The sequence below is a fragment of the Lissotriton helveticus genome, chromosome 4_1, assembly GCF_964261635.1.
Source record: "Lissotriton helveticus chromosome 4_1, aLisHel1.1, whole genome shotgun sequence".
Classification (NCBI taxonomy): Eukaryota; Metazoa; Chordata; class Amphibia; order Caudata; family Salamandridae; genus Lissotriton; species Lissotriton helveticus.
This window is the reverse complement of record NC_136063.1, coordinates 543940896-544085074: the sequence shown is the minus strand read 5'-3', so window position 1 is coordinate 544085074 and position 144179 is coordinate 543940896.

The following is a 144179-nucleotide window of genomic DNA, read 5'->3' as shown; positions in this document are numbered from 1 at the left end:
GGCGACAGAGAGTTTGTTGTTGACGGTAGCAGTCTGTAGCTCATCATGTAATTTGCTCACCTGGTTCGTTGCGCCCCTTGCCAAGTAATTCCCATATATATAATTATATTGTTCCTTGGCCCATGTTGTTGAGCCTGGGATGACACAATAAATAAAAATGTATATAAATAAAAATGATGTCGCTATGCCTGCCACCCGCCCAAAGTGGCCGCAAGAGAGTGCGTAGGAAGTGAACTGTGATGATAAACAGAATTACCAGAAGAGTCTCTTATAAACTGTGTTGTTATACATTCCTCAGAGGCCAGTAAGCCTGAGCTGATGACCAGTTTGTTAGAGTACTTCCAAGCTTATTAGGTATTGTCTAGAAAACAACATTTTTCTATTCAATGACAGTCTCTACAGGCAACACCTCAGAACTGCAAAGGCCACCTACTTCACCCCCTGCTTTGCAAATATCTTCCTTGGTTGGTGGGAGGAGCAGTTGTCCAAAGATCTCACTACTTTGGAGAACATGCAAAATGCTATCCTCTACCTTAGATACATTGACAACCTGTTTATTATTTGGAAAGTCAGAAAAAGATCAGCCCTTAGATCTGTTGACAGTCTCAGAGCAAATAACCTGAATCTGAAAATTCCCATACAACATCAGCAGAGAGATAATTGAATTTTTGGATGTCACAAAGAAATCAAGGAGAATAAGATCCAAACCAGCTCATACAGGAACCCAACAGAAGGACAAAGTCTCCTGCATGCTCTCAGTGACTACCCGGATGCCCTCAAATGGAGCATCCCATACAGAGAACTACTAAGAGCCAAAAAAACTGTAACACACCAGAATACTATCTTAAAGAAGAAAAGGCCATGATGCCCAGGTTCAGGGAGAGGAAATATCCGCAATGGGTTTTGAACAAAATCATATAGAGAGTTACCCAGTGTGACATACTGTAAGGGACGTTCCCTCAGCAACTGTCTTGTACATAGTGACATCACAGTAACTAAGGGAAATCAAGATCAAATACTTGAAGATTTGTATCCCTGCAGCTGTTGCAAGGCTAGTAAGAACAGCAAGAACAGAGGGAATATGAGGTCCCTTATGGTAGAGGAATTAAGAAAATAACCCAATTTCTCACATGCAGTTTATAATTTGTCATCCATATACTTGAGTGTTCATGCAACAGAAGATACATATGCAGCACTGTACACACTGTCAAAAAATGCCTTCTGGAACACATGTGGGCCATTGACAACTGTGATCCGCAATATCCAGTAGTGAGACACTTCAATGAAATGCACTTTGGGGACAGAAATAAATTGACATACTTTGCAATAGAATGTGTACCATTTATTAGAAGAGGTGGGAATAGAACACTTAGATTGCGGAGAAAGGCATCTAGACACATAATAGATCTAGACAACAATTTCGAGTTTGGCGGTGCGGGAGTGGACCACCACACCGACGACCCGCTCCTGCACAGCCAAACCGGTGTGCACACTGCTCGCCAGATTACAAGTTTCCTCGTGTCTGGAGGGCATTTTATGGCGGTCCCACAGCTGTGCCTCTGAAAAGGGCACCGCAATGGGAATGCCAAAAACAGTTCCTGCACAGCATGGACTGTAAAGTCCATGCTATGCAGGAAATGGGGTGCACGCACACAGGGGGATATATGTTGTGCCCCCTGCACACATTCCCATGCACATGGACAACAGAGGGGTCTCTCTGTTTCAGGACAGCCATTTCGTTGAGTAACAACCTGGCAGTCCTGCAACTGATAACATGAATGGTGGTGCCATAGTGGCACCACCAGCATATTGCGGAGTCCCTGACTTCTGCCCCACCATAGGGAATGGTGGTCTGACTGCCAAAGTTTTAATTGGGTGGACGGACCGCCGGTGCAGTGATGCGGTGGCTGGACCGCCAATGCCTCGCCTGATGAATTCAGGCAGTCCTCGGACAGCCAGACTCATAATTAGGCCTTAAGAGTCCTACAGGACTGAACACAGAAGAAAAACTCAAGGTACACTTATGAGATTTTTAATTCCTATTTTTATCTATTTGACTCTGCAGCTTTCCCATAGGAGTGTTCTTTGGTTTTAACTTTTACATATGTTTCTCTCGTTTAATTACAGCAGGAGGGCAAGTGGAGCCTCGCATGCTGAAATGGACTTGTCTTCTGGGATTCCTTAACACTTTTCTTCTTGGACACACTAGGGTGTGCTGCACTTCGATTTACAGATAAGACTTTTTGTGTGCCTCCTTGAATGTAGTTTGTTTCTTATGAACAGGGGGAGTCCAGCTTTGTGAGAATCATACATTTGATTGTCTTTATTGTATCATTATATGCCCCTTTGCAGCCACATATCTTTGTTTTCAGACAATTTCTTGATATCATGTGTATTGAATTTATTCAGACATATATATACTCATATGTATATTTGTGGTGCTCTATCCTGTCAGATCATATTTCACCTTCTAGTTTGAAGCCAATTTCAGACTCGAGAGCTTGGGTCTCAGAACATGACATCCACCATAGTATTAATATGGTTTCAAGATAGCGCCTATGATAATTTGTTTTCCTTGTTTGCAATAGTTTTATATTCTGGGTCTGAAAATGAGAAATTCTGTCTAAGTCCAATCAGGCTGACTTTCATTATATTATGTTTCCCACAGCATAATGCTGGTACCCCTAATACATTTACCCTCTGGGGCTGAATCTGATCTATAATTAAGGCTTTTTCATAGCCGAAACGTGTTGTACCATTTGCACTGGCTATCCATTAAAACTTTTTTCACTGCACATTGGAGCCTTACCCGAGCGTTCATTTTGTTGGGAATAAAAATGTGGTTGTCGGCCCTCTCCGCCGACTGCACGCTCCACCCTCCATGGTTTGGGCATTCACATGAGCACTGTAGATCTATCTATCTATCTATCTATCTATCTATCTATCTATCTATCTATCTATCTATCTATCTATCTATCTATCTATCTATCTATCTATCTATCTATCTATCTATCTATCTATCTATCTATCTATCTATCTATCTATCTATCTATCTATCTATCTATCAATCTATCTATCTATCTATCTCTATACATATATATATATATATATATCTATATATATATATATATATCACTGAAAAAACCATAGGTTATAGACCATATATAGTTAGGAATTAGCATTTACAAAACCTTATTTTACTCACACAAAACCATTGAAACTCGCATATATAGTTAGTTGCACTAACTATATATCGCGCACCCGCAATCCACTGCTGATCATGTCACATATTACATCATTCATGACATGGTCAGTGACATCACTGATGACATCACTGATGACATCTCAATGTATAAACTACATAGACCATGAGACATTGGGAAACGCCACGCCCTCAAGGGCTGGTATTTATAACTGCAAGCGAAGTTGTTTCTTCCGTCTGTGCCACTGATGAAGGGATTTATTATCCGGAAACGCGTCTGGCAGAGCAGCTATATTGGAGCCTGTGGTTTCGTGTTTGGGAGCTGTTGGCAAGTGCTCGAGTGCTAAATAAATGAACTTTTACTTCAAGCTTCCTGAGGCATTCCTCATTGTGCTTCCTGATCGTGTGGATATATATATATATATATATATATAACATTTCTATGGCAAAATGAAACCCCTCATTTTGTTCCTTTTCAAATTAAATGTATTAAGTGTTACCACTTTATTCCAATCAAGATGACTTCAGGTGTGCCATACTTTTGTCATAAGTAAGACTGTTAGCGTTCTAGTTGTTCTTTAGAACACTCTGGGACATTCTGTCATTCGGCTATAGTTGGGCTACATCTGGCTGATATTTGGGTTACATTTGGGCTCTTTTGTCTCTGGTGGCCATCTTGGGAGACTGCATATCAGAATTTCTTTAATGAAATATAAGAGGATTTGAGAAGTCACTCAAAATGTGCCCTAATTTTTCTTTCTTCAGCACTAATCATAATTTCTATGGCAAACTGAAACCCCCCTCATTTTGTTCCTTTGCAAATTAAATGTTTTAAGTGTTAACACTTTATTTCAATCAAGATGACTTCAGGTGTGCCATACTTTTGTCATAAGAAAGACTGTTAGCGCTCTAGTTGTTCTTTAGAACACTCTGGGACATTCTGTCACTGGGCTATAGTTGGGCTACATCTGGCTGATATTTGGGCTACATTTGTTTTTTTTTGTCTCTGGTGGCCATCTTTGGGCTACATTGGGCTACATTGGGCTACATTGGGCTACATTTGGGCTCTAACATATATATAGCCCAATGAAGCCCAATATATATTTTTCAAAGTTAATTTTCGTAAAAACCACTGGAGCATATATCTTGAGACATAGCAAAGGCACATCGGGCTACCAGTCCCTACAATTTTGCCAAGTTTTGTGGAAATCCATTCAGCCGTTCGAGCTAAAAGTGAGTCCAACCGCCCTATGGAAAACTCAATGTTAAAAACACGTTTTGGGACCCCCCTTTTTTCTCGGTCCCCGCTTGACGAAACCCCCTCAAACTTTCAGGGGACGCTCAGAAACAAAACGTGCCATTTTCCTGAAAATTTTAGCCAATTCCGTCCATCAACTCCCAAGTTATTCAACATAGAATTTTGAAAAATCCCATAGGAAAAAAATCCTAACTATATATACCTACTGGCGACCGCCAGTAGGTAATATATATATATATATATATATATATATATATATATATATATATATATATATATATATATATATATATATATAAAATCAGGTGTTTCTCTCACTCAGTGTACATGATGTGATCACTGAATTTCATATCATTGGTCAAACGCAGTCTGTTGCAAGGCGAACAGGGATTTGTTAAAATTGGTGTTCACACCTTCTTTAAGGACAGAGATTTGGTTTCTATGCCTCCATGACATCATCTCACACTACAGTAGCTTTAGTTCCACTTGTGAATTTAAGTGAATCTCAGTACCTCGGCTGATGCTGCCCCATTGACCTCTGACAGTCTTGATTGTCTATTCCATTCTTAGTCCAAAGAAGACGCTGCCTCACTATTGGGGCTAGGGACTGACTGGGAGAAAGTACAATTCCCAGCACCACCCCTTTACTGAAGAAGGGTGCAAATCCTACCTAGCATGAGAGTAGCTCTTTAATAAGGAGTGTGGCCCAGACTGTAGCTCAGTCAATGCACTCAATGTAGCAGTTCAGAAGGAGGAAAAGTATTTTCTTTTTTAGGGTGGATATTTTTGTTTTAGTTAAAAGCTTCTATCTTGCTCCAAACACCCCGGATACTTCCACTCATGATAGTAGGAATAAAGATTTTCTCTCTCTACCAAAGATGGGCTAAGGCTCAATGCATTGCAAATAAATAGATTGAAGTTTGTTAATGTCACTCGGTTGCTTATCCTTCATTTGATTCTAGATCAGTAGTCATAAGAAATTTTCGCATGTTGAGACCTGAGAAAATTCAGCTCAGTACTTTGTCCCTGCTACATGAATCAAATCACAGTTACACTGGCATTTCTGTGGTGGCAATTAGACCATAATTTTGTCAGTCTCCAAATGGGATGGATACATTGTGGTGATCCAGGTTATTGCAGAAATGTCAGCATAACTGATCCCAATAAAATAACTTGCCTTGAGAAATCTCATCAGCTGAACTTCTGGAGTAAAATCTTGTCAACTGTGACTATACATTTATATATCATCAATGAATAAATATGAATGTCTAATTTATTATAATTTAATCCATAAGTAGTCTTTTTGCAATACAGAAGTAGTAGTGTTGTGATGTTGCATATGCTCCGGGTACAAACACTTCCATTTTACATGCTCACTTTTAAAATTGTCCTCTTTTTAGACAATGTCTTTTAACACACATTTGTTTGTGTTACCTCATGAGATAATGTACTCAGAAATTGTTTGCTCACAGTTACATCTCTTCATAGGCATGTTATCTGACGTTAGAATATTCTGTACAAGGACTTAGTACACTGTCCAAAATGTTGTTTGTTGTCTGTTTGGAGACAGCTCTGGGTGGATAGAATCAACAATGACAACATTACCAGGACTCAGATCCAGGTTATTACGTAAGCTGCACTAAGCCTCTCTTTAACCAGAGGAGATGGATTGTTGAAGGTCACCCCATGACTGAATTCTAGCCCAGCTAAATTCCAACACAATCCTGAAGAGGACGGCGTCCTATTGTACACTAAGGCTGGCTGCCAGATGACACACGCCTGCAGGTAAATGGAGAGTTAGACCACTTTAGGGTATTCTGACAGACCTGCATACCCTATGCTTTGTAGGATAGGCAGCGCTAGGTGGCAGTGCAATTATATGCATTCATACAATCTAATGCAAAAACACAGTGGTTGAATTATTCATTGTGTTTACCATTTTTGTAATACACGTAACATTGTTTTGTTCCATTCTATTAATCATTACAGCGCACATATTTTACACAAGAGTAGAATTGCTTCAATAAATGTTTGAAATGCTAATATGTGTACTTCTTGTCTCTCCCTTTGGGCATATCTGAGCTACTAGCGAACTAGTGGAATCTGTTTCCATGATTTCCTTGGACGAATTAGGATTGTCATGTTCTGAGGTTGCAGACACCATCCAGTCACCTTTCAGTTTAGTGTCCCAGGTGGCGCACTGTGAACTAGCCAGGAATTAAGTCAACATATTCTGATGGTATTAGTCCCATATAGTTTTGAAGTTTTTGTTGCCTAGATGCACAGTCTTACTGAGAAAGTAGGAACCATACAACAGTAGGAGAGAGCGAAGATAGATTGATTCCCAGCTGTTTGATTGAACTGGGTAATGGGTCTTATGTCTGTGGTAGAAGCATTGCAACAAACATATGGCCGTTTTTCTAGACCCCTTACCAGTTTAGGCCCTGTCAATGTTGAACAAATTAACAGAAGGAACATTTTGCAGTGTTAAAACTCGATAAATTAGGAGTCACATAAAGCCATGACAATAGTAGTCACCTTACAGATGAAATCTGTGACTTGCTTCTTGAATATATGCGGAAAGTAGTTGTAATAAATTACTTGGGCAAAACACTAACATTATTGTGTGGTTAGTTTTCTGCAGTAGGGAAAACCAAGGTCTTCTGGGACAAAACGATACTCAGAGTAGGACTTGTAGTCCCTCTTTTTGAATGGCATTGAATTGAATTCACCATTTTGTAAAACGTGAATTTATCACCTCTAATGGTACCCAGGCGCTGGGGGCCATCGGGGAGATTAAGTGAGCTATTGCCGATAGTCACATGATGCTGAACTGAGCTGCCACCAGCACTGGGGATTGAGTGTTAAGTCCCACGCCCGGAGTCAGCTGCTCTGCTTTGAGTACAACCTGCAGTTGGGACTGGAGAACTGATATTGTTCTTTTTCCAGGAGCTCATTCTCCAGTACTGTTTGCAAATGCACCTTGCACAGAGTGAGGGACCCCTGCGACCTACACCTCTTAGTGAGGTCCCTAATGTTGTATAATGTGTTGTTGCAATTTCCTATTTTTTTAACCTAAATTTGACGATTAGACCAAGATCACAGTTGCAGCAGAGAATGTACAGAAATCACTCATTGAAGCAGTCAAACATTGCACAAACCCAATCCCACCATGCTCCACTACCCACTCCATACAGAACTCAACAGCTACCTCGTTATTAGTATTGACACAGTCAAAACAAATTGGAACTTAACACATTTCATAGTGCCTGTGCACCCAGTCCCTCTAAGCCCCAATGCAACATTCCTGTCAAACTTCAGCAACATGGAGCTTATGCTGCAACAGCAATAACCTAATACCATCCTCATTCATGTATTACTAAGCACTCTTTCCAAATGACTTGCCCTTAACAAAAACATCATTAACTCTTTCTCAAGCTTCAAAGCCGGCAGCCTCAAAACTATCTATGACACATAAACAACATGACAAATGACAGTTCCCTTCATCGACCCGCAAGCCACATGGATCGCCTCAACTTACTACAGACTAACCAGTCAGGCTTTGACCTTACACTGATCTTGACAATCGAAATTAATGCTTACCAATATCCTGAAAAACGTGTTTTCAGTGGACGCAAATTGCTGATTCTAATACATTAAATGACACCGACAAATTTGATACACAGCCATGGAAAGTGTTCCAAGTAGTGTGTCTACACTCATTTATTAAGGGGTATAAGTGGGAACAGGGATGTTCGTGAGGAAGGGTGGCAGGCGGCTGGCCATCCAGAATTTAGTTTACTTCCTAAAATTCATGGTTTATGTGATAGTCATCAACATTCCAAGCTATTTGTGTAGCTATACTCAGTGGCACACATTTTGGAATACATTTACATATGGGTGGGACCAAGTCCGTAACACCCATAATCAAATAAAAATATGCAAATGCATATTTCAGCAAACCCTTCTCCAGACAGGTGAAGGAGTACACCTTTGTTAAGATTTGTGTATTTTTCCTGGCATATGCTTCTTTTCTAAAGACTCCCAGAATATGCAGAAAACGACTATTCTGCAGGACTAAGTCTATGATTCACAGATGTGATCATATATTGGTGGATGAATATCAGAATTAACCTATTATATAGACAAATACCTTAAGGGCATAATCCTTAGTGTTTGAAAAAGCTGAACAACGGTTATGATGAAAAAAAAACTGCGCTAGAAGGCATGATAATCTGAGCTTCATAAGATATAAGTGGGAACAAATCTTAGTTTTTTTCCAATTGCTTTTAGGATTTCACAAACCAAATGTGTACTTGATTTGCCAATTTAAAACAAACATTTCTGAAAGCTGAAAAGGTGACCTCAACAGGGGTTATGCAACGAATGCAGGACTAACCTTTCAGTTTTCAATTACATAATAGTCAGTCCCTGGAAAATTAATATGCTGCCAATTTAATTATTTGGCACTTTGTTTTCCGTTTATTAGTTTATTACGCTTGGACTCAAATAATATGAATTACCTCAGTTTGTTGTATTATTCTTGGCCAGGTTGTAGGCAGGGGCTAGCTAAAACAAGCATTGACAAAGTCAGCAGCCGACTTTCCTAGAGTGCACACTTTAACCGAAACACTACAGGTAAGATATTCATGCAAAGAGAACATACATACTGATATCAAATACAGTCAGAAATGTACACTCAATATATATATATGGAGCGCATACATGTGTTTATGTGAGCATGCTTGCATACTGCTCGTTGCCTGTATATATGATCTCTGTGCGAATAATGCTGCTTGTGGATCTTTGCATGCTCTGTGAGAAAACCAGACTGTTGCGTTTATGTTTTCTGTGCACGCATATCTATGGGACCGAGAGGTAAAACAGATTAGATATCCCACTTATTCAGATGTATAAAGCAAATATGGCGCTTACTGTCCATGCTGCTCTATAGTGGTTTAATGTTACTATGGATAAAGGTACGTTTTTAAAGGGGGATTTAGGAATGGCCTCAAGGGCAGTGTGTCCTTGGACCTAGTGCAAGAAAGAAAATGGCCTCCCTGGACGATGTTTAAAGCATGAAATACAGCAATAATGATGGTTCACTGGACCCCTCAGGCCTCTGGGCACTGGTGCCACTACTCCTGCTGTGCCAATTGAAGCATCAACCTTAAATGGCCTTCGTTCAAGGGAGCCCTGAAGTCATTCTGGTAGGTGCCAATATTCTTACACTGACACCAGAAATAAATGGAATTAATTACTCCAGTGTGAATTTCTCAGGAAGGGGGATCCTTAAGAATGGCTTCAATTACCCCAGTGTATCATTCTTCAGTGATATCACTTGCCAGTGAGGGCTCAGTTCCCAATTCCCAAAAATTAATGGTTGAGGGCAGAAGTAGGTACGCGAACACGTTTCCAGTCGAGGTGAAAGGGAGGGACCTGAAATGTTTATTGTAATCATTTCTGTTTTTTATGTCTTACCCCAGAATAGTGAAATATTTGTGTAGATTTGCAGTGCCTTTTTAGAGTGTATACATGGCTAGCGACTCTAAAAACGACGGAAAGGACATTCACCAATTTTTGGGGCGGGTGTCCACATCTTTTAAACTCAAAATAACCAACAGAAGCTCCAATCTCAGTATTGTAACGTTATGAAAAAACACAATAGAATCAAGAGTCCTAATAATATTCAACTGACCAAACAAGGACAAAAGCTTTTGAGGGCATTTGGAATGTGTTGTCAGTGTGGGTAAGCAAGATCAGGTTAAGCGACCAGCAAATCTTAAGATACCTCATAGAGATAAAGGCTTACGGGGCATATTATAAAGAACTACAATAAAATTATCGCCGCTTTAGCGTCAGGAAACTGCCGCTAAAACGGCGATAATGGGCTTGATATTATGCCCTTTTGAATTCCCATAGCAGCCCAGGTTAACACCAGAACCTGGGCTGCTATGGAAATTCACAAGGACGTATTATCAAGCCCATTATCGACGTTTTAGCGGCAGTTTCCTGCCACTAAAGTGGCGAAAATATTATCGCAGTTCTTGATAATATGCCCCTACGCTTTTTTAATGCATCAGGTAAGGAAGCAGAGGTAGGTTGCAGAAGATGTAACTGTGAATGACATAGAAATGGCAATTCGTTGTATGATTTCCCTGATGTATTTGTTTTATAGCCTTGAGGTATTTCAGAGTCTGTGGGCCTGTTCGCAATGGCATTTTAGAGTACATCAATTAGTACTCTTATGTGTACTCTTACATCCCATTGTGATTTTACCCCAACCCATGTAAAATGAGAATAAACTGGAATATTCAGAGAACAAGTAATACTAGAAATTACTGTGACCTTGTTACACTTTTACTATTAGACAGTCGAAGTTTTTGGGGCCGATTACAAAAAACGCATATAAGTGTCCATAAAAGCATAAAAGACTACTCCTGTAGTACCATTTTTTATAAACTCTTACATGCCTTTCTGAATCCCCTTACATTACAGAACAAGATTAGAGAACAAAATTGAGCTTTTAATATGACTCTGCTACAGTAACAGTATTGACTGCAGAATATCTAAATCTCAACTGGTGAATTTCAGTGATTTTGGATGTTTAAAACGCTATGTTGTCACTGAAATTTTCACACACACACACACACATGCATATATATACATATATACAGATTTATAAGGAAATTGAAACTGAAAAAGTACCATGCGCTCGCAAAAGATAAAAAGAACATAAAAGAAACTGAGATGGTGGAAACTAATAGGAGTGAAAAAGATCTAAGAGAAATGTCCCAAACAGGGGATTCAACCCTACTAGAAACATTGTGGAAATACAAATGACAAGTTCTATTGAGTCAGCAGATCATATGAACCAACAACAGGACCATCAAAATATTAGGAAACCAATTTCAATAGTCCTGTCACCAACAACAGAGGACTTACCAGACAGAAAAAAGACCCATTTTAAAAGGAAATCTACCTTCAATCCCATAATGACCAGAGACATTATTGAGATTTTCAATGAACAAGTTATTAATGAACTCAACTACAAAATATTGCAAAGCAAACGGAAATGACATCCTAAAGATAGGAAATACAAAGAGCTAATGACTAAAATACAAAGAAACAAAAATGTAATTGTAAGGAATGCCGACAAAGGAGGCAACATTGTGCTGTGGGACAGAATAAATATATGAAAGAGGCACTATCACAACTCAATGATAGAGAATGCTACAAAATCAGTAATTGGGGAGCCTTAAAGGCAATAGAGGACGACTTCTATGGAAGTGCTGGCATGGAAGAGTGCGGAAATTTTAACAATGGAAGAATATACGTTTATTCGTAAAGAGAATCCACCGGTACCAAACATTTATTTTATTCAAAAGATTCATAAAGACATATTGAACCCTCCTGGACGACCGATCATCTCGGCACAGAATAACCTATTGGAAAATGCCAGCAGATACATAGACTATTTTTAACAGCAACTTGTGCATTCTTCACCTTCGTATATTAGAGATACTAGTGACTTTTTGGGTAAAAGTGACAACTTTACATGGAAAGACAGTTATCTTCTAATGTCTCTAGACGTGGTGTCTCTTTACACCAGTATAAGAGATAGAGATGGTATAAGGGCTTTGGAATTTTTTCTCAGTAAAACGCAAGCCAAGACTCTCTGCCCATGACACAATGTTAAGTGATTTAACCAAGTTTTGTCTAAATAACAATGTCTTCCTTTTTGATAAAATGGTCTTTACACATGGGCTGGTGGGAGGAGCTGGTCCTCAACGTAACACACAAGACAACAATGGACAAAAATGTAAGAGCATTCCTCTGATATATTGATGATATTTTTGTGGTTTGGGATGGTCCAATCAATGAAGCCCAGGAGTTTGTCCACAGTATCAACAACAATGACATTAATTTGAGTTTTACGGCAACAATTGATAGTCAAAGTAATAATTTTCTAGATGTGGAAGTTTTTGTCAAAAATAACAGGCTAGAAACGAAACTTTTCAGAAAGATAACAGCAGGAAACTCAGTGCTTCACTCAAGGAGTTTCCACCCAAGACACTTGGTTAACAGTATCCCCTACGGAGAAATGTTGAGAATAAAACGCATTTGCAGTAATCCAATCGATTTACAGAAGACACAATTGGAGAGCAAAAATAGATTCTTAGCTAGGGGTTACAGTAAAAAAACAGTAGATGGAGCCATAGCAAAAACCATGAGGTTAGAGAGGGAGACTCTTCTAAAACCTGAGTCTAGTAATTCGAAAAAAGAAGAGAAAGCACAACAATTGTGTTTAATCACAACATATAACTTGCAACACAAGACCATCAGAAATATAGTTCAATGCAATTGGCCGATTCTGCTTGATGATCCAATGATAGGAGGGTTCTTACCGAAAACACTGGGTGTAACCTATAGGAAGGCTGCTTCTATGAGCAGCACCTTAGTGACAAGCAGTCCTGAAGTAGTGGAAACCCAGACTTGGCTCACACAAAGAAAGACAAGGGTTTGTCAAATGTAAGAATTGTAGGGCATGCCAATATGGTATTAATATGAAAACCTACAAGACACCCTTCAGCGACAGGGAGATAAAAATACGTCGAGCTTTGCATTGCAAAACAGACTATGCTATCTACATTCTGGAATGTACATTCAAACTCAAATATGTGGGTAGCACCAAACTCCCTGCTAGTAAACGCATATTGCAACACCTTAGAGCCATAACCAATAAAGGCCCTACCTATCCAGTCGCTAGATATTTCCAGGAAATACATAATAGCGATCTGCAATTTTTACCATATTACCTTATAGACTCAGTTCCCAAAAATAGAAGAAGAGGGGATCGGGAAGGCATCTTGCGTAAACTAGAAACGAGATATATAATAGATCTCGACAGCAAGATTCCGGGAGGTCTTAACAACACAGTAGACCTATACACTTGCATTTAAGGAGTTCCGTCCTACGCCCTCTCTAGGTTCACTAATCTGCAGACAATTAATATCTCTACTGAAATATGTAACCATATATCTATACTTGGTTCTAAAAACTGAAATAGCCTTGAAAAGATGTTAAATAAAATATTTTTTAAAGGGAACTATACAATCTAGTCATCCCAGACCGCCGCTTGACCTGAAACCATTTTTAGTCTTCACTTGCACTTGCACTTTTTTTCACATAGGGTGGCAATATAAAAACGTTATTGCGATTTTTGCACAAATTTAGGTCACTCAATAGGTCCAACCCCTATTAAGGGTCAAGTAATTGCTTTTGAGCACCATTTACACACTTGGTTCAAGGGATAAAACAGCACCCACACAAATCCTATGATGACCTTCCAAGCCAAGAGTGATATTTTATCATGAAAAACATACAGCCTTACTAAATATGTCACTGCATTTAGGCAACTATATTGTGACACAATAAAAAGCAATGAACATTTTAGCTTACATTGTTTGCTGTACCGGATGTTATAGTAGGTTTCTTTTAATAAAACGGGTCCTTTTACATGTTTAAATACGTATTTATTGACTTAAATTATATTTTTATCTATACTACTATAATAAAGGAGAAAGTTTCAGGCTTTGAGGCGGGTAAACTCCAGAACCACTGCGCCAATCTACACACCCGATACACCGTAGAAATCGTCAGGGTGTGTAGATGGTTATAGGCTAGATAAAGTTTAAAAATAAACCTTAATTAAAAAATTTATATTTAAAAAAAAGTAGTCCCCCCCAAAGTAGCGCCGGCCGCGACGTGCGTGCTCACGTCGAGGAGCGGCGTCAGAGGAGCTCCGGCCATGGCGCGGGGGAGGAGCGGTCACGTGAAGAGCAGCACGGAGAGGCGGACATGGTGCGGGGGAGGAGCGGCGGCGTACAAGCGGTGAGGAGCAGAACGGCGATGAGCGTCGGAAAAGGTAAGCAGGCGGGTGTCGGGCTGCAGGCGGGGAACGGCCAAAAGGCAATGTCGGGGCAGGCGGGGGTCGGGGAAGCCGGGGTACGGGGACGGGGATTCACTCAGGCCACACGAGGGTCGGGCCAGGTGGCAGGCGGGGGACGGGGCGGGCGGGGGCACGGGCTGCAGGCGGGGAACGGCCAAAAGGCAATGTCGGGGCAGGCGAGGGTCGGGGAAGGCGGGGGATGGGGATTGACTCAGGCTACGCGAGGGTCGCGACAGGCGGGGGACGGGGCGGGCGGGGGCACAGGCTGCTGGGCAATGTCGGGGCAGGCGGGGGTTGGGGGAAGCCTAAAAGCACCCGGACAAGGTCGGGACGGGCTGCTAGTGTATTTATATAATTATTAAGGCCTGCTCATGTATATTTAAATATTTATATATTTATATATTGTTCTATTCATTTGTATAGGAACAAATATTCAGAAGGAACATTATAACAAGTATGTCTTTGCTGTCTATAAATTCGCTGTGGTGAATGCTGTTTGTTGCACTAAGCACTGTCACTTTAAAAAATATATAAAATGGTGGTTGAAGCCACGGAGCGTTGTCATTTGATCAAGGTCCAGGACGGACTGAAACACGCCATGGCCGACTAATTTTGGAATAAACAAACAACTTTGCACAGAAACGTGGTCCGTGCCTGCTTTTAAGTTCGGGAAACGAGATTGGAAGGAGCAGGTTTCGAAACAATATATATATATATATATATATATACATATATATATATATATATAAATATATATATATATATATATATATATATATATATGTGTATATATATATATATATATATATATATATATTTACTTCAGTGGCAGCACTCTACTCAAAACCTTTCAAAAAAAGAACATCCACTTTAGGTACTTTATGGCACGTTTTATAGAGATCTGGTAAGCAGAAGTTTAAAAGAAGGGGCTCCCGGATGTGACATTTCCAATTTTATCTCCCATAGGATTCTTTGATCTTTAATACAGAAAAAGGGGTTGAATGGATTTTCACCAAACTTGCACAAGTAAATCGAACATTATTCAAAGAAGTGCCTTGCAGTATGTGGTTTAGAAATCCATTCAAGGTCTGTCCATAGTCTCAGTAGCTAGCCCCTGCTGACAACAGTCATGTATATTGTACATTGGCTGTCCACAGTGAGATGAGACCCAAAGGCCAACCCTTACTACACACTGCCGAAGGCATTAGGCAGTGGGGTCTGGCCACGCATTACAAGTTGGTCGTAGGGCCTGGCCACCTGTGGCCAACCCTTGTTATGCTTAGCTAAAGTCTGTGTGCAGAGGGGTTGGATTTCTGGAGAGGGTTGTATATTGTGTCTCACCAAAGGCCCAGCATTAAGGCCCACTCTCTTTGTGGATGGCCAAAGGCCAGACTTATTGTGGACAACTGCCCAGGAATAGTTGGGTAGAGGGCCTGACTACAGGCTAGTCCTTGTGGCCAGCCCCACAGTGTCTGCACAGTAGCCATGCACAGTAGGGGCTGGCTGCTCATGGTTGGGTAGGCGCAATGAACTGTTGTATGTGGTAAAATAAACATTCACAAAAAAAGGTTAAAATGAAGGTATTGTTAGCTTTGGTTATAACAGATTAACTATGTTTTAAAAAAAAAACAATGACATTGACATCTCCTCCGATGAGCTCTCAGTAATCTGTGTGGTTACTGGTGATAAACAAAGGGGTTCTTAGCCCCCAAGGACCCTCAGCATCCAAACTGGATTCATCCCCCAGTGAGTAGTGCACCAGAAGGGACACTTGCAGAGTGGTGGACAAAGTGGGTGGGGCCTCAGACGAACTCCTAACAATCCCGCTGTGTGGGACTTACTGGTGGTAACAGGAGGAGTTCTTCTCCCCCAAGGACCCTCAGCATCCAAGGACACTCCATCCCTCAATGAGTAGTTTGCCGAGAGACGAGTTTAAAGAGTGGTGGAAAAAGGGGACAGGCCTCCGACGGGCTCTCATTAATTCCATTGTGTGGGACTTACTGGTGGTATCAGAAGGGGTTATTTGCACCCAAGGACCCTTAGCATCCAAGAGGACTTTATCCCCCAACGAGTAGTGCACCAGGAGACGAGTTTACAGAGGGGTGGAGAAAGAGGTAGGGCCTCTGACGAGCTCTCAGCAATCCGCTCTGTGGGTCTTACTAGTGGTAAGAGGAGGGGGTTCTTGGCCCCCAGGGTACCTCAGCATCAAAGGAGACTTCATTTCATACACTTTGCACCGAGATTGTCAGCCCCAGGGACCATTTCCAGGTATATAAAATGTGTCCTAAATAAATATAAAAATTGCATATAGGGGGTCAGAGTACGGAAACACTGTGGGGATCTACCACACCGAGGCAAAATACAGATTTTTTTCAATTCCAATTCCCATCGGTGGACCAGGTCCCAGGGTTCGGCATGCATATTTGTGAGTGTAAGTGGCATTCAGGCCCCTTCCCTGAGCAAGTATAAAGCCCCATAGGCCCCATATCCCAGGGCCTGTGCTGATTTGCAAACTTAATTATGGGAAGGGAGTCTTGCAGCCACCCTCCCGGAGCCATTAAATGGCCTGAGGGGCACATCTCCCAGGGCCAGACTGATTTTTAAACTTAATTATGGTGAGGTGTGCATGAGGTCTCCCATTTCTGAGACTCCATTCCCAGGGCCTGATGCGTTATTTGGTGAGGGGGCATGGGTCTCCCCCACACTAAGCCATGGGATGACCTCGGGTACCCCATTCCCAGTGCCCCAATTGATCCAGTGTACCCGGCAGACCCGGCATCCTCCAGAACACTGTCTTAGTCACTGCCCCGGAGAGAGCAAACTGGAAGAAAAACCTATTTCCTGAAATCCACTCTCACAGGAAGGAATAAAGTTTTGCTCTCACCCCACGGTGGGATCGGTGCACCCTAGGAAAAAAAAGAAAAGTTGAGGCCACTCATTAATATTCTCTGCTCCCTCCTGAGAGTGCCCCATAATGCCCTGCATGGTCATTTTTTAATATAGTTTAGTTGTTGAGGTGCCACAAGGAGTGGCGGCGCACCACCAACAATTTACAAAAGTGTGGCAGGGGGCTGCAAAGATAACAGCAGCCCACCAGGAAACTTAAAAACAATACTATAAGTCCCCTGGGTCATAGAACGCATGACCTCTAGAGAGCTTAAGATTTGTTTTTAGAACACTCTGAGCTGGGACTGTATGCTGTACCCACCCGTGTGGTCGGTTTTATGACTGTATTTTGTGGCCTGAACAGTGTTAAATAAAGACTTAAACACAAGTTATTGGTTTTGAATAGAAGTGCTTGATTTTATCTATTTTTATGACAATAATTATTGTACATTGTTATGTGTGTATTTATAAAGATTACTTAGGAATATGATTAATGAAAATGACAGTGGTGATTGGTTTACATTGGCTGATGTGTTGACCCCTTGCTAAAGCCAATAGACCAGCCTTTTATATTTTGGTGTTCTGTCCCTTCGACAAAGCTATTAGGTCTGCCTTATTTAAAATTGCATCCCTTTATATTGTTAATTTATGTAAAAATAAAAGACAGACTTCCAGTCAAAAAACAAAAGGTTAAAGTGACGTTATAGTTAGGACTGGAAATAATATCTTACTTTACTGTTAGACTTGTCAGCCTTAGGGTGGTCTTTCCCCAAATGTTTTGCCTTTCTCCTTCATTTTTGCTGTCCTGATGACTCTGTGTACTTTACCACTGCTAACCAGTGACAAGGTGGATGGGCTCCCTCATTAAAACATGGTAACATTGGCTTATTCCCAATTAGCATACTTAGTTTACTTAAAAGTCCTTAGTAAGTGTGCCAAACATGCATCCCGGGCCTGTAAATGAAATGCTACTAGTGCGCCTGCAGCACTATGTGTGCTACCCACTTAAGTAGCCTTGCAAGCATATCTGAGGCTTGCCATTGCAGCCTGTTGGTGCAGTTTTAAACTGCCATTTCGACCTGACAAAATAAAGCATTTGCTAGGCCCAAACCTTCCATTTTAATTCATATAAGTCACTCCTAGGGTAGGCCCTGGACAGTCAAGGGGGCAGGGTGCATTATATTTAAAAAGTTGGGCATGTACTTTAATGCTTTACATGTCCTGGTAGTGAAAAACTCTTAAATTTGTTTTTCATTACACAACCACTCAGATGATATATGTAAGTAATAGTTTGACTAATTGCTAATACAAAAAGAATATTAATTTAAGTTATGCTGTAGCTTACCAAATGTCTTTAATTCTCTGAAATGCTTACAAAACACACTCACTGGATGATTTTTATCAGTGATGTTATTTGAGCTATATCATCAGTGATCTGAGAGTGGATCTGTGAGTGTCTGAGATGGTCTGTGAGGGGGTGCGTGAGTATCTGAGTGGGTCTATGAGTGGGTACCTGAGTCTCTGAGTGAGTCTGTGAATGAGTTCCTGAGTGGGTTTGTGAGTAGGTGTATAAAGATCCGAGTGGATCTGGGAATGGCTGCATGAGTCTCTGAGTGGGTCTGTGATTGGGTGTGTGAGTGTCTGAGTGCATCTGTGAGTGGGTGTGAATGTTTTGTGATTATATGCTCAAAGTAGTCGCAACTATACACAGGGGGCTGTGCTGAGCATGGCAACAAATTCACGAATATCTCAAATGGGGAAAACAAACCATTTTGCAATGTATTTTACACATAACTGGTCTCTGAATCACCCCTATAATGCAGCCATGGTGTCAGGATACCTCTACCATTACCCCTAATACCTTCTATCATCTTTAGTTTCAGCCCAGGGGAGCACGTTCTATTACTTAAAATGGTGGCCTCAACTTTCTACACAGGTTGAGACCAGTCAATCATGGCATTCTGTTGACATACAAATTATTTGCAAATACTTCACAACCAGATATATACAAATTTGGATTTTCTTTAATATCTCCAAGATTACTGGACAGATTTACACCAAATAACAAAAAGGTCTCTTACTAGACCAAGAGTTTCCTTTCTGCCAAATTTGATGTATTTCCGTTCAGCGGTTCAGGCTGTTGTGTCTAAAATATCAATAGGAATTAACATGGGAAATCCTCATTATTCTCCACACCCGCTTCACGGTTCACCTCGAAGCTTTCGATGCACAACTAGAATCAGAGGCACACTTTTATTTCAAACATTTTGTGAAGATTTGTCAAACCGTGCCAAAGTTATAGGCAGGTTAACAAAAAGCACTTTTCCTTTGGGAAATAGGTCCTAACTATAACTACCTACTGGCGACTGCCAGTAGGTAATATCTATAATATATATTATGAAACACATTATGGCACTATTCGTTTTAACTATTTTAAAAATCACTTGTTCTACTGCGCGTTCACGCTGACGATCTTTGGCGCTAGGCGCAACCTTTCCTTGCTCGTTATTGGGGGGCAATACTTAGATTAGCTTCTCCACCTGCACCATAATTGGACCTCACCCCGCACTTTGCGGAACTTAGAGCGCTTCAGAGCACCTTGGGCTCGTGGGGCTACGCGTCGCGGTTATTGTAGCCGCCATCTTAGGTGAGGGAACCAGGGAGTGCCGAATAGCAGGCGCCATCTTGGTTGGGGAGCCAGTGATTTCATTGCAGGACTCCCGTGTCTGAGAAGGGGTTTAAAAGCGGAGCCTTTCTATCGACAGGTCAGACTAATTTGACCACCGCGCGCTGAAGTACTTGTTGCTGCATTGCTCGTTTTAACTATTTTAAAAATCACTTGTTCTACTGCGCGTTCGCGCTGACGATCTTTGGCGCTAGGCGCAACCTTTCCTTGCTCGTAATTGGGGGGCAATACTTAGATTAGCTTCTCACCTGCACCATAATTGGACCTCACCCCGCACTTTGCGGGACTCAGAGCGCATCAGGGCACCTTGGGCTTGTGGGGACATCGCGTCGCGGTGATTGTAGCCGCCATATTAGGTGAGGGAACCAGGGAGTGCCGAATAGCAGGCGCCATCTTGGTTGGGGGGCCAGTGATTTCATTGCAGGACTCCCGTGTGTACGGCTATATAAGATGGCTGATCCTAAAGCGCGCAGCGTAGGCGCACAGCGGGCGCGCCGGCGGAGCGCCGGAGGTCGCGCACAGGATGCGCCGGGTGCCGGAAACTTTGCCTCTCTGCATCGAGCCGCATTATCATATTCCCATGACGAACTTGTAAGCCTGAATCTCGGCACTATCCCTAGTTGTAAGCTAATACTATCTGTAACCACCCAGACTCTTTGTCCTGTGGCCTGCTGAACGTGAGATCTCTCAGCAAGCACTGTGAAGAAATTGCGCTACTCATTGAGTCTCACAATCTAGACGTACTCTTCATGACAGAGACCTGGACCAGAGCGAACAGTTCGGTGGAACTGGGGACAGCCTGCCCCCCCGACTTTAAAATAATACACAATCCTCGGGTGGGGGCTAGAGGAGGTGGAGTCGGGCTAATCTTTAGGGAGACGTTAGATTTCTCCCAGCTTAACATCAAGGCTTTTTCTGGATGTGAACTGCTGGGCTTTTCCCTTAAGGGTCAGGGAGGTGTATTACACACTGGTCTGCTATGTTACAGACCCCCGGCTAACACGCTATCTGCTGTGCCCGAGCTTATAGACCTAATTTATGATCTATCCCATTCTCACACCAGGCTGATGGTGTTAGGGGATTTCAATCTATGGCCGGAAGGACCGACGAACTCAGCTTTCGTAGAGCTGGTCCAGGCCTGCCGCAACATCGAGTTACAGCAGCTCGTACTATCTCAAACCCACTCAAAGGGTCATACCCTGGATCTGCTCTTCGCCGACGTATGTCATACGACTCTGCGGGAGGTCCTACCTCAGTGCTGGACGGACCATGCGCTCGTCCTTTTCTCTCTCTCACTTACAGCCGCTATAGTAAAGAAAGGTAGTGTGGGAGTCACTAAGATGGGTAGACAATGGTCTAAACTCCTTAAACAATCTACCCTACCTACTTTGCTTTTGGACGGCTTCATCTTGGGAAACAGTGTGGACGTGAGCTATGAGATCCTTTGTCAGCGAATTCTGGCTTCTCTGGACTCTTTGGCCCCGTTGCGTAAAATTAGAGTTAGGACTAATCTGGCTATGCCATGGTACACAGGAGAACTTCGGCAGCTCAAGCTCCAGTGCAAACAGGTGGAGCGCGCCTGGAGGAAGCAGTACCTGGAATCAGACAGAGTCCTCTTTAAACAGGCATTGGTGACCTATAAAGTCCAGATTAAGCTGGCCAAAGCCAGTTTCCTAGAAGAATCGCTGAAGGCAGCTGCAAACAAGTCTCAGGCCTTATTTAAGATCGTTAAAGACCTGGCCCACCCAGCCTGCACTATAAATGACATCCCGGCCTCTCAAGCTCTTTGCGACTCACTGGCACAGGCCTTTGAGGACAAGATCGCCACCATCTTAAACAATCTTGCCTCGTCATCTAGCCCTGTCCCTCAATCCGCGCATTATTCCATTTTGACTGAGACCATGAAGGATGGTGCCAAACTAGCCGGGTTGAACAACTTCCCCCTGCCGTACTTTGAGGACTTCTGCGGGCTGGCTGACGGGGTGTCCTCGGGCTCGCCGCTTAATCCTCTTCCACCTAAATTCTGGAAACTGTTCCGGGAAGAGCTTTTCCCCCCGCTTTTTTCCATTTGCTGTCAGTCCCTTAGGTCGGCACGGGTCCCGGACTGCTGGAAACTGGCTGTGGTCTCCCCACTGCCAAAGAAGGAAAACCTGGATCCCGTTTGCCCAGCTAACTATAGGCCTATTTCCCTGTTGCCATTTCCAATAAAAATTCTTGAGAAACTGACCACAAAACATCTTTCCAACTTCTTTGAGACCACTGATTGCTTGGATGTGGTTCAGTTTGGCTTTAGATCAGCCCATGGGACAGAATCGGCACTGGTGACTGTTCTTGATGACCTTCGGACGCGTGCCGACCAGGGTCGAGCAGCCTTTTTAGTGCTGCTCGATATGTCGGCCGCGTTCGATACAGTCAGCCATGCGATCCTGATCAGGAGACTGGCGGAGGTTGGGGTATCGGGCCTGGCCCTTGATTGGCTGGTGTCTTATCTTGACAACAGGCACCAGGTAGTAGCCCTGCCACCCTTTAAATCGAACATCAGGAGGGTTGGACAGGGCGTACCTCAAGGGTCGGCCATTAGCCCCATCCTATTCAATCTCTACCACCGCCCCCTGATCAAGCTGATAAAATCTTTTGGCATAGCAGTCACCAATTATGCCGACGACACCCAACTTATCTTCTCGTTTGAGGGTAAGGAGGCTGTGTCACAGGAGGTCTTCCATCGCTGTATGAGCACCACGGCAGAATGGCTGGGTAACAACTCCCTGCAATTTAACAGCTCCAAAACCGAGGTGCTACATTGTTCCTTGGACCGTACCCCTAGGCCTCTTCCACAGGATTTTTGGCTGCCTGACTTTCAAGGTACCAGTTTGCCTGCTGAATCCGTTCGAAACCTGGGGGTGATGTTCAGTTCCAGCCTGCAGCTGGATGTATCAGTAAATAAAACGGTGGCCTCTTGTATGGCACTACTCTGCTCGCTGCGGAAGATCTTACCCATGCTCCCTGTACAGGCTAGACCTGAGGTAGTGCGGAGCATAATTTTAAGTAGGCTTGACTACTGTAACGCGCTACTTCTGGGGGCGCCTGCTACTTTGGTGGGAAAATTGCAGCACGTACAGAATTTCGCCGCCAAACTAGCACTTTCGCGCCGATGCTTGGACTCCTCTGCCACGGCACTTAGGGACCTTCACTGGCTGCCAGTCCCTCAGAGGATTGACTTTAAAGCTTTGTGTTTGGTATTTAGGGCTTTTCACGGACAAGGTCCGTCCCCTCTGCAGGATCTATTCTCTTGGTACACCCCGTCCAGATCACTCCGTTCGGCCTCGGCCTACTTGGTAGTAGTGCCCAAGATTTTGAGGTCCCGGATGGGTGGTTGATCTTTTAGGTTCACCGCAGCAAGACTGTGGAATTCCCTTCCGCTAGGTCTGAGGGGTTTGGAAGACTTCTCTTCCTTTAAAAAAGCCTTAAAAACACACTTGTTCCCTAGAATAATGTAAATGGTTCAGTTGCCAGAAACATCATGTATGTGTCATAACAGTCTAAGTTCCAGGATGTCCGTCGGGTGACAGTTTTTTTGCGCTATACAAGTATGCCAATACATACATACATACTATTTGCTTGGCTTAAACAATAAAATTAACTTCTTCTTTATATATATGTATTCTCTGGAACAAAAACACAGGTTTCAGGGACGTTATAGTTAGTAATTAGCATCTAAAAAAACCTTAGAAATTCACTGAAAAACCCTAGGTTTCAGGGCCGTTATAGTTAGTTGGATATTTCACTCATACAAAACCAGAGAAATTCAGCCGTTATAGTTAGTTGAGGTCACTATAACTCGAGCCCCCCCAATGCCCCTCTGATGACATCACATAGTACATCACTCATGAGATGGTCAGTGACATCACTGATGACATCTCAAATTTGAGAACATGCCAAAGTTGAGCTGTAGTTAGAAGCTGCATCTGCGAGCTTTGCAATGAACAGTCACTAGTGTCAAGTTTCTCTGGTGACAGCAAATCTGCTCTGAATTTGTTATTTCACATGAGTTCACTTTTATGATATGTTGGTCACAAAGGACAGGGTATTTCGTAGTCCGAAAGAGTACATTTATAAAATGCACACATCCATTGTACACTAAAAGATGTGTGGGTGGCTCTAGGTTTTGCAATTGTAATAGCTGTCTACCAGCATCATTTCAGCCAAAATTAAAAACAACAATTGGAATTAGCACCCATCAATTGAGAAATCTCATTGCAATTTATTGAAACATAAAACATCCATGACGGATAGTAGAAGAAGCAGGTCCAAAGTTTTCTTGTAGTCGAAATAATTGTTCTTTATTTAGTTAATGTATTCAGATGTTTAAAATCCAATGATCACAAATGATTGTTTTAGCCAATGCGTTTCATCTCTTTCGAGACTTCTTCAGGGCTCAGATTTCTATATATGTGGTTTGATTGTATTCCACTAGCAAAAAAAGGAGTTCAGGGACACAAATAAATATAGTGTCTCAATAGTCATGTGAATATGATGCACGTAGAAGAAATAACAAGAGTAGGCAGGGTGGCCAGCAGCAATCGAAAGTTGCTCGAAAGTTGCTAGTGGAATACAATAAATCAATAAAGAACAATTATTTCGACTACAAGAAAACTTTGGACCTGCTTCTTCTACTATCCGTCATGGATGTATTATGTTTCAATGAATTGCAATAAGATTTCTCAATTGATGGGTGCTAATTCCAATTGTTGTTTCTGATTGTATTTGGGTTTACCCAATAGGAAGTGGAGAGGGGTGCACTTCCTGGTTTTTTAGCACCATTGCAATACTATTAAGCCACCATAAGTAATAGGTGCAGGACTCTTGCCTCAACCCTCTTTGTGCTTTGTTGTCTGCCAAAATTAACATTATTATGACTTTTGTATTTTACGTATCGCTGACGGCATAACATTCATATAGGGATTTCTGGGGTGCTAATTAGAATACGAAAGTGACGCCCAAATCTCCCACTGCAGTATTCTCAGGTTGCCTTCAATATTCCTATTGCATTTTTAGACTTCTGCGATCTGGTACTTACACAGAAATGCCTGTACTAGAGACACATATTAAATTAACACAGTCCAGCTAAAAGAGGGACCTGCTTTTCTCGCACAGTGTAAGGTGAAATGGAGGTGTGCCGAGGTGTGTGTAAGAGACACTTTTATAGAGGAGACTGTGTGCAGAAACAGCTTTCTCAGTCTATGCTGCTACTCTATTAGCATGCGTTCTAGGGTGTAGCTATTATTAGTGCAGCAGGTTCAGTAGCATGTGGGTGTTAGGGAGCCAAGTACCCCCAGGTGGCTATTGTATTTTGCTTCTCAGACAGTGGGTGTCTACTTGCTTGCACCAGGGCCTCTGGCACCACTGCTATGGCCCGGTTTGGTCCCACATTGTGGACCAGACATCTTCCAGAGGGCAGTGAAGTGGTGCCTGCGCTGGGTTGGCAGGCAGGCAGGGGTCACTGATGCGTGGAGTCTGGAGCAATGTGGTTTCAAACCACAAGCTTGTAAGGTATCATGGAGGACTGTGCTCTTGTCTTGTAAGGCAGAAAACGAACATGGGTCCGATTGTATTTACGGTTCCAGAGTACCCCAAAAGGGCCAAAACCCCATATCAACATCAATTCGCTGTCAGGTTTTGCAGAGTCAAGGTTTTTTGGATAAACAGCTGTCACATGATACATTTGGGTGACACACTAAAACAAACGATCGCTGCAGCTACCAGTATCAGTGGATTTCAGCTGCAAGTTGTGACCACTCAAAATGGCACTTAAAGGGCATAAAATATATAATGCCTTGCCCCCACGGTGCTTTTTAAAACAACCAGGCATGTGCTTGGTGCTGCGCCTTCTTTTGACATTGCAGGCACCTGTATCTATGATACCCTTGGTACAGTGGTGTGTGCTTGCACGTGTCTGCGTGAGAGAGACATTTCGTATGCCACCATGTGTGTGCTTGTTTTCTGGTGTGCCTGCTTGTCTGTGTGCATTTGGGTTAGAATGTGTTTTATGTGTGTGAGAGGGTAACTATGTGAATGCATGTATGTGTGTGTTACACCTGTGTGCCTGTTAGCATGTGGCTGTAATCAGTGACATAAATGGGCTGGTCCTGCCTAGTACTGAGTAGCAGCACTTTTTTATTTTGAAAGGGAGAGTACCAGCACTTTTCGAGAGTGACCTAATACGTTTAATTGCAGAGTACCGGCACATTTCAGAAACAAGCAGGTACTCTGGTTCAGAGTACCTGCCCTTCTATTTTTCCATTTCAAGAACTGGCTTTAATATACATGGGTATATTTGCTGATGTGTGGGCTTGTCTGTCATTTGCGTCTGTGTCTCTGTGCCTATGTCGTTGTTGTAGGTGGGGCTGCATGTGTTACTTCACAAATGCTTTTTCTATGTTTTGGGATCATAATTTCACTTGGGACACATTACACAACTGTAAATAGTTTCTGATATTTCATGTAAAATCGCTTTCACTGTGTATCCAAATCTCAATACAGTTATTGAAAATTGAAAAACGTAATCAGTGTTTCTGGCTTGATTTCTATCTGACATCTCACCAAATCCCTGCGTATATATGCGAATTTTCGCTTCCTTCTTCATTTTACTATTAAGTATCTTCCCCATAGGAGCCATTGTTTTTTCCTTAAAATACTTAATCACACTGGTTCCATCGTGAATAGGGTTCCCTTGTTTTTTCATTTACGGCCAAGTCCTATTTCAGGTCTACAGGCAGGATATGTGATCTCCCACACACCTTGTATACTCTGTTCCAGATTATAAGGGAATATGACGACTGTTCCCCTCCTAAGAACCCATATCGCAGAATTTAGCAAGGATAATTTCACTGCTGCCCTCTACTGGCTATTATCCAGCATTTAAAGGGGTACGCAGGCACTGCTCGGCTCCTAGGCCCCGTATTCAACGCAGATGGGTCCCTGCTCCCCGCACAGAGTCCCAGTCCATGATTACAGTACATTTTTGTGTCTTATTTCCCACCTCAAACCCTTATACGGGACTCTAGGTAGGATCTCTGCCCTGCTACCTGCCCCATGTACTAATTGGTGATTCCATGATTGGGTTATTTGATTTACCTGTCAGACCCTAGTACAGTGCACCATGTGTGCCCAGGGCGTGTAAATCAAATGCTGCTGGTGGGCTTGCAGCACTTGTTGTGCCACCCACAGAAGGAGCTTGTAAAGTGTGTCTCGGGCCTGCCATTGCAAGGCCTGTGTGCAGTCTCGTACTGCCATGTCGACTTGGCAAGTGCACCTACTTGCCAGTCCCTAAATCTTCCCTTTGCTTCATATTAGATACCCAAGGGCAGGGTTTATTGTAAGTATAAGGTAGGACATGCTCTGGTGTGTAGCGTGTCCTAATAGTGAACTACAGCCATTTTCTTTTTTCACTATTGCAAGACTAGCTGTTCTCCATAGGCTAGAATGGGCAGTTAGATTATTACATTCTTATAATCCTAACAGACTCAGGGAACATGGTAGAAATTAGAATTTGATATGCCTGAACTCAGAATGATAAAATATATCTTTTAGTAAAGTTGGTTTTAATATTCTGTGTTTGAAAACACCACTTTTAGGAAGTAGGTATTTTCTTGCCTAACTGTCCAGGCCTGCCTCTGCTAGGTTGTGTATTCCTTGTCTGGGTTTGTGAGTGACAGGGCTGAGAGATTCCAGGAGACAGGCCGGGGCAGCTCAGTGGTGACTAGAGAGATCTGCATCTAGATGGGAGGGAGGAGTTGCACCTGGAACCTGAATAGGGCTGGGCCTTCCCTCTACAATGCTGGCTCCACCGCTTGAAGTCTCTGCCCTGCACTGTGAAAGGAGAGAAGGAATCTTGTCAACAAAGTGCTCCAGAGCTGTGCCTTACCTACCCTGTGCTGGCTCCACCTCTTGTGGGGCGTCTTATGTCTCTGCCCTGCACAGTGAAAGGAAGGAGAGAGTCATGTAAACAAAGTGCTCAGGAACTGGTTTGGACTAGGCAGAGGCCTCTCTGCCTTCAGAGAACAAAGGATTTTGGGGTATAAATGTTGGGACCCAGTCCCAAGAACTTTAGATCACTTCTGGAACAAGAAACCTTTTGCCAAGGAGAAGAACCAAGGAAGCTGCAGGAGTTTGACTGCCCCTCTGCCAGTGTGCTGTTTGCTGGGTTTGCCTGCAGTGGTTGCTTCATTGCCAAGGAAAGGAGAAGGAACTTTTTAAGGACTTTCATCATTTACAGAATATTCTCCAAGGGCTTGAACTGTGCTTGCCTCCTGCTGAAGTCTCAGGGACAAAATACTTCATCTCCAGCTCCCTTCTGAATTTCCTTGCTGGGAATTCTCCACTCCCGACATTTGCGTGTTGCTGGGAGCTGGAAGGGCAACACATCGAGAGGGAGCGTGTCGCCGCCGCAGCTGAAATCGTCGTATCGTCGGAGAAGCGAGCCTTCGCCGCATCTCCCTGGAAGCGTGTGTTCACCAAAGCGGCCTGCTGTCGCAATACCGGAGAAACGTGACGCCATCGAGAGAGTCGCCATCGCATCACTGGGGAAGTGTGTCGCAGGGCCTGTCGCAGCTCCAAAGTACAGGGCCGTCGCAAGGCTGCCAGTGTGTCTACGCATCATCAACGCATCGTCGCATCAAGGGTGTCATCTTCTCGCATTGCAACCGGATCATCGCATCGCATCAAGGCGCCATCTTCCGCACCTCAACGGGCTCGCAGGCCGAGAATCTACGCATCACCTCCACACCGGTAAGGAGCACGACGAATCCCCTACTCTGCACAAGCATTGAGGCACGAAGCATCATCTCCCCCGGATCACGGAACCGACGCATCTCCCCTTTTGCAAGCCTTTTGTTTACTTTGCGTTTCTCATCCAGGTACGTTGTTGAGAACTTTGTCTCATTTATCATCAACTTGAACTAAGTAACTTTTATCATCTTTAAGGCAACTTTAAGTATAGTATTGTGGATTTTTGTCGTTTGTGGTCTTGTGTTTAAGTCTATATTAAGAATACTTATTTTTATAAAACCTGTGTTGTGCCCATCTTTAGTGTTATCACTGTATTACTGTGAATATTCACAAATGCTTAACACACTGCCTCTGAGATAAGCCTGTCTGCTCATGCCAAGCTACCAAAGGGGTGAGCAGGGGTTATTAAGGAGTATAATCCCCTTACCCTGACATTGAAGTAAGGTTCCATATTTGTACAAAGGTAAATACCATTGCCAACTAGATACTCCCAGATCAAATAATATGTGACCACCTTGTACGCCCTATTCCAGATTACAGGGGTATATGGTCACTAATCCTCTCCCAGGAGCCTTATCCCGGATTACAGCAAGGATATTATCAGTTCTGCCCTCCAGCGGCCGCCATCCTGGTTTACAAAAGGTATATACTCACAAGTCTCCTCCGTGGGCCCCCTACACCGGTTGCAGCACTGGTGTTTGCCCTTCTCCCCACACAGAGTCTCTATCCATAATTACAGGGCATCTGTGTGCCTATTACTCTCCTCGAATGCCTATCCGGGATTACGGGAAAAAAGCCCAGACCTGTTCTGCGCTCTGACACCGGATTACAGCGGGATATGTTAACTGAGCACCTCACCAGAGCACCTGCCCCCCTCCCTGGCTCCTCATCCTGGATTACAGGGAGGAAAGGTGTCCTGCTTCCTAACCCAGATTCCACATTACAGCGGGAACAAGTTCACTGTTCGCTTCATTGAAGCGCCCTCCTTTACATATGTTCACTGTTCCACACCTCTGGGCCCCTGTTCTGGCTCACATCCAGCATCCTTGGTGGGCAGGGAAAGGTGGTCTGTGCTCAGCAGATGGTCCAGCTGGAAGTGACATGTAACCTCTTAGGCTGCACTGCAGACCAGGCAAGCCGGCCCCTCAGCAGAGACAGCTCACTGGACAGTGTAGAGTGTGACATCACTTACCCACTAAAGCCACTGTACACCTATCTGATGTACGATTGGATCTTCTGCGATGCCCTCTAATGTATGCACTGTGAAAAAATAGCTACTCCCCTCTTCGCAGAGAAAACCCATAAAACGAATCTTGCTGATGAACCTAGCCCTCGCCTCATCGTATGACGCTATATGCTCGGCTCCTTTGCTTACCCCCTCGCATTCAATACTCAACCATCCACAATTTCCCCCACCCCTATGCTCCAGGAGTTGATATTCCCTTTCCAGGTTTTCCAGCACAGTCCTATATACGGGTGAAGGTAGGTTTGTGCAGAGCACACTGGTACCTGGAGAGGGCTGTTACTGTGTCTGTCACAGCTGCCTTTAGATACGCTGTCACACAGCTGTATTTTTAGCAAAACCGGTTTCAGACAGAGAATAGATTAATCAGCCTTTGGTAGTAACCAAATTAAAGTTCATGTCATCCATCAGAAATATCACTGCAACTTCAGAAGCATTAAGTGTTGCTACTGTCAGGGAGAGACTTCCGGTGAATTTAGAACAGTGACACCAACTTAGTAGGTTCAAATCAATGAAAGAGATTTGTCGATTTCTGGGCATTCAAATACGCCCATTGAGTTTCGGCTAAATAATGAGCCCATTCAGTGAGTTTTATCAAGTGAGGCAGATTCAGTGTGATAATGGGAGACATATCGAGTTTCATGCAGTGGAATAGGCATCTGCGTTTAATGCAGTGAAATTGAGTTAGTCACTTCCTGAGACTAAGAAAGATTGAGTGACCACTGAGTCAATGGGGCTGATAAGTGACATTCTGACAGTGAACACGGTTGATTAAGATTCAAGCCGTAACTTACACCAAGTGAAATTCAAAGAGATGAATCGCGCAGTTTTACACCCTGAACTCAACTCAGCGGCTAGATTCAGGGAGTCTGTGAAGGGAACAGTCTCAGTTTTAGGCAGTGAGCAGTCTCACTGAGTCACAAGCAGCGAAGGGGACCCAGTTTGTGTCAGTTAAATAAAGATTTATTAGGTGCAAGGCAGTGTCATGCACGGTGGCAGTGAGTAGCTGTAGGGAGTTATTTAAGGGAAGTAGAGCCTGATGGTTTCCAGCATACAGGGTTATCCTCTGGGTTGGAGACTGTGACATGCTTGGCGAGTCTTCCATAGTGAAAAGGCTTGGTGAGCCTGTGAGCTGTACTAGACCATGAAAGGTGCTGCGTAGTTTCCAGGCACACAGGAATCTGCCTGGGTGTGAGGCAACGGGCAGGTTGGGTGAGAAAGCTGTACACAACAGAGTTTTTTTTTTCTTCAATGAATTCAGAACTATTCCCTGGGAGGATGCAGTGACTGGCTCAGTGAGCTAGTGAACATGCCCATCGAGATTTAGGTAGGCAAGTATAGGCGTTTCATGGCTATATAAAACATGTTTTACTATTATATATGTTGGCTGTTCTATATAGCATGAACTTGGCCCAAGGGACACCAAATTACTTTAGGCAAGCATAGAATAACCTTTTTTTTAAGACATGAGAAGATTAAATCCATTAATCAATCAGAATACTTGTAAAGCGCGCTACTTACCCATGAGGGTCTCAAGGCGCTAGGGGGGGAGCTGCTACTGTTCGAAGAGCCAGGCCTTGAGGAGTCTTCTGAATGCGAGTAGGTCTTGGGTCTGTCGTATGTGGGTAGGGAGGGTGTTCCAAGTCTTTGCGGCGAGATAGGAGAAGGATCTGCCGCCAGAGGTTGGATGTTGGATGCGGGGGACAGCGGCGAGGGCGAGGCTGGCGGAGCGGAGCTGGCGGGTGGGGGTGTGGAAGCTGAGTCTGCTGTTCAGGTAGGCTGGTCCGGCGTTGTGGAGTGCTTTGTGTGCGTGTGTGAGGAGCTTGAAGGTGATCCTCTTGTCGACAGGGAGCCAGTGTAGGTTTCTCAGGTGGGGGGTGAAGTGGTTGCGGCGGAGGACGTAGACGATCAGTCGGGCGGAGGTGTTTTGGATGCGTTGTAGTCGGCGTAGATGTTTGGCTGGGATTCCTGCATAGAGTGCGTTGCCGTAGTCCAGTCTGCTGCTGAGAGGGCATGTGTCATCGTATTTCTTGTTTCGGTCGGGATCCACTTACAGATCCTGCGGAGCATGCAGAGGGTGTTGTAGCAGGAGGAGGAGACAGCGTTAACTTGTTTAGACATGGAGAGGGAGAAGTCGAGGATGAAGCCTAGGTTGCGTGCATGGTCGGTGGGTATTGGTGCTGTTCCCATTGTGGTCGGCCACCAGGAGTCATCCCAGGCTGAGGGGGTGGGTCCAAGGATGAGGACCTCTGTCTTGTCCGAGTTCAGCTTCAGCCGGCTGCTCCTCATCCAGTCAGTGATGGCCTTCATTCCGCCGTGGAGGTTGGTTTTGGCGGTGAGTGGGTCTTTGGTGAGGGAGAGGATGAGTTGGGTGTCGTCGGCGTAGGAGATGATGTTGAGGTTGTGATGGCAGGCCACTTGTGCGAGGGGGGCCATGTAGATGTTGAACAGCGTCAGGCTAAGGTATGAGCCCGGGGGACGCCGCAGATGATGTTGGTAGCTTCGGATCGGAAGGGTGGGAGGCGGACTCTCTGGGTTCTGCCTGAGAGGAACGATGTGGTCCAGTCCAGGGCCTTCTCTTGGATTCTGGCTTCTAGGAGGCATGTTTTTAGAGTGTGATGGCAAACCGTGTCGAAGGCGACTGATAGGTCCAGGAGGATGAGGGCTGATGTTTCGCCGTTGTCTAGTTGGCGCCTGATGTCATCTGTGGCGGCGATGAGGGCTGTCTTGGTGCTGTGGTTGCATCTGAATCCGGATTGGGATGGGTCTAAGATGTTGTTGTCTTCCAAGTGGCGGGTGAATTGCATGTTGACAATTTTCTCGACGACCTTTGCCGGTAACGGGAGCAGGGAGATGGGCCGGAAATTCTTGAGGTCCTTGGGGTCCGCTTTGGGCTTCTTGAGGAGGGCGTTGATTTCGGCGTGCTTCCAGCTTTCCGGGAATGTCGCTGTTGTGAAGGAGACGTTGATGACCTTCCGTAATTGGGATGCGATGGCAGTGTCTGCTTTGTTGGATACGTGGTGTGGGCAAGGGTCAGACGGAGATCCTGAGTGGATGGCGTTCATGACCTTGCGTGTTTCGTCGTCGTTGACGTTGGCCCAGGAGGTCAGGCGGTTGGCGCTGGTGGTGTTCGCAGGGGAGGTGGTGACTGACGTGGTGGGGGCGGTAGTGGTGTTGAAGCTGTCGTGGATGTCAGCGATATTGCGGTGGAAGAAGATGGCTAGTGAGTTGCACAGTTCTTGTGAGGGCGGGATGTCGTTGGTGTTGGCGCTGGGGTTGGAGAGTTCCTTTACGATGCTGAAGTGCTCTTTGCTGTCGTGTGCGTTGTTGTCCGGCGGTTTTTGAAGGAGGATCTCTTGGCTAGTCTGATGAGGTGGTGTGTGCGTGTGGTATCCTTGTGGGCTGCGTAGTTGTCCGGTGTGCGTTCGTGGAGCCATGTCTTCTCCAGTTTCTGGGATGCGCGTTTTGAGGTCTGGAGGTCATTGGTGAACCAGGTGGCTCTTTTGCTGGTGTGGTTGTTGGATGGTTTCTTGAGCGGGGCGAGGGTGTTGGCGCAGTCTTCGATCCACTGTCTGAGACTGGCACAGACGTGCTTGCCAGCGCCACACCCGCTGCGCAGCTGTGCAGCGACCGCCATTTAAGGCGGGGAGGGAGGGGGAGCAGCTGGGAGGTGGGAGCGGGGTGGCGAGGGGGTGGGGCTGCAGGGGCAGCGGCGGGAAAAATGGGGGTGCAGTAACAAGAAGGGGATGGGTGGGGGGGAACAGATGGGCTGGGGCTGTGAATACGGTACAAAAAAGCAACAAAATACAGGGAGGAAGACACCAAATATTAATACAGTCAAAAGGTGCAGCGGCGGGCAGAGGCAGTCAGGGCACACAAGGGTCAAACTCGTGCTCCGAGCAGCGGTGAGCTGACAGACAGGTGGAGCTGTTCGGCAGTAGGGGGGGCGATCTGGCACAGAATCACAGGAAGGAGAACCGGGACTCAAACGTGCTTTTTCCCCTTTTAAAGTCAGGAGCTATGGCCATTATGTTGAAAATTAGTACGTTTTGGTGAACATTATCTGCGCCATCTTGCCTCTTCCCCTGATGCCACACTTTTGTCGTGCGCGCCCGCCATTTTGTTAGATGCCCCGATCAGAACGAACCCTTTTGCATGCCGCTGGCCCCTGACATAGCCCTTCGCCTTCACTAAGCCTGCACGCTGACCACCCCCTGCTTGCACCTGCCTTGAGTCATAAACCCCTCTTCGGCGCTGCTCTGCCCCAGGCCCCCATCCTGTTCCCAGCGCGACACCTCCCTGCTTCCCTTTCATGATCTCCGGCCCTTAGATGCAAACCCCCTTTTCCCCGTGTGCCCGTTTTGTCTTCCCCGTTCCCAGGCCGACACCCAGCTCTGCCGATACCATTCCTTGCCCCTCCCCGTACAATAGAAAGCGTCCCCCATCAAAGGATCCCCGGGTTGATCAAAGCCCCCACTCCATGAGACCCGATCAAACCCCCCACATTCCGTGAATCAGCGGAATATCCAGCTGCGTGATACTCATCACCTGTTATGACTAGGGTGGGGATTTCAACTGTAAATGTGTGTGGGAACGGGCCCCAAAGGGGGATTCCGGGAATGTCTTTCCGTATATCAAAGCTTTGTCACATGTATGTAAACTATAATAAAAACCACAAACACTGTATATAAGGGGCCAGGCCTCAAACGTAAGTTAGAGCACCTCAGAACGATACCTTCTGTCCGTTTCGTTGTGTTCTCCTCCGGAGAGAATAAAAACCTTGTTTCCTGCTTTCCAGTCTCCAGCGCCTGCCTCTTCATTGATTAATTAACTAGAGGGTCACAGAGGCCATACCGCCGGGCAAATATCGATTGTCCCCGACCCGCATCAGGTTTTTACAATTGGCGTCCCAAGCGTGGGGCCCATCAGCGACTCGTGGATCCAGTGGGAGAGGTCCCGACGACAGAGTGAACGACTGCAACGATCGGGAGAGCTCTTGCCCAATAGACCCTCGTCTGGCAGCCGATCATCCGAACTTCACTAGTTCCGAACAGACCTCTCTCGAGTGATCTACGGTCCTGACTGGGAACCATCAGGAGTGCTGTGAGAAATACGAGAAAAAGAGGACGATCGGGCGCTGGATTCGGAAGACAAGAAACTGTCCATACGGTCCGGGTAAGGTCGTGTTACCACGACAAGTTGCGAAAAATTGCTTGATTGCTTGTTTGTTTAAAAAATACTAGTATTGCTCTTTTTTATTTGTTTGGAGATTCACTGTCTGCAAACGGAGAAACAACGGGCTCTCTCTCTTTGCAAGCAGTGGAGGATAGGTAGGGCAGCAACCGTGCTTATTTTTTCTCCCCCACGCAATAATTACTTGAAACTGAACTGTTGTTCGCAAAACTATTGTTTCCTGGAGATTCCCTGTCTGCAAACAGGGAAGAGACCACCCTTTTTGCAGATAGTGAAAAGGGTAGGTAACGCAGATCTTTGCGGACCTACTCATTCTCCCCATTGTTATTTATTGGTCGTTTGGTTATTATCATTTTTTTTTGATCCATGAGGTATTCACTGCCTGCAAACAACGTCGAATAGAAATATTCTGTACGGTCTTTGCACCTAGTGATAAGATAGGCAGTGCTGACTTTTTAGTCCCTCGTTACGAGCCGTCATGTCTGTCTTCTCCCCACTGATAAATAGCCTGTTTAGCCCGGACCGCGTATTAGAGGTGGACCATATAGCTCCACTAGAAGGCACCCCTAATAAGGACATGTTCATAAACTATGGATTAGTCACCATAGCCTATAATAAATTGTGGCACAGGTATACCGAAGAGAGTCAAGACAAACAGTGGCCACTGACAGGATCCTTTGACCTTGATAAAATAGAAACGTTAGAAATAGCCCTTCGAAATAATAAGACAACGCCAATTATGCTCGACAGTCTCGGTATGTGGCGCAGAGAGGCTACGAAACGACAGAGAAAAGACGAGGACAAACCAAGTAGAGAAATATACCGACAGGACAACCCCAGGACACCGCTACCCACAACTTATCCCCCGACACTGTGCAAAAGACGACTAGACTTAGGGCCAGACCAATGCGCTTTCTGTAGGTATGTCGGACACTGGAAAGCCCAATGCCCGACTCTACTGAGCGTGAGTAAAGGCAAAGGGCCGACAGGAACGACAGACCGGCAGTACGGGAAAAAGCGCGAGACAAAGAAGAACCCGACTTACATAGACAGACCAGACAGAACCACCACGTTTGATTATGCCCGATGGCACAGATTTCGCCAGGAAAATCTCAGCGGCATGCTCAAGTTCTCCTAGGTCGGGCAATGTCAAGACAGGAACCCAGCCTCGTTTCAAATTCACAGACGGAAAGAGATAATTATGACCAATAACTGTTTTATATTCGTCTTGGGTCTTTGTATGTCGTACTTGTACTGTCCCCCGTCTGAGTTTGTGTGTATGTAATGTACAAATCTGCGTCATCCCTCTACACGTGTTTCCGTGTTACTCAACCTCTGTTAGCAGAAACTTAGCATAAAAGCAACCTTGAAAGAAAGAAATGGTAAAACAAAATCCGTAGACCATTAATGAACTTGAACTTTTAATTTAGCGCAACAAACAAGGAATAATAACGGTAAAACTGTAGAAAAATGAAAGTCAAACAGAACATTCGCCCCCCCCCCCCCATTCTGGAACCTTCCAAAGTTGGGCAGGGTTACGGCTACGCCCAACCAACGGCAACCCATATAAGGCGGGCCCGGCCGCCAACTCTTGGTCAGGAAATCTTAACGTATGGGGGAGCCGGAGGAGAGGCAGGAGCCAGCAGCCCGGGCTGTTGTAGGTAGTCCCGCCACATGTCCAGAGGAGAACGAGGCACCTTTTTTTTCCTTTTCTCTTCCGTAACAGCCGCAGCAGCTCTGGACGGCGGGATGTCCTGCACGTACCTCCACAACAATTTGTCCAAGTTGGGCTGGGAGGGAGAGGCGACGCGGACGAGCCTCTCCCACCTCCACCGGTAGGAGGTTTCCCAGCCCCCGGCCCGACGCCGAACACCCCCAGTCAGGCGATGGTGCCCATACTTCCACAGCCCCGAACACACCATGGTGGCACCCCAGTACTTGCGCAGCACCGAACGTGCAATGGTGGCCATACTCCCACAGCACCGAGCACAGGACTTGGGGAACACCGGATGTGGAGAATCCTTCATGCGGGGCGATGAAAAGGAGCGGCATGGAGTGCACCGGGAGAAGGAGACGATGCGAACCAGTCTCCCTCGCCCCCCAGGTGGGGGCATCACAGCTGCACCCCAGCCGAACGTCCCGCTTTCACAAAACAGGGACCTCTTCCTTTCACTCCGAAGGGTCTCTTCCACTCTTGCAAACTCGACGAGAGTGGCCCCGGTAGGGCCTCAAAATGGCGTCTGGGTCCGCTGGAAGACGGGCCCCGGCCACTAGAGTAACTTTGACCAGCCATATAACTCGAACATTTGCCCCCTGGAGCACGAACCCCCATCTCCGACAGCATCTCCGCAGCCTTGAAGATCCTACAAAGGTCCCCGACGGAACCTTCGGCCTTTGCAGGTTTCCGGTAAGGGACGGCTGCCTTGATCGCCAACGAAACAAACATGACATTGCCACTCCTTCTGTTAGCATGAATTCTAGAACTGCCGAAAAGGACTCTGGTCCAAACTGCCAGTAATGGGAAACATTTCCCCTGAAGCTGCTTCCGGACTGAGCCGGCCCCGCCCAAAATGGCGCTGGTATCAATCGGAACTTACGAACACCTCGTGGTGTTCCTTCGCACTAATATAAACTTGATGTTCTGAGATTTTATATGATCCTTTGTACACTTGGCTAGAAAAGACAAGGAGAACTCACTCGACGAACAGTATGAAGGGATCCCCGTTACAAATGTTGATTACAAATGTACAATGTATTATATTTTTATAATCGATGTAAACCTCATTTACGACGCACACGTACGGTATGCATATAGGAAATCTGATTACAACTATTGTGATTATGCTTCTAAATTATGAAAATAAATGCCCCCGAACCCCCAGCCAATTAATAGACGTTTTAGTTTCTTACAAATGAAATGAGTAAAACTTTCCGATGTTTTTTGCTGCAAGCGACACCCCCCACTGTAAGCACTTTAGCCGTTACCACGACCGGCCAAATACGACCGCACCCTCATAATCCACATGCTGAAATAATTTTACAAAATAAAGTTTTTGAAACTATGGACGGGTATTGCATGCTTTATTTTAAAAAAATGTGGGATCGGTGGGAAAGTTCTTTTCTGTGCACCCTACTCTGCTCTCTCTTTAAGGTTAAAAGAAAATGGTTGCCCAGCCCCGGAGGACGGATCGGATCGACAACACGACACTCCGCCTTCAAAGTACGCGACTGACCCATGAACTCTCGCGTAGAGGAAGACCTTGACTTCCAAGGATGGGTAAAATGAACGGTGTAAATGAGGGAATGTAAAAGGAGGGTGAAATGAAATAATATAAATGTTATAAAGTACCACGTTCCAAAGTATCAGGGACCCAAGAACCGAAGAACCTTAGAACGCCACAGCGTTGAAAGAGGTTTAAGGACCCCGATAGTGAGATACATCCTTTGACTAGATACCTCGCACTAGGCACCTCTGGTTTCCTTTTTACGTTTCCCCGCACACGACCTATATGGACACACTACCCCCCCTCGACTCCAGAAACCATATCCCCGGGGACCCTGCCCCAAGGAGGAAAGACGAGTAAGAGGTAAGTAAAGGACTTATGAATCCATGTATTTGAATGCGCGCGAATGCTGTCTCCCCCACCCCCCCCTTTTTCCCTCCCTCTGCAGGTTACATCAGAGATTACAGCCGAGGTGTGGCGAAGATCTGAAGCCTCGCCATGTCTAATACACGAAGCGGACTGGCGCCGCAAGGTGGTGTCTAAGCACGCCTGCAAACTACTCACGTATCGAACAAACCCGAAAGAAATTAGCACAACCTGATAAAAAGTGATCACCCTTAAACCAGACCGGACGAATGAACCCATGTCACGTATGATGCGAAACTGTGAGGGAATGTGTGTGTGTGACTGAGGCGTTGACCCAACTGGTCGAAGGACCAAGAATGCGAGAAGTGCGACAAAATGGTACCTCCTTTCTTCTTTCCCTTTTTTCTCAAAGCACGTCCCCTCTACCCTGTCTAATGCTCAAACTGCATGATTACAAGATTCTAACGCAGACCCGTGAATGCCTTTTACTGTGTAATGCACTAAATAGCCTTTCTTGAATACACTGCCACCCTCTCTGTTGCACGTGTACTATTTAGCCTGCCGTTGCGCTCTCTCTCTCTCTCTCTCTCTCTCTCTCTCTCTCTCTCTCTCTCTCTCTCTCTCTCTCTCTCTCTCTCTCTCTCTCTCTCTCTCTCCCTCTATTTTCGCACTCCCACTCTTCCGAGTGATTAACCCCGAAATTGGCAGACTGCCACCCCCTAGCACACCACCTAATTGGCTTCAAATACCGTCAGTATTTGCACAAAAACTTGTCTTTAATACAATCACCCTGAGGCCGCGTCGTTACCTCTCCTTTTCCGCTAGAAGTCAATGAACCAAGGTTGGGCCGTAAGGGAAAGGACAGGTAAGACGACAGAAGTTCCCTAATCTGACCCGAAAATAAGGGAACTACATGTCAACGGCTCCTATAGTATAAAACAAGGACCTCAGAATACGCGACCCTCCCCTCCCCGAATCGTCGCAATACCCAAACCGAAAGAATGATCACCCCTGTTACCTCCCCTGTATCAGCCGCCCAAAACTAGAATTATGAAACTACCCCCCCATTTCCGGTTGTGAGAGATGGGTCGATTTGTGCCCTTACCACAAGTTTCCTATGTCCCTGGTTGTTTCCCATAAAACCCCTGTCCTTCCTAATTAAGTAATCGGGCTATAAAAGGTTATGTAGGACCCAGAATGATGTTTTACAAGGTTAACAGACTAGTCCAAGGTAAAGAAATCATCAAAATGAACCTCGTAGTAGTTGAAAAGCAGGATGCATCAATAGAAGGGAAATGTTCAGCCATGTTCGTCTCTCAGCAAAATACCTGTGTAGTAACTAATTGTAAAGGAAAGTCATAGTAAATCCAACAAACCCGTCACCGGTCATTCATATGCCAGTTGTGACACTAATGTAACGGGCATTTTCCATTCTTTGCCTGGAGCTGGGAGAGAAATAGACTTTTTGATTATCTTCATCGGCAAATTCACTAAAGACTGTCTTTTCAAACTTGTTTAAGGGTACTACCGTTGGAGGAGAGAAGGACCGGATGTGGGAGCACGAGGCCTGACTGCAGACTATGGAACACCTGCGACATTAGCCAAGGCGAGACCACGACAGAAAAGAGCTGCAGGACGAGGCACTGTTTTCGACAACATGAGAAGAAAGGGTCGACCTGATGCCCCTGCTCGATGTCCAGTGCCTGTCGACAAGTCCCCGCTCTCTGAATTCGGTCACACGCCCGCCTATTTGAAGTCTCTCGTTCCCCTAGTTTGTTCCTACTTTGGCCTTGCTCCATCCCCCTTTTCCTCTGACCTACCCTATGGACTGTTTTGTACGCTCTTCTTCCATTTGAACTTTCTGACAATCACCTCAAAGGACACAGGGCGAAAAGGACCTTTCCGACCAGAAACGCGAGGAAAGGGTCGTGCCCTGCAACGCAGAACTTAGAACAGAGCTGGACTCGTAGCTCCACCGCCGGTGCTCAACAGCGCCAACGAAAGGCAACAAAGAATGAACATTTGACATCCCCAATCGCCGTTTCTGCTAGACCTCATTTTTCTCCCAGCCGCCATTGTATTGATCATGCTCCAATCCGAACCTGATATATATGTAATCACCTGCCTGTATGAAATACTTGCTCTCGCTACAGAATCGTTTTTGTATTGCATTTCTATGACTTTCCTGCTAGACAAATTGATCAAAGTTTATCAAATAGGCCCACCTCCTAAAAACTAGAAATGTTAAAATGTATTGTTTACGACTCTTTTCATCTAGGGTTCCTACCGTTTTCTGTCTCATGCCCACCACAATAGAACCGAGTAGAAAATGAACCAGCAAGATGTCTTGAATATGTTAAAGGGAGGACTGTTGAAAATTAGTACGTTTTGGTGAACATTATCTGCGCCATCTTGCCTCTTCCCCTGATGCCACACTTTTGTCGTGCGCGCCCGCCATTTTGTTAGATGCCCCGATCAGAACGAACCCTTTTGCATGCCGCTGGCCCCTGACATAGCCCTTCGCCTTCACTAAGCCTGCACGCTGACCACCCCCTGCTTGCACCTGCCTTGAGTCATAAACCCCTCTTCGGCGCTGCTCTGCCCCAGGCCCCCATCCTGTTCCCAGCGCGACACCTCCCTGCTTCCCTTTCATGATCTCCGGCCCTTAGATGCAAACCCCCTTTTCCCCGTGTGCCCGTTTTGTCTTCCCCGTTCCCAGGCCGACACCCAGCTCTGCCGATACCATTCCTTGCCCCTCCCCGTACAATAGAAAGCGTCCCCCATCAAAGGATCCCCGGGTTGATCAAAGCCCCCACGCCATGAGACCCGATCAAACCCCCCACATTCCGTGAATCAGCGGAATATCCAGCTGCGTGATACTCATCACCTGTTATGACTAGGGTGGGGATTTCAACTGTAAATGTGTGTGGGAACGGGCCCCAAAGGGGGATTCCGGGAATGTCTTTCCGTATATCAAAGCTTTGTCACATGTATGTAAACTATAATAAAAACCACAAACACTGTATATAAGGGGCCAGGCCTCAAACGTAAGTTAGAGCACCTCAGAACGATACCTTCTGTCCGTTTCGTTGTGTTCTCCTCCGGAGAGAATAAAAACCTTGTTTCCTGCTTTCCAGTCTCCAGCGCCTGCCTCTTCATTGATTAATTAACTAGAGGGTCACAGAGGCCATACCGCCGGGCAAATATCGCATCAGGTTTTTACAATTAGGCCCCATCCCTTCCCAAAATATTCCCTGGTTCGGAGAATGAACAGTCTAAATGATCCTGGCGCAACAAAACAGATTTGTTTACCTTTACGCACTGCGCACGCAAGAGTTGTTGATATAAACACATACCTGTACGGATCTGCAGTCCTTGTTTGCAGTGCAGATCACAACATAATCCTCACTCTTATCTTCCAACAAAAAACAAAAATGAATAAATAAATATCATGTATCTCCAAGTCTGGTGGATGGACCAGCGCCTCGAGGTTCCCAGTGCACAGATCCAGGTGCTATGAAGCGGGGGTAGGCTCACCGCTCTCGGGGCTGCCCTTCCTCCCACAAGCCCTGCAGGCTGAAGTTGCCATAAGCAGCTGGCTCCCCAGCCCCATAATACAAAATGCCCCTGGTAGGCGGTGGTTCCCGCGGCAGTGTGAGGAGGGGCAGGAGACCCACCGTCACTTTATAATTTTAATTAAACCCCGGTGAGGTCTCGGGGCTGTGTGGGCCATATGCCCCCACGCATAATAAATAAAGCCCTGGGGAGGTGGTGGTCCCCGGGGCTGGGGGGGCCCTCTGCACCCTATTAAAACATTGCCCAGTTAACTGACCCACCCGGGGGCTTAAAGAAATGAAGCACAGGTGCCCGTGCTTATTTTTTTATATATAAGTGTCTGAATGGATGATTTAGTAGGTGCATGACTGACTGTATAAGTGAGTGATTAAAGAAAACAATCGAGGAAGTGTAGAGGCGGTGGTGATAGAATCACCCTCCTAAATGATATACATAAGCAATGAGATTCTATCAATGTGAAAGGAGTGAATATTTTATTGTTTTTTTCAATTTTTGATGAAGGTCTAATAACTAAAGGTGGTGAGAAAGGCTCTTTTTGCAAATGGCAAATGGAGAGCACTATGTACTTTTAAAATACCCCTCACACACTAAGAATCCCTTAGTGTCATGCGTCATCATAGGGGTCTTTCCGTCCCTCTGCGGGGCGGGGTGTGCTGCGACCAAGCGAACTACGTGGGAGCACTTAGTTTTTGATGATAGGCTATGTGTAGTGTGAGGACAGTGAATAGTGATTGGGGTGTAGGGACCTATGCGAGTGAAAAGTAATTAAAAAGTTAAAAATTCCTTGGCTAGTGGAAAAAATTGATTTAATGACTTCTCTGGCTGGGAACAGTAAAAAGGGGTTTTAAGTAGGGTGAAATACGCTTATCTACTTGGTCGACATGACATGTTTCTTAGGCAGTCCCCTCCTGCTTACTCCTCAGGACCTCTATTGGTCCCTACTAACAATACTCAATTCTAATTAGATGTAATATGCCTAAAGTCCTAAAACCTGGTAGCAAAAATTGGCTGCTTGGTTTAGCTTCTGGGCTTGAGTGGGCCCATAGTGAAGCGCAAAAAATGGTTGACCTGTTGTGGTCCCACTCAAGCCCAGAAGCTAAACCAAGCAGCCAATTTTTGCTACTAGGTTTTAGGGGGCAGATTCAAGAGGCCCTTGCGCCACGTTTACGCCGCTGTTGCGTCACGCAAGGCGGCGTAAACGTGGCGCATCCCTACGAACGATTTACAACGTGACGCATCTAGGCAGATGCGTCACGTTGTAAAGCCCTGCGCCCTTGTGGGCGTTCCGGCGCAGGGTGGGCGTTCCGGGGCAGGTGCGCCTCGCAAAAGTGGCTGAGTGAAATCTATAAGATTTCACTTAGTCACTTTCAGGCCAATGCTGCGTCAAAAGCCTGCACCTGCTTGAAGCAGGCGTAGGTCTTGATGCAGCATTGGTCAGATAGGGCACCCCCCGAGCCTTGCTGGAGCTTCGTCGCGCTTGCGACGCAACTCCAGCAATGCGCCGCCTTTACGGCACAGATGCGTCACGCATCTGTGCCGTTTGTGCCCCATGATGCGCCGCATTGTAAATGCGGCGCACCATGGGTGGCGGAGCTGTGGCGCACTGTGGCGCACATTAACTGGCGCATCCCTGGGGATGCGCCAGTTAACATAAATCTGCCCCGTGGACTTTAGGCATATTACATCTAATTAGTAGTGAGTATTGTTAGTAGGGACCAATAGAGGTCCTGAGGAGTAAGCAGGAGGGGACTGCTTACGAAACATGTCATGTCGACCAAGTAGATAAGCGTATTTCACCCTACTTAAAACCCCTTTTTACTGTTCCCAGCCAGAGAAGTCATTAAATCAATTTTTTCCCATAGCCATGGAATTTTTAACTTTTTAATTACTTTTCACTCATATAGGTCCCTACACCCCAATCACTATTCACTGTCCTCACACTACACATAGCCCATCGTCAAAAACTAAGTGCTCCCACGTAGTTCGTTTGGTCGCAGCACGCCCCGCCCCGCAGAGGGACGGGAAGACCCCTATGATGAAGCATGAAACTAAGGGATTCTTAGTGTGTGAGGGGTATTTTAAAAGCACATAGTGTTCTCCATTTTCCATTTTCAAAGAGAGCCTTTCTCATCACCTTTAGTTATTAGACCTTCATCAAAAATTGAAAACACCAATAAAATATTCACTCCTTTCACATTGATAGAATCTCATTGGTTATGTAAGTGAGTGATTAAACATATCTTACTGAATGCATGGGTTAGTGAATAAACTGTATGAATGTCCGTATCAGTCTGTCAGTTGGTATCTTAGCGGCTGCATGGGTTGGTGAGTAGCTACATGAGTGTCTATATGGGTTATTGATTGGTTGTCTGAGTTTCTGTATGGGTGCCTGAGTGTCTGTGTGGGTGGGTGGGGGGGTGTGACTATGCATAGATGTGAATGGGTAATTCACTGGGTTCAAGAGTGCTTCTGTGAAGGGCTGTATGTGGGGGGAGTGTTTATGGTGTATTGGTTGAATGGATGTCTCAATGGTACATTTGTGAGTAACTACATATGTTAAAGGAAGTATATGTGAGTGTTGGACTATATAAAAGACTATATGTGAGAGTGAGTGATTGTGAGAGTGGCTGTATGGATGGGTGTGTGCTTGTATCAGTGATTGTATAAGAGAGTGAGTATGTGTAAGTATCAGTATGAATAAGTGAGGTGGTTTGGGTATAACTGTATAGGTGAGTAAATGGGAGTGTGATAGATTATTTGCATGACTGACTAGGTGTGTGAGTGACTCTATGGATGAGTGGCGATGTGTGAGTGTCTGTATAGGTGTATGAGTGCAAATGATAGTGCTGTATTGATGAGTGATTGCATGTATGAGTGACTGGGTGGGTGAATGAGTTGATGTGTGTGTAGACCTAGGAATCAGTGAGTGGGTACGTAGTAACTGGTATTGGTGTGTCTATGGTTTTAAAAATGGTAGTCTGTATTTTAGAGTGGGTGTATCAAAGGTTATATTAGGGCGAGAGGCGGTGCATCAGAATACCACGTGGATAATGTCATCAGTGGTGATCAGTGATGTCATTTGAGATGTCATCAGTGATGCCATCAGTGATGTCACTGACCACGTCATAAATGATGTAATATGTGACATCATCAGCAGTGCATTGCTGGGGCGTGAGTTATGGTTAACCATGGGCTGAGAGCTCCGCTCCGCCCACTGAGTATTAGAAAGAGGTAGGAGAGATGCACAAATTGGCAAGAGATGTTCAGAAAGAGGTAGGAGAGGTGCATAAAGAAGGAAGAGAAGTGCAGAAAGAAGCAACAGGCGTACTCAGAGAGGCACAAAGGGTGCAGAAAGAGGCAAGAGAAGTGCATAAAGAAGCGACAGAGGTACAGAAAGAAGCAAGAGAGGTGCAGAAAGAGTGAAGATGGGTGCAGAACGAGACAAGTGGGGTGTAGAAAGAAGCAGGTGAGGTACATAAAGAGGCAACAGAGGTGTGGAAAGAAGCAAGAGAAGTGCAGAAAGAGGCAAGTGAGGTGCAGAAAGAGGCAAGTGAGGTGCAGAAAGAAGCAAGAGCAGTGCAGAAAGAACCAACAGAGGTGCAAAAAAGGCGCAACAGGTGCAGAAAGAGAGAGAGAAGTGTAGAAAGAAGCAGCATAGGTACAGAAAGAGGCAAGAGAGGTGCAGAAACAGACAGGAAAGGTACAGAAAGAGGGAACAGGGATGCAAAAAGAAGCAAGAGAGGTGCAAAAAGAGGTAATTGGGGTACATAAAGAGGCAAGAGGGGTGCAGAAAGAAGCAAGTGAGGTGCAGAAAGAAGCAACGTAGGTGTAGAAAGAAGCAGGAGTGTACAGAAACAAGCAAGAGAAGTACAGAGAGAGGCTCGAGAATTGCTGAAAGAAGCAACATAGGTATAGAAATGAGCAAGAGAAGTACAGAAAGAGGCAAGTGAGGTGCAGAAAGAAGCAAGAGAAGTATAGAACAAAACAACATAGGTGCAAAGAGGCAAGAGGGGTGCAGAAAGTGGCAAGAGAAGCACATAAAGAAGCGACAGAGGTACAGAAAGAGGCAAGAGAGGTACAGAAAGAGTGAAGATGGGTGTAGAACAAGCCAAGAGGGATGTAGAAATAAGCAGGTGAGGTGCAGAAAGAGGCAAGAGAAGTACAGAAAGAGACAAGTGAGTTGCAAAAAGAGGCGAGAAGGGTGAAGAAAGGGAGAGAGAAGTGCAGAAAGAAGCAACACAGGTACAGAAAGAAGCAAGAGAGGTGCAGAAACAGACAGGAAAGGTACAGAAAGAGGGAACTGGGGTGCAAAAAGAAGCAAGAGAGGTGCAGAAAGAGGGAACAGGGGTACATAAAGAGGCAAGAGGGGTGCAGAAAGAAGAAAGTGAGATGCAGAAAGAAGCAACAGAGGTGTAGAAAGAAGCAGGAGTGTACAGAAACAAGCAAGAGAAGTACAGAGAGAGGCACGAGAATTGCTGAAAGAAGCAACAGAGGTGTAGAAATAAGCAAGAGAAGTACAGAAAGAGGCAAGTGAGGTGCAGAAAGAAGCAATAGAAGTATAGAAAAAAACAACATAGGTGCAAAGAGGCAAGAGGGGTGCAGAAAGAGGCAAGAGAAGCACATAAAGAAGCAACAGAGGTATAGAAAGAGGCAAGAGAGGTACAGAAAAAGTGAAGATGGGTACAGAACAAGCCAAGAGGGATTGTAGAAATAAGAAGGTGAGGTGCAGAAAGAGGCAAGAGAAGTACAGAAAGAGACAAGTGAGTTGCAAAAAGAGGCGAGAAGGGTGAAGAAAGAGAGAGAGAAGTGCAGAAAGAAGCAACACAGGTACAGAAAGAAGCAAGAGAGATGCAGAAACAGACAGAAAAGGTGCAGTTGGCTGAACAATGCTGCTACAGGGTGGCAAAAAGCTTCAAGAGTCTTTTTTTCTGAGGTGCCCAACTGACCAGTACAACTGGAATTGACCTGGACCCGGCTGGTTGCCTCTGCTGGAGTGAGTCATGACGCCCAAGTATTCTTCCTGAGGTCTAGAAACTCTTGGCTGTATCTAACTAGACTTCTCCTACCACCCCAGAAAACTGGGAACTTCAAATTCTTTGGACTTTCAGACCTCCGGAGGACTGCGACAAACCACACCAGCTTATCTGTTGAAAGCGCTACCTAAATGGGCTAAGAAAACAGTTTTTTCCTGCTCAGAGCTTCTTCACAAAAAGAACACATAATGGATGGAATGCTGAACAATGTCAAACATTCACCCCCAAGACAGGAAGCCAAGCCTAAATCCATAGTTTTTTTGCTCACCATGCCAGATCATTTTAGACCTAGCCATATGCAAACCAATCTTGACCCTCCTCCCGATGGGAACAATCCAGCATGAACTTCCAGGCCAGGTCCTCTCCAGACCGGACACCAGCATCATAGGACCGGGTTTGGGGTTTCACTCCTCATCAGCCAGGATATTTTGACTCCGGTGGCATGGTACGCATTGGACCTACTTCTGGCATCCCTGTCTCAATTAGTGCGAAATTGCAAAAAGAACAACTGATGGACAGAATACTGATCGATGTCAAACACTCACCCCAGTACAGAGATCTTGGCCTAAATCCTTTTTTTTGGAGCTCGCCATCACATTTGAGGTCGGACCCAGCCAAATGCAAACAAATCTTATACAATGAGTAAACACAATAAAATGATGAACGGAGCACTTTTCAGACAGTAGGAAAACACAAGGAAAGTCCCTGGGCTATGTACTAACTTGGGAACCCTAGTATAGATCATGTGTACCAAAAAGCTGTACCCCAATATTGAAATATCTTCTAGATAACACTATAATACACCATATTTGTATAAATTGTAAAGCAGAAATGCGAAAAAAATGCGAAAAAAAGAACCTTAGATGTTTGTTGTTTTATATTAAAAGTTGTACAGTTTATTACAATGTTCACAAGGTTAAAAACATTATTATGCACAGATAAAAGTAAATACAATATCACAATTAAATTAAAAACAATGAGTATCAGGAGTCACAGTTTGTTTTCGTTGTCGACGCTGCGTTTCGGTGAAACTGTAATAACACCTTCCTCAGGACAAACAAGTTCTATAAAAAAACATTACAATTAGAAGACATCCTTTTTTGTGCATGTAGAGCGGTTAGAGCTCTCTTTGTCTTTTTTTTAGGACGAACATTTTTTAAGAACATTTTCACCTCCGAAAAACAACAAGCTAAACAACATGGTACTTAGTAGAGATGTTAATTACATGATTAGGTTCTAATGGGTGTATTTCTGGAAGCATTTTGGTACAAAGGACTATAGCTAAGGGCTCTGTAGTACTGTTGACTAGGCAACAAGAATCGAGTAGCTTCTGAGTGGGAATAGGTATGAAGCGTACCTGTGTATGAATTCTTTGGTATCCTCTGTTAATCAATTATGAGGAACTTCTCTTGCATCAATTTGGAGAAAAATGGCACTTTTCAGACATTCACCCATAGTCACTAATATACCTGGGTTGAATCCATCATCATTGCTTTGCTCACTTTGCCACTCCAGTTCAGAACCAGCATATGCAAACCAGTCTCAACCCTATTCCTCGTGGGAACAGTCCAGCCCAAACTGCCAGGCCAGGTCCTCCCTGGACCGGAAATAAGCAACTTAGGACTGGTTTGGGGGTATCATCCTTCATCAGCCAAGATAGCTGAGTCCAGTAGCATGGTGAGCACTTGACTCACGTCCGGGCATACCCATCCCACTTAGGGCGACAAATGCAAAAGGAACAAATGATGGACAAAACGCTGAAAAATGTCATACACTCACCTCAAGTGCAGCCATCTGGACCTAAATCCATAATTCTTTTGATCACCATGTCCAAACTGGAATGATGTGGTGAGCAAAAAAGTCAAAATTACCCAAAGAGTGACAGAACTTCTCTGGGTGCGAAATGTGAATTTCTCCAGAGCTCAGTTTTTCCCATCAAAAAAACCAGCAGCGTTAGTTGTACCTTGTCCATCGCCTACCCGACTTTATGAATACTTCTTTGTATACAAACTGCTGCCTTGCCTGCTGAAGAATTATGACTTCCAGAAAAAAAGGATTAAGGGCCACATGCATCAAACATTGTAATTGCGATTCCTAAATTGCGATTATTAAGACACCTCAATTTAGGAATCACAATTGTTTATGCATGTAGGAATCACAAATAAAATTGCTATTCCTACAAATTCCTTAATTGTGAGTCACAAATTACAAATAGCAATTAAGGAAGTGCTTCCTATTCATTCCTTTGGGCCTAGATGCCCAAAGGAATGAAGGGGAATTGAATTTGCAATTCGTGAGTACCAAATAGGTACTCGCAACTTACGCATGCAATTTCAAGGGTGCAAGGGTGCTAAAAGGACACCCTTATGCACCCCTGAAATTGCCATGTGACCACATGTTGCACACTCACATACCCCCAGGGCATGTCTTTGTGCAACTTGGAACTTTGAAAAATGCACTATTGTGCATTTTTCAAAGTTTTCGCAAATTACCATCAACTTTGAATTGATGGTAATTTGCATTTCTTAATTGCGAAATCGAAAACTTGTTTGGGGTTAATGCAATGCATTTAGGGAATCACAATTTGCGACTGGTATTTTGAATGATGCATATGGCCCTAAATCCCAAGGTGATGCCTCTGACCAGGCATAGCTGGTTGGTGTATCTGACACAGGCCCATTCATGGTCCATCTCAAACCACAACTAGGTCCCTGTCTACCAGGTTGGTTTGTTGTCCTTTTACTAATAACATTGAATCTATTTTTCTAATTTGGTTTGGTATTTTATTGATTGGTGTTTTGATATTATTACTATTTTTGTACTGCATACTTTACACATTGCCTTAAGTTAAGCCTGCCTTCTCTGCGCCATAGCAACCCGGGGGTTGAGCTCAGGCTATTTTAGTTACTTTGAGGGTTTAATCTGATAAGAGTTCTGATTATATCTTGAGGTGGACAGTCACCCATTCCAAATAATATTCTGATACCTTACACTCACCTTCTTTCTTCACAAAATGACTGCTTCCCTGGTCCTGTATTTTGCTCTATGTGGTATCTATTTGGATCTTACTGATGCCATCCTTGTCTCCACAATACCCTGGTTTGGATTCCCTCTAACTCCACATATTCATCCGCACTGTTTGAATTTTCCCTCTTTTCCTTCTCAGCTTCCTCTGGTCTTAGTTCAGAATTTTGGTTTAACCAAGGCTTATTATGGCCTGCCCCAACCTGGTAAGTTGTAAATTCCTTGTATATGTGTTCTCTTGTATGCACATATTGTAGTAAAGAATACTATCCTAAAAGAATTGTGAATTTCTCTTGTCTTCTTAAGATTTCTGATAGATTGTTCTGTGGAGGTCTGGGGTTGAAGGCATGCCATTATGAACCAGTGTCTTACAGTTTCCCCTATTTTTTCACAGGTTCAATTGGTCTGTATATTGGTTGGAATGGATGGATGGCTGGGGATGTTGACTATAATACTGGGGGTACTTATATATATTCCAAATATGACAAGAACTATTAGGCAAAGCAGTTTCATCACACTTTTATGGTGTAGAGTAGGTTCAAGTGAAGCTTTAGAAAATTGACTGTTAAGTATTTGAAAGTTGCCATCTTAAATATGGGTTTAGCGCCTAAATAAATGAAGGGCTTTCAAATCTTCAATGATTCTGAAGGCTCCTCCAAAGTGATTATTTGTAAAAAAACATTTAAATATTATCTCCTCACTCACCCCCACGAGATCCCCCCTTGTCATGGTTTTTAGTGCCACACTCCTGCTGACACCTGCTAATTTTTGCACATAATGAAACAGGGGTGTGCAATATAAATCCAGATTATAGTATTTTTAAGCTATAATATCAGTTTATAGACATAATAAAAGGACAAAGCCAGCAATCAAAATATAGTCTTTCTAATATGTCATATCAGTTGGTTATTACAGAAGTATGAATTTCTGGGATATGAAAATAGTCCTCCTACTATGAGCTCATGAAGATAGGTGGCAGCAGGAATGTGTAACTTGGGGCAAAATGTGTGGTGCCGAAGGAAGGGAGACCAAGTTTAGTCCTGACGGACTGCGTACTGTCAAGCAGTGAATTTAAATTGTGCCACACTGACCCGTGGACATTTCACCTCCCCATCAGGCATTTTTTTAATAATAGTTAAATAGAAGATATTGAATTATTATAGATGATATGATATGATGAAATCAGCACTTAACACTATCACATTTTGGTGAACTTCTCAGTATGAGTGTGGGTCCTGATTGATGAGCACATTGCTATCCATCTAGAAATATTACTGATGTGAACCAATCCCCGCTCATCCACCTCACACAGGACAGCATTGATCCCAAACAAGTTAAGTACACCCCACTCTCACAATTCTATTATTGTTCAGCATGAAGGTGGATCAGGTAGATGGCTTACTGGTCAAACACTTCAACCAACCTAGGCCATACAGTGCTAACACTTCTTCATCACTAAAATATCTCATCAGAATGAACTTTACCATAATAGCATAAAATTCATTCTTAGCAACCAGGCATCATCATTTGTTTTTCTGCTGCATAGGCTCTACACTTGGAGACAGCTGTCCTTTACTTTTCTAGATAAGCTATAGTGCTGCTCTCCCACCAAAGTAAACCAAAACCTAATCTCTCTAACATAGATTTATAAATCACTATCCAATCACTCAACCTTTCTCCACCTTCACTGTAGCTAATGTCCCGGAACTCTTTCAAGCCATTCAATGGCAAGCAAAACAGTGGCATCCTTTTAGTGTATATTGGCAAGTGCTTCAATCTTTCAACCCCTCTCTGAAAGTCAAAGAGCTGTTTATACTGGCATGTAACACACAGAAGGCGTTTTCCCACCTACGTAGAACTTAAGCTCACCCTGCTCTTCGAAGCCTCTACTCACTAGCACCAAACACACAGAATCAAGGAATACAAACTATATCTATGAACAGTTCTTTTTCCTTACATACACAGCAACACTAATACAATAGAACCAAACATACAGAAGCAAGGAATAAAACCCTTTTCTATTAACAATTATTTTTCCTTAAATGCACAGCAACGTAATTACAATGTATCCTGTATGTACATATATTCAGTCATCATCAACCTCTGCACACACCAAACTTTACAGGATTTGTGCATGCGGTGTGTAGGGAAGTGATACCCTCACTTCAATGGAGCTTTTCAGCAGTTTCTAAAAGGCTGGAGGTACTCCGAGGTACTTTGAGTCCTTGCAGGTTTCAGGACAACACAGCACAAGAGATTGCCGAGCTCTTCTTGCAGTTGGCAGTGTTTGGCGCCTTTTTTTTCTGCAGCAGCACTTCAGTTCAAGTGCAGCGGGCCTTCTTTGTCCTGGTCTTGTTTGGTCCAGTGAATCTGAGGTTTAGGGCTTTGGTGGGGACCTAAATACTGAATTTAAGGGTGTTACAAGGGGAGACAGGTAATAGCCAATGGGCTGTCTTCGTTTAGGGTATCTACACCTTTTAGTGACTACTGTGGGAACAGGTACTACCCTAGCTCTGATTGGTGGTTTTCACCCCATCTCAATTGGTGGAATTTCAGGAGAGTTGTTCACCTTGCCTGGCCCAACTCTAGGGGTAGTGCAGCCTGATGGGGGGACCCAACTAATGTTCCCACCTTTTCTCACACCAAACGTGGAGCAGGAAAGGGGGCTTGCCCCCCCAATAACTGGGGGTTCCTAGGTTGGATTTCAAAGGCGGCATTGCCTTTGAAGCTTCCCACTCGTCGCTTTTTTTTGCAGTTGTAAATTATATATGAGCCGGAAATCGTGCACTCTGTTTAACAGATGCATTTGAGGGATTTATGTGTGCCTGCTGCATGCAACTCGTGATGGAGCACAAGTGATTTTTACATGAACAAACTGAGTGCGCCTTCCAAGGGGAATTGGTGAATGCTTGTGGAATGGCAAGTCAATTGAGGTGTACATGCACACAGTCCCAGGTTCCATACGTCTTTATTTCGACTTTTACATCATAAAAGACAATTTGTACAATAAAAAAAAAATAGGATACATAAAATGAATTAAAAAAAACATATGTGCTTGAGACATTTCATCATTAAAAGGAATTAAACAGTATATTAAAGACCCACTGTATGAAATACCCAGCTAAAATTTTTCAATCAACTAGCTGCAAGTGTACATGCACACAGTCATAATGTTGTGGGTATTTTCACTCATTGTCTAGTGCATTTTGCACACTTATTGCAAATTTACTAACACCTGATTGATCCAGTGCTTCAGAAAGTATGGAGAATTCACCACAAATCCACAGGACAAGTTTAAGAAGGGGCGATGTTCATTTGAAAAATGGTTCCATTGAATAATAAAATGTACAGTAAAAAGAAATCAATGTTATTTAACAATTTTTATGCCCCAATATATACAGACTGAACTCAAGAATGAAAGCAAAACATATTGTTATGAAATAGTGAACAAGTTAGCTTAGCATTTAATTTTGAGTTGCACCTTTTAAATAACAATTTTATTGTCCATGATGAGCAATCTCTGTTATGTAATGGTTCGACACACATAGCACCCTTAGGGGCATACTGCGAACCAAACGCTAAAATGCAATTTATCAAGCCACACAAGCCCACTTTGCATGGCCCTTAGTTGCTTGATAAATCAGGAGTAAAGCAACACAGCACAAATCGCTTCTTTCAATAACTCTGCCCCAGTAAGGCATTCCATATGTGTTGTGTAGGTATTCCCATGCAACACCCAAAGACTTTGGCGCATTCCCAGACTGACTATTACAGGTAGACCTGGGAATACGCCCAAATGCTACGCTTTCTCAGGTAAGACGAAATGAGGAGAAAAATATTTATTTCTCCTTCTTACTTCCTCTTTCTATGTGTGCTGCATTGTGCAGCATACATAGAAAGAGTAAAATATCTCAGGGGATTGCTTTTGTGCAGGAAGGTGCCAAAAATAATCCTGCATGCAACGCAGAAACCCTTGCACCATGTTTCAAGGGTGTCTGTGTTGGTGCTGGTAATTGTAGCGAAGAATACTACCCTCAAAACTTGTGAATTTCTCTTGCCTTCTTAAGATTTCTGATAGATTGTCTGTGGAGGTCTGGAGCTGCAGTATGCCATTATGAACCCGTGTCTGACAGTTTCCCCTATTTTTCCACAGGTTCCGCAGGTCTATATCTTGGTGGACAGATGGATGGCAGGGGATGTTGACAACATGACTGAGGTTCCACAACTGTGAGCAACCGTGAGCAAAGCCATGTGAGGGCTGAAACGCGTTGGTGGAGTGTTGCCGAGAATAAAAGATGTAAATTCAACTTCGGAGTGCCACGTTCTTTGTAGCGCCAAAAATTTAATTGAGGGCCAGGAGCAGGCCCCCATGTTGACCACCCGCTGTAGAGCGCAACGGACTTCTAGGGATCACATTGTGGGATATATATATATGAAAAAACCATAGGTTTCAGTCCTGATTCAGTGAATTTCAAAGGTTTTTTAAATGCTAATTCCTAACTATAGCATGTCTGAAACCTATGTTTTATTCAGTGAATTTCAAGGTTTTGTAAATGACAATTTTTAAATGTATTATTTGTTATATTCATTTTTTTGATACTGATTTACTACATTTTTTAACTATTTATTTTTTGATATTTTATTTTTTAAATTACATTATAATTACATTATACATTACATTACAAAATATACTTTCTCAGAATGAATTACTTTAGTTTAAATACTTTGCAAATAGGCAATAGACTTTTACGCACAGTTGTTGCAATGGGCAACACAATTTCAAACACAATCCAACATTGAGCTCAATGTGAATTTCTAGTTAAATGCAATTAGTTACTTTATGGATTACTTTTCTAACCACAGGACTGGATCCTAGATTCAGTCCTTGGACATCGCCTGTAAACAGTTGAGTAAAAGCGTTTTGGTTACAGTAGTCATTTTTAAGCAATATTATTGAATTTTAACAGTTGACAATTAGAAATGTTTTCACAAGGAATCACCAATGTTATCCTATGGCAGGAAATTCACTTAGCAGGTAAGTAGTGTTATCGTATCTTTTTCTTACTCAGTGGTGGATCCTGGATCCAGCACTGGTGCATCTCCTGTAAACAGTTGAAAGAATGCGTTTAAGTCATACAGGCGATTTTTTAGGAATATTTTTAGTTTCTGAAAATAGACTCTTTGAAACTTTTCTGGTGAAAACCAGACAATGGATTCATATGGAAGGAAATACAAGTTACTGGTAAGTGCGGTTAGAATCACTTTTCAGGGTCAGTGCTGGGCTAAAAGATGCAGCACTGGGTTCTCTCCTGATAACAGGTGAGTAAATCTGAATTCGTTGTTCGGATGATTTTTGGTGAATATTTAAAAGTTTCAAAACTCCACAAGAATTTCCAAGTGAAACCATTCAATGTTAGCCTATGGAAGTAAATGGAAGTTACTGGTAAGTACGGTTAGAATTACTTTTCAGGATCAGTACTGGGATCAAAGATGCAGCACTGAGGTCTCTCCTGACAACAGGTGAGTAAATCGGAATTCATAGTACATCCAGTAAGCGCCACAGAGCAGCGTAGCAAAGAGATGTGGGTCACGGCCTGCACCACCTCTCTGCAACGCAGTGCAGTAGTGCTTCCTGGAAGCACCTGGTGGTCTACTTGGCCCCCATTGTCCTTAAGGTTTGAAGTGGATTTTTTTCCTCAACTTAAAACACACCACAGGGCGTGTTTGCACACATCATTTCAGGCCCCGTCCCCTCCCTTCACCACTGTGTAAACGTGCCCTGTCACCATTCTAAGTTGAGAGATTAAGTCCACTTCATTCTAAGGGTCCCTAGGGTCAAACTAGCCCACTAGGTGCCTCCAGTAAGTGCCACAGAGCTGCGTTGCAGAGAGGTGTAAAAAGGGGGGTGCCGCTGAACACCTGTCTGCAACGCAGCTCCCTGGCGCATACTGGAGATACCTGTTGGGCTATTTGGACCTCAGGGACCCTCAGTATTGAAAGAAAATTAATTCCCCAGCTTAAAATGTGCCAAGGGGTGCCTTTGCACCGTGGTGAATGAAGGGGCCGTGGCCTGAGGTGACATGTCTGCAAACAAGTCTTGTGGCGCATTTTAAGTTAAAGAATTAATTCCTCCTCAATCCTGTGGGTCCCTGGGGGTCAACTAGCCCACCAGATACCTCCAGTATGCGCCAGGGGGCTGAGTTGCAGAGAAATGTTCAGAGGCCACGCCCCTTTTTACAACACTCTGCAACGCAGCCTCCTGGCGCTAACTGGAGGTACCTGGTGGGCTAGTTGGCCCCCAGTGAACCTCAGGATTGACAAGGAATTAATTCCCCAATTTAAACCATGCCACAGGGTGTGTTTGCACACATGTGAACTCAGGCCCCGTCCCCTCCCTTCACCACTGTACAAACGCGCCCGTGGTGCGTTTTAAGTTGGGGGATTATCTCCCCTTGAATATTGAGGGTCCCTGGGGTGCAACTAGCCCACCAGCTACCTCCAGTAAGCTCTACAGAGCTGCGTTGCAGAGAGTTGTAAAAAGGGGCGTGACCTCAGAACACCTCTCTGCAACGCAGCCCCCTGGCGCATACTGGAGGTTCCTGGTGGGCTAGTTGGCCCCCAGGGACCCCCAGTATTCAAGGGGAATTTGTTCCCCCTCTGCAAACGTGCCAGGGGCTGAATTTACAGAGTGATGCCCTGTCACCATTCTAAGTTGAGAGATTAAGTCCCCTTCAATCCTAAGGGTCCCTAGGGTCAAACTAGCCCACTAGGTACCTCCAGTAAGTGCCACAGAGCTGCGCTGCAGAGAAGTGTAAAAAGGAGTGTGCCGCTGAACACCTGTATGCAACGCAGCTCCCTGGCGCATACTGGAGATACCTGTTGGGCTATTTGGCCCTCAGGGACCCTCAGTATTGAATGAAAATTAATTCCCCAGCTTAAAATGCACCAAGGGGTGCCTTTGCACCGTGGTGAATGAAGGGGCCGTGGCCTGAGGTGACATGTCTGCAAACATGTCATGTGGCGCATTTTAAGTTAAAGAAATAATTCCTCCTCATTCCTGTGGGTCCCTGGGGGCCAATTAGCCCACCAGATACCTCCAGTATGCACCAGGGGGCTGAGTTGCAGAGAAATGTTCAGAGGCCACGCCCCTTTTTACAACACTCTGCAACGCAGCTCCCTGGCGCTTACTGGAGGTACCTGGTGGGCTAGTTGGCCCCCAGGGACCCTCAGGATTGACAAGGAATTAATTCCCCAACTTAAACCGTGCCACAGGGTGTTTTTGCACACATGTGAACTCAGGCCCCACTCCCTCCCTTCACCACTGTGCAAACGCGTCCCGTGGTGCGTTTTAAGTTGGGGATTAACTCCCCTTGAATACTGAGGGTCCCTGAGGTGCAATTAGCCCACCAGCTACCTCCAGTAAGCTCTACAGAGCTGCGTTGCAGAGAGTTGTTAAAAGGGGCGTGACCTCGGAATACCTCTCTGCAACGCAGCCCCCTGGCGCATACTGGAGGTTCCTGGTGGGCTAGTTGGCCCCCAGGGACCCCCAGTATTCAAGGGGAATTTGTTGCCCCTCTGCAAACGTGCCAGGGGCTGCATTTACAGAGTGATGCTGGTGGGGGGCATTGCCTCCGGCACGATGCCGGTCCTTTTCTTTTTTTTTGTTTTAAGAAGGGGGGCTGTGTGGCTTCCCTTCTTTTCCTAATATTTTTAGCCCTGGGGACCCCATCCCCCAGGGCCTACCCCCTTTTTTTTATTAAAAAGTGTGGATGGGGGCCTCGTGGCTCCCCTCCAGAGGCAATATTCGGCCCCGGGGACCCAATCCCTGGGGCATGGCCCTTTTTAATGGGGACCGTGGGGGGTCCCCAAACCCCCCCATGGTCCCAGCCAACTCCCCGCATCCTGAGGGAGCCAGCAGTGCTTTTCCACACGGGGAGCTGCTAAGATGTTGCTCCCCATCTGGAAAAGCAATTTGCTTTGCTATTTGGAAGAGAGAGCAGGTTTCCTGCTCTCTCTTCCAAATAGCAAAGGAGTTTGCTATGGCAGGGCGGGAACCGCGAGGCTCCCGCCCTGCCATAGCAAACTACAGTGTTCCGGGGGTGGGCACCCCGGGACACTGCAGGAGGCGGCCCTGGGGGGTGGCGGTCCCCAGGGCCATCACAAGGCTCCAGAAGGGGGGCCGCGCGGTCCCCTCCCATCATCTGCAAAGCCCTGGGGGGTGTTGGTCCCTGTGGCTGGGGACGCCCCCAATTTAAATATTTGGTGCCTCGGGGAGGTGGCGGTCCCCGGGGCATGTGGGGGATTATTATTATTATTATTATTATTATTATTATTGTGGGGAGGGGCTTGAGCCCCCCCACACAGGGTACAAATATTTTTTTTTTAAAGCCGTGGGGAGTGGCAGTCCCCAGGGCTGCGGGGGAGGGGGGCAATGTGCCCCCCGCAGTTATTCAAACTTTGCCCCGGGGGATGGCGGTCCTCGGGCGGTGTGGCCCCCCACACTTGTTTTTCAAAATGTCCCCGGGATTTGCCCCCCCGGGGGCTAATTAGCTTTGAAACGTGGGAAGCCGCGCTTCGTTTTTTTCCATCGGCAGGATCCGCGCATCTGGCGCGGATTTTGCCAAATAAAAAAAAAAAATGTGTTGGCCTTGGGGGTCAGGGTATTTCTACACTGCCCCCTTTTCGCGTTTTGACTGTTTGTTTCATAGGTTTCTTGTGCCTCAGTTCTACCGAGGCACAAGATGGCTGTCAACGTTTCCTGATTTGGAGTGTTGACAGCCAATTAGAATACCATTAAACCAATGGGGTAAACCCAATCGGTCAAGGGACCTGGGTGATAGTTTATATATAGAAACAAAATGGTCCCTGACACAATTCAAACTCACATTTAATGAGAATCTCGTTATTTCAAGTCAACAGATTATAAATCTGAAAACGGGGGAGATATATTATATGGCAAACCACAATGCTAAGGCAGCAAACCCAACACATATAATACAAAAAGTCACTTAATACTCAGTCTCTTCTTAGTACAAATGCAAATTTATTTACATATTGGTAAAATTAGAAAAAAAGAGGACTGCAAACTGCAGTAAGAAAGGGGGTGCACAAGTGAATTGAAAGGAAAAATAGATTGAAGGACACAGTTAAGATATTTATGTACAACTAAAAATTCAATCTTTCAGTTGGACAACCAAAAAACAACGGGCCTACCCATACATTAATATCTGTACAGTTTGATTAAACAGGGCGGGAACAGGGACAGTGACAAATAGATGGTATAGGCCTCAAAAATTAAGGGGGCGTTGTAGTCGACGTTTCGACCCTGGCGCAAAAAGGGGAAATTCACGACCTCTGCTGAGGGTCTTCTTCAGGACTGGGTACAAGTGGGGGAAGAGGGGCGAACCTAAAATGGAAATATTTGTATAAATTAAAATGGCCCTTCATATGTGGCAATTCCTAATTGTGTCAAGTAATCAGTGTTGGGTACATTACCAAAGTGTAGGGCTCACGTTAATACGTCTGGACGGGTCACCTGCAAAAAGACAGAGAAACTAACTAAGTGCCCATCTCCAAAGGCACAGTTAATAAACATCTGTCAGACCTATTAATAACCGGTAAATTAAAGCAACCACTCACCTACTGAAGACTTGTAGGTGCAATTCAAGTTTGAATAGATGGTGGGAAGCACGATTAATTAGAGAATCCCAAAATTTTTCAAAGTATCATTCTGTTGAAAAATAAGGCGGAATGCAAGCAATCCGACTTTTATAATTAAAGGGCACACACTTGACAAGACAAGTGCCCGATCTAGATTCAATAACAAAAAACAAAATTAAAAACAAAAAACGTTGACTCACCCTCGTATGTTCAAGGTGGTCTAGTTGCTCGCTCACCCACACAATCGTAATGGAACTTTATTCCAAACAAAAGAAGTCCATTTGGAAAGGGTCCTATATCGAAAAACAAACCTAAATCACTGAGGGATATTATAATCAAGAATCACAGGGGAGATTCACAACCAGAGGAAGGGGAGGATACAGGAGGTATAATACCTTCTCGAACTCCTCTGTAAGCAGTGGTTCTGAATCTGAACAACCATCTACCAGTGCGACTGCCCAACAAGACTGCCAACCCGATTTTTTAGATCAAGACCCATGGTTGGAACAGCGCGGCAGGGGCCGCCCCTGGGGACGACCCAGGGGATGGGGCCGAGCCACTTGGAATCAGGGCAGAGGCCGATCGAATTGGAATCAAGAGAGAGACCGACCAGGGAAACAAGTCCACTTCCAACAGGAGTCTCATGGCGAAATACAAACTCGCAAACAACATTACAGGTGGTAGAATTTCCCACATCAGGTAATGAAGGTAGTCCCCTGATCAATCTCTCTAACTATGTTTTGACTGCAGATGAACAAAAGATTTTGGAGAAGGGACTATCCTTTGTCCCCACAAATCTGCCTAATAGTTTCAATTTAAAATTGGAACTTCACCAGTTTTTCCGGAAGGTGCGTCTAAAGCATTACTTCATTAAAACACCATATCAACCTGTATTTAGTAATACTGGATTAAGACCACCTTCTACCTTCACACCTCCTTCCCAAATGATGCCGCCCAAAGTGTTGGCCTTTGAACAAATTGTGATGAGGGACATCAACAAACTACTGACAGACAGGAAATATGTCAAATATAATGTCTCCAGACAAGAACGTACAGCCCTAGAAAATCTTAAGACGAATCAGGATATAGTGATCAAGCCCGCCGATAAAGGCGGGGCTATTGTGATTCAGAACAGGGATGCTTACAAGAAAGAAATCCTTAACCAATTGTCAGTTGAGGGGAACTATAGGAAACTACCCTCTGATCCTACTAAGGACATAGCACTCACTATTAGAACTGTGACAGATAATGCACTCCGTGAGGGTGTTATAACAAAACATGAGTGTGAATATTTAAATAACATCTATCCTCGTCTACCAACTATTTATACGTTACCTAAAGTACATAAACGGCTGAATGACCCACCAGGGAGACCGATTATTTCGGGATGTGGTTCGATTCTCGAACCCCTTTGCAAATTTGTTGACATCTTTATTAAGCCCATAGCAGAGAACACCGCGTGTTATCTTAGAGACACCATGCAGGTGATTAAGTTGGTGAATGACAAAATATTTGACCCTACGCAGGAAGTATTAGTAACAATGGATATTTCATCATTGTATACTAATATCCCACAACATGCTGCAATCGAAGTGATAAGGAAAGTACTGGATGAGAGACCAAGACCGCATAGAGTCCCCACCAGTTTTATAATTGATCTTTTGGAAATTGCGATGACACGCAACTTCTTTATTTTTGAGGGTGAATACTTTGAGCAGACAAATGGCGTAGCCATGGGTGCGAGTTTTGCCCCAAATTTGGCAATTATCTATATGGATCGGTATGAACATGACTGGATCCTTTGTGAGAACAACCCATATAGAGACGGTATTTCTTTATGGCGTCGCTATATTGACGACGTTCTCCTCATATGGAAAGGTTCAAATGAAGATCTGATGGCCTTTCACACCTGGCTAAAAGGGAGAGATAAAAATATACAATTCACAATGGAAAGTAGCAACCAAAACATACACTTCCTGGATATCACAATTAAAGAGGAGAATGGGATTTTACATACCACCCTGTTTAGAAAATCTACAGAGAAAAATACTCTGTTGAGATATTCAAGTCACCATCCGCGCAACCTCAGGGACAATCTGCCTTATGGACAGTTCCTGAGGTTGCGTAGGAATTGCGGCCATAAGATAGAATATTTTTCGGAATCCTCTATCTTAATGACAAGATTGATTGAAAGGGGTTACCCTAGGAGCTTGGTAAAAAAAGCCCGTAAGAGAGCGTGGTTTTGCCAATGGGAGGTGCTTTTGGAACCGAAGATAAAGAATGAAAATGAGGAGAGGAGGTTAACATGTGTAACAACCTTTAACACAAAGAGTACCGAAATTAAGAACATCATTAATAACAACTGGCATATGGTAGCAGAGGATACTGGACTGCCGGACCCTCCGATGCATGCCTTCCGTAAGGGTAGGAGTTTAAGAGATTATTTAGTGCATTCCTTGCTGAAAAAGAAACATGTGGTAACACAGACAGTATTATGGAACATCCCACCGCTGGTTGGCCACTACAAATGTGGATCTTGTAAGGCGTGCTCTATGGCCGTAGAAATTAAGGAATGCACATACAATAACTACACTCATACGATGCAAACCCACACTAACTGTAACTCAATGGGGGTTATTTATGCCATTCTTTGTCCCTGTGGGTTTATGTATATAGGCCAAACCACCCAGAAGGCTAAAAGTCGTATCCTGCAACATTGTAGCCGGGTACGTTGTAAGGTACAAGGAGCTCCCTTGGTGGAACATTTTGTTAAATTTAACCATCATCCAGAGAGTCTAAAATGGTGGATAATTGAAAAAGTAACACAAAACCCACGGGGAGGGAATTTTGCTAAAACTATCAGCACTCGAGAATGTAGGTGGATGCACCTTTTTGATACTGTAAATAGGGGTTTGAATGAACAGGAGGAAGTTATGAGACAAATGGCCTCAATCCCCAATGGTTGAATTGTCTGCACTTACAAAATACTTGCTATGTATATTGAACATCCTGACCATTATGATACACTACTATGATGTATCAAATGTTTATTCTGTTTTGACACTATTTAGATCTCCACTGTCGGTCTGTTTTCTTTATGTAACATTTGCATTATTTGTTAGGTTTGTCTAATGTTGTTAAGAAATATTGACATTGTTTGTTTGTCTTTTTATATTGTACTGTGGGATTGTCCAATGTTTTTAATGTTTTTAATGTTATGGTTTGTGTCTAGTATACACACAGATTTGAGGGCACACTATGATGTATTTTCCATAGAGTGTGGCTGCCTTTTCTTCTCATTCTGTTGGAGTGTACAGTACACCCGCTTTTGTCATTAGGTTGGATCGATCAAACTAATAATATCTTTTCAGTAGATTGCATAATTATATCAATTTGGGTCACGTATTTATTGTTGTGTTTGAATTTTCACTAGAAGTCCGAGTGGCCCTTTTCTCTCACTGAACCCCCTTTTTTTATATTCCCCCTTAATTAATTAATTAAACAATTATTATTAGTATTATTTTGGAAGGGCAAGGTTTTCAGCTATCTGTTACGCCATTCACTTTGTGTTACAAGTGGCCCTCGAATAAATTAGTGGTAGTACAATCACGATCATCCATCTTGAATGATCCATAAACCTCTGAGAATATTAGAGGTGTTGGTCCTTCCTTTGTGTCTACCGGGAAGTCCTCTGTTTATATAAACAGAAAGTATTGTTCCCCGTCCACGTGACTAACATAGCGTGTACCTCTGGACACACCTCCAAGCCTTGGACATATCGACTAAACGCCGCCTGAGCCCGTCGTCCCCGGAATCCCCCCTTTTCTCTGGGCCAAAATAAAATTTCCAGGTAAACATTGCAGTGATGTTCTATTTCGCCACAATTACATCATTAAGGTTTTAACCAGCAGGTTATAACCAGAGTAGTTTGTAAAACCTGGTTTTGTTTTTCGATATAGGACCCTTTCCAACTGGACTTCTTTTGTTTGGAATTAAGTTCCATTACGATTGTGTGGGTGAGCGAGCAACTAGACCACCTTGAACATACGAGGGTGAGTCAACGTTTTTTGTTTTTAATTTTGTTTTTTGTTATTGAATCTAGATCGGGCACTTGTCTTGTCGAGTGTGTGCCCTTTAATTATAAAAGTCGGATTCATTGCATTCCGCCTTATTTTTCAACAGAATGATACTTTTGAAAAAATTTTGGATTCTCTAATTAATCTTGCTTCCCACCATCTATTCAAACTTGAATTGCACCTACAAGTCTTCAGTAGGTGAGTGGTTGCTTTAATTTACCGGTTATTAATAGGTCTGCCTGATGTTTATTAACTGTGCCTTTGGAGATGGGCACTTAGTTAGTTTCTCTGTCTTTTTGCAGGTGACCCGTCCAGACGTATTGACGTGAGCCCTACACTTTGGTAATGTACCCAACACTGATTACTTGACACAATTAGGAATTGCCACATATGAAGGGCCATTTTAATTTATACAAATATTTCCATTTTTGGTTCGCCCCTCCCCCCCCCTCTTGTACCCAGTCCTGAAGAAGACCCGCAGCAGAGGTCGTGAATTTCCCCTTTTTGCGCCAGGGTCAAAACGTCGACTACAACGCCCCCTTCATTTTTTAGGCCTATACCATCTATTTGTCACTGTCCCTGTTCCCGCCCTGTTTAATCAAACTGTACAGATATTAATGTATGGGTAGGCCCGTTGTTTTTTGGTTGTCCAACTGAAAGATTGAATTTTTAGTTGTACATAAATATCTTAACTGTGTCCTTCAATCTATTTTTCCTTTCAATTCACTTGTGCACCCCCTTTCTTACTGCAGTTTGCAGTCCTTTTTTTTTTCTAATTTTACCAATATGTAAATAAATTTGCATTTGTACTAAGAAGAGACTGAGTATTAAGTGACTTTTAGTATTATATGTGTTGGGTTTGCTGCCTTAGCATTGTGGTTTGCAATATAATATATCTCCCCCGTTTTCAGATTTATAATCTGTTGACTTGAAATAACGAGATTCTCATTAAATGTGAGTTTGAATTGTGTCAGGGACCATTTTGTTTCTATATATAAGCCAATTAGAATACAGCTCGTGCAAGGCAGGGTGTGCTTAGGATATGCGGATTCTGCGCGGCCATCGATATATGAATGCTTTTAACTGTCATTTTCTCAGGAACTACTGAATGGATTTACACCATTTGAGCAAAAGGCACATGTCTGAACTGAGGACTACCTCTTTGCCAAATTTGGTGTAATTCCGTTCAGCAGTTCGGGCTGCAGCTGCGTCAAAAGGTCCCTATGGAAAATTGCATGGGGAAAACCCCTTTTGGGACCCCCCTTTTTTCTCGGCCATATATATATATATATATATATATATATATATATATATATATATATATATATATATTACCTACTGGCGGTCGCCAGTAGGTATATATAGTTAGGATTTTTTCCCTATGGGATTTTTGAAAATTCTATGTCTAATAACTTTGGCGTTTGTAGACGGAATTGGCTGAAATTTTCAGGAAAATGGAACATTTTGTTTCTGAGCAGCCCCTGACAATTTGGGGGGGTTTCGTCAAGGGGGGGCCGAGAAAAAAGGGGGGTCCCAAAACGTGTTTTTAACATTGAGTTTTCCATAGGGCGGTTGGCCTCACTTTTAGCCCGAACGGCTGAATGGATTTGCACGAAACTTGGCAAAATTGTAGGGACTGGTAGCCCGATGTGCCTTTTGTAGGTCTCAATATATGTGCTACAGTGGATTTTGAGAAATTAACGTTCAAAAAAAGATATATATCTAGAGCCGCGCCTGGAGCGCTCCCCGGTACGCGTACCGGGGAGCGCTCCAGGCGCGCCACGCGACTTGCGCACGGCAAGCTGATTGGTTCTCGGGTGTCTGTAAACATTCGAAACAGTCCGCAGCGGCCGCCATCTTGTGTCTCGGTAGGATTGAGACACAAGAGGTGGCAAAAATCAAAGGGGGAAATGAGCAAGAGGGGGCAGGGTACACACCCCCTGACCCCCTAGGTTTCATGTGGGGGCCATAAAAGGCTCCCGCGGGTGAAAATTTTTTTTTTAAAAAAAATCGATTTTCGCGGGGGTGAGCGCCCGGTACGCGCACCGGGGAGCGTACGGGGGAGCGTACCATGGAGATTAAATATGACAGACTTTTAAAAAAATAAAGCTTCTTTTTAAAAATTGGAGGTAGTTCTGAAAAGAACTTTTTTTTTGATTTTGTTGTTTTATATATTTTTTTTTTGTTTTTGTTGTTTTATATTTTTTTAGACTTTTTAAAACAATTTTATATTTTTTTTGGATTTTTTTCAAGGGAAAAACAAAAACAAGGATTCCAAAACTGCTCAACAGGAGCAAAAAAATTTGAAAATTTAGGGACTGGAAGAGCAGCGGTGTTGCTGTTTCTTTAGGGCAATCAGTTCAACACTCTGCTCCCCATAGCAGAGCAGTTCGTCACACTCTGTGCACAAAAATTTGATGCCCGCAAACACCGGCTGAATGTTAGGGACCATTCTTCCACAGGGTGGTCCCGAAGGTGTTGCTCCACCAGTGGAGGTGCTGCCGCCATCTGTGGGTACATTCCGTGCCAGCTCTCTGACACTCTCCCTGGCAAAGTTGTTAGGGTGTCTTCTTTTCACATGCCGGATCAAATTAGCATTCCCAAAACTATTTTTTTTCAGAGGATTGCCTCTGGATAAACTACTCCCACATATTTTGCATGTTACTTTGGGAGCGTTGACTTTTTTCTGTCCTTCTGGGATTTCGTAAAATTTCCAGATGAAATGGGTTTTTTTCTTTTGCTGAGGAGGGTCCTCATCTAAAAATCCCTCTGAATCACTGCTGGATGACTCTCTTGCAGCCATTGCTGGAGATCAGAAAAGTAGGAGATAGAGTGGACACAACAGCTCTTGCTCTCTCCAAGTACAAAGCAATAGTGAGAGAAATGGGTGGGTTTCACACAATTTGGAAAAAAAAAAGTTCTGAACCAATGAAAAGTGTTATTTTAAAGTCACATGGTTTGACGCGCTTACGCTACGCGCCCCGGGGCGCGTCCCGGGCGTGTATCGTAAGCGCATTGGGGCGCTTACGTTGCGCGATCGTATGCGCTTCCGGGTGCGCTTACGCGGTGCGTCATAAGACGCATCTCGCGGCTACGCGATACGTGTCTTATGACGCAAGGCGTGGCGGCTACGCGATACGTCACGATGTTGTTTTCGTTCTCGGCAATAGCGCTTCCGGGACGCGCATTAGTACGCGCCCCGGGGCGCGCCGCAAGATTGCGCTTACCCGTGCGTTCACCTGTCCGCGCCCCGGGAGCGCACTAAAAATAATATTTAAAAAAAATTAAAAAATTATAAAATATAAAATTAGATTTAAAATGTATTATTTTTATAAAGATTTGCTATTAAAAAACCTATGAAATTCACTGAAAAAACCATAGGTTATAGACCATATATAGTTAGGAATTAGCATTTAAAAAACCTTATTTTACTTACACAAAACCATTGAAATTCCATATATAGTTAGTTGTACTAACTATATATCGTGCACCCGCAATCCACTGCTGATGATGTCACATATTACATCATTCATGACATGGTCAGTGACATCACTGATGACATCACTGATGACATCTCAAATGACATCACTGATGACATCACTGATGACATCTCATTTGACATTACTCATGACATCATTCATGTGATGATACGATGAACCTCTTCAGACTCTAATATAACCGTAGATACACTCAGTGTAAACAGACACTCACAGACTGTCACTCATCCATGGAGTTACTCACACACCTAATCAGTCTTGCAAAGAATCAATCACACCTCCATTTGCTCAACTATATCGTTAAACACACCTTACTTATTGAAACATATAATAACACATATTTACTCTGTTATACAATCCCTGATACAAGTTCACAATAATCCATATGTATGTATGTAGTATGTGTATGTAGTTGAGCTTATATAGCGCACAGCTACCTGCAGTGGGTTTCCCGGCGCTTGCTTAGGGAACCCTTCCTGGTATTCCCCTGTGAGATAGCAGGGTATCCACAAGGTGAAAGTCAGGCATCCCGCCGCGAGGGGCCGTTGTGGAGATTAAGCAAGCTATTGCCCAGAGTCGCAGAGTGTGAACCCGTGAGTCGAGGAGGCACCGGGGCGAGAATTATCGAGTCCGTGGAATTTTTAGCCCAAGACCCCGCCGAGGCGGGGAATTGAACCCTGGTCCAGGACCGATCTCAGCTTCCGGGTCTGCAGCCTCTAACCCCTGAGCCACACTTCTCCACTCCATACAGCCACTCACACATTCACTGGCTCTTATGCACAGTTATTTATATATGTCAACTACCACATGTACTGTGTTTTACATATGTACTTACTTTGACATGTAGCACTGAGATATCCATTCACTCACCAATACACTCATGCACACAGTAAACCGCCCATACAGCTGTTTCCACATGCACTTTTGAACCCATACATCTAGTGAATCAACTGCTCACACATCTATGCACAGAGTCATACACCTCCCAGCCACCCACACACACACTCAGTCTCCCATACAAATACTTGGCCAACTAATCAATAACCCATATAGTTAGTCATATAGCTAATGATCAACACATGCATCAGATTACAAAACAACAGACACAATGGTGCACAATTTAAAACAGTTTAGTCACTAACCCATGCACTCAGTGAGACACATTTAATCACTCACTTATACAGTCAGTCATGCACCTACTAAATACATCATCCAGACACTTATACATCCACTCATTCTTCAATATATAAGACATATTTTAACTTTACAGAAACATACAGTCACTGGATGTTGTCATCAGTGATGTCATCAGTGATGTCATTTGAGATGTCATCAGTGATGTCATCAGTGATGTCACTGACCATGTCATGAATGATGTAATATGTGACATCATCAGCAGTGGATTGCGGGTGCGCGATATATAGTTAGTACAACTAACTATATATGGAATTTCAACTATATATGGAATTTCAATGGTTTTGTGTGAGTAAAATAAGGTTTTTTAAATGCTAATTCCTAACTATATATGGTCTATAACCTATGGTTTTTTCAGTGAATATATATATATATATATATATATATATATATAGGAAAACTCCAAGACGCAACCTCCAATCCCCCTCGGATCGGGGAAGCAGGAGACGGACCACCAGAATTACAGTTTTCTTTATTTCAGTTTCAGTTGGTAAAGCAAGACGCGTTCGGGCTAAGCAAGCCCTTGTTCACATGCAGAGCCTGAATGTTACTTTTTGGATTTTATAATGCTAGTGACCCGCCTACATCCAGCCTCTCAGTTGATCATGTGACCATGAAAATAGACAACATACTCTGTAGTTGTAACCTTTGTATAAATACACATTTTGGATCATAAATAATTCACATATGGCATACAAAAGTAAGAGCAATTCCCATTAAAACAAGATATAATTTAGATGGATAATTCCTTAGATGAAAAATGGGACAACACATTTCTGTATAATTCAGAAAAAAAAGCAAGTTGTTTTGTTAATACAAAAGAGTTTGTCGCTGGAATATAGAAAGGTGGGTATATATTGAAGTGCTAGTAACAGTGACATAAAGTCGGTGCCTGAAGTGCAAAAAGCTGTGTAAAAAGTGCAACAAAGATAGGGTATAAAGTGCTGAAGTGTATGATAAAACAACCTGTATATTCATGATTAAATATTGCCATCATTACAATTAGGACAAACCCTTATTTTGTTAATAAAAAGCAATTTAAAACATTTCATATTATTTGGTAATTCATCATATTTATAAGTGATTAAAACACCCTGTGTATAAAAAAGTGCTAAAAAGGATCAATGGGGAAAACAGGATATTAAAAATGTTAAAGTGGGGAGGCTGGGGAACGGATATATACAAGGCAATGGATAACAGGGAACCTGACTATCCATTAAAAACTACAATATCAAGTTACAAGGCAAGAGAGCCCTACTAAAACGAAACATCCCCACAGGCAACATGGAACCTGACTGCCTGCGGGTGTAGGACACGGAATTGAAGTATGAGACAGAATTTCAAGAAAGACTTTCAGATGGGAGCATGCTGCAAGGTGGAAAGAGGCAACTATAGGTTTAGGATAAGGGAGCCAAATTCAAGATGTATTTACAAAAAATTGTGCATGTCCTCCGTATTTTTCAGGCCATTTGGCCATTTGCTATCAAACTTAAGGATCATGCTAGACTCCAGTTGTCTCAACCGGAGCTCCCTATTGCCTCCCCTACGTAGTTTAGGTACTGCTCCCACCACATAATAAGTCAGGCAGCCCACATCTTTGTTGTGATTTTTCTGAAAATGGCGCGCCACCGGGTAAGCAGGATCGCTGTGTAAAATAGCTCAAAGATGTTGTAAGATCCTGACGTGCACCTGTAGTTTGGTACTTCCTATGTAATTGAGGCCACAGGTGCACGTCAGGACATACACAGCGAATTCTGTCCTACAGGTGTGGTTGCCAATGATAGGGATTTCGGTGGAACTGAAGGGGGTGCAATAATGCGTTTTGTTTATCCCAAATTTGCACGCTCTGCAATTTGAGCATTTGCGAAACCCAGCTGCAGGTTGCAGCCATGTTGCTTTTTGTTTCAATTCTGGGCTACTCTGATCTAGAACGGCCCCCATACTTCGAGCTCAGCGGAAAGTGATCAGTGGTTTGTTGGGTAACATGAAACCTAGTATGTTATCTGTGAGAACAATAGGCCAGTTTCTTTTGATAATGTTTCTGATCTTCGTTTCCTGATTACTGAAGGCAGTGATAAATCATGGACAATCATTTTGTTCATTGTCCACAGTGGGATTAGATTCAATGACATGGCTGCTGGAAGTGTCAGTTGGAAAAAGACTTGCCCTAGATCTTAAATTGGCTTTGGCCAGTGCCTGATCAAACATGGAGTCAGAATACCCTCTGGCTTTTAGCCGACTATATATATATATATATATATATATATATATATATATATATATATATATATATATATCCAAAACAGCAATTGCTCCTTCTGGGAGCCGGGAAAGCCGTAGGGGGGTGGCGTGTGTGCCGGCGGGACTTCCAGAGTATTGCACACAAAAAGTTTAGGTAAAACGCGTTCTCAGTGAACAAAAAAGTGGAAATGCAAAGAAGATTTTTTGCCTCATAAATCCACAATGCGTCTCGCCCGTCAGGCGACCTTGCTCACATAAGTGGTGTAGAGTAGGTCCAGGTGAAACTTTAGAAAATTAACTAGCAAATATTTGAAGGTTGCCATCTTAAATTTGGGTTAAATGGAGGACCCCAAATCTTCAATAATTCTGAAGGCTCCTCCAAACTGGTTGTTTGTCAAAATGATTTAATTTGATCTCAACCCCCATGTTATACCCCTTCTCAGATAGGTAGTAGCAGGACTGTGTAATTTGGAGCGATACGTGGGGTGCCGAAGGAAGAGAGATTCATTTTAGTCCTGACAAGTTCTGTGCTGCCAAGCAGTGAGTAAAAATTGCGCCACACTGGGCAGTGGACATCTCACCTCCCTATAAGGTATATTTAAATAAAGGTTAAATAGAATATAGTTAAATATTATGTTTGAGATGAGGAAATCAGCTCTTAACACTGTCCCATTTTGCTGAGCTTCTCAATATTAGTGTCGGTCCTAATTGGTGGGCACATTGCTATCCATCTAGAAATATTACTGATGTGATCATATCTGTCCAGAACTAATCCCTGCTCGTCCAACTCATACTGGAAAGCATTGATCCCAAGCAATTTCAGTACACACCTCTCTCCTGAGTCTATATTGTTTTGCATGTAAGTGGACCAGGTAGAAGGCTTATTGGTCAAAAACAGTTTAATCAACCCTGGGTCGTCAGTGCTAACACTTCTTCATCACTAAAATATCCCAGCAGAATTAACTTTAACATAACACCATTAACTCATTCTTAGCAACCTGGCACAATCACTTGTTTTTCTGCTGCGTATACTCTACACTTTGAGACGGCTGTCCTTTACTTTACCAGATAAGCTATAGTGCTGCTCTCCCACCAAAATAAACCAAAACACTGTCTCTCCAACATAGACTTATGAATCGGTGTCCAATCACTCATCCTTTCTCCACCTTCAGGGTGGGGATGTCACAGTAGCAAACGCTTTCAAGCCATTCCAATTGCAAGCATAACAGTGGCATCCATGTTGTGTACATTGGCAATTGCTTCTATCTTTCGTCGCCTCTCTGAAAGTCACAGAGCTGTTTAAACTGGCATGTAAAACACCCAGGCGTTTTACCATTCATCCCACCTACTTAGAACTTAAGCTCATCCTACTCTTCGAAGCCTCTATTACCTCAGCACCAAACACACAGATGCAAGGAATAAAAAACATATCTATGAACAATTCTTGTTCCTTATATGCACATGAACGTAATTACTATGTATCCTGTATGTACATATCTACAGTCATCATCCACCTCTGTAATTTCTTTCACATTTGAACATTTCTTTTCAGTTCTTAACAATACTGCTTGGGTATTATTTTCCCAGAACTTGAAATCTTGAGATACATGAATATTGAAATAGATTATATATTTAGGAAGAAAGGCCTAGTAGTCAAGTTAGGTCAAATTCGTTTTTGTAGCAGTAATGTAGAAGAATGAGGGTTACCACAACAGTATTTTAGTGGTTCTGTTACAGGAAAATGCAAGGCCTGCACAGTTAATACTTTGTGGCATGTGTGGTGCAGGACTAACAGTTTGGTACGAGAGAGGGAACCATAACAATGTGAACATTTGGCTGCTGTATTGTCTAGAGGTGCATTCTCAGATTTGCACCAGTAGACGAGATTGGAAAATAGGATTCCTGTGGGACCATCCATGTTCACAATAGGGAAGAGGGGCTGAGTTGACGCAGCACCCGACCGAGTTTCAAAAAGTAGATCTGCCGTTAGTCTATATTTTGGGCAAATGTATTTACCCCTGTTTTCCAGTTCGGATCATGTACATGTATCAGGTTCCAACCCAAAGAACCTTAACATGATCCCTAAACACTTAACACTCTTGGGAATGTATCTTTGGAAGAGGAATGCCAGTTCTTCGAACCTGTAATTCTCATCTAAAAATATTTAAACTCTGAAAAAGCAACACATTTGCCAAGTGTCATGAAAAGGTGTTGACTGCTTTTTGTCGGTATGGATTTGAAGCCCTTAATTTTAATGTAAATCAAGAATCTGTTTGAAATGAAATAATCATTGATGCAATAATGTATTTTAATAAATTTGAACATAAAAATATAAAGTATTTACTAAATATTCAGGTCTCAATCCTGTCTTTCTAAACACCTATTGAAGTCCCAAAACACCTGATGTATAATTGCCTAATGCTGGTTAAAATTTTTGTTTCAACTTCTACAACACAATGCAATAAGTGTACAAATGAAAGCTATAGCAGAAGAACGTCAAGTTATTTGTTTCTCACCTTCACAGTGTCTCTACTTTCTGCAACCTGATTGGTTTCCAGCACAAAAATACATGTCTGTGTCCCTGTGGCTCTTAAAAACCCACAGATAGCTTTCCATTTTATTCCACTTAAAAAAACAGCTTATAGCAATAGCATTGAAGTAATGAAAATATGCGAGTTTTTCATTTGTAAAAAGTAATGTTAGGGTGTATTTAGCATTGAGGGCGCAATGCCTCAGCCCACAAGTTTATTAAAGGGATTTCTTCCGCTTCCATAGCAGAAGACCACTTGCCATACTTAAGCTCCCCGTCAGGGGAAGGTACAAGAAGATTATCTACTACTTAGCAGCTAAATATGAAAGTGATCTTCCACCAATACAAAACATTTACATTTTAGGATCAAGACCATTCTTCCTGCAGTAATCATGTGTCATAAAACATTTCAATAAAGATATGGGTACGGTCCAGGAATTATGATTTTAAGTTATTGAAGTATTATTACAACAGATCGAGAAGGCGTTCACAAGAACCTTGTAGTAAAAAGAGAACTTTTCTGGGAACATTATGTCACACCAAGGGCCACTCATCTGAATTCTCAAAAGCGAAGATCTTCCACCAGAATATATCAACTGATGTGAACAACTGACCCTGGAAGAGAGGGAAGGAGGGATGGTTCTGGTGTACCTGGTGCTATCGTGCAAAGAATGATAGGTGTGGCCATCCTTTTGAACAGGATACTTCAAGTTCTAGTGGTAAGGCACACTCCTTCTGCCAGTAGAGGCGAAATGTGCAAGTGTGCCAGCGCAGGGAAAAGGCTGGAGTGTGTTGTAGTGTGATGAACGTGGCTCATTCCGGTCATTCCCCTGTAACGCAGTGCTGTGCTGCAAGATGACTTGCTGTGCGGCGTTACTGTTTAATAACTAACCTTTAATAAGATCTAACCTGGATCCAACTGACCTAGGTAACTACCGCCCCATTTCGCTCCTGCCTGGAATCAACAAGATAGCGGAGAAACATGTGATTTGCACTTTATCCACTTTTCTTGAAACCAATGGTGTTCTCCAGCCATGCCAAACAAGCTTCCGCCCTGGTCAAGGGACGGAAACCGCTATACTATCAGTGGTGGAAGAAACAAGAAAAATACTGGACTCAGGAGAAGCAGCAGCAATAATACTCCTTGACTTGAGTGCGGCTTTTGACATCGTTAACCACTGTGTCTTGATTCACCGCCTCAGGGGTGTAGGAGTGATGGGAACTGCCTTATTATGGCTGCAGTCCTTCCTAGTAGGGAGATCCTTCCAGGTCTTCGAGGGTAACACCTACTCACGGCCCACACCCTTAAAGTGCTGAGTCCCACAGGGCTCCTCACTGAGTCCCACCCTTTTTAATGCCTATATGGCCCAATTGGCAGAAGTAGTGTCCCCCTTTGGGATCCACATGGTGACATACGCCGACGATACACAGTTTGTTGTATCTCTGAGCCATCCTTACCAACAGGTCAATGTTCTCCTTTCCTGCCTGAAGGAAGTCACAAAATGGATGAGTCTTTCCCACTTGAAGCTCAACGGGGAGAAGGTAGCGCTCATGATCCTTGACAACTCACTATGTTCCTTTCCCAAAACTTTGTGGCCTTCCTCCATGGGCCCGGTGCTGACCCCCAAAACAGAGATTAAAAGCCTTGGAATCTGGCTCGACCAGAATCTCACCTTCAAAGCACAGGCGAGGAAGACGGCCACTTCAGGTTACAGCCTACTGAGAAATATTTGAAAAATTCACCCTCTCCTACCCCTGCCAGCAAAAAGACTAGTGACCCAGGCCATAATTCTGTCCAGATTGGATTATGCAAATGCTCTTTATTTAGGTGCTCCAAATGAGGTGATTTCAAAATTGCAGGTCATACAGAATTGTGCTGGGAGGCTGCTCACTGACACCCCCAACCGCTGCTCAGCAAGACCTGCACTACGCTCTCTCCACTGGCTTCCAGTACAGGAGATTATAAACTTTCAGCCTCTCTGCATATCCCACAAAGCGCTGAATGGAAGTGGACCCTTAATTAAAAATGTTATGATTCGCCCTTAGAGGGCAAACAGGAAACTCAGATCAAATGAACTCCATCTTGCTGTGGTCTCTAGGATCAAGAAGGCTAGAAGTGGCGGAAGGCTAATTCCACTCAATGCCTACAGACTCTGGAATGCCCTCCCACTACATCTACGGAACGAGACAAACCATCTGAAGTTCAGAAAACAATTAAAGACCTGGCTTTTTCTATAAAGAGATCAGACCTCAAAGTAATGACCCCAGCGCTGGGATGCTTCCGGGTATCCATGCGCTATATAAGTGCCAATACAATACAATACAGTACATTGTATTGGCGCTATACAAGTGCCAATACAATGCTTCTTGGGTTTTTTCTATACCCAACAGCCTAGAAAACAAGCTGGATTTTCTTGCCTTATTTTTGGAAGCTCTAATTCAAAGGGTGAAAACATTTAAATGTGTTTTATTTACTACACCGTGGGGTATATTCACAAGAACGTGTGATAACTACTGCAAGAGTAGTGTAACACAACTTTCAACATCGCAGTCTATCGCGGGAAAATAACCCTGTGCCAACGTGGAATTCACAACAAGGCGGTAGCATGCGATAGACATCAGATAACGCTGCAAATGTCCCAGTCAAATTCCACACAACGCCGCTAAAATACGATACGCAAATGCAAAAAAACATGCGATGAGGCCAAACGCGATACAAAAAGTAGCAAAAATCAGCCACAGGCCTGCAAATCCCACGCGTCTGGCAGGACAATGCACCATAAAAACCACAGAAAATATACAACAGAAACAAGAAAAAGCACGTAGCAACATGGATGCACCCTGACCCAGCGCAGAGGCCAACTCGAACCACACAACCCCCACAGACTACCAGCAAGGAATAACGGGGTTAGAGAAGGCCAAGGAGAAGAGGGAGAGGAAGACGGGGTGCAGACTGCAGGAAAACAAGACCGGCATCACGGAAGTGAGAGAAAACTACCAGCAACTGACCCACTAGCAGACCTCCAGGATTGCAGTCAGAGTGCCGAGGAGGCCAATCACGAGGCCAATAGGCGCTGGAATGACATGACTACCTAAACCAGGCACCAACACGGTGCCAACAGGAAGGCAGCAATGGCCACAGGAGGTGGCAGTCCAGCGCTCCCGGAGGAGTTGGAGGAATCCCAGGCCACAGTCATCAGTGTGGAGACAGTGCAAGGAGTAGGGAGTACAGACACAGCTCGAGAGGACCTGACACAACATCAACATGGAGTGTAACAAACAGGGACTGGGGGGACAGGGGGAGATGGGCACAATGGCATACATGTACAACGAGGCGTAGCACACTGCACACCCACAAACACCCAAGATCATATCCCAGATCCCCTTGGCACACTGCAGCACACACACATAGCACGAACAGCACACCCACAATGACACCAGCGTGGAACAATGCGCAAAGTTGACACTGCAGAACAGAGGACACAACCAGCTCTGCACATGCACAGAAACATGTCCACTACATCTCACAGTGCCGGAAACAGTGAAATGGAAATGTATGCGTACAACCTCACATCTGTCATGTAGTCCAAATGCACACTGTCCCGCAGAAGAATCCAGCACCCCCAAATAGTCACAATGTACATTGCCATACAGTCTGCTTGCAAACCAGCACAATGCGCCAACACATATGTCAACACAAAGTTCACAATCACCTCCCCTTAACATCGCAGAGGGGCACACAGCACCTTCAGCAGAGCACAGAACACAACACATCAGTAATGCCGGAGAGGACCACTACACCATTGACACTGATGCCCTACAACAGCCCATGGATACCCCACGTAAGCCTGCACCAAGACCCAGCCAGACAAGCTACTCAGGGGGGAACACCGAGCCTGCAACGGACCACACAGCAGGAAGTACCTGCAAGCAGAGCAGGCCCACGACACTTCACCCACCCACACCTGGCACCCCAATGCCATGTGTCAGCAAGCCAAAAGGAGGTGGCCCAACAGGTGTGGGTGGGGCCGAACCCATGGAATGCGAACCAGGACACATACATAGGGGTCTATCACCCTTCAGGGCCCACCCACACCCCACTAAGGAGACCCACACTGCCATAGAGACACAGGCAGATGCACATCCACAGCACAGAACCACGCCCAGGGGCACTCAAATAGCATTCAAAAGGGGGTGGTGATGGACGGAGCATCTGAACCAATCAAATACTCACACCCAGTCAAAAGATCTGGGTTTGATCCATCACCGTTCTTTAGCCCATTCTGCCACCGCAGTTCAGACATGGCTATATGCAAATCAGTGTGACCCTGTGCCTCATGGGAACAGTCCAGCCCGAACTGCCAAGTCATGCCTACCCTGGACCGGAAACAAGCTTCCGAGGACCCGTTTCTGGCATTACAGCCATCTTCAGCCCGGCTTGCTTGAATCCAGTGGCAAAGTGAGCAAGGCACTCACGTCTGAGAATACCCTGTCACACTTATGGCGGCTGAAGCGGTACAAAAGGGGGTGGTGATGGACGGAGCATCTGAACCAATCAAACACTCACACCCAGTCAAAAGATCTGGGTTTGATCCATCACTGTTCGTTAGCCCACTCTGCCACCCCAGTTCAGACATGGCTATATGCAAATCAGTCTGACCCTGTGCCTCATGGGAACAGTCCAGCCCGAACTGCCAAGCCATGCCCTCCCTGGACCGGAAACAAGCTTCCAAGGACCGGTTTCTGGCATTACAGCCGTCTTCAGCCTGGCTTGCTTGAATCCAGTGGCAAAGTGAGCAAGGGACTCACGTCTGAGCATACCCTGCCACACTTACGGCGGCCAAAGCGGTACAAAAGGGGGTGGTGATGGACGGAGCTTCTGAACCAATCAAACACTCACACCCAGTCAAAGGATCTGGGTTTGATCCATCACCGTTCTTTAGCCCACTCTGCCACCCCAGTTCAGACATGGCTATATGCAAATCAGTCTGACCCTGTGCCTCATGAGTACAGTCCAGCCCGAACTACCAAGCCATGCCTTTCCTCAACCGGAAACAAGCTTCCGAGGACCGGTTTCCGGCATTACAGCCGTCTTCAGCCCGGCTTGCTTGAATCCAGTGGCAAAGTGAGCAAGGGACTCGCGTCTGAGCATACCCTGCCACACTTATGGCGGCCAAAGCGGTACAAAAGGGGGTGGTGATGGACGGAGCATCTGAACCAATCAAACACTCACACCCAGTCAAAAGATCTGGGTTTGATCCATCACCGTTCTTTAGCCCACTCTGCCACCGCAGTTCAGACATGGCTATATGAAAATCAGTCTGACCCTGTGCCTCATGGGAACAGTCCAGCCCGAACTGCCAAGCCATGCCTTCCCTGGACCGGAAACAAGCTTTCGAGGACCGGTTTCTGGCATTACAGCCGTCTTCAGCCCGGCTTGCTTGAATTCAGTGGCAAAGTGAGCAAGGGACTCACGTCTGAGCATACCCTGCCACACTTATGGCGGCCAAAGCGGTACAAAAGGGGATGGTGGTGGACGGAGCATCTGAACCAATCAAACACTCACACCCAGTCAAAAGATCTGGGTTTCATCCATCACCGTTCTTTAGCCCACTCTGCCACCCCAGTTCAGACATGGCTATATGCAAATCAGTCTGACCCGGTGCCTCATGGGAACAGTCCAGCCCGAACTGGCAAGCCATGCCTTCCCTGGACCGGAAACAAGCTTCCGAGGACCGGTTTCTGGCATTACAGCCGTCTTCAGCCCGGCTTGCTTGAATCCAGTGGCAAAGTGAGCAAGGGACTAACGTCTGAGCATACCCTGCCACACTTATCGGGGCCAAAGCGGTACAAAAGGGGGTGGTGATGGACGGAGCATCTGAACCAATCAAACACTCACACCCAGTCAAAAGATCTGGGTTTGATCCATCACCGTTCTTTAGCCCACTCTGCCACCCCAGTTCAGACATGGCTATATGCAAATCAGTCTGACCCTGTGCCTCATGGGAACAGTCCAGCCCGAACTGCCAAGCCATGCCTTCCCTGGACCGGAAACAAGCTTCCTAGGACCGGTTTCTGGCATTCCAGCCGTCCTCAGCTAGGCTTGCTTGAATCCAGTGGCAAAGTGAGCAAGGGACTCACGTCTGAGCATACCCTGCCAACTTATGGCGAACAAAGCGGTACAAAAGGGGGTGGTGATGGACGGAGCATCTGAACCAATCAAAAACTCACACTCAGTCAAAAGATCACCACCCCCTTTTGTATCAAATAGCATTCAGACACCCATGTTGGCTGTGCATACGATGGCCCTACCCACTCCCCTCATGAATTGAGTAGGTGACGACAAAGCTACATGACCAAGCTCCAACCAGCTGCCTGCGGTGACATGTCTGCTTTCGATGTACACAGCACAATATAATGTCGTAGGGCCCAGGGCCCACATGCATATTACAAGACCACAGGGACACATGCAGACATCATGTTGAAGAGGCTACTGGCATATGCCCCGGCCCCTTTATTGGCAGGGCCACATGTACAGTGACGCCTGTGCTGGATGTTTGTGGGGTGAGTGTAAGCCATTCTGCATGGAATGTCTGGTGCTGGCAACCACTTGAACATTGAACACCAGTGCAATAGAAACAGAAAACACATACAATACAAAGTCAACTGCTGAGCAACATGGAGTGAGCTGGAGAAAGCCCAGACGACAGCCAACATGCAAACAGAAGTGTCCGTGAGGTGCAGTGCACTGAGCTTTGGACACTAGAGATGAGCGCGCTCGTGTGAAAAAAAAGTCTCGGATTGTGTCCCTTCAATATATTCCTGATGCAGATGCAGTGGGGCGTGTTAGACCTGCATCATCTTCCCCATCAATGTCTCAGGGCCCCCACACTGTTTGAGGTGACATACCTGCGCAACTGCTCCACAGCACAAAACATAATCAGCAACGGACAATGGCCTGCGGTGCACTGAGTCACTGGCACCTGGAGTGCTGAGCTGGGTATCAGGCCGATGATGGCATCCACGACAGGCCTGAGCAACTCCATAAGTCTGTCAGGACCACCGCTTCAACTCTGGCAGATGGTGTTTGGAGGTGGTCCTTGTGGTGGTGACATGTGCCTCCTGCGGTAATGCATCGTCCCGACCGGTCTGGACTCGCTTTGGTGTGTGAGCCCTGGAGGATCGCATTTTGGCCTGGAGGCTGCGTACAGGGCAAGGCCACAGAGTAATGGTGTTGATGACCCCAAGGCCTACCTCTCAGGGGTCATCCAATGTCTCCGAAGAAGGGGTACCGGACAGGACCAGCACAGAGTTAGTGGCCCCGGATGCACTGCGGCCAGCACAGGCACCAAGCCACTGGACGGTGACTTGCAGTGCAGTCAGATGGGCCATGCGACCTGAGTGGATCACCATCAATATCCGAGGTGTATGTTTCGGAGTGTTTCGGGGAACAGCGGAAGGTGTCCTCCGGGGCAAGACAACGAAAGGTTTGATTTTATACGGAAGCAGCAAATGGAGGAGTGGAATGCAACAGCTTTGTTACCACCACCAATTTGGTATCAGCTACATGAGGATGAAAACTGCCCCGTAATCCATAGGCTCAGACGCCACCACAGTTCGACCAGAGAGTGTCCATGAATGTCGAGGAACAGTATCGGGGCTGAGTGGGGATGCAGTCTGTGATGATGCCGGTACACTGATATGAACTCCGCCATTGCTGAATCATGACTCTGTGACTTACTGGACCGCAGTGCAGGCTGGAGGCAGCTGTCAGCAGTGGACCAGAGCCATGTGTCATTGGCTCGTGATGCACAGCGCAATTGACACCAGGGCATTTGTCGGTAGTGTCCCAACACCTCCGTAACAATGATCCTTTTCTCTCCACCAAGATGCAAGGCGTCAACCTCTTACGCCTCTCCTTGCGAGCAATGATATGTAATCTGCCTTTGCATACTCGATGTTCAGTTCCGAATCTGTGACTTACTCAAGCGCAGCCTTAGGCCGAGAGAAGTGTAGGCTGGAGGCAGTGGTCAGTACGGTTCATTCACAGAGTGTTGCCGACATAGGTTGGTGGCCCCACCAACCTGCGTAGCTCAGGTTCAGTGTCACCACGTGTTCGGTCACCTCCGTGACTGTGACTAGGCCTTCGTCTGGACTGAGCCACATCTACCTCTTACTCATCTCAGTGCGACTACTGGTGTGGACTCTGCCATTCGTGAATCACGACTAGGTGTGGATGTGAGACCTACAGGTCCGCAGGGTAGTCCTGGTCCCTCATCCATGTGTCATTGTGTCACTGGCAGACGGTGAACAGGGTTTGTGGCAGCACGTGTCGCCGGCTGGCGTTGAACTGGGTTTGTGGCAGCACGTGTCGCCGGCTGGCGTTGAACAGGGTTTTTGGCAGCACGTGTCGCCGTCTGGCATTAGACAGGGTTTGTGGCAGTACGTGGCGCCGGCGGGAGTTGGACAGGGTTAGTGCCACCACGTGTCGTAAATGCGCATATGAAACTGTGCCTCACGGATTGAAGGAGGTCTGGTGCTGCGGACACTGGCCCAGATTTGGGGTCACTGCCATTCAGGAGCCAGGACACAGTTTCACATATGAGACCCATCTGGTCGCAGAGGATGCCGGTAGAATATGTCAACATGGAAGGAGCAATGTGGGCCAACGTCAGGGTGACAGTGATGGTCTGAAAGGCTGACCGGGTTGCGGGCCTCGGGCTTGGAGCTTACACAGGTACGTGGTGGGCCCTCCTTGACCCATGCCGGTGTCTGATGCTGATCAGTGTGGCCTGGCTGCATAGGGTCGGGTCTGACGGGTTTGTAGTCCAGAGGGCCGGGGTATGGAAGGTGCACAGGATCTCAGGCAACTCTGCTAATGAGGACGGTGTCAGTCTCATGGTGGGGTGGGAGGTACCGCCCTGGCAGAGACTTTGGGCTTTCCGAAAAGAGGCCCACGCCCAGGGCTCCGTGTTTTTTATTCCACCCCTACACTGGCCTGGTGTACGCAAGGCCATCCCACTCTGCTCATGCTTACGGGGGGTGTAACAGGCAACATTTCTGCGAGGACCCCCACTGGCTGGGGTGACATGGTTGCGTCTACTACACTCCATCCACCAGATGTGTATGTTGCCGTGGATATGGGTGTGTTCTGCATACTGCGGTCTGTCTAGCACTTCGCCGACACTCTTGGCATTGTGTACTTTCACAATCATGGTTCTACTGCATCCTTCACACATGCCTGGTTGCCTCCTCTCCCCACATTCATCTATTGTGTGGCTGAGGTGCCATGCCGTTGATTGGTCATGTTCACGGCTTCCCCAGGTTACCAATGTAAGTGGTTCTATTCATTCTGGTGGGTGGGCTTGTTGTTGTGCATGTTGATTGTGAAATTGTGACGTGTGCATTGCCAGAGTTGTGGATTGCATGGTTATGGAGTTGAGGTGGGTGGGATGTTAATTGGGAACTTGCCAAGGAGCTGTGCTTTTCCCTTGGTGCCATCCTGGAAAGGCTAATTGCTGATGGACTGTCGGAAGGTCAAGGGATCAGGGACACTGGCTGTGTATTTGGAGGCAACATTGATGTAGGTCCTGTGGTGTTCTGATGTTGCCTGCACATTGATGTGTGATGTGTGCTTCCTGTTGTGCTGATTGTGTGCTGTGTCACCAGAAGGCACAGGTGGGATATGTGTGCAGTGGATTGCCCCAACACATGCGTGCATCCAGCTATTGTCCTTGCTTGGTTGCCAGTGGTTCCTGCACATTATGTTCGCCATACGGTACCTGGCGTTCCAGGGTGATGGTAATGTCCAGGACAGGTGTGGGTGACTTGGATGTGGCTGGCTGTGAGACTCCGCCGACTCTGGCTGGTGATGGTTAGGGTGTGTCAGGGGCTAACATGTGCATCACAGCCAGCAGCTTGGTGTGGGGTGGGATGCTGGATGTCCGCTGTGTTGGTGCCGTTGGCCTGTTGGGCGATGATGGCCAGGATGAGTAGGATGGTTGTCCCTTTCAGCTTGTAGTGGACAGTGACATTGTCAGATGTTGTACCTTTGAGGCACGTGCGTTTCCTGGGGGGCCAATTCTTTGTCTGCGTTTTCTCTGTGGTGGTATCAAGGTTATCAGAAAGTTAATAGCCCAAAATAGTATTGCACATGCCACTAACCTTTTTCTTTCTAGCCAGCAGGGACCACAGCTTGTAGAGAAGCCTCCCAGTTCCCTCAAGCGTCAACTCCCCCAATGTGAGAAACACAATTAGGACAGGTCGCACTCCGGGGAAAAGGGAAGGGGACAAAATAAGAAAAAACACTGCTGATAGGGCACCCGTCTAGGTCTGGTCTAAGGTATGGGATTCTTCTTGGCACAGAGCAGCTATTGAGACAAAAGGAGAGTTGGTTTACTAGGACAATAGGCTGACCCATACAGATACAGACAAGACTAGTTCAGAGAACACTTACACGATGCCCTGCAATGTTTGGGCTTGGAACCACCCCACGGTAACACGGTCTGTAGCACGAATTACCCAGCAACCATCCTCTGCTGTTTAAATCACAGCTACCAAAATAGAGGAAAGCAATGTTCTCTGAGCGTCTCGAAATAGTTTCCTGGGTAATGTGAAGTTACAATCACTTCAGAGAAAAGCAATGTCTAATTGCCGAGTGGTAATTTCCTTACACAAAGGAAGGCTTCAAGGTAAGTAAAAGTAAATGTATGAAATGAAATGAGCAGTCTTGATAGCACGGGTGCGCTATCAAACTAGATCCTACCTCGCACAGCGGGAACGAAAGCGTCCGCGGAACCCAGCAGCGTCGTCCTCGAACAGCGGGAAGGAAAGCGTCCACGGAACCCAGCAGCGTCGTCCTCGAGCAGCGGGAAGGAAAGCGTCTGCGGAACCCAGGTCTCTGTGATACACGAACATCAACAGGCTCAGTCAAGGAATCGGGAAGGATTGACAAGCACCCACCCCTTCCTGGGAGGCGCTTATATACCAGCATCCGTTTGTGATCTCCGGACCGCCAGAGCCCAGGGTGTTCTGGGAGATGTAGTGCGGCTATTGTCACGATATCCTGCCCTGCAAGGAACTTTGCTGCTTGAAATCGCTACAGGTGGTCCGGGGGGGGGGGGTGCTGGGTGAGTATTGTGGCCCTCTTGGGTGTCCAGGCTGCATGTTCAGTTGCTCCATGGCATCTGTTGCCCTTCCGATATTGCCCTGGGCTAGGCTCCCTATTGTGGTGCAGACTCCCGTCCAACTTTACACTAGGTCAGAGCAGGTGTAAATTTCCTGCTGCTAACGCGCCTTATCGCATGTTTTGTGATCTTATCGCCGATCTGTCTGGTCGTTGTGAATGTTGAGGTGTGGTGTTGTTGCAGCTTTGTGCACAGGAACACCCATTCTGCATCTCATTAGCGATAGTGCGGGGGTCCTCTGTGGCAATGTTTTTTGCGGCTGCTATTGTGGGAAAACTGGTGCTGTGGGCTGTTAACACCTGCTTGTGAATGGCAGGGTAAATTTATCATTACTTTGGCTGCGATAAAGTGCCATTCATTTGGCGATAGCTCCTTGTAAACATGCCCCTGAGTGTAATAATGATGTTAGTTTAACTTGACACCCTTAAACTAAAAATACTTGTTGATACAGACGTAGTCACTGTAGTTGTCTAATTTATAGGTGTTAGAAATGGGGGTCTCTAGTTGACAATGGTTTGCACCTTTGTCTAAATAGAGACCCTTGCTTCTAGTCAGGGAAAGGGGGATACACTCCTAAAATAACCCCTGCTCACCCCCTTGGTAGCTTGGCATGAGCAGACGGGCTTATCTCAGAGGCAGTGTGTAAAGCATTTGTGAACATATACAGTAACCCAGTGAAAACACTACAAATGGACACCACACCAGTTTAGGAAAATAAGTATTCTTTATCTAAACAAGACCAAATGGCAAAAGTCCACAATGCATTATCAAAAATAGGCTCTTCAATGGTAGAAACAGTCCAGTTCAATGCAGGTTGTAAATGCAACACTTTTCCAACAAAGTACCTGAGATGCGTTACGTAGAAACAAACAAATGGGTCTCAGGCAAGGCTAAGCGTCAGTTCCTTGCTTCTGGGGTGCAGAGGAGGCGATGCGACAGTTCCTTACCGGAGAAAGAGGGGGTGTGTCACTTTCTGACTGCATTCCAGTTATGATGCGACAAGATGGCGCCTCGATGCAATGCAACGATCTGGTGCGATAAAATGGCTGCTTGATGCCATGCGAGGATCCCGTACTATGCGTCAACTTTTGCAGCAGCATGGCAGGTGCTGCGACAATGTTCTCTGTGATGCGTCGGGACTCGGTGTAAATGCGGCACATATCGTCCCCGCGGCTTGGCAATGCATAGGGTCTTGGTGTGGATGCGACATGCTTCCTTTGTGATGCGGCGGCAACAGCAGCGGCGGTGACATGCTTCCTTTGTCGCTGCGTTGCGCTTCCAGCTCCCTTCGACAGACAGTCTCTAGAGGTCCTGAACAGCAGCAGGCACTTCTCTGCAGGTTAGAATTCCCAGCAAGGAAATTCAGGGGAGCTGGTGGTAAAGTCTTTGTGTCCCTGAGACTTCAGAACAGGAGGCAAGCCTCAGCTTCAAGCCCTTGGAGATCTTCCTCAAGATGACATAGCAAACACAGTAAAGTCCTTTTCTCCTTTCCTTGGCAATAAAGTAGCCACTGCAGGCCAACCTCAATAGCAAACAGCACAGGGGCAGTTATCTTCCTACAGCTTCTCCGGCCCTTCTCCTTGGCAAAGGTTCTTTTTGATTTCCCAGAAGTGTTCTAAAGTTCTGGGTCTGGGTCCCCCTTTTTATATACACAAATACTTTGTTTCTGAAGGCAGAGAGTGTCTGTACCCAGCCAAAACCGTTTTTGTCCTCTCTGGAGCAGCTTCCTAGCAGGAGGTGGAGACAGCATTGTTGAAAGCAGACCTGCCCCAGGCAAGTGAAAGTAAATATGCTCCCCCTACTCTAAATTCAACCCAGGTCCCATTCAGCCCAGCCCTGACTCATCTGACTGCTGGAGCTGCAGCCCTCTCCCAGCTCATGTCACTCACAAGCCAGACATGCAATACACAAACCTAGCAGAGGCACACTGGAAAGTTAGGCAAGAAAATGTCCACTTTCTTAAAGTGGTATTTTGAAACGCAGAATGTTAAAATCACCCTTGCTAAAAGATGCACTTTAACATTCTGAGTTCAGGCATACTAAACTTTGTTTTCCTATCTTGTTCCCTGAGTCAGTTATGGTTATAAGATGTTATAATCAAACTGCCCATTCTGGCCTATGGGAACAGATAGCCTTGCAATAGTAAAAAACAAATTTGGCAGTATTTCACTATCAGGACATGCCACACACATCAGGGCATGTCCTACCTTCCACATACAGTGCCCCCTGCCCAAGGAGCACCTTGTGTCTACCTTAGGGGTGACTAACATGCGGAAAAGGGAATGTTTAGGGATTGGCAAGTGTGTGCACTTGCCAAGTCAACATGGTAATCCCAGACTGTACCCAGGCTTTGCAATGGCAGGCCCGAGCCACCTTGCACATGCTGCTTCTGTGAGTGGCACAATCAGTGCTGTGAGCCCACCAGCAGCATTTGATTTACAGACCCTGGGCACACATGGTGCACTGTACTGGGGTCTGACAAGTAAATCAAATAATGAAATAATGGAATCACTAATCCATTCAACAATTTACAATAGAGAGCACTGAACAGCAGTGCCAAAGTGCCCAAAGCATCTAGACCAGCAAAAACAGATGAGGCAACAGCAAAAAGTGGAAGGGAGACTCACGCCATTGGTGCCAAATTTAAGAATAGGTTAAATATTTGATAGTTAAATGTTTGGTGGCTGTGCTACTGCTGCTCAGCTGGAATGACATCTGTTTTGGAGCAAGGTGGTGCATGGTTTCATTCTGTTCCCCACAATCTGTCAACACTCTACAAGTTGTTAGAGTTACTTCACAAACTTTGTTTTCTGAAGTGCTTCTGCCATCGTTTTGTTCATAGGTTATTTTTTTGTCTTAATTGTGCTAAATAATATGATGATTTTTATTAATAGTGTTATTATGTACTATTTAGCAATTTTTTATTAAAGTCACTTGTAAATAATTCCTCTGTATTGCACCTAATCATGAAACCTGAGTTACCTATTTAAGGGCCCCTTTATGAGTCGTGGGCAAAGTGTGAAATCGAGTGATAACATATTTTACATCAAGTTTACACTTTGCACCAAGGGCCCCATTAGGATGACGGGCTGACATTGTCCGCCCGACCCCCTATCTGAGAACGGGACCGCCCGCCATAAGGGCGGGGGTCCCGTGGGGGGAATTAGGATGTGCCCGCCACAGTGGCGGGCACATCCTGTAGTTTTAGCATTGTGGCGGGCGGTGCACTCTGCACCGCCCGCCACAATGCTAAAAATGCTTTTTTGCATTTGCATATGCAAAGCGGCAGGCACCGCGCGGTGCCTGCCGCTTTGCATATGCAAATGTGGGGGGGTACCATAAGTACCCCCCATGTGCCAGTGCATGTGACAGTGGTGGCAACCTGGGGCCCTGCAGGGGGCCCCCGCAGCAATCCCCGCCTGCCTTTCCGTGGCGGCATTGCCGCCGCGGAAAGGCCTCTACTTTGTGCTATTGTAATATGGCTGACGGCGCCACCATATTAATCCATTACCGCCGCGGTCGCAAGGCGACCACGGCGGTAAAGCGGCGGATGGTCTTTCCGTCCGCCGCTGTCCCCTCCGCCATCCTAATCTGGCGGAGGGGAAAACGTGAGTGCTCGTTGGGCGGATTGCCTCCGCCAGGGTGGCGGTGGCCACCGGCACCCTGGCGGAGGCAATCCGCCAGACATCCTAATGGGGCCCTAATTGCAAAATGAACAACGGTATTGCTCACTACTGAAGGCGACACATGCAAATTTCCATCCGTGTGAAAATATATTGTAAAAAACATTTTACACTTTATACCATGTTTACCTCAAAAGCTAAAATCAGGTGCAAAAAAAAGGCAAGCTACAGTCCCTAATTGCGCATTTTTGCGGCTCGCAATCAGGAACTCACAATATGCGATGTACAAAGGTGACTCTAACACATTTAGTGATTCCTAATGGGGTCGCAATTGACATACCTCATCAATATTTATTAGGTAGGTTGCAATTTGCGACCTATTGGGAATGCCAAAAAACACAGGGATCGTAGCTTGCTGGGAACGGCAGGCCACCATGTCTGTGTTTGCTTTTAAATAAAGCAACTTTTATTTTTTAAATACAGCTCATTTTCATTAAAGGAAAACAGGATGCGATTCAAAAAGAGAAATGAAACCTTTCAGTTTCATTTTTGGAGAGCAGGCAGTGGTTCCTGGGTCCCTTGGCTGATCTTAAAAATATTTTCACTGTGATTCACAAACAGGATCGGGTCCCCCGGGGGCCCTTATCATTTGGGATTGGCTTACCACCTACTTGAAGTAGGTGGTGAACTGTGAATGTTTGACAATTGCATTCCGGTGGCAAAACATTCTTACATCCCCTAATACTCGCTGTTCGGAAGTGACGCCCTTGACACATACCTTTCTAATACCAACCTGCAAACCCTATTTTGCAAGTCAGTAATAGCTTACTGACTGGCAAATTAGGGATGGCACATGGCTAAAGGCTCTTTAGTGGTGGGAAACTGCCCTTGTGTCCTTTTGCGACCTCTAAAATCTGTTGTATATGTGGCCATTTATGTTCAATGCATTTTTGCGGCTGCAAACATCCCAATTCATAGAATCTGGACATTTGCAAACCCCTGATGTTCAAAGCATTTTTAGGTCTCGCAACCTATCGATGCGCGCATGCGCATCGAGCGGAGCGAGAATTCATGTCGGCAAAATCCTCTTCAAACTAAGGGCTTTCAGCCCGGCGTTTTCTTGCAGTTCACGTGAACATGCACGAGCATTCACGGCCAGGGCTTCTCCTCCCCTAGCAGCACTCCTCCCACACCAGCAACTTCCCCCTCCCACACCAGCACCTCCCCTCTCTCTCCCCGCAAACACAGCCTTGCCGTAGCAGCACTCCTCCCACACCAGCACCTCCCCCCTCCCACACCAGCACCTTCCCTCTCTCTCCCCGCAAACACAGCCTTTCCTTTCATTTCTCCTCCCCCTCCCCAGCCCGTAGCAGTTGCCGTAGCAGCACTCCTCCCACACCAGCACCTCCCCCCTCCCACACCAGCACCTCCCCTCTCTCTCCCCGCAAACACAGCCTTTCCTTTAATTTCTCCTCCCCCTCCCCAGCCCGTAGCAGCACTCCTCCTTTTGTTTGCCTTTTCCCACCTATCTATGCCTGTCCCTGTCTTACTGTCCGTGTGTCGCCACAAGCTAACTCCTCTCTGGTGTCTGAAATGTGACTCGCTCTCTTGTGGGCTTCTGCGTCAGCCCCTCTGTCATACACGGGGCTTGTGTGGTGGTGGCCTCGGGCTCATCGTGTTCTCTTGCCGCTCTGCAGTTGCGACGGGATAGGCGCGCAGCTGCCCAGCGCGGCTTCCAGGGGTCCTCAATTGTATCCGGCAGAGTCAGCATATACCGGCTGGAATTGCATCCTGCATCGGTGCAAGCTGAGGCTGGAGCTGCAGAGGGGAGGGGGAGTCGAGCTCTAGGCAGAGGAGCCAAACGGTGGCGAAGCCCTCCAGCTCAACGGGGAGAGCTGGGACTAAAAAAACAAGCATTGGCATAGCCAATAGGTCTCGCTTGTGGGACCTTATAAGTATTTTGTTTTGCAGCACAATATCCTTGTAACTAAATACTTATAAGGTACCACAAGCGAGACCTATTGGCTATGCCAATGCTTGTTAAGGATGCAAACATCCCAATTCATTGAATATGGGCATTTGCAAACGCAAAAAGGCTTTTGCCTAGATGCATCAAACGGAATTGCATTCGCAAACGGTGCGAATCGCTTTTTTCGGCCGTTTGTTAATGCAATTGACTAATTTGTAATGCATCATGCATTTCGCAATTTTAGGAATCGCAACCATGTTGTGATTTCTAAAATTGCGATTGCATTTAAGAAATCGCAATTAGAGATTTCTTAAATGCAATGCATGATTATTTTTAAATTGCGAATTCGCAGTTTAGAAGGGGTAAAATAGCAAGAAATTGAACTTCATGCTAATTTACCTAAAACTATCAAATATGCACAAATAGCATTTTTGAAGGTTTAAATTTACACACACACATGCCCTTGGGGCATGCGTGTGTGTAAATTGGATTTAAAGTTACATTTCATGGGTGCAGGGAGGGGTTCTTTGGACCCCCCCTGCACCCTTGAAATTGCATTCACATTTTGCGAATCGCAATTTGAAATTCGCAAAATGTGATTGCCTTCCCATTGATTCCTATGGGCCTTTTGGCCCATAGGAATCAATGGGAAGGCTTTTCCTTAATTGTGATTCGCAAATTGAGAATCGCAATTAAGGAAAAATACCGATTCGCAAAAATAATTGCGAATTGTTCATGCATTGCCGTTTGCGATTTCTAAATTGCGATTCCTTAATTTTCGCAATTTAGGAATCGCAAAAGGCAACAATAATGCATCTACCCATTTGTCCTATATACAAACACAAATTGAGATTAATTAGCTTGTTACCGAATTGCAATTTGGGTTTGCGACACAGTTCTGATTCTGTGTCTCAAAAAGGTGTGTTTAGGGCATCTCTTTCAAATACTGAGTCAGAATTGTTTCAATTAATGTTTAGCAACCGGAATCTGGTCGCAAAGCATTAACGCTTTACTGACTACAGAACTGTCGTGGTAATGCATTCGCAAACAAAAAAGGGTTCACCACGGGACCCATTCTCCTTTGACAATATTAAAATATTTTTTTTTTTAGAGTAGTCAGTAGATAAGGCTATCGTTTAATTTTCATAGACACATCCTGTTTTCCATTCAGGAAAACGGGTTGTGTTTTAAAAAAAAATATGACTGCATTATTTAAAAACAATCCCAGACATAGTGGTCTGCTGACCACAGTAGACCACCTTCCCTGTGATGGCTGCAATTCCTAGTAGGTTGAAAATTCAGAACAACCTAACTAATATTCACCAGGTAGGTAGATTTGTGACCCACTGGTAACAATTCATTTGCGAACCAGCCTATTAAAACATAGAGCAGTTCGCAAAATAGCACTCTGGTCACAAAAAATACTGGTCGCAAATTGCAACTGGTATTTTGCAACCAGAGACTAGTACATTGGGCCCACAGTGAGGAAATTGATTTTCCATCCATGTGTTTCAGCACCTTTATAACTGCCTGACTTGGAATGAGGCTGTTCATTACGATTCTGTATAGAACATCAGTGGTGATAGTCCATATACACTGTACATTTGCCCGTGTTTCCAATTCCTTGCTTACTTTGCATTACATTGCAGAGAAAATCTCTCTCAAAAGTCATTACTTGTGACACTATTCCATATCTCTCTCTAAAAAGTCTTTATTTCGATTATTCATCATAAAAGACAGAAGATAAAATTACAAAAAGTATATAAAGCTCAAAATTCATCATAAGACTGTCAGGTAAAAGAACCATAGTTAAAAATATAAATAACAGGGTTACATTAGAACCAATACTCAGAAGAGATTACATCTAGTACAATCACAAGACTTTTTATGTAAAAGACAAAAAGGCAACGCCTATAAAAATACTCAACCAAGCCAATTAATACAATAACTCATTTAGCTCAAAGAGCCCACTCTTTTTTCCCGAATAGCCCAAGCCCAGCTCAGGAATTTGGATACCCCAATAACAGCAGTCTCATTACAGCCTGTTTTTAATAGCCTTTTGGCGACCGCTGCAAAACAGGTGCCCATAGATCTACATATAAGTTTAAGCCACGTACTTCAGGGGAGCTGGTAGGCTGGACAAACATAAAGAAGGTGGTTAATATCTTCAGTATGCTCGGAACAGAACGGACACATGGCACTTGAATCAAGAGACCATTTACTAGTAAATTTCCTTGTTTGAAGTGTATCTCGACACGGAACTGATGGTAAAGCTTACGATCTCTGGGTTTGGTTATTAGATCCCAATAGCTTTCCATCGAAGATTCGTCTTTGAATTCACAGTAGGCTCTGGTTAAAGATGAACAGGTCAGAGACGAGAACCGCTCAGTTTTAATGAGGTTCCAATATGCTGCTTTAAAGACAGTTTTGGATGGAAATGACGCGGTTTCCATATCATTCTCATTACAAATCCTTTTGTGTCCTCAATCCATAGTTACATTATGCTTTCTGTTTCAAAGGTGGTAAGGTTCAAGAGTAGCTTAACATTCTTGGACTGTCCAAGGAAAATGTCTAGGCCTAGAAGTAATTTTATAAACTAATCAATCTGGGAAAAACAGAGCTTCACTAGTTCTGATATTTTTTAACCACTATTTGTGAAAATAATGCATTCAGACAGCATATGTAGTAAGTTTCCTGTAACACTATATCATCTTGAACTTGTATTTTGCTCTCTCAGTTTATACTTTAATAATAGGATTGTTTTAAGATAGAGCTAAAATTGTGAAATGCATTTGGTATTTTACATCTTTAAATTCCTAATTTCTCAAACATAATATAATTGCTATTTTGGCTAAACTTTTCTACCGTTTTTTGGGAAAAACTTCTGACATCATTCTCATTCTAATAAAAAAATGGGAGGTACAGGGTTACTGATGATTTCTTTCTCTAGATCTTACAAGATTTTGTCAATCAATTAATCAGGATTTATAAAGTACGGCTGATCATCCAATAGGGTACCAAAGGCTTTTTTTAGAAAAACAAGGTCTTGAGACCCATTCAGAATTACGGCAGTGAAGTGATAATCCGAAGTCATGTGGGGAGGATGTTCCAAGTCTTTGCTGCAATATGGGAGAAGAGACATCCCCTATTCCTGTTTTAACAACAGATGCAGGGAGTATGGGCAAGTGAGAGGGAGGCAGAGCGTAGTCTTCTTGACCGTTGGTGGAAGTTTAGGTGGTGTTTAATGTAGGTGGGTCATTTGTCATGTAGAGCCTTATGTGCATGGGTCATCAGCTTGAATTGGCATCTCTTCTGTACAGGGAGCCAGTGGAGTTGCCTGAGATGGGGTGTGATATGGGTGTGTTTGCCATGGCTGAGGATGGGCCTGGCTGCGGCGTTCTATATGGTCTGAAGTAGAGGGCTTTGCTGTAGGTTTGGAAAAAAGGGGGACCCTTACATATGACAATAGACCTTGCTAGCTGTCGGGAAAGAACATAAAGGGAAAAAAATGCTAGAGTCAAGTGTACAATATTCAACAACCAGTAGTCGAACCGGACAACATATAATCAATCACAAAACATTATTCATGAATGTTTATCAAAAATCTTTTTATTTTCGTGATCTATTATCGTTTTTTCCGAAGTTATTACTTATTTACTAAAATCTTCAATGCATCAAACAGTTCATAACAATAGTCATATAGTAAAAAAGATCATACAGTACAATTCAATATTATATGTAGTACCTCACTATCATGTATTGGAAACAGGGTCTAGATGGTTCTATGGACAGAAAGGAGGGTCAGCGGTTGTATGACATAATATCGACAGACAGAATATCGACATACAAAAATATCGACACAAAAATATGGAAATCAAAAATATCGGAGTCATATCTTCATAAAGGTAAGTACAAAAATATCGAAAATTTAATATCGTAGTACAAAAATATCGAAAATAAAAATATCGTTTTTTTTAAATGTATTAATAATAATGTTAAAATAATGTTAAAATACATATAATTTAACAAATATTAAATAAAAACATTAAAACATAATTAAAAAATTAAAAGTAATACATATACATTTAAAATAAATTAAAAACGTAATAATTTAATGTAATTTTATTTTTTTTAATTTCATTTAATTGATTTAAATTAAATTTAAATTTATTTTATTTTTACCCTGTACGCCTGTACCCCAAAAACCCAAAACTGACCCTGAACCCTAAAAATACCCCTGTACCCCAAAAACCCAAAACTGACCCTGAACCCTAAAAATACCCCTTTACCCAAAAACTGAAAACTGACCCTGAACCCTAAAAATACCCCTTAACCCAAGAACTGAAAACTGACCCTGAACCCTAAAAATATCCCTTTACCCAAAAACTGAAAACTGACCCTGAACCCTAAAAATACCCCTTTACCCAAAAACTGAAAACTGACCCTGAACCCTAAAAATACCCCTTTACCCAAAAACTGAAAACTGACCCTGAACCCTAAAAATACCCCTTTACCCAAAAACTGAAAACTGACCCTGAACCCTAAAAATACCCCTTTACCCAAAAACTGAAAACTGACCCTGAACCCTAAAAATACCCCTTTACCCAAAAACTGAAAACTGACCCTGAACCCCAAAAATACCCCTTTACCCAAGAACTGAAAACTGACCCTGAACCCTAAAAATACTCCTTTAGCCAAAATTAATTAACATTAATTAATTACCAATTAATTATTAATTAAAAAATATGTACAAACTTATATTAATTAATTAACTAATTAATATTAATTAATTACCAATTAATTATTAATTAAAAATATTTACAAACTTATATTAAATAATTAACTCATTAATATTAATTAATTACCAATTAATTATTAATTAAAAATATTTACAAACATATATTAATTAATTAATTATTATTAAATTACTTCCCACCCTATTCCCCTATAAACCCACAACCCGCTCTAATACTAAAACGCAAAATGTTAACAAAATTACTAATTTTCAAACATACATTTCTAAACATATTTAGCAAACATATAAACAACAAAATAAAATACATAACACTAAACAACAACATTTCGATATTACTAACATACATACCTTAATCTCGATATTCTGTCTGTCGATATTATGGCACATCGATATACTATACCATCGATATTAAAACATCGATATTATTGTATATCGATATTTTAATTTCGATATTTTGTCTGACTACCGGGTCAGCGGTAGACGGAGACTACGCGCGTTTCGGCAGTTGCCTTCGTAAGGAAACCATCTCAACTTTCACAGCATTTTTTTCCCCTTTATTAGGGTGTTGCTGTGGTCCAGTCAGATATTGATGAGGGTCTGTGTCATGGTGCATCTCTAGGGGTAGCTGTGATTTCATGGTGAGCTTGTTGTGAATAATGATTCTGAGATTACTGACACGGTTGGATGGAGTTTTTGTGAATCTGCAATTTGCAAAAATAAATGCAGTTGGCACTATTGCATCAATACAGTTTTCTTTTTTTTATACAAAAAGTTCTCTCAAAAGTTGTATTTACTAGGACAATAAAAGGAGAGTGAACAAGAAGCCAGAAGACAGCAGAGCTGTTAACTTCCTCTGTTGCCTGGGTGGTAATGCCACTGCAAATACAGAAAAGTATACCCATATTTAAAAACAGAAACTCATTTTATGCGTAGTAGCCTCATGGATAGTAATACCACATATAACATTGCAGTTGTACATAGCACAGCCAGTACCAGAATATGTATGTTCTCATGAATGGAACAAATCTGTTCACACATCTCATTAATGTTGTTCTTAATACGAAGTTGTCACAGGAAAAGTCTATCTCATTATTCCACATCAAACACAGAAAAGGTGATGGAAGTAATGCTTGCAATAAGTCTAACAACTGGCAATCCCTCTGGTGTAGCATTTCAACCCATCGTTCTTTCGCCCATCATGCCACCTCAGTTTAGATCTAGACATATGCAAATCAGTCTTGACCCTGTTCCATTCAGAACAGTTCAGCACATAATTGCCATGCCGGGTCTTCCCTGAAGCAGACATAAGAACTGCAAGATCGGTTTTGCCCTAATTGGGGTTCTTCTAATAAAGTGTAGCTTGGTTCCGGCGGCAGGAGTATGTCCAGACCAACGTCTGGGCATACCCCTGGCCACTTTGGGTGTAACGTTAAGCACACAAAAGGTTATGTGAGGAATTCTTGCAATTTGTCTAACCACTGGCAATCACTATATGTAGCATTCCAACTCATTGTTCTTGTGCCCAACATGCCACCTCGGTTTTACCCAGCCATATGCAAACCAGTCTTGACCCTGCTCAATCACAGTAGATTCCACAAAGACTCGGTCATGAGGTGGAAGGCAATAGATAAGAAGAAAAGAGTGAGAGTACTGTGTTAAGAGGTTTCGAGTTTAGAGCAGGGGATTGGATTCAGTAGCAGAGGTGGAAGTAAAGGCTGAAACTGACAATGATGACATGTGGACAACAGTCAACCTGGCAGCCTAATAGTGAGGTGCTTTTCTGAGGTGCACATTATATTCTGGGTGAATAGCTTCATGAATATTTGAAGCTGTATCTTTTCCAAGCCAGGAATCTATGATGAAATTTAGGTATGACCTATGTTCCAACCGGGAATTGTGTATGTGAAGGGGGTGTTGGACTGATTTGTAGATAGTGGAAGGTTGTGGAGCAAGATGAAGATGCTGCATGGCTTTGAAATGAGTGTAGAAGAGAGGAGGTGGTCAATATTAACCATGCAAAGACAGTAAACAAAGAAGGCTTGAGTGGGTTGTGCAAAAAGGAGGGTTGAGAGGTGCATGGGATGAAGGTATCTGAGATGTGTTTGTGGAAAGAGTGGGCTTAATGTCAGGAGGGGAGAATGGAGATTGAGGAGTGAAGGGTTATGAATCACCTTGAGGGAGAGAGTGACACGAGCGAAGATAATGTCAGGGTGGCACGGTGAAGATGAGCTGCACCATGTGCAGTGCTTAATTTGTAAACCAATAAGTGCCAGGGCTCTCGTCAGGAGGTCACTGCAGCTTGCATCACACATTGCCCCTGTCAGCTGGCAATGCCAGTACAAACACAGCTACTAACCATTTATTTATAAAGTTTTATATAGTGCTAGCTAGACCCGTGGGTATCAGAGCGCTTTACATACACAAACCATCACACACCACTGTTGTTGTTCTAATACCTAAATTAGCCAGACAGTGTCACCAAGTGTCAAACTGTCATAAGCCCCGATGCTGGCAATTAGGTGCCGGTGCACCGGAAACCACTTTCCCAAATTAAGCACTGACCATGTGTCTACAAGAAGGCTAGCAGGAGTTTGGAACATGGCAAGTGTGTGTAGACAGTAGTTGAGACGATGGAGTAGGAGCAGGACAAGTAGGAGGTGTTTTGTAGTTGTACTGTACAGATCGAACCCTTGGCAACTGGAAATTAAATATTAGGAAAATACAGTGCCCCGCGTTTGCAATGCAGGGAATATTTTCAAGTTGCTTGACGTTTTTCAGAAAGACAGCTTATAACTATCTTAAGCAGGCAGCCTCACACTCCATAAATCACGCCCATGTTTGCATGGGTGTAAGCCACGTTTGGCTTTTCTAACCATGTAAGAGTGCCCAGCTATAAAGTCCATAATCCTTGTAATGATGTGAAATGCTTTAGCCCCCGCATTGCCTATCATGGTGTATTACACGAGACAAGAGACGCCTTTGTTTCTGTGTCCTCGTTTCATTGAAATGAGATAGCTCTGTGACACCATCGAACAACTAAACCTTTTAAATGCTTCCTGGAACTTGACTCGCTTTGGATCACTTGCACTGCTTGTTCATGAAGTGCAGCATTCAGGGATGCTTTCTTTTCTGCCTTTTGTTGGCTGATTCGGTCCAGATGCAGGTGGGTGTGCCCCAGTGCCCCCAGGAGCGTCAGGCTCTCTGAACACAGATGCTCGCAGGGACTTAGTCAGAGCCGGACTGGGAACCACAACCGGCTCTGGCAAAGTGATTGGCCGCCCCCCCCCCCCACCCCACCCCTCCCCACCCCACTGGAGGGGTTAGAGGTGCCGCTGAGCTCTTTGCCGGGGCCGGTTTTCGGCCGATTTTGGTACAGAGCCGACTTTGCAGATATGCTGCAAAAACGGCCCTGTAACAAAAACGGCCCCCGGGGTCCCAAAACCGGCCCCCATCCGTACGGCGCACCGGGGGATTGCCCAGTGCCCGCTATGGTCAGTCCAGCTCTGGACTTAGTGAACATCGATAGTGCTGTCTTTTTTTGCAATAGATTTACCGATGGAAATAAACATTCTTTCTATGCATGAAGAAGCGCGTATAAAACCGGAGAGAACCGCTGGCAAACCCCGTCTGTTAATTCAAATTGACTTTAAGATTAACTATGAAAAAGCTTTCGTCCACAATTCTCTACTGTTTCTTCAGCTCTTCTGTGAAGTCTGTACCAATATGTGGATTCGTCCATTTCAGATAGTAGTTTAGTGTCTTTACAGTACTTCCGTGTCCTTTCACTTTTTTATATAAAACTTTATGAATGTATCTCCGCCAATGGGATGTGATGTTGTCTGCACCGGAGGAGTCGTGTAGATTGGCGAGGTTCACGGAGGGTCGAAGTGAACAGTCACGGTTTGCACGCAGCAGGGGTCACACCCCCTACCCAGCAATCAGACGGTCGGGACAGGACCACAGTATATTCATTAGGTTGCAGCCAGAGGCCTTATATCTTCAGCCTAAATTATCTCTCTGGACAGAGTGCAGTGCCGAGGGGGCCCCCTGGAGCTTCTGGCCCCCCCGCACTGCGTGGGCTGCGGGGGCCTGTGTTGCGCCCCTGTCCCTGTTTCTGTATCACCACGCATGAATGCAAGGGATACGTCGGGGTGTTTAAAGCCTTGATATCGCACCTTCTTCTGCTTGCAACGTTTCATCAGGTAGAAAAGTATTGGAAGCCTAAGTGGGTCAGGTCCAAGTTTGCCAGTTAAACAGTGCATCATCTGGTGGAATTTGAAAACACCAAGGGCCAGATGTAGGTAATTTCGATTTACCGACTCTTAAATACCGACCCATACCGAATCGGTATTTAAGAGTCGGTAAATTTGAAGGAGGCAGATGTAGGTAAAAAATTACCGATTCTGTAAGAGTCGGTATTTACCGATTCTGTAAATACCGAATCTGTATTTCACATTGATTCCTATGGGCCTTGAAGCCCATAGGAATCAATGGGAAATACGGATTCGGTATTTACAGAATCGGTAAATACCGAATCCTGCAAGGGTGCAGGGGGTGTCACTTTGACACCCTCTAGCACCCCAACTACAGGCTTGTGTGCCATGTGGCACACATACATGCCCTAAGGGCATGTCTGTGTGTCACATTGCACAGGTGTGCATGCACAGATGTGCATGCACACCTGAATTCGGTATTTTACCACCCAATAGGATTGGGTGGTAAAATACTGACTCTTAAGGGCCTGTAGCACTCTCAGGAGTGTCATCTACATATGGATTTACAGAATCGGTATGTTTACCGATTCGATAAAATACCGAAGTGGTAAATTTACCGAATCGGTAAATATACTGATTCTGTAAATTCCGACCCACCTACATCTTGAAAGCCAAATAGCGGTCGGTAACGGCCGAAATCGGCCGTTACCGACTGGTATTTGGCTACCTGCATCTGGCCCCAAGAGTGTGGTGAGGGATATTCCCGATGCAGGTCTTCGAAAAATTTCAATTTGCTCCCATGTATTAGGTCATCTATGGTGGATAGGCTGCACAAGGTCCAGATCTGCCATTTGAATATGTGGCTTCCCTCTGCAGTCCTTCATTGTGCCACAGAGGTGATTTCCTGTGGAGGTGTGCATGCATCTTGATTCTTTTGTGGCACAGAGTTCAAGAACCTAACATTGTTCTAACTGTAGAGGTGGTTGTTGTATCCGTTGGCCTTAGGCTTTTAACAGTATAGGCCCTGAAGAACGGCCATATAACCCTGGTGTATCCTTTCAATGGGGGCCCATTTTAATAGGTGCGTGCCAGGTACAGGAGCTGTGAAAGTTATTCAGCCAAGTGATAAGAATTAATGTCGGGCCACTGCAGTCCCCAGTGGCGACTGGTGAAATTTGAAAGTGGTTGGGCATAAGAGAAAACAATGAATGTTTACGACCGTGCGAAGTGCTCTTGTCTGACATTTATCAGGAGATTTAGTGGGGGTTCTCCTCCCAAGAAAATGTTAAACGACTGGTGCATTTTGAGGCAATTTTCAACACTATTCCTGCGATGAATGGACCAAAAATACATATCTTATATTATAATGTACTTTCAGGCAGTGCTTAACCCCTTCCACGCTCATGACGAGCTGGGCTCGTCATGAGGTAGCCTCCTCGCACGCTCATGACGAGCCCAGCTCGTCATGAAACATGGGAATCAAAAAATCTCAGCACAGGAGGGGAATACCATCAGCATTGATGTGGTTAACTTGTAAAATATTAAGTGCAGATGCTCACATTTTTTAGGTGGCCACACCCCCCTCCCCTGGCTCCACCTACTTCCTCCACTGCCTCCGCCCATCTCCTTTTGTGGCTCCACCCACATCCACAAGCCTCAACACATCAGAGCCACATCCTCACTTTTTGAGTTCTGCAAGAAGCTGAAGACGTGGCTCTTTATATAAGCACCTCGGGGACCACACACCTACACTTCTGCCCAAGCACCTGGATACCCTCTCGGGTGATTAGTGCACTATACAAATCAATATACCATAACGTTATATAACATATGGACAACAACTCAAGTTATAGATTGTGTGTACCTCTCAAAATGCAGCTTTTGAAAGGTCATTTGAGGACTTGAGGCAACTTTGCAAACTAAAGAAAATATGCTTGTACAGTGCTGTTTTAAAGAAAGGAAGGGATGAAGGAAGGCAGCAACATATGAACCCAGGAAGGGGAGTACTGAAGTAAGGAAATTAAGTAATGGATGAAAAAAGGAGAAACTAAGAAAAGAATGTGAAAGGAAGAAATGAAGGGATAGAGGGAGAAAGGAATTCAACAATGGGATGGATGAATAGAAAGAAGCAAGGAGGAAGAAAAGCAGAAGGAAAGGTTGAGGATACGAAAGGAAGAAATTAAAGAAGGGATGCAGGAAGGAGTAGGAAAAAAGAAAGTAAGGAACAAATGAAGGAAGAAGGTGAATCAATGAGGATGTAAGGAAGCAAGAATGGAAAGAAGAAAGGAGGCATGGCTGGAGGTGCAGAGGAAGAGAAAAGAGAAAGGTAAAAGATGGTACGAAGGAAAGAAAGGCGGTCAAGGGAATAGATACGAGTACTGAGTTAAAAAGGGACAGAGGGAATAATGACAGTTTAATATTGCAAAGAAATTGAAAAACAAAAGATTAAAATACATTTCTGTGTCCTTACCGCACCATGTATGTTGTAAAGCACATATTCACCAGACAGGGTCTTGACACCACAATAAAATGTTATCCAACTCAATGGTACTAATCTTAGCAACCTCACAAAGATGAAAGATTGGGTGGCCACGTCAAGATTTAGATTTATAACCCGGAGCTCAAAGTAGAGATACAGAGGCCCATCATGAGCACACATGGTAAGCACTCAAACACCTGTCTTTTAAACTTACTGCTCTCCAACCCTCTTTTACCCTGTGTTGCTCTTACCCCACTTACAGCCTGTGCTGGTCTCCCACCCTTTGGAATCCTTCAGTGTTCTCACCACTCCACTGCCTTAGGCCAGGCACTGTACCCTATCTCCCTTTATACCCTGTGCTGCTCTCCCACCCCTCTGGGCAATGCAGTATTCTCTCCCCTCCACCGCACAAGGCCTGGCAGTGTTCTCCATCCCCTGTAGACTCTGTGCTAATCTTTTCAGCATGCTAGTGTATTCTCTCTGAGCTTTCTTGGCACACTGCAGCTCTCTGCCTCGCTCTGCTCCTTACTACCATTTTTGCTTCTCTCTGCCACTCTGCTCATGTTTGCTTCACTCTGCCCCTCTGCGCTGCTCTCTGTCACACTCTTCTCCTCTCTGCCCCTCACTGCTCCTCTCTCCCCTCTGTACCACCCTCTCTGCTCCTGTCTACCACACTCTGCCTTCTCTGATCCTCTCCTGTGCTGCATGTTTGAACCTGAGCTGCTTCACCTTTCATCTCCTTTGGATTCTGCATAGGCCTGCCCTCCTCACACCCTGAACTGCTCTTGAGACGACCCTACTCCAGACCCCAGTTCACACACTGAATGTGGCAGTAAATTAGCCTTTGTATAGTGATGAGATATTTACTAGGCTTCACTAAGGGATCATTGAGGCATTGAATTGGCCACATCAGTGGTGCAGCATTATATGAAGAACAAAAGCATCCATTACTAACACCCATGTGCTGCTATCTGTTATAAGCTGGCAATATAAAAAAAATATTGACATCACAGTGTGAATTAATATATTACTTCAGAGGCTAGCCAGTTTCTAGCACTCCAAGCTTTGTTAGATTTCAGATCAGAGATACAGTGACACAGCTGACCAGGGCATGAAAACAGACTTTGATAAAGTTTGATCAAGAGCCAGCATAAGTTCCCAGGTTCATAGATTTCAAAGTTGCGAATGGCCTAAAAACACGGTCATAATACAAATATTTATAGGTGAGCCATACACTGGCAGTACTTTTTCTTTTACATAGCAATCCGTACCACAAATGAGTGGCAGTGTAAATGGTAGTTTTTTTTAGTAGTGTCCACCTGAGAAAATCACATTTATCGATCCTAGAAGCATGATAGGCTGTGCTACCACAACGAGAGTCAGACATGCGACCTGTTGGCTGTCCTCAGCAAGCAGTACAATGTGGTACATAAATGCATCCGTAGGAGACTAGGTCTAAGGGTTAAAGTGCCCGTTGCAGCAACTGGTTTGCATGAAGTATGTCTCTGTTCTTCTAGTAAGATAGCTAGGGGGGTTATTTGCCCTTTCTGCAGATACCTGTGTGGAACCTGCTGATCACAGGTTTACATCATCATAAAAAAGCCCTGGAAAGATCACATGCCTGCTGCTGAGCAGTTTGAAAGAAATTGCAACGCAACATCATCTAAGTATCATAACTTAGCAGGTTCATGTGCATGCTGCTGTTATTCATGTGTAGCTTCCATTGATTTCAATGTTAGTACTAGTGAGTTGGAAACCAAGTACCACCAAAAGTGGAAACAATAGTGTGGCCTGAACATCTACTCCTCCAGATGCCCTAGTGACCCCGACTGATAAAAAAAAGTAAACAAGGACAGAACGCATGTGAGAAATAGTAGACATTTTCATATGAAGTTTCTCCTAAGAATCCCGCCAGGCCTTTGCAGAATGTTAAAGCATGAACAGATCCGCCACGGCTCGTGCAGGGCGTTACACCGGGCGGTGACGTCAGGCAGCGGAGGGGCAGGGTGGGGGGTTGTAAAATGCGGGATATGGACGATGTCAGGTAAGTACCAAAAAAAAAAAAAAAAAAAATTCGTTACCCGCGCTGCATCGCCACATGTGATGCAGCGCGCGCAATGAAATTCATTTTTTTTTCGGTACTTACCTGACATCGACTAAATCCCGCATTTTACAACCCCCCACCCTGCCCCTCCTCTGCCTGACGTCACCACCCGGTGTAACGCCCTGCACGAGCCGTGGCTGGAACAGATGATCAATACTTTTCTTTGGGAAGATTGGCAACACTAAGCAGAGTCAAGAAACATGAAATTAAAAGGCCAGCAGGACGGAGTTAGAAAAGGGGGGGGCCAATCGCCCCCCACGCATGCATGGCGAGGCCCAGCCCCTCCCATATCCCGGTCTCTTCGTGGTGGCTTGCCCCCCGCCCTCGCCCCGGAAGTAGTTGTGCACTTCCGGGGCGAGGGGGCGGGGCCGCGACGGCGAAGGGGTTAAGAGCCTGGGGAGCGCGGGAAACGGCCTCTTTGTGCCCGCGCTCCCAGGCCCGCTCCTCGCCCCACCGTGGGGCTGTATAATTTTGTTCTTCTTGTTTTTGCAGGCAGTCGGTGCGAGCCCTATTCTCGGAGCCCGAGGCCCGGGTGAAAACAGAGGAAGGTGTCGGCCCGGGGAGTGATGAGACAACAGTGCTGTCTGAATATAACAGAAGTAACGGAGGGAGTAGCTGTATCCTCCGATCGTGTTGGACGGGCCACGGGGTCAGGAGTCGGAACCCCACCGAGGATGGTTTACATCCAGTTAAGTTGAAAAAATAACTGTGTGGGCAGGGTGCGAGCGCACAGTTACAGCGCGGGGGGCTTTGCGGGCTTGCTTCTGTGGATGCCCCGTGGTGGTCTAGACGGCCGGTAGCTTGCGACAGACAGTGTTCAGTTTAAATTGCAGCTGAGAGTAAATGAATAGGAATTTTTTGCATCACCCTGTGTTTCAAATCCTCCGTCAGCCGAGTGTCTAGATTATTTCCTTCAAGCCTCTTCTGTGATCCTATGTTGATAAGAGCTGCCACTATGTGCCGCTCTGTGGATGTAAACTTGCAGTCTTTAAGCGTGACTCGGAGAACATGGCCGCGTTTATACTGTCGAAATCAGGTGGGAACCAATTTGCCATGGCAGAGAAACGTACCTTGTAAGTGAAAGGCTTTGGCTCAGAACTGGGTCAGTGGAGTATCGCGTAACCAGTTTTGTGACTGGATTATTTCAATTCGAGGGTAGGGAAAGCTGCTGGGGGTAATTTAAATATATATAAAATGTTATTTGTTGTACAGAAACTACTCGTGGAGACCTTTTGTTTCTCCTGCGTGACCGTCAAGTCCGGCTCAGCTTCAGGAAGCCCGGCTCAGCTTGAAGAGGCGGAAATTAATTTGCCAATTGTCCCGCTTACTCCCTTCTAGTTTCTTTGAAATCTGCGTGGTTTACGGAGTGCAGCTCAGAGCTCTGTAATGCTATTGTGCATAAACAGTGATTCATATGTGTCCTGAAAACAAATTACATGTCCCACTACGCAACACGTTACCCAATATAGATAGAACAAAGTACAGCTATGAGAATCACTGCTAAATCATAGTATACCCACTGAACGTTTAGGAGTTTGCAAAGGAAGAATTTAGATTAGTGCGTTTTTAGCAGGTGTCCTGGATACAGATCAGGCCTGTTTATATAAGGTTTTTGTAATGATTTACTCAGTGCAAGTAAGTGAAATAATCATTGGGTTTTCGCGAGGGGTAATTGGGATTGGAGAAGCATCTCTTAAATTGTCTTCTCCTTCCTTGCTTTTATGTGACTAAAAGTGCTCATGCATTAATTTGTAAAACCTGATGTCTTCGGTTTCACCAATGGCAGTCAGCGGTAATGCCATGAAAATTGGCATCCCGTGAGGAGATTTTGAGGCTAGTTGTTAACATTCGACAACCTGTGCTCGAGATAGCTAAGTTTTATGAACACCAGCCGTATCTTACCACTACCAGTATGTGCTGGGTGATAAATCAGATTATGAATTCGAAGTAATACCGATGCATTCTATGTTAGTTACAAGAGGTTTCTGTTTGGGTTCCCATGGCCAATGCGGTTCTAATCCTGTACACGTGCTGTTACCAGACCATCAATGTGTGTAGCAGTTGGGCCTGCATGCTATGCTCTCAGAAGTCGGTATACACAACGTAGGCTAGACAGCTTGATGTCCGCAGCCTCAGCCTACCACGTGTTCATTTCACGTGCTCACCTCTGCTCCAGAATTGAATTATATGGCACAGAAGATACAGCATATTCATATTGTATTAATGAGATAAAGGAATGTTTCACAGCCGCATATTGTTTATTAAGCGACTTCCCTCTTTCATGATTGCTTAGTGTCACCGTGTATATGTATGTATGTATCCGTACCACCACTTGCGACCTCAGAGCACAACATTGCACCAGGGTTCGTTAGCTCCTTTCTTTCTTTTCATGGGTGCATGTCCAGTGGGGACTAGGGACAGGGTGTGTGTTTATGTCTAGATGCATATGTGTAGTATATCTGTGTGTGCACACGTGCATGTATGGGGAGAGGAATAAAGATTGCATGGACGAAAGTCTGGAATGGGGTTTCTGTTTTGGCATACATGAAGCTACACCTAGCTGCCTGCGCTACCATCTAGTGGTCAAGTTTAAAAGTGCGGAATCATTGGTATTTTCATGATGGTCCAACGAGAGAGATAGAGGGGTAGCTAGCATGATTAAGGGGGGCTTTCTTCACATGGGGATGCCAGAATCTGCGCTAATGATGGGGTTTGCATTACTCTAAGCGGTTGGTTTGATAAATACAATTTATATTTAGGCTATTGGAAAAGATGGAAAATATAGCAATACGATTTTATTGAGTGAGGTGAGCGCAAGACACACCGAGAATCATTGTCGCAGGCGCCGGGCTGGGTCTAAGCACCGGCAGTCTAAACTGGTCTTTAGCGGGCTCTGTTTTGAGCCCTATCACAGGTGCCCTGTTTTTCCAGACTGTAGGGACAACAGGAACTTCGATGTTACGTTTTTTAAAATTACGTGAGCTAAACATCCGGGCTTAGCATGGTGTGCTGCCTTAAATTGTGTTTTGCTGTTTCTGCCAATGCATCCAGATATATGATACAACAACAAGTAACATCATACCTACAAGGTTTTCAAAGGTGGTTAGCTGTAGAAGGCGCATAGGCCATGACGTCATGCCATAATTTCTCCACTAAAGAGAAGTGAGCACACATACAGGCAACAAGTCCCTGTGTTTGTTTTCTTTCTTCATCTACTAGCTGGGACGGGCCCAGAGCTCAGGATGGTCCGTGTATGGATATTTGAATTATTGCTCATTCCTATGAACATCCAACTTTCTTTTCTCTTTTGAACTTTATGCATCACTGAATGCAACGGTAGGGACTGTCATTTAGGCCCCCCCCTGCTCATCAGTTCGGATTAGCATTCTGCTCTGGAGTGTTAGTTTATTGGAATTTTTAGAAACACTAACAGCAGAAAGTCCCAGGGTCTGTTATCTAGATGGGACGGGCCCGGAGCTCAGGATGGCTCTGGTATTGATGTTTCAATTATTGCTCATTCCTATGGTGGGTGCGTCACATGGTTATCTCATGAACATCCAACTCTTCTCTTCTGAACTTTATGCATTACTGAATGCAACGAGACTTAGGTGGCATTGACTTCCAGGGCTTTGCCACTCGGACCAAGAGACTGAATCCTCCAGTGGATTTCTTATGGAAACCTAAATTTGGAATCTGAAGTGCTACCTCTGAGCGAGGAGCCCTGTTTTTGTCTGAATTACTTACAGTTTGTTTATAGTGGTACTCCTTTTCATTGAGATGCTCTGTAGATGGTACAAAATGCCTTAAACATTGATCTAGCCAGATCAGGTCGCCATCGGGGTGCCTGTGGAAGTGGCGTCATTTGTTCTTGGAGCAAAGTATGTGAGAATAGCGTGAGAAGGTTGCCTGGCATATGCTGTCCATTATGCTAGTGGGCACGTCGCACCAGTCCAAACGACCCTTATGGGAGGTTACAGACAACCTTATTAAAAAACTATCCTAGTGGTAGCCGTGGAGGGAAGCCTTCAGGCTAAGTCTTGGAGGAATGTAAAGCAGCTTGTTTTACCAATCTATAATCCCAAGAATGAGTAAATGGTAGGAGAACCACACCAGGTGTATATAAAATATATGAATTTTCTAAGCACATCCCTCGAGTCCCATGATGAGATTAGAGGCAAATAATTACAGTCGGTAAACTTATTTAGCACACAGTAATTTAGCACCATATACGTTGAGCTCTAGGGGTGTACCAAGCCAAATATCAATAAAGTGGTAGGGGAACCACGAATGGCATAGAGACAGGGCCTAGAGCCTGTAGAACTGCTGGGGCCACCACAATGGCATCAACCGAACTGATGGTCACATCAACAGTGGGAAGCTCTACACGCTAATGACTTCTTTCCTGAGGTCTTGATATTCCTACACCCTGGCCCTTGTTGTTATACCTTCAAAGGTATCCCGGTGCTCCGTTGCAGCATCAATTAGGCAGTGGGGGATCGGTGTCTAAACCCCGGGGCTACATGTGCTGGTAGTGCGCTTGGGTAGCGACGGCAAGTAGTCATGAAAGGGCTATGGCAGTCACTGGGGTATACAGGTTTATTATTAGGCAAGGTGATACTAATAGGCACACCACGGTAGCATTGAGTTAAGTGTGCTACATGTGACTCAAGTGACACAAGCTGATGCTATGCCGACCACTCGCAAGTGACGAGTAAGGAAGGGAATACATACGGGGTTAATGCCAGCTAGGGCCTAGCATCTGAAGACAATGAATGCAGACACGGGTGGGGCAGCTGTAGTTGGGAAGCCAGGAACCCTACCCATCATACAACGCTACTGCACAGCACTTCACACTGTGTATTGTCAGGAAGGAATCAGGGATGGGCTATTGCATTTACGGTGGACTATAGGTCTAGGCTTTCACGAAGGTCATACTACTAGGCACCCTCACGGTTGCCATGATGTAAATGCCCCGCAGGTGGCACAAGTCGGATGCTATGAGACACACTGGCGGTTGCAGGTTGATTGGAAATGCATCCGGGGGCAGACTTTAGCTATGGCTTAGCGTGCTGCAAAACATAGTACGGGCATGTGTACTGTATTTTTCGTACGGAAACCAGAAACACTAATCGTTCTGTGTCTGTTTTATTTTATGTCTGACTGGACCCATGGTTGATACCCGGGAAGACCTCCACACCACAATTACAGGAGGTGGACAGCCAAGAGGATCAGTACACCGGCATCGGGAGTGTCGAAGAAAAGCATCAAGTGTGAGGAGCGGCCATTTCAACGGTGAAATCGGTGCCGGCTGGTAAAGGTGCTACCCATGTATCATAATTGTAATGTGTGATGGTCACGCATTGGTGTTGCCAGGGGCAGGGCCCCCGTAATGTAGCGGGATGTTGCATCACATAAAGTGGCAGGGCCCCAGTAATGTAGCGGGATGCTGCATCACATAAAATGGCATGGCTTATCAGAAAAACTTATTTCTACAGTAACGGCGCCCATGCTCGCAGGGCCACCAGAGTCAACATGGTTTATTCATAGGTTGCCAATTGGTAGGGCCAGCGATGGGGATGTGGCAATGCATAGTGCTAGCCTGGGCAACCCCAGGAGTAGTAGGCGAATGCAACACCTCAGCACCCGGACGGCGGAGGTCAGGTAGCGTCACCGTGAAGGGGCGTTAGGTGCCTATGCGTAGGCCAGCCCCGGCTTTCGCCCCTGCAACTTGGGCAGGCTACTGAGTTAGGTGGGGTGTACACGTATAGGGCCAGGATAACCCGGGTCACAACAACTACAGGGACCCAAAAGATGGGGTTTGGCTGTCCAGAGTGGGGAGTGAGAAGTACTCGAGAGGCACACCCCTCCACCCTCAGTATTGAACTGCGGGTAGTGACGTTTTGGTTCAACTGGGCAGGTGGTTTCTGGTGGAAGGGATAATCTCTGTAGTAAGCAGGTTAGCAAAAATAAACCCAGACGGCACCAGGGGGGTCTCAGTTGTTTCCTAGGTTACAGTAAAGGGGGGTGGACTCTGTTAGTGCGCTGAATCACGCGGTAAAGAACCACTCGGTAAAGATGACCAACACGTGGATTGAGAAATTATTTTGAATACCTCAATTGCAGTAGAGTCAGGCAGTGAGCTGCAGACAAAGAATAGTTGGCCATGGTGGGAGGGTCGCTTCTACTTACAGGATGGGGCACATTTGACGGTCAGGGAAGGCCCTATTGATATGGAACCTACTAGCAGGGGTAGAGGGTTTTTTTATTAGGAAGATATGACCTTTCAGGGTAGGCTGTTGGGGGGGGCCAGATAGTCGGTCAACTATGCTGGCCTGTGGCGGTAAGGTCATAATCGGTGAGCAGCAATTTAAGGTCCTTAGGGGGGGGCGGTCCCATTCACGAAAGGGGCCGCCCAGGCGGAGGGGCCACTTGTCTTTCCCAGAACTTATGGGGCAGGATATCCGCTTGCTTGGGTGCGGGGGAGGGGAGTCAATGCTTTCCTCAGGCTGGTAGCCACCCCGCACATACACTACGACGCCATCAAGGTGCGCGAGTGTAAGGGCCCTCCTGTTATGGTTAAATGGAGTTCAGGGAGCGCACGTGGGTGAAACGTGCCCTGGGTTGCGCATGCGCATCTCGAACGTGAGAGCGTAGCTGTAAAGAATCTGACACCGGTTAGCGACCTTGCCGTACGACTTAATTATTAAAATGCAGTTAATTTTTCAGGATGTTAGATTCGGTTAGGAAACACGCTGTACTAGCTATTTGTTAAGGTTAGCCCATCATACCATGTCAAAATGGATGTTAATCTAATGTTCTGAAGTGTGCATTTAATAATTGTCTAAATGTTTATTTTTATTAAAATTTTTAATTTTGTTTCATAATTTAATAAATACGGCCAGGGGGGGCCCTGACCCCCTGCCTTCCAAAGACCCAGGTGTTGACTGGTTGAATTAAGTAATGCAGTCTGTGTATTAAGGCGGGGGTGGCCGGTAGTCCCAGACCATGGTCACTACTTTCATTTACCTGATTACACAGCAGTAAGGTGGAGCACAGGCTCTTGCAGCACCTCTAAGTGCGGATGGAAACTGCATCTGAAGGTCAGGCCATATGCTTTAGTAGCACAGCACAGCTCTTCAGTTTGGAGTGGAGACTAGTCACAGAGTTGTACGTGAAACTAAGTTATAGTTTCAGTTCATCCACTCGCTAGGGAGGCCAGGCCACATCCACTCCTGGAAGGAAAAGCCCTGGCCTCCAGCCTCACGAAATAGATACATTTCACCTCCTGAAATGACATCGCAAGCAGGCTCCAGCCTGGCAGCAGCTGTGAATTGTTTTTATAATTACTTTGCAGTACACAATCCAGGCTGAGAGGAGCTAGGTGACCTGCTCGCCCCCTCTGCGGGGTCTTATGTTACACTTCTGCAGCCAAAATACGTTGACTAAATGGAGCAATGCTTTCTTCTCCCCCTCGCCAGTGAGCTCGGCCCGAATATGCACAGTGCCCTGCCCGAGCAGCAGAACATCTCTTTCCCTCTCAATCTCACTGCAAGTAACCACTCAGCTTCCGCTTCCATTCTGAGGCGGATACAATACAGTGGAGTGCGAGAGATTGAAAACGGACCATGAAAACATGCAGTGTGCCATAGCAGCCATCGAGCATTGGCAGTCACAATGTGTCCTGAGATTCAATAGACCCGGTGTTGTGTAATATCAGGTATCCCCCTGGGATCGTGTATCCCCTCCACTTCGGCCGTCTTCGGAGAATGAACTCAGCCCGGGCAGGATCAGACAGAAGCAGTCGATCTCTGCTCGGGCTGAGTGCAGGGATACACGATCTCACGGGACACCAGACCGAGCACACGCTATAAATTACTTTTAGTTTTCTAATGCTGGAGCCACAGCTGCACAAGAGACAGGAAGCAAATAAAAGTAGTTCAAAGATTGAGAGCTTAAATAAATGAAAAATAAATGCAGAGACGCAGTGAAACAGTGGAATGGTTATTTTCCAACCAAATCGCAACTGGCACAAAGATGGAGAGATGAAATAAATACACGCACGGAGTTGGAGTGAAAGAATGTTCTTTTTTATGTTTTAGACAAATCCCATCTAGTTCACAGAAGGAAAGGTGACATTAATGACAATTAAATTAATGCACGAAGTATGCTGAGGAGAGGAGTTGGCTTAACGGCTAGGGCGCTCAACCTCGGACCTGGGGTACTGGGTTCGAGTCTCGGTAACGACGCTAAAATGTGTGGCTGTCCTCTTCGAGTCTAGTTTGCGCTATATAACGCTCTGCAGTAAATGAAAGGCAGCGAAAGAATTGCATTTTTTTTTTATTTTTCAGGCAAATCCCAACTAGTACAAAGAAGGAAAGGTGAAATCAATGGCAATTAAATTAATGCAGGCAGGGACTGGGAGTGAAAGAATGGCATTTTTTTTTATTATTTATGCAAATCGCAAGTAGTACTAAGAAGGAAACGTGAAATAAATGAAAATGAAACATACACGAAGTGAAAGAATGGAATTTTTATTTTCAGGCATTTTTTTTTATTATTTATGCAAATCGCAAGTAGTACTAAGAAGGAAACGTGAAATAAATGAAAATGAAACATACACGAAGTGAAAGAATGGAATTTTTATTTTCAAAGAGATGGAATGACGTAAATTAAAACATGGGGAGAGAGAAGGAGAGAGAAGGGAATATAGCTTGCAAGGTTTTATATTGCTATGTGTGACATTCATATAATTTCAGTGTAATTATGAGTGATATTTCAACAACAATGAGTTACACTTTCTGGAAAGCAAAGTCAAGTAATAAAGATGAAAGAAGCATATAAATATCAAAAATTACACCCATTTCACGAAAGAGAAAGTCTAAGAAGATCCTAAAATTACTGCAAGTCACCAGTTATGGAAGAGCACTAACCTAGAACTCGCAAACCGCCCCAGAAAGACCAGGGCAATTGCAAGGCTCAGGACAGTGAGGCGCAGCCTTTACAGCCAGCCAGAAAGCTGTTGATTTCAAAGACATTAATCAATCCGAATAAAAATGATAACTGAGGAGTTTAGCTGAGTGGTGTCAGCCCAGGTTGGCACACCACTGCCTGCCCCACCCCGTGGCACCAGATCACACCAGCAGGCTACAGCTGTCACAGACCTACTAAAAACAACAGGCTCGTAAGTGACAAAGCTGCTGGCCATGCTGAAAGTTGGACCAGCATCTTTACCACTGCCCCTGATTACAATAGTATCAAGTTGTCGATGCTAGGGGCCGGAGTCACTTCGCTAGGCATGCGCCAACAGACTGAGGCCCTAGGGAGGCGGCATCTATCCTGGTGACGGCTTCCTAGGGCTCACCTTCCAGCTTGTTTATGTGTAGGCCGCACTCCCCTGCGGCAGCCTAGTATGCACAGGGTGTACCCAGGCAGTCCTTTGTGGAAGGGAAGTATGGAAGCAGGGATGCTGGGTGGAGGGGGGGGTGAGTGTATGGGTTTCTCTGGTGTTTTTGGAGGGCGTGGGGTAAAGATTCCAGTTGCAGGCAGGTGTCTCACATAGGGTCCCTTACGTTCTGTGGTGCTGCAGATCACTGCCGTTTATATGCTGTGAAGCGCCGGTGGGGCATCAAGCCATTTGCGGGGTTAGGTGCTAAGTGCAGACCCTTTCATCCCAGTGGCTCCCATTACCTGCTGAGTGCGTGAGTACTTGCGCTGCTGGCCTGCTCTGTGAGAATTCAAGACCAAACCAACCGGGGAAGCTAGTACTGGCACACGTGGAGCAAGATTAAGTGTCATGGTGGGGGCACGGGTTCCATTACCTGCTGCTGGTGTAGGCTCACCCTCTCCCTCCTGGGTGCTGCTGTCTTCAGAGTTGGCTGCAGCCGGGCTCCTCCAGGAGTTGAGTTGACTACTCCTTGCCTGCTGCGCCACTGCATGCATTCTGAGGTGAGGCTGCCTGGCTGCAGCTAAGTGCTGCCTGTAAGAGACCACCAATCCCGTGGCTGTCTAGACTGGGACGGGACCGGCCATGTGTCAGAAGCCTGTCACATTAGTCAGTGACTGCCACATATCCCCCTCGCACCAAGCTGGTCCGCCAATGTATAAAGAGAGCATGTCTCTTGATAGAAGCTGTTGGCCATAATTTTAACACGGACTGTGAGGTGCCATCACGTGACGAGTCTCACAGTGAGTCACACAGTTAACCTGAATGGATTACCGGTGTCGAGGGGAAGTGTATAAACTTTGTTACATTGTAGCCTCTGCTCTCGCCTGCCTAAGCAAGCCTAGTCACGAGCTGAGCCAGCCGCCCAAAGCCGGCACGAGCAGCGCGGACCGCGCGCTGCAACCTAGATTTCAGTTTCTAACAGAGAACTAATAGCACTCTGGCTTGATCCTGAGGCGCAACAAAAGCATGACTTTCAATTTCAGTGCGGTGATGCGGTGAACCACACTGAAATGTGTTAGTCCAACATCTGATGCGTGGTACTTGGACCTGCCCAGCGGACGAGGTGGAGAGCACAGGGTTGCGTTCCCCACCCGCGACGAGCCTTCCCGAGAGTTCCCTGAGCTGCCCACGGCTCCGGCGAAGAGTCGGCCATACTGCTGCACCTGCTAGGGCGCATCGGAGATGGAAAATGGTGGTACGGCCCTGACGGCGGATGGCACAAGATTCACCCTGCCCCTTGTACTGCTGGGGGACCTGTGAGCTGATTTTGCGCCCTCGCCCCGGACCTAGCGGGGCACCAGGGCTTAATGCAGTGCTGCGGAGGCGCCCGATCCTGACTCCAGAAGAGGCGGCGCTGTTCTACGTGATACCGGCAGCTGGCTGAGATTGCCGCCCCGGGCCTGCGGCGGTGGATGGCGCTATCCGGGACTTTGTGAAGCCAGCAAGTGTCCCGTTGAGGGCCCGCTCTGTTTTCCTGTGCCCGCGGGGAGCCACGCCTCTTTATCCCCCTGCTGGCAGTTGGCTTGCAGCCTACGTGAGGCCTACCTGTGGTTTGCTGTGTAACAAGGCGCTCCTGCGCCCTGACGAGGCCTCTACCCTTGGCAGTTACAGGCCTACGGTGCACATCACAGGGGGGTCTCCGTGGATTTGCGGTGAGGGTCGCCTGCTGGCCCCCCCCAAGTGTTTGACCGACCCCCTGCTGATTTCTTGGGGACTGGCCTGTGGAGGGCCCGAGTGGTACAGTAGTGGGACATTATTCCACAGCATCGCAGCACAACAGAATTTCAGCCTGGGCCGCCCGGTTGATAATCCTCTTTAGCAAGAGTTTTACTAGTCATTAGAGAGGAGCTGCCTGGCTGATATCATCGCAGGAGGTGTGAGCAGTCAATGGCGGCTGTGGTGACAGGGGGATGGCTGGGTCTTCTTGCTGCTACTACTGGCATCAGGCGCTGTTGCCTATATTGCCCGCTGGTTGCCGTTCCAGCAATGGCTGCCGCTAAAGGTAGAAAGGACAGGTCGGTGCGGGATCTCCTACTGAAAGCTGCGGGAGACGCATCGGGCTCTGGCTCAGCATCGGCGGAGGGCAGTCCGGACAGCGCTGTCACCCGGGAGTTTCTGGAGTCTCTCTTTGCCTCTCAGAGGGAGGACATCCTGGCCATCAAGACAGATTTGCAGGCGGCTCTCTGGGAGGTCAGGCGCGATGTGGGTGCGGTTGGGAGAGCCCGTTGCTGCCTTGGAAGACTCCACGGCGGCAAGGGATGAGGAGATCACAATGCTTCAACAAGAAGTCCTGAGACAGAGGGAACAACATCTAGACCTCCAAACGCACACAGAGGATTTGGAGAATAGATCTCGGAGGAACAATGTTCGCATCTGGGCGGTCCCTACGGGGGCGGAGGGTGGGGACCTCGTGGGTTATGTGCAGGATCTCTTCTGCAAGATTTTGGGCTCTTCATCGGATTCCACCAATAAGATAGATCGATGCATTCGGGTTGGCCCCCCGCCATAGGAATCATCCCCCTGCGGACATCCTGATATGCGTTCATAACTATATAGTGAAGGTGGAGATTCTCAGAGCGGCACATTCCATACAACCTCTCCATTTCAGGGATCATACTCTGCAGCTCTTCCAGGACTTAACTGCTAGCACACTCAAGAAGATGTTCACCCAATAACAAATCATCTCCGCTCACAGAACATTTCTTATGCCTGGGGCCATCCTTTTCGCCTCATTTTCCATCTAGACGGGAAGCTCATACAGGTCTCTTCCATTTCTGAAGCTTGCAGAGTGTTGAAGTTGTCTTCGACGAGTTGCCCTCTCCTCCAGATGCTGCAGTTCAGGGTTCACAGAGATCTCGAAACCGCGGTCCTCGGAACGCCTGGAATGCTGACCGCCATTTCCCTGACCCAGACACCATCTTCAAGGAACGTTCTGCTGTTCTTCGATCCCTGATGGGCACCGGGAGGGATTTGTTGGGTGCTAATGACTGAGGGTGATGTGTCTGAGGTTTCTACCACTTTTGTGGGCCTGGTGGGGGAGGACGGGAGGTTTTGTTCACCTGGTGCAGATGACCCTTACTTTCTTGACAGTCTCCTCTGAATACTGCCCAACCTTCATGTTGGACCATGTGCTGTTTTGGTTGTCTGCAGTTTGTTCTTTTTGCTGTTCTGGGGGTGGGTGGGTCCTTCCTATGGTGAGCTTTTTAGTCATGTACACTGAGATGAGTTTTACCTGCCTACAGATATACCCTTTGTCCTTGCAGTACTCCACTCCTTACTGGGTCTCTGGGAACTTCACTATAGCATCGAACGGTCCTTTCCCTACTGATGACAGTTCAGATTGTTAGTTATAATGTCAAGGGCTTTGATAATCCCACTCAAAAGAATGCTGTGCTAACTTTACTTCAGAACACGCGGGGAGATGTGTGCCTACTCTAAGAAATGCACCTCCTCCACAGTGACACACATCGCATGCAACACAGGGCGTTCCCGGTACAATTGTGGTCCTCGGAGAAACGGAAAACAGGAGGGGTGGCCATCTTGCTTTCCACGCATTTTAGAGGCTGGGTTGTGGGTACAGTCGCAGAAATTCTGGAGCAATTACACACAGAACGACTCTGTATAGGGTCCACCACTATCACAATAACCTCCCTCTATTCTCCCAATGTTCACCAAGAGGAATTCCTGCTTAATGCTTTGGCCGAAGTACTGCACACACCTGACTCTCTGGTGGTGATAGGAGAGGACCTGAATTTGGTTATGGATGCACAGGTAGATCGCTCTTCCTCATGCACAAGTGGCGCAGGTGCTCTTTCGGGGGTGGGGAGGGCTTGGCTGGATGATTGCGGGCTTAGAGATGCTTTGTGGTGTTTGCACCCTGATGAAAGGGACTATACGTTCTACTCCGCGGCTCATAAGACATATGCCCGATTGGATTATTTCCTTGTCACTCGTGCTGCATGGAACTGCATTCAGGCCTCCTCTATAGAAGCCCGATCTCTGTCGGACCACCCTCATATCACCCTCACACTAAGCCTTCTGCTCACACAATCGCCCTCCCCTCATTGGCGGCTACGGGACTCTCTCCTGAGGTCCCCGTCAGTGGTGGAGAGCCTCCGTATCAACTGAAATAGCTCCCTCTTGACCTATAAATACATTTTTCATTGGAGTGGTCTCTCAAACACAGGGCATATACCAACGAAATCTACACCAAATGTGAATTATTTTTCATTTTATTCCTTTTCAATACAAACATCACTTTTTTTCATTTTATCATAGTTTTCAGATGTGTCAAATATAAAAATATATACATATTACAATAAAGCTTCACAAAGATTATTCTTCACCATGTTGAAGCTATGCATATATGTCTATTCCAATTCATAAAAACATAATTAAATATATACAACACAGGTAAAGAGCCACACACGCACACCACATATATACTTACTAAACATACATCCTATCACATAAACAACAGAAATTGTGTCCTATAGCATGGAATCTGGTGTCCTCTGCATGACCCAAGTCAAGTGATTTTAAAAAAGGAAGGGAGAAGGTCGACGCGTTTCGGTGGAATTAGCAGGAGTGCGGACCACCTTCATCAGGACCAAGACAGATACAGTGCGATATAGGACCTCTAAACCTGGGATGTAATTCTCTGTCAAAAACGAACATATATGTAGAGATGTTTTTTGGGAATAATAATACTCTAACACGTCATCTGACGGTTAGGCGTAGTCAGATATGAATCTTTTTAGGTAGAGTAAAAAAGCAGCCAATAGCTTTTTAATATGGAAAAATAGCTGACCACGGCAGGGGGCGGCTTTTAGTAGTCAATCAAATAGATATTTTTTCTTTTTTCAATGGTAAAGAGGGGACGCCACCTTTTTCTATGACAAACACTGGCAGTTTTGAGTCTCCTGGTCGTCATAAGGGTATTCCAGTGCGGAGGTTGTGCAGCAGGATACTACGCACAAAGCGGTAGTTGGGGCACGTTTCCCTCTCTGAACGGTGCTGCACACACCTGACTCTCTGGTGGTGATAGGAGAGGACCTGAATTTGGTTAGGGATGCACAGGTAGATCACTCTTCCTCATGCACAAGTGGCGCAGGTGCTCTTTCGGGGGTGGGGAGGGCTTGGCTGGATGATTGCGGGCTTAGAGATGCTTTGCGGTGTTTGCACCCTGATGAAAGGGACTATACGTTCTACTCCGCGGCTCATAAGACATATGCCCGATTGGATTATTTCCTTGTCACTCGTGCTGCATGGAACTGCATTCAGGCCTCCTCTATAGAAGCCCGATCTCTGTCGGACCACCCTCATATCACCCTCACACTAAGCCTTCTGCTCACACAATCGCCCTCCCCTCATTGGCGGCTACGGGACTCTCTCCTGAGGTCCCCGTCAGTGTTGGAGAGCCTCCGTAGTACCCTGACAGATTACCTGAAGCTCAATGACAATGGCTCCACTCCCCAAGCTTCCGTTTGGGAGGTGTTTAAGCTAATTGCGCGGGGGACTCTTATCTCTAGGGCGGCCTACGATAATAATATCAGGCGTGAGAAGCGTCAAGAACTTGAAGGCCGGGTGAGGGAACACGAAGCCATTCACTAGCGCACGGGTGCCCCTTGTATCTGGCGCCTGTTGGAGAAGGGGCTGCGACAGCTGAAGTGCTTGGATCTGGATAGAGCCGAATATGCGGTACTACGACTGAAGCATAAGTATTATGTTTGTTCTAATAGGGGCGGCCGCATGCTGGAACACTGTCTTAATTGCCAACACCAGACCCAGGCAGTGAAAGTGATCCCGAGAAGCCCAGGGGTCAGAGGCAACAGATGATCTTGCTATAGCCACAGCCTTCTGGGCATTTTATGCAGGGCTAAATTCTGCCAAGACCTCAGGCCTTCTAGATCCTCTAGAGTATGTATGAGGTGCAGCAGTAACCCCCCTCCCAGGGCAGGAAGCGGAAGGACTGGAGGCCCCCATTCGATTCGATTCGAAGAGGTGATATCCGCCATATCTCAGTTGAAACCTCTGAAAGCACCTGGCCCGGATGGGTTTAGTGCCCTGTTTTATAAAACATTTTGTACGGAACAGGCACCAGTGCTCACCCGACTGTTCAACTCATTCTTGGACACAGGCACTCTTACGCCCTCTATGCTGCAGGCCACGATTTCTGTCATTCCCAAATCAGGGACAGACCCAGTGCTTTGCAGTTCCTACCGCCCCATCTCCCTGCTAAATTTGGACTCTAAACTGATCTCAAGCATCTTAGCCCATAGGCTCAACTCTCTTATGCCCAGCCTAATAGACCCGAAACAGTCGGGTTTCATCCTGGGGAGACAGTGCAGGGATGACACAAAGAGGATCTGCCACTTAATTGATAAGCCTTCGACCGAATGCATTGGCCGTACCTATTTGCCACGTTAGAGCGCTTTGGCATAGGACCGAAATTCCGTAAGTGGGTGGCTAGTATCTATAATACCCATTCAGCGCAAGTCTGGGTTAATGGCGTACTTTCCAAACATTTTAGGGTGGAGAGAGGCACCAGACAAGGCTGTCCGCTCTCCTCATTGCTTTATGTTTTATATATGAAGCCCTTTGCCCAGCGGCTTTGGGACCATCCACAGGCGCAGGGGATTCCATTCGGTGTGGATCGTCACCTTATCAGCCTCTACGATGATGATGTTATCTTTTCACTGGCACACCCACAAACCTCTATGCCGACCGTAGTGACAGCTCTGCAGGCCTTCAGCCAGGTCTCTGGTTTTAAAATAAATTTACAAAAATTGCAGGTACTGAATCTCACTGTGGGGCCCTCTACAGTGGCGTATCTGCAGGCCCACTTTGATTTTGACTGAGTGACGGGGGGCATTACCTACCTCGGACTGACTCTGCACACTTGCTTGGTTAAGACAGCGGAAGCAAATTATGCCTCCTTACTCTCTCGCATTAGGAAAGACCTCGCCCACAGGAAATGGCTACCCCTGTCTTGACTCGGCAGACTGGCTATGATAAAAATGAATGTTCTACCCCGGGCTCTCTATTTATTTCAGACCCTTCCCCTGCTGCCCCCGTCAACTGCGCTCACACGAATCCAGACAGAGATTGAGCACTTTATCTGGGGTCCTATGTCACCCAGGCTGCAGAAAACCCTACTACAACGTTGTGGAAAAGTAAATTTTGCCATGTTCTGTGTCCCTACGTGTTCCCCATCTTATGTTATATGTGCATGATTAATATGCATATGTATTCCCCATGATCGATTAAAGACGCAATTACAGTTGTGTCCATCTCTAGTATGCCAGTTTCCAGTTCTCGTGAAAGCTACGAGTATTAGGCCTATGTAAAGTTACGTTGCCACGTTTCTCAGTGTGCACGTTATTTCATTGAAAAGTCCCCGTTTCTAGGCCTCAAAAGGGGCCCGGACACCTGATTCAGCTCCTGTCTCCTGAATCCTCGCTGAGGAGCGATACAGCCCCCACCTGTATCCTCAACCCTTCACTTACTTCCTGCCTCACAGTGCCCGGCTCAGCCTGGCTCTGCCTACGAGTCTGCCAAGAGTATGTTATGATTCTAGTTATCAGTTCAGCCCTCCTTCACTGCATTCCTAAACTACTGAATCGCATCAATAGTTTCCGTCACAGTCTAGCCTTTACGTCTCCATGTAAGAGAAATACTGTATTTAATGGTCATTTAATATTCTTCATCACGCACTACATGTAGAATAATGCATACACCAGTCTTAGAGTCTGTTAGCCTCTCCCCTCCTGACTTTTAGTTTATATCAACATGTTCTCTAAACATTAGATACTAGATAGGGTTTAGGTACATGTCGCCCTGACTCTCCAGACTTCAGTCTCTGCTCCTAGTACAGAGTTCATAGCCCCCAGCTTCTCCTAGTAACACGTCATTGTCAGTTTGCGCGCACCATTTAGGTTAGAGGTCCCGGCTCCTTAGGTAGCCCCCTCCATGTTTCCGCCCCATTTATGACATATTCTGTTACGTCTACATCACATGTCTATGTATACGCCTCTTGTTACACCCACTTTCACCCTTATCTTTCGCGACTGCTATTGACCACACCCACTGCTCCGCCTATTGTATTCATTGCAATGCAACTGTTTTAGTATATATGCTTGTGTACTGTTATTAAATGTTACGCCGATCCTGATCCTGCCCCCGGCAGCGCTGCCATCCTATTCCTGTGCAGGTTGTCCTGTTCCTGTCCTTTATGCTGTATTAAACCTGCAAACTCCTACTACCTCGAATCTTGACTCTTATTTATTGAGCTATCTGTTATTGCTATGTCCAGTAAAACCTAGATCCGGTATTATTTATTTATATACCACATAATGGCGCCCGAATAGGGACTTGCCCTTTCCCCACGCGCCGGTGAAGCCACGCCGGCCCCCTGACCCTCTGCAGCCGTGACGGAACCATACCGTGCACGTGCAGATATTTCTGCTTCAAGTATCCCTCAGGCCCACGGAGGAGACGGAGGTGGCAGTCCAGCATCCAGACGAGGCGGTGGAGGAACGCGGCGAGTCCCGACCAGAGCCCAAGCCGAGAGTCCAAGGTCCGAGGTATCCGGAGGCCCACCCGTAACTGAAGTCCGAAGTTCGTCCGTCCGGCGTCGAAGCAGTCCAGTCCAGTCCGAGGCCTTCCGTTCTTGCTGCCCGGTGAGTACCGTTGCTGGGGAGTATCTAGACAGGGTCAATCTAATTGTCTCTGGTCCGTGGGGTTTGGTGGTACACAGATCCCAAAACGAAGTGTCCACTCCGGTGGATGCGTGTCCTGACGTGTCTCTTTATGAGACCGGTAAGTTTCGTACTGTTTCAGCAGTGCATCTAGTTTCTGTTCTAGCCAGTTCTGTTCTCGAGAAGATTCATGTATTCTGTTTTCCGTATTCCAGGTAGTATTCTGTTCGAACTGTTATTTTAAATGTTCTTCATGTATTTTAATGTCGTGGTATGAGAGTGGTGTAATTATCGTGTTCATTGTGTATTGTATTGTGTCCAGATTACAGTCCAGTCATGCCGTGGTTTTCCAAACTACGTCAGTTAAGAACTAGAAAAGGTCTGTTAGAAGAAGCAGTTCCTGTCCCGCCTAGGGACAGTCCAGGTCACTTTATGTATCAGAAGCATGGCATAAGTGCCATATTATATCTAGATTTATGGGTAGAGTATACCAAACAGTTAGAAGAAAAGTATAGATGGCCCGTATCGGGTACATGGGATGCCGAGTGCATCATGCGAGTAGAAGAAGCATTATGGAAAAAGAAAGCCAGACAGTCCCAGAAAGATGCCATCGAGTTATGGCGCAAAGAATCTCATAAAAGAACCGAAAAAGAAATCAGAAAGTCAGAATTAAGTAGAGAATCCTTAGAACGAGCCCAAGAAAGGGAATTAATCGAGATAGGTGAACGAGTCAAAGCCGAACAGTCAGACAGACAGAGGAATGCCCTCATTAAGGGTATGTATCCTCTTCTTGCCGAGGGCTTGCCAAAAGCAACCCCGGAGGCATCCAGTAATTTTCCGCCACCATTAGTTCCGACCAAGCTACGTCACAAACCGACCGCAGCTGATATTTTCATCTCGTCCTACTTGGACGACACGGTTCCAGAATATGCAAACCCTGTTCCGCCAGTCCCTGTAAATAATGTAAATCCTGCTCCTCCAGTCACCGGAGTACCTGCTACGGTACCCCCGGTCCAGCCTACACTACAATTTCCCACTCTGCCAGCACGAAGAGCATCAGTCGATGATACCAGTATAGGGGCCGCAGGAGGAGGTCCTCCTGGTACCCCGCCACCACACCAACGTTTAACATTAGTCGAGTTACATGAATGTGCGTTACAGCGTACGCCCAAATATAAGTCCGTTGCAGATATCCGACGAGCCCTTACTGAATGCCGCTATGATCCAGTTGCAGATGATGATAGTACAGTTATATATTCCATACGTGTAAGACGGGTGACCGGGTATTTGGACACCCTACCAGACATGAAAGAAGATCTAGACAGAATATATCGTTTCATCCGTACAGGGGATGATCCAGAAAGTATTGGTGAAGCCATGTCTCAAAGGAAAGCTGAGATCCAGCTCATGCTATTAAAGTTTCTGATTAATTGTTTAATAAGGGAACAAGATTATCCGACCAAAGATCCGGCCGAAATGAGAATCCTGACAAGGTGGAGTGATAATATAGCCGAGGGTAAACACAGAACTATCAGTAGTATAGAGAGTATGTATAAGAGAATTCGTAAGGAAATAATAAAGTTACATGAACAACGTAAAGCAGCACAAGTAAGCGAGAAAGAGAATGACTCTTCTACTGAAGAGGTAGAGGACGAGAATCCCGCCAGAATAGCGTATCTAGGAAGATCTAGATTTCCAGACCGCCATTTACGCCTAGAACACAAGTCAGTTTTTCATCACCCAGCACCAGAACAAGGTTCCCTAGAACAAGTATTTCAAGCTACCGATCATATTCTGAAATCACGAATCGGTTATAGTGAGTTAAGTACTATGCATGAACAAGAACTAGCCCGATCAGCAGTCCGATGGATTACTGATTCTACCACTTTTCCAGACGAAATAGTGGCACAAATGTTTCTGAAATTGCCCCCAGCCGAGCAGCGACTGGTGGGTATGTATATGATCCAGCACCTCATTACTCTGTATGAGGGTCAACATTCTGATCCAGGTCCGTTACACGATGTCCTGAACGAGTTACTCCAGTATAGATGGAAAGGTTTAGGTACCGATTTAATTAGTGTCATTCTAGAACAGCGCCACAAATATAGAACGTTTCTGAACCCGCATTTTGTTCATGTCTCACCCCCAGAAAGTAAACCGTTTTACATAGATAGACAGAATCCGTTACGAGAAGTACACCCAGTCAGGACAACAGATGGTGAAATGCAACGAGTATTTGTTTACACCCCGATTACAAAGATGGAACTCTTAGAGATGAAGAAATTAATTCCCTGCCATGACAAAGATCCAGCAGGGTTCCACCGAGAATTAAAGGACATGCTCCGTATGGGAGAATACACGTATCCAGATATTATTAAAATGCTAAAGGTCCTGTTGCCTGCGGGCATATACGAGAAACTCAAGGAAAAAGAATGGGAGGTGGGAGAGAAAAAGATCGATTGGGCAGTTCTAGAAACTGAAGATAAGATACGAGTACCAGGTACCGGTCTTGGAGAGAAATGTAAAGAATTACCAGAACTGTTAATACAAGTTTTGCCCAGATTATTAGCAACTAAAAAGGAAGACTGGGATGCAATCTCAGCCTGTAAACAGAAACAAGATGAAGACACTAGTGATTTTTATTCTAGATTTGAAAAATGTTTTATTATAAACAGTGGCCTCAAGACAAGTAGTGAGTCATACCCTCATCTTTTTGTTACTAAATTAGTCGAGAATTCAAGTCCACAAGTTAAGAATCGAGTTTTGAAAGTCGAAAGTACATGGCAAGCTAGTACCCCGTCCCAGATGTTACAGATGCTCCAATACCACCAGAATAGAATCAGAGAAGAGCAAGATCACGAGAGAAAACGTATGAAAGACACGAAAATGAAAGTACTAGTTGCACAATCTGTTCCTCAAGACAGTCAGAAGAGGGGTACGAATCAAGCAAGTCATCCTGCAGCTCCCGTTAAAGGGACCTGCAATTATTGTAAACAGCCAGGTCATTTTATAAACGAGTGTGCAGTTCTGAAACACAATATAGCCACTGGTAAAACTAAAGAAAGACCACGTCCGCCTAGACAAGAACAAGTTTCACAGACTTCTCAGCCACAGAATGCACAACAGACAGTTACAGCACCGCAGCCTATTGCTGCAACACAGCATGTTACACAGCAGATGTACCAGTATGCCCAGTCAGAGTATCCAGAGTATCAGCCATATTCATGAAACAGCCTAGAGAGGGAGGTAGGCTTGCCTCTCATCGAGATTCCTGTAGATCAAGAAGGTCCCTATGTTCATAGTCAGGTACTAGGGAAAGACAGAAAGTTTCTGATTGATACAGGGGCAAGTAGGACCACCATTAGTCACGCCGAAGTTCCAGGGGCTCCGCTCTCAGGCTCTAGAAATGTTTCCCTTGGATTTTCAGGAAAGCCTATTGTAAACGAGATATCTAAGCCAGTTACTCTAGAAGTAGGTCCATTGTCCCGCACTACTGATCTGTTACTTACGAAGTCGTGTCCAGAAAATCTGTTAGGCATTAAGACACTGAAAGAATTAGGTGCAGTTATTTGCTGCTCCCCAGAGGGAATACGCCTGTTTCTACGTGACTTCAAGGGTCACTATGTATTACGAGATTTTGATCCGAGATTGTCCAATGTTCCGCAGCATCTATGGGCGCAAGGTCCAACTGATGTAGGTTATATGCAAATCACACCCCATCGTGTGACTCTCAAGCCAGGTGTAGTCCTGCCACGAATCAGACAGTACAGATTGCCACCTGAGGCTGTAGCAGCCTTATCCAAAATTATTGACGAGCTCATCGCTCAAGGAGTAGTTGTAGAAACTAACTCCAATGTATGTAATTCTCCGATCATTCCAGTCATGAAACGTACTGATCCAAATGCACCCCCAGTATATCGATTAGTGATTGACCTTCGAGAACTCAATAAATGTATAATTCCCCAGTATCCAGTTGTCCCAGATATTTCCTCCCTATTGACAGCCATTGATTCCGAAGCCTCATTTTTTACAGTCATAGACCTCAAGAACGCATTTTTCAGTGTCCCCATTCATCCAGACAGCCAGTTTCTTTTCGGATTTTGTTTAAATGGAAGGAGCTATATGTTCACACGAGCTCCTCAAGGTTTCACAGAAAGTCCTAGTATTTACAGTCAAGCACTTAAGAGACAACTAGACAATATTCACATGCCAACTGACACTGCCCTGCTCCAGTATGTCGATGATCTACTGATCACAGCCCGTTCTGAACGTGCTTGCGAGCGAGCATCACTTACAGTCTTGTATTTCCTTGCCGAGATGGGGCACAAGGTGTCCCCTTCAAAGCTTCAATTCTGTGTCCAGCAAGTGATCTACTTAGGCCACTTACTGTCCAAGTGGGGTAGGCAGTTGACACCAGACCGTATCCAGTTAATAGCGAGTCTTCCTCAGCCCAAGACACAGAAGGAGGTACGTGCTTTTATCGGCCTTACTTCTTATTGCAGACAATGGATTCCTCAGTATGCATTTCTAGCTAAACCACTGATACAGTTAACGACACAGGAGGCAGCCGTATCGACTGTCCTCCCTTGGACATCTGAACATACACTTAGTTTCAATGAGTTAAAGAAAGCTTTATGCCAAGCTCCAGTTCTAGCTACACCGAACTACAGTAAGCCTTTTACACTTTTCGTCACAGAACGCGAAGGTACAGCATTATCTGTTCTCACACAAGATCAAGCAGGTCAATACAAGCCCTGTGCTTATTTTTCGAGCACATTAGATCCTGTAGCCCAGGCTCTGCCTGCGTGCCTTAAGTCAGTTGCAGCCACAGCACTAGCTATCAGACAAAGTGATTCCATAGTATTAGGACATTCCTTGACAGTACAAGTCCCACACTCCGTGGAAGTTCTTTTAAACCGAACCCAGACTCAGCACTTGACAATTGCACGTTTAACAGGTTATGAATTGACACTGTTCCAGCCACACATAGAAATCAGACGCTGCAACGTTCTAAATCCTGCTACCCTGTTACCATCAGTTAATTCAAATCCTGCCACACACGACTGTGTGGAAGTAGTTAATATTATGACTAAGCCAAGACAAGATCTGACAGATATTCCATTACCAGATCCCGACCTGACACTTTATGTGGATGGTTCATGTATGAGAACAAGTACAGGAGAACTAGTAGCCGCGTATGCAGTGACTACTGACACTGAAGTTATAGAAACACACCGTATTGACACCCTGTCTGCTCAAGCAGCAGAGCTAGTTGCTCTGACACAAGCCTGCATACACGCTAAGAACCTGAAAGTTAATGTTTATACAGATTCACGCTACGCATTTGGAGTTGTACACGACTTTGGAGTGCTCTGGCAGGAGAGAGGTTTCATGACTTCTCATGGAACCAAGATTCAGCATGGTCTCCTTATTCAAGCTCTGTTAGATGCCATACACTTACCGACATCTATTGCTATCATGAAGTGCAAAGCACATACGAAAGTTACTGACATTATTTCTCAAGGTAATGATCTAGCAGATCGCACAGCCAAGCTTACAGCACAGACTCCAGACATTCCAGTTAATCCAACACAGACACATACTCCAGATCCGACTACAAGCATGACAGTTAAGGACCCCACTCAAGATGTCATAGATATCCAGTTACATGCTACTCCCGATGAAATTAAGAAATGGTCCGAACAAGGAGGGGTCCAGACAGATCAGGGATGGGTAACGAAGGGTAGAGCCACATGGTTTCTCCCCGACTCTATGGTTCAAGTCATTATCAATACTGCACATAGTCCAGCACATTTAGGAGAAAAAGCTATGTTAGACAGTATCCAGAACATTTGGTTCAACAAGCATTTACGAGCTGCAGCCAAGCAGAAAGTCCGTACCTGTATGATATGTTGCCAGTTTAATCCAGGTAAAAGTGTCCCGGTGGAACAAGGTGGATTCCAGCCCCATGACCACCCTTTTGAAGTCCTCCAGATGGATTATATTCAGATGGAGCGATGTCGAGGTTTCAAGTATGTCCTTGTAGTTGTATGCGCTTTGTCCAGGTGGACAGAAGCATATCCAGTCCCAGATTACACAGCCACGACCACTGCCAAGCAGTTGGTTTGTGAGTTCTTCCCCCGTTATGGACTCCCTAGAGTCGTATATTCTGATAACGGCCAGCCATTCTCTTCCGAGTTGATGAAACACGTTTCCCTGTTGTTAGGGTACCAGTGGAAGTTCCATTGTGTACGCCATCCTGAAGCAGCCGGTCTCGTAGAGAGACATAACCAGACCCTGAAAATCCGCATTGCCAAAATATGTAAAGAGAAAGGTGTAGACTGGCTAGTAGCTCTGCCAGTCGCTTTGTTTTACATGCGCATGGTCGCACATTCCAGATCAGGTCTGTCCCCGTACGAGGTCGTATTCGGCCGCCCCCCTAACATGTGGGGTACACCTAGACCCCGAAGTATTACCGATGTTTCAAGTAATATGCTGACAGATTACCTAGCTTCCTTGATGTCTGCCCTACACTCTTGTCGTTCACAGGTTGCCGCCGCATTTCCAGACAATACCGAGGTGGCACCGCATGAAATCGTTCCCGGATGCATGGTTCTTGTCAGGAACTTTGATCGTTCAAGTCCGCTGGAGCCTCGCTGGAAGGAACCCCGACAGGTCCTCCTGGCCACCCGTACTGCCGTCAAGCTGGAAGGCAGGAAGGGCTGGGTCCATTTGTCACATGTGAAGAAGTTTTACGGACTGAAGCCTGTTTCTAAGAACATTTCCCAGGATTTAAAGGACTGCCAAAGTACTATTCTTAAGGACTGTCCCGCAAAAGACAATGATATTGAACCCTCCCTGTTAGAGAAAACTCCGCAACAGGAGTATAAGCAAAAATTAAGGTCTAGTAAAATAAGTCAGCCAGTTTGATTGTCTAAGTCCTCCCCTAGGTGAAACGGTTAGACCGGTTTCTGACATGTATAAAATAGACCCCCATAGTGAGAGAGTTAGTCAAAACTCAATCCGATGTATCGTTTTTCTAAGTTTCATATTGTTTTTCAGCCTTATGACTACCTGCACCAGTTATGCTTTTTATTTGTATTTTCCAGTTTCTCATGTAAATAAGTCTTCTATTGCTACAGTAGAGCACACGTTTAGTGATCTGCCTCCTCATGAACTCTCATATCGTCTTGCTATGCGTAATAATTCCTTTATCCGCATGTTACATTATTCACACCAGACCAGCAATGCCACTAATTGTTGGGTGTGTGGTCGACTCCCCCCTTTCCAGACACCGAAGGGAGTTCTGCCACTCTTTCCTTATCCATTTTCACATAATGGTTCGTGTGGAGCATGGTCCACGTTAACGTCATCCTCAACAGATATGTCTTTTCTTAACAGTACATGTTTTCCAGACAAGCAAGGTCTTCCCCACAGAACAGGGTTAGATCTAGAAAATGAAGTTTACAATTTAGGTAATTATTCTTCGAATTTCATGGTCCTGAATGTTCAGTCTGATACTACTCCAGACTTACCTGCTATGTCAGTATTACCAGTCAAAGGTGAATTATGTGTCCGAAAGAATGGTTCCGTACATGTAGGACATAGTGATTGTACTACTATTGTCAAGTATAGTGACAGTGGGAAATCTATTTTCAAAGCTTCACGTCATTCTTATTTTGTTTGTGGTCAGACCGCATATGTTCGTCTGCCCCTCGATTGGGAGGGAACCTGTTACATTGCCTTCTTACTGCCACCAGTTTTTCTAGCCCCACCCGACTACCATAGGAATTCCCACCTAGTACATACTAGACACAAGAGAGACCTCCCGATTGTCGATTATACTGAAACTGCTCTAGAACAATATATAGATATCAATAAAGGTGTCTTCCCTTATTTAGGTACAGTCGTGAATAGTAAACTGATACGTAGATTAACCAGAACACTCGAAGCAGTAGTGATTGAGACTACTTCTGCTCTAAGTAACTTAACCGAAGAGCAATCCTTTATGAGAATTGTCGTGCTCCAGAATCGTCTCGTCCTTGACGTCATACTGGCCGATAGGGGCGGGGCATGTAGAGTCATCGGATCTAGTTGCTGCATTTTCATTCCTAATAACGCGCCGTCTGTTTATTCAGCTATAACCAGACTCCATAAAATTGCCCATATGTTACACCAAGATCCAGGCACCTGGACATGGTCCGGTTGGTTCTGGAATATAATTTCCGTCTGGGGATGGAAAGTATTGTTCTTTCTAGGTATTGCAGTAGCGATCATATTCAGCTGCTGCCTATGTATACAATGTGGCCCTGCGATTTGTGGCATTTGTGCTACCTCTTGTATTCCTAGTCCCAAGTCCCGTTCTAAATCCCGTTCCAAGAAAATCCGTTCCGAGCAAATGATACTGTATGAAATGATAGATGGTATCATGAATATTGATGTTTCCTGATGGAAACGTAGTGACAAGGAGGGAATGTGGAAAAGTAAATTTTGCCATGTTCTGTGTCCCTACGGGTTCCCCATCTTATGTTATATGTGCATGATTAATATGCATATGTATTCCCCATGATCGATTAAAGACGCAATTACAGTTGTGTCCATCTCTAGTATGCCAGTTTCCAGTTCTCGTGAAAGCTACGAGTATTAGGCCTATGTAAAGTTACGTTGCCACGTTTCTCAGTGTGCACGTTATTTCATTGAAAAGTCCCCGTTTCTAGGCCTCAAAAGGGGCCCGGACACCAGATTCAGCTCCTGTCTCCTGAATCCTCGCTGAGGAGCGATACAGCCCCCACCTGTATCCTCGACCCTTCACTTACTTCCTGCCTCACAGTGCCCGGCTCAGCCTGGCTCTGCCTACGAGTCTGCCAAGAGTATGTTATGATTCTAGTTATCAGTTCAGCCCTCCTTCACTGCATTCCTAAACTACTGAATCGCATCAATAGTTTCCGTCACAGTCTAGCCTTTACGTCTCCATGTAAGAGAAATACTGTATTTAATGGTCATTTAATATTCTTCATCACGCACTACATGTAGAATAATGCATACACCAGTCTTAGAGTCTGTTAGCCTCTCCCCTCCTGACTTTTAGTTTATATCAACATGTTCTCTAAACATTAGATACTAGATAGGGTTTAGGTACATGTCGCCCTGACTCTCCAGACTTCAGTCTCTGCTCCTAGTACAGAGTTCATAGCCCCCAGCTTCTCCTAGTAACACGTCATTGTCAGTTTGCGCGCACCATTTAGGTTAGAGGTCCCGGCTCCTTAGGTAGCCCCCTCCATGTTTCCGCCCCATTTATGACATATTCTGTTACGTCTACATCACATGTCTATGTATACGCCTCTTGTTACACCCACTTTCACCCTTATCTTTCGCGACTGCTATTGACCACACCCACTGCTCCGCCTATTGTATTCATTGCAATGCAACTGTTTTAGTATATATGCTTGTGTACTGTTATTAAATGTTACGCCGATCCTGATCCTGCCCCCGGCAGCGCTGCCATCCTATTCCTGTGCAGGTTGTCCTGTTCCTGTCCTTTATGCTGTATTAAACCTGCAAACTCCTACTACCTCGAATCTTGACTCTTATTTATTGAGCTATCTGTTATTGCTATGTCCAGTAAAACCTAGATCCGGTATTATTTATTTATATACCACAACGTCCTAAGAAGGAAGGGGGGTTGGCCTTTCCTAATCTCATTCATTATTACCAAGCCTCGATTTTGTGTTACCTGGTGGAGTGGAACCGTCCCATGATGGAGAAACACTGGGTATTTATGGATCAGTCAGTAGCTGGTAGGCATATTTGGAGGGAGTGTTGGTTACCTAGGTCGGCGTATGCATGGGGTCTTTACTCCTCACCAGTCACTCCCCTACCATGTTAGCATGGGACAAGGTGTCTTGGCGAGCCAATCTCACCACTATCCCCTCCCCCATGTCTCCCATCTTTTCGAATACTGATTTCCCTCCGGGCATGGACAGAGGTGCAGGCTCTCGCAGGGTGGAGGGAGGATGTAAGCCAGTGGGGCAGTTGCTTGATTTGGATGGCCATATCCCTTTTAAGGTACTCTGTGAGGACTATAACTTAACAGACTCAGACGATTTCCTCCATGCCCAAATGTGCCACTGGACATCGGGCCCCATGGTGCAGCCCTTGGTCAGTAGGCTGATTCTTCCATTAGAGAAGTGGCACTTCCAGAAAAATGATGATCACAGGCTTATTGCAGAGTTCTACGCCTTTCTCTTGCCTTGGTCAAAGGGGACCCGTTCTGTGGGACAGAAGCGGTGGGAGATAGAGATTGGCCGTACCTTGACAGACAAGGAGTGGGAGAACATCTTCTACAGATCACATCATTTTGCACACTCAATGGGGCACACAGAGACTGCATATAAAATAGTTTCCTGTTGGTATTATACCCTGGCTTGACTGGCTACGTGGAACTCCCAGAATGATGGCCTCTGCTGGCGTGGCTGCGGAAGTCCCTGGACCCTCCTTCACCTGCTATGGAATTGCCCCAAACTAACACGATATTGGGACAAAATCCTCGATGAGATTGACGGAGCCTTTGACACTACTATTCCGAGGTTTCCCGCTTACACTATACTAGGACTTCCCAAGGCCTTGACCTTCCCCTTGCATTCACTTAAAGGCAAGCAGATTACCCTGGCCTTGAATGCTGCGCACCGGATTATCACACTACATTGGCTACCTATAACCAAGAGGGTTCTTTTCAAAATATTGATTATTACCTTCAGAGCCGTCCACGCCTTAGGTCCAAAATACCTACAGCGGAGGTTTTGCCAGATACCACCCAACACGCACCCGCCGCTCTTCCAATGCGAACCTGTTGTCGGTTCCGACCTTCAGGCTTAGCAGAAGAGGTGGCAAATCACTTCCAGTACTTGGAGCAAAGGCCTGGAATACTCTCCCCCCTTTTCTACGGGCAATAGAAAAGGAAAAGGATTTCAGAAAGGGATTGAAAACCTGGGTCTTTAAGTTACAGGATACCTGCGCTAGGGCACTAGTGTAATAGTTGGATGAACTTTCAACAGTATCCAACCTATTTCCTACATCTCTGGATCAGTAAATGATGCCTAGATGCTCCTTGGAGCGATAGTTGCGCGATATAAAAAACCAATTACATTACATTACAATTACATCCTGGCGGCCTGGAAGACTGACAGGATCCCAGACCGTTCCTAGTGGCTGCTCTAGTTATGGGGTACGGAGCGTTTATCCATGGCTTTACTAGAATAGATACTCTAAGATTTGGGCTCCTTTCATAGCAATTTCGTCTTTTGAATTTCGGGAACTAACTTGTCCTGTCTATTTACGTCTCCTGAAATTGATTCCCGAGGGGACCGCTGCGGAGCAGGGCGACCGCCCCTAATTTTATTATTTATTTTATTTATTTATTAATCTTATATAGCGCGACAGCTACCCGTAAGGGTTTCCCGGCGCTGAAAGACAATGGTAGCAGAATACAATCCAGAGGGAAATTTATTGGACAAAAAGCCAGGTCTTTACGGCTTTACGGAAGAGAATATGACAGTTCTCCATACGCAAGTCCAAGAGAAGGGAATTCCAGAGTTTGGGTCCCAAGGTGGAAAAAGAGCGACCACCCACTCTGGAGAGCCTGAACTTAGGAATACAAAAAAGTGTTGGGAAGAAGAACGGAGAGAACGGGCAGGTATATAACATTTAACAAGGGACTGAAGATAGGAGGGGGCAACTCCAATTTTGATCTTGTGCATAAAGCACAATGCCTTGAATTTTACCCGGTTGTCAAGGTTGAGCCAGTGCAGTTCCTTAAGACGCTCGGTTATATGATCGCGTTTTCGACAACCACAGAGAAGCCGTGCAGCAGCATTTTCAACTAGTTGAAGACGGCGCATGACCGCCCTGGTAGCCCCCAGATAGAGGACGTTCCCGTAATCCAATCTAGAGGTCACCAAGGCCGTCACAACGGATCTCTGGGTGTCGGAAGGCAGAATCCAGAAGATTTTTCTCAGCCACCTTAAGATGGTAAAACAGGTGGCTGCAACTTTGTTGGCCTGGTCTTTCATCGATAGATCCCTATCAATAATGACCCCAAGATTGCGCACTCGTTCAGAAGGAATGGGTAAGGAACCCATGGTCGAAGGCCAATGTCTCGAGCTCCATAGATCAGGTTTGTTTCTGAAAACTAACACCTCCGTCTTATCGCTATTTAGTTTAAGAAAATTGTGATTCATCCAACGGGAGATTTCGCTAAGACCCGTTTGCAAAGATGAAGGAGAGGTGGGATAAGCTTGGGATAGAGAAAACACAATCTGAGAATCATCAGCATAGGTGAATAGATTTAGACCAAAATAGTGAGCAATATGGGCCAAAGGAACAACATAAAGATTAAAAAGAAGAGGACTAAGAATAGAACCCTGGGGCACACCATGTGGAGAGAAATAAGTGTTGGACGTAGACGTATTGGAAAAAATTTGGAAAGTCGGGTCGGTGAGAAAAGACGAAAACCAACGCAAGGCTTTATCACTAATACCAGAGGAGGCAAGATTGTTCAGGAGGATACTGTGAGATACAGTATCGAAGGCTGCACTGAGATCAAATAATATCAGTGCAGCCGATTCACCTCGATCTAATAGTAGGCGAAGATTCTCAGTCACTCCCAAAAGAGTGGTTTCTGTTGAGAAACCCTGACGAAAACCAGACTGGGAGGGGTGAAGAAGATTGTTAGTTGTTACAAAATGTGATACATGCAAATGAATGTGCCTTTCAAGAATCTTAGAAAAAGCAGACAACAATGAAATGGGGCGAAAATTTGAAGCAACATTGGGATCCGCTGTAGGTTTTTTTAGTAGCGGAGAAACCATTGCGTGCTTCCAACAGTTAGGGTCCGTGGCCGAGCTAAGAGAGAAATTGAGTAAAGTGCAAATCATAGTGAGTAGAGGGAGCTCTAGCTTACGTAGAATCGAAATAGGTAGGGGATCAATGGGGGAACCAGACTTAATATTGTTTAGGATCTCCAGTAGAGTAGTAGGTGAGAGATCAGGCCAAGTCAGCAATGAGGCCGAAGATAAACAAGATTTAGTGAGAGGCAGGAAAGAGTCTGCATCACTATTCATGGTCGAAGATGGATTTATTAAGATATTAGTGTTGTCATGGGCAGTAATATCCTGGTAGATGTTTTCAATTTTAGAAGTAAAATACTGGGCAAGTTTGTCACATTTACTGCTGGAAAGAGGTGGAGGTATAGCAGTAGTTTGTGAGCTTGTAGTTTGTGAGCCCCTAACATATACGACCTTTTCTCAAGGGGACTGTTCTTCTTCTTAAAGGCACGCATGTGTAGGCTTTAGGTAGCGGGTGGCACACCAGGGGGAAGGAAGAGTGGGGTGGGGGGGACTAGGTTTAGATGTTCTCCTTTTTCCTTTTTTCCCTTTTGTTGTTCTTATCCCTTAAAGATAGGCATACTTGCTCTGCACGTGCAACGGAGTGTTAGATTGGTGCTTTTACTTAAGCAGGTGTGGTGCCCTGGGCCGGGCATTGTTTTTATCTTTACACTGTTAAGCTTGCTAATTCTTTCAGGTTGTCTTATGCGGCCGGCCCAAGTTGGGTTGTAGGTGACATACTGTGTTACATAAAGTTATAATTGTTGGTTGGACCATGTACTATGCCCTCTACTACATGTTTGTTAATTTGGCGGCCCACAGGGTTGTAGGCGCTAACGCTCTGTATTCTGTTTTCTGTGTGTACTGCCAATAAAAACGATTTAATTCTAAAAAACCTAAAAGGGTAAAACACATCAATATGGAAAGAATATTAAAGTGTGAGGGTGTTGGACTTGGCCCTGTTTGAAGGGTCATCCCGGAACTTTTTGCCTTCCCCCTAGTTTTTTTAACCTAATATAGAATTGGTGGTTCGAAATGAGGCACAATAAATATGTATGTTTTGTGGTTGCACTAGAAATAATACATGCTGCGCAATGGTGTCCAGAGGTTTAACTTCACCATGGAAGAAAATGTCACTTTTAAAATGGACGCCATTGCTGTGTGCTTTGTGCCGCCTGCCTGAGGAGGGTTGGCGGTCTAGTGTTCAGAGTGACAGGGTGCCCTACACCTCCCCACAGTGACAGTTGGGACTGGAACTGCCAGGAGCCTTCTAGAAGGTTCTGCCCTGTCTGGTAGGTGGGGTGAGGGGGGTATATATAGGGGGGCTGTGCCTCCATGTGCTCAGACTGAGCATGGACTTGATCGATAGGGGACACTCTGCCAGGACGTACCACCGCAAGGGCCTGTTTGCTGGCCCCTGAGCCCATCTGTACCCTTCTGCTGTCCACAGGGCCAGTGAGAGCTTTTGCTGGAGTGAAGACTGCTATGTCATGAGGAGTGCCACTTTATGGGAGATGAATGCTTCTAGGAGCTGCTGTCCTGTACTGATGAGTGCCCACTGACTGCTGATCTGTCCCAGCATTGCCTGCCTGCGCTCCAGCCCTAGCGTCTTGTGAGTGCTGCAACTGCGCCTTGGAGGTGAGGAGCGCGGGCACTACTTTACTTTATGGGACCTAGCACCGGGGGAGCGCCACAGCTTTACCCCAGCATGGATTGTGCTCTGCCTGCTGCCTAGTGCCTGGGAAGCGCTTTGTCTTCGCTGCCCAGGAGGTGCGGAGCGCCTGCCCCCTGCAGCGCTGTGCTGCCAGAGCACTATGTGATCCTGGGAGGACTCTAGCGCCGCCAGATCGCTATATTTCATAATCCTAAGGAAGAAGGTGCGGGGGACCTGTAGCGTGTGCTGCCAGGGAGAGCTGATTGTTTAAGAAATACAGCAGAAGCCTAACCTGCTGCTGTGTGACCCCCGAGGGGACCCCCGGCGTGGGGATCCCCCTGTGTGCAGGAGAAATGCGGGTGCCTACCCCGCGTTTGTGCCGTATTATAAGTGTTGCCTGGGTGAGCTGCATGTCTAAAAGCACAACGGGAGCCTACCCACAAAACATACAACTGACACTATAAGCACAGGAACAGTGACAGTCCTGGCATTCGAACAGGCAGTACTGAAGGAAATTCAAACAATCGACTCTCAGAACATCAAAGTCTAACAGAACTTCAAGAAAGGTGAGACGAAGGCACTCATGGACCTGAAAGAGAATGCTACACTTGTCATTAAACCAGCTGACAAAGGCGGCACAATCGTTATCATGGATAAAAACATGGATCACGAAGAATGCACCAGATTGCTATCAGATGAAAACAGCTATGAAATCCACCAGATTTACCCTACTCCAAGACTTGGGAACAAAATCAGAACCTTGGTGGATGAGGGCCTGATGAATGATTGGATAACCAAACATGAGGCTGGGTTTCTGGTGGGTGATAATCCCTGCACCCTCAGATTCTATACTGTCCCCAATATCCACAAAAAACAGGATGCCCCCACCAGGGAGACCTATAGTGTTGGGAATAGGTTCAGTTCTTGAACCTCTTTCACAATTCTGCGAGACCTATCGCACAGTCGTCTACATCTTGCCTAAGACACTAAAGATGTCCTGTGCCTACTTAGAGACCTCGAGATCACCCCAGCTGAAGATCTTTTCATTACCATGGACATCGAGGCATTATACACCAGCATACCTCACAGACGCACATTGAGCGTGATAGGACACATTCTCCTGGAAAGAGACTGGCAGTTCATGACGCTCAGACATTTCATCATGGAGTGGGCAGAATTGGCTCTCATGGAAAACTTCTTCGAATATGAAGACACAATATACCATCAGATCAGAGGCACTTCCATGGGAAGCTCTTTTGCTCCAAGAATGGCGTGCCTCTATGTACACCAATTTGAAGTGAACCACATCTTCCATCAAGGCAACTCGTTTGCAGTACAATTGAAAGTATGGAGATGATATATTGTCATTTGGTACGGCAACCAAGATGAAGCTGAGGACTTTGTTAGATGGATCAATACTAGAGATGAACATCTGAAATTCACACATGCAGTCAGCACGGAGGGAGCTGTTTTTCTGGACCTAGCTATAAGCATGACAGCGGAATGGATCCAGACTAAAGTTCACAACAAGAGCACACACAAAAACAGCGTACTACTTTTTGAGAGCTTCCACCCCAGATCACTGGGGCAAAATTTGCCAGTAGGTCAATTACTCAGGATCCGGAGGAATTGCTCTCGTATGGAAACCTATGAGGAACAGGCTGAGACTGACCCTGGATTAGCTTTCTTTGGTACCCACTGCTTCCATTGGAGAATGTTTGAGGGGGAGGGAGGACTACAAAGCACTTTAAGGTGAACTACACAATGCTTCTTACATTTTCCAACAACTCCGCACTATAGCTTAGAGAAATAAGGCATCATGTGCGTTAATAGTTACAGCTCTGAAATGACGTACAGGATCACTTCTCTACATGCAGTCTATTATCACAAGCAAGCGAGGCACAGAGGGCACTCAGTCTAAATCTCTCAAGTAACATTTCTATTTGTCTTTTGTGCTTCCAGTCACTGGTCTTCCAGGTGTAAACATAAGACCACATTGGCAGGCCCCCCCCCACGTGACTTACAATCACCGTCTGTGAAAAAGAAAGGAAACCTAAACTGCAATAAGATCGCTTGAGCAGAATCATGCCAAATACACGGAGAAACGTGTAGCGGTCAAGATACCTGTCTGTTTGTAACATGCAATTTAAAGTTCAAATGCATCCATGCTTGAAGTTGAAGCTTGATGTACCACACAGATGAATAGATAAAACACTGCATGCCGCGCTGATCAAGAGGGAAAGAGCAAATGAGACGCTGGTTGCGATGGACAACAAGGAGGAAACGTGATAGCCAATCCGAAGGAACAATTAGTGAAATCGCCTAGGCTTGAACCAAGTACCCAAAGAAGGGACAATTACAAGCAATGCTTTAATAAAAAGACAGCATTTTTGATAGGAACAAAAAAGAACGAATGGCAATCGATGGCCTTGGTTAAAGCCCATATTGTAGATACATCATGCTTTACCTAAAAAGGAGATATGACACAGCCGTAACCCTCTTTTTTAATTGCTGGCGGGGTAGGAGGGAAAGTTGGGGATACAAGGAGGGAGGGATGAATGGGTGTCGGGGGCAACATGGACAGTGGAGGGGTTGGGAATTAAAGCACCTTTTTATTTTTTCAGTCTGGAGGTACAGCTCTGCTAAGTATCATGCATCTGTGGTTAGACCAATGCAGTTTAGCGTGGAAGTCCTCATCACCACACTAAAATGCTTAATCATGCATTTATAGCACCTCCTAACACAGCGGCATTGCTAGGCATAAAAAAGTGCGAATAGGAGCAGACCATTGCAAAAGCGCAAGCAGCCGGCTGCCTGCTGGCAGTGCTGTGCAAACTGTGCTGCCAGTGAGCCTGCATTATACAGTGCCCCCTTCAAGGTTGAGTTTCTACACTAACAATAATGAACACAAATTGTCATCACACGGAATAATGCAGTCTCAGGTTCAGACTGCAGTGCACAATGAATCAGAGCATCTGGTACTCAGCCACGTGACATGCCATGGCTAAGTCTGTTAAACTGACTGACAATTACCAGTGGCGGCTCCTCGTGGGAGTGCTTTGCAGCGATGCAATGCAGCACTCGCAATGAAAATCGATTTATTTATTTATTTATTTATTTATTAACAGAACTCCGTTCGGCCTTAGCTGGAGTTTACTACCCCCACCCTTCCCCTCCCACACCTCGCCCACCACCCTCCAGAACTTCCATGAGGGGCCGCCACTGATAACTACATCCTCCCTGGAGAGTAGTAATAACACTGAGACTAATCAGCTGTGCACTGCCCCTTCCTCAGACTGAGGCTGAGAGTGATGATGCATCCAGAGGATGGCAACTTGCCCTGTTGTATTTTGAAAACTGATGCTTCCTGCACGCCAACGTCAGTGACAGTTAATTCAATTCCACAAAGTGAGCGATTGGATGATTGGCCAGTGACTCGGCAACTGATGGGCAAAAGTATGTTTTTACGTTGCTACACGTTGTGTGCTCCTCTGCAGGCATAGAGTGAGTGGGGCTGTTGGGACCTCTCAGACCACACATCGCTACAGACCCCCAGCCTCATTAACAGTGCTTTGTTTGTACTACCTTGTGAGCTAGTGTGTCAGCACACTGAAGACTGGCACCAAAATGTATTTTTCAAAATCCTCCTGCCACTCCCCAGGAAGGCATCGCTGCGAGTGGACGGGGTCCATGGGGCCCACCTAGTGACACTATAAACAACAAATCGCTCATGTCACACATGCTGCTCTCAATAGGCATCCGCATGTGGGAAGGCACAGGATGGCAATCTGTTTGTGTCCAATCATGGCAGGGACATGTGCCACGCTGTAATGATTCAAAAAGCTGGGGCGGCTGTCAAGTGTGGCAGACTGTCAATGCGGAGGGAGTTTTTCCCCGTCTACACCCATGGGAGAGAGCACAAGGACTCCACTTACTCTTACACCACATCGTCACCATCAGCACTGAGCAGCAGAACACGACAACACACTAGGCAGCAGCATCTCTGTACTAGTTGAGTATCAAAAAGCAGACGGTGTGAGTCCACACACAGGAGCAGCTATAACATGAGAGTCAGCATTTCTCCGTTGGATGTATATTACCCCCTCAAGACTCCACAGGATAGACCCTGCCAGATCACACCATTGTACTACATGCAGCGCTCCAAATGCAGACTTCCCTCATCTCGCTTGGACCTGTCCGAACATACATTCATACTGAGTAGCTATACACAATATGGTGAGCGCAATGATCAAGGTTCCAATGACCCCCCTACCTGAGATCGCCCTGCTGGGTTATATTAACCAGTTCCCACAGGAAACTCGTAGGTTTGTGGCCATTAGCTTACTCCTGGCCAAGAGGGAAGTAGCCATACATTGGGGGGATAAAACAGCACCCTCGGTGAAAGCATGGCTGTGGAGCATGGCATCCTGCACCACAAACTGTGACATATACGCAACAACACTCCCCCCACCTTCAGGCCCAAGGATATTTAGGGCCCTTTCAGGGATTATCTACTGGCGCAGCAGCGAGACCCCCCTGCACAGCAGAAACAGGGCATAGACCCTACTGGAGTCGGCTGAATTGTCTCAAGATTTGTGTCGTTAAACGCTTGCACTAGGAGCTGTACATTCTCCTTGTCACTATTTAGGAACTTTAGCTAGGTATATCTTAAGGTATAGCTTATGCATATATGGTTGCAGCCCGCTAGCGTCTTTTTCTATAAGGAGAGAGCCTATCATCCTCCCCGACCTTGCAGCTGCGTGTATCTTCGCTTGCTTAATCTTTCCATTACCGTGTGGTAAATAGGAAAGTTATCAACCCGTTATCGGAATATGTTCAGTCATTACCTATCTAGAGTGCTACTTCTGCAACTTTAAGAGAAATAATCTTGGCATAAATCCGTGAAAATAATCGCCTATCCTGCCATCTACGCCTACAATAAATTAACCCTCATCATTTGAACATGGATTTCTTGCTGTATGCAAGCCTGTATTTCTCATATGTGCAATAGACGGCTACCTGATGAAGGCACGTTTGCCGAAACGCGCGTAGTTTGGTTTGACACCTGCCGCACTGCCTCCATCATCTTTTTTCGTTTATCATGTATTTTCTGATTTACAAATGTGTAAAAATGTCTCAATGCATTTATATATAACAAATGAAAATAATTATAAATAAAAATTATATTTTGATATCTAATTTTGTGTATATCTAGTGTCACTCGATAGGGTGATACCTTAATTGTTTTTTGTCTTTTTCACTGCAATATGAATAGTATCTTAAACATATACCTAGCTAAAGTTCCTAAATAGTCTATTGTTCCCTATTTTGGCTAGATGTTAGATAGGGGTCCCCTGGTTTCTTAACGATACATTCTCCTTGTCACTACAGTTGTTGCGCTCTCACTGCATGCTGGGGTAAGCCACCACGATGGTTCGGTGTTGGAGACTGTTGGGGTCAGAGTAAGGTTGGACTCTCGGGGATCCGCTTTAAGTCATGTATGATCATAATGCGTCACGGACTGAGCCACCTGTGATGTATGTTTTTGCTGCCTGTGCATAACTGACTTTGTCCCAGTGTACTGTTCTTATTATACCTAAATGCAAAATAAAGTGTTAAAAAAAAAAAAAAACCTGAGAGTCAGCACGCAGAAGGCCAACAGTGGGAGTTGCTAAGTTTCAGGCAGGGCAACCATTAAGAGAAACACAAAGTGATCTGTCTGTCACTGTGCCATTTGGGGGGATCATGTTTGTATGTCATATTGTGGTTCTCTAAAACAATTAGAAAAGGAGATTTAAAATCTAGTTTCTAAGTTGTGATAAAAGATGTGTTTATATAGCTAAATTACATCATGGCCCAACAATTTTGCACTTTTCAGAGACGGTAATGCCATTATTTGTCCATAGTGCTGCAAGGGTAAGAGCTGCCCTTGTAAGTAGTGGCCAGTCCAGGAGTTTCTCACATTTTTATAGTGGAGGACGGTTGTGGTAGTAACCTTCCATTTGAGGTACTTAGCAGCTGTTTCAAGATTGTTTTAGAGCTTTTCATTACTCAAAAGACTGTCATTTCACTTTCCTTGCACTTCAGTGCTTGGTTTTACTCGAGAGAAAGTGTCACTCTAACTGTCACATATTTGGTCATTGAATGTCACTCATAAGTACATTTAAACCATTGAAATGTCACACATAAGCAGCCTGCATTATCAGCTATGGAGGTAACTTGGGTGTGTGGATAAGTAAGGGGCCAACACAGACAATGGATGATAGAAGGGAGGGGCTCAGAGCAGGCAAATTGACAACGCATGGTGGGAGAGTGGGTAGAAGCAAACACTGGCAGCATCACGGACAACAACAAGTGGGAGGGTTGGTGGGTGGATTAAGGTACAGAACAATATGGGCAACAACAGAGAACGGTGAGTGGGGAAAGCAACAACACAAGAAAAACGGAAGGAGTTAGGGTGGGTGGGATTGCAAGCTACAACACAAGGAACAATAGAAGAAGGTAGTGTAGTTGGAGGCAAGCGACAACAAAGGTAACAAATGAAGGAGGGTAAGTGTTGAAAGCAACTACACAGGCAACAATGGACAAATTGAGAATTGGTGGTGAAAGCAACAATAACTGTTGCAACAACGGAAGACGGGGGAATGAGGATGGAGGTGGATGTTGCAAGCTACAACATGGACAAAAATGGAAAGAGGGAGGGTGCAGGGCACGCAACAACAAGTGCAACAAAGGAAGTAGGGTGGGCAGGTAGAAGCAATCAATAATGCGGACAACAATGGAAGGAGGGAGGTTGGGAGCAAGCAATGAACAACACTGGCAACAATGGAAGGAAGGAAGGAAGGAAGGAAGGAGAGTGGGTAGAGGAAGCTACAACATGGGCAACAACGGCAGATGGGAAGGTGGGTGTAGCAGGCAAAAACACAGGCAAAAACAAAAGGAAGTTGGAAGGGTAGGGCAAGCAATAACATGGACAACACTGGAAGGAGGGAGTGTGGGTACGCAACATGGATGAGCGAGGAACCCTAAGTGGGAGAAGTACATGAGGGAGCCAGCTGAACAAGACGCACTCTAGTATAGCGCTTAAACACAGAAAAAGTAAGGATAAAAAATCATTATCAGTGGAAGGATACAAGTAGTGTGTCCATGCCCGAGTGGAAGGACAAACACGCAAAAACATAGGAAGCCTACTGAATCTTGCCAATAAAAAGCAGTCACCTTAAAGCCAACAAATGGTAAGCAATGAGCGGGCTCTAAGCCCACTCTTGGAAAACAAAAGATCTCAAATTCACAGCGCTTGCTCTGCTTAGGCGAGAGCTCCAAAGCAAATGTATACAATTCTGTATGTTTTCTTTTGACATATAAACTGAAAACAGCATGTATGTGAATAAATCATTTAAAAGTGTCTATTTTTTTAATACTTAATAAAGGAAATGGAGGCATGATTTTTACTAATGTGGACTTACTATTTTACACAAATTTGTTTCCACCTACTAGCTCTTGGCTGTTCCAAAATAGCAAATGTAAGCAAATTATATTTT